General features: G+C 55.4%; 6 protein-coding genes across 11 annotated transcripts; 2 read left to right on the top strand and 4 right to left on the bottom strand.

The window, feature by feature from the left end:
• Window positions 1–3382: 3382 nt before the first annotated feature.
• Window positions 3383–13037, bottom strand: DMTN (dematin actin binding protein). Of its 2 annotated transcripts, XM_050910301.1 has the most exons (17): window positions 12897–13037; window positions 8633–8696; window positions 8247–8303; window positions 7576–7650; window positions 7237–7392; window positions 7058–7102; window positions 6835–6943; window positions 6625–6681; window positions 6402–6554; window positions 6178–6287; window positions 5985–6090; window positions 5795–5859; window positions 5642–5690; window positions 5341–5396; window positions 5083–5142; window positions 4914–4994; window positions 3383–4835 (listed from the first exon to the last, which is right to left on the bottom strand). In XM_050910301.1, the coding sequence occupies exons 3-17, from the start codon at window positions 8262–8264 to the stop codon at window positions 4722–4724; spliced, it is 1254 nt and encodes a 417-aa protein (XP_050766258.1). In that variant the 5' UTR covers window positions 8265–8303; window positions 8633–8696; window positions 12897–13037; the 3' UTR covers window positions 3383–4721. The 2 variants fall into 2 exon arrangements, with proteins under 2 accessions (XP_050766258.1, XP_050766259.1); XM_050910302.1 differs by lacking the exon at window positions 7058–7102.
• A 4785-nt stretch (window positions 13038–17822) lies between these two features.
• On the bottom strand, window positions 17823–23593 carry FGF17 (fibroblast growth factor 17; the record flags this gene model as incomplete). Its single annotated transcript, XM_050910327.1, has 5 exons — window positions 17823–18119; window positions 18531–18637; window positions 19742–19919; window positions 22055–22091; window positions 23562–23593. Coding segments are annotated over 5 exons (651 nt in total), but the record flags the coding sequence as incomplete, so codon positions are not given.
• Window positions 23594–24774: 1181 nt separating this feature from the next.
• On the bottom strand, window positions 24775–26929 carry NPM2 (nucleophosmin/nucleoplasmin 2). Of its 4 annotated transcripts, none has more exons than XM_050910249.1 (10): window positions 26909–26929; window positions 26612–26694; window positions 26404–26489; window positions 26157–26276; window positions 25987–26080; window positions 25786–25916; window positions 25472–25500; window positions 25322–25361; window positions 25003–25073; window positions 24775–24838 (listed from the first exon to the last, which is right to left on the bottom strand). In XM_050910249.1, exons 2-9 carry the CDS (start codon window positions 26673–26675, stop codon window positions 25029–25031), a joined length of 609 nt encoding a protein of 202 aa, XP_050766206.1. In that variant the 5' UTR covers window positions 26676–26694; window positions 26909–26929; the 3' UTR covers window positions 24775–24838; window positions 25003–25028. The 4 variants fall into 4 exon arrangements, with proteins under 4 accessions (XP_050766206.1, XP_050766207.1, XP_050766209.1 ...); XM_050910250.1 differs by having other exon boundaries at window positions 25322–25358; XM_050910252.1 differs by having other exon boundaries at window positions 25472–25497.
• Window positions 26930–28433: 1504 nt separating this feature from the next.
• Window positions 28434–30112, top strand: PBDC1 (polysaccharide biosynthesis domain containing 1). The gene is made up of 6 exons (XM_050910254.1): window positions 28434–28451; window positions 28553–28618; window positions 29191–29250; window positions 29348–29488; window positions 29582–29693; window positions 29849–30112. The coding sequence occupies exons 1-6, from the start codon at window positions 28434–28436 to the stop codon at window positions 29968–29970; spliced, it is 519 nt and encodes a 172-aa protein (XP_050766211.1). The 3' UTR covers window positions 29971–30112.
• Window positions 30113–31578: 1466 nt separating this feature from the next.
• On the bottom strand, window positions 31579–80523 carry XPO7 (exportin 7). 2 transcript variants are annotated; one of them, XM_050910069.1, is made up of 28 exons: window positions 80483–80523; window positions 62936–63082; window positions 61137–61230; window positions 60134–60300; window positions 57912–58004; window positions 54528–54632; window positions 51914–52079; window positions 51272–51345; window positions 49728–49847; window positions 49345–49491; window positions 48356–48528; window positions 47066–47259; window positions 45845–45950; window positions 44373–44508; window positions 43318–43391; window positions 42143–42223; window positions 41562–41625; window positions 40240–40348; window positions 39666–39772; window positions 39081–39169; window positions 38241–38348; window positions 37035–37117; window positions 36248–36462; window positions 34925–35063; window positions 34421–34581; window positions 32680–32778; window positions 32212–32339; window positions 31579–32052 (listed from the first exon to the last, which is right to left on the bottom strand). In XM_050910069.1, the coding sequence occupies exons 1-28, from the start codon at window positions 80498–80500 to the stop codon at window positions 31959–31961; spliced, it is 3291 nt and encodes a 1096-aa protein (XP_050766026.1). In that variant the 5' UTR covers window positions 80501–80523; the 3' UTR covers window positions 31579–31958. The 2 variants fall into 2 exon arrangements, with proteins under 2 accessions (XP_050766026.1, XP_050766027.1); XM_050910070.1 differs by having other exon boundaries at window positions 57939–58004.
• A 1653-nt stretch (window positions 80524–82176) lies between these two features.
• On the top strand, window positions 82177–85667 carry DOK2 (docking protein 2). Its single transcript, XM_050910336.1, has 5 exons — window positions 82177–82239; window positions 83502–83798; window positions 83938–84046; window positions 84460–84641; window positions 84713–85667. Exons 1-5 carry the CDS (start codon window positions 82177–82179, stop codon window positions 85613–85615), a joined length of 1554 nt encoding a protein of 517 aa, XP_050766293.1. The 3' UTR covers window positions 85616–85667.
• The last annotated feature ends 27929 nt before the right edge of the window (window positions 85668–113596 follow it).

Here is a 113596-nt window from a genome sequence, read left to right as displayed (position 1 = left end):
CCCAGTCACAGCCCCGCTCCGGGCCCCTTCCCTGCTGCCCGCCGGGTGCCAACCGGGGGCCGCCCCGTCCCCCCACCCACAGACCCGCGCTCACACGGGGGCTTTGCAGCCGGGAGAGGAGATCGGCCACCGACTTCTTCTTGGCCCGAGCCGCGGCACTGAGGCTTTCCCGGTCTAGGATGAGCAGGAAGGACCGCAGGTCCAACAGCAGCTTGTCCAGGTCTGCAGGGGACAGGGATGTGCCACCACACCCCGCCAGAGGAGGGTGCGGGCAGGGATGCCCGTCCCCTGCCTGCCACACTGGGCAGGGCTGGCAGGGGCTCTCCGATGCCGAGCAAACAGAAGTGGGGTTACGTGCCCCGTGCCGCCGGCTGTGCCCCCGCTCCCGGCACCTGCCCCGGCTCCGCACAATCCCGCTATTGATGGGCCCGGGGTGCCGGGGGAGGATGAGGAGGGGGGACGGGGACCCGCGCCGCTGAAGGCTCCTCTGTGTGTGCTCACAGAACGGGTTTGTTCCCAGTTGGGCGAGGGGAGCAGTGGCTGGGGGCCACGCCGGGCAGCCCAACGTGCTGCTCCTCCGTGCTGCAGAGGAGGAGGCATGGCACGTGGGAGCAGCTGATGAAGGCTGCTCCGGGCATGCCGAGAATGCTGAGCATTCACCCACTGCCTGCTCCGAGGGCAGGGAGCGGGGTCGGGGCTCAGCGCCAGCCAGGGACCCCGACCCTGCCGTGCCAGGAAGGAGGGATGGAGCGGGACAAGGAGCTGCTTTGTGCCTCCTCACCCCGGCCGGGGAAGACGGGAGTCCTGCACCCTGTGCAGTGGGACAGGACAGCACTGCCTCCACCCCGTGGCCCCCCCAAGGTGGGGGAGACCCGGAGGTCTACGGGCACGGGGAGAGGGTCCCTCCAGCCCTGAACGGTGGCGGCTCCATCAGCTCTGGCTCCGTGCATGCGTTTCCTGCGCTGGAGGAGCATGTGGCGGAGCAGGACCATGCACACCCCCGGCCTGGCACCTCGCCCCCGCTCCCGCAGAGCCCCCTCACCCTGGGCACCTCCAGCTGCCACCGCAGGAGCGGGCAGATGCCCCCCGGCCCCCCCCCAGGGTCACTGCCCGCCTCCCCCCGGCTCCTTCCTGCCGTGCATCTGGAAGCGGTTTGCATCGCTCTGCTCTGGCCGCTCCGGGCTCTGCTCCCTGCTCCCAGCTGGGATAAAATGTTGCAGACCCGCTGTCGAAACCCACTGCCTCCTGGGGTGCCGGCTCCCCCCACGCCACCCCGCTTCGCTTCCAGCCTCCCTCCTCGCCATCCCCCTGCCATTTCCCAACTGGAAGAGGGACAACCCCAGCAAAGCCACGGCCGGCTGGGATGCTGCCCTGGTGACTCCCCTGCAATGCCCCAGGGGACCCCGGCATCCCCATGCCCTGCCACATCCCTGCATCCCGCATCGCTCCGGGCTGGGGGGGGATGCAATGCACCCCCAAAGACAGCAGCAGCCTCTGGGGCAGGCGAGGGCAGGCAGAGGGAAAGAGCCCACCGGTCCCACGTGTGTTACAGGGGACAGGGGAGAAGCCCCTGCAGAGGTGCTGGCATGGGGGGAGCACCATCTGCCTCCCCGGTGTCCCTGGCCGGGGAGCACACACCCCTGCCTGGGGGGAGAGGAAACATCTGGCAGGGTAGCGAGGCTGAGCAATGCCGGAGCTGGGCCCAAACATCTGGATTTCCCTGGAAGCTGGGGAAGGGAAAGGGGGGGACCAGCTCCCTGGGGGACTGGCGGGGGGACTGGGGCAGGGGCTGGCCGAAGGGACCTGCGGGCAGAGCGGGAGCGTGGTGGGGATGAGGAGTGTCCCCCGTGCCCGGTGTGCCTGGCTCTTCCTCTCCCTCCCTTTCTCCTCTCCTCCGCCCAGGCTGAATTCCTCGGCAATGACATCTCTGTCCACTCACCCCCTCAGCCCTCCCTGCATCCTCCCCCTGCGCTCCCCCCAGCTGGCCCCGATGCCCTCGGTCGGGCAGGGGATCCGTGCCCGGCAGTGCCCGGCAGTGCCCGGCCGTGCCCGCAGCCCGGTGCAGAGCAGGCAGGGGCTGCCCTCACGCATGAGGCCGTGCCAGCTGCCTGCTGCCGGGGCCAAGGGAAGGCAGACGAGATGAAAAACAGCTGCCTCGGTCTCCAGGGCGGGAGGAAAACGCCCCCCAAACACACAGCCATCTCCTAGCAAAGTGCCCTGCTCCCGTGGGACATGGCCCAGCCCGAAGGCATCCTCATCCTCGGAGGAAGAAGGAGAGGGCTGCCCAAGAGATGCCATGGGAGCGCACGATGCCTGGGTGATGCCAGCACCCCGGGGGGATTCGGAGCTGGCACCTCTGCCCGGTGGCCATGTGTATTTTTCTCTGTGCAATGAGGGGCAAGAGGTGCCTGGGCTCAGCCCTGCTCCCCCACGGGGTGCAGGGGGAGCAGCGGCTCGGGGGCACCCCAGGGGCCCCACTCCCGTGCTCCGGGTGGCTCTCGCCCAGCGCGGGATGACTCAGAGGAGGAGGCTGGAGGCCGCTCCGAGCCCGGAGCTGCTGCTGGCCGCAGCGTGACCCGTCACTGCGGGGAGGCTCTGGGCCACGGCTCGAGGGCGGAGGCGCTCCCCCCACGGCCGCTGCACCCCCAAATTGCCCCAGGGAGGGTGCTGGCAGAAGCCCTGGCATCCCACACCATGCCGCAGCACCATGCACCGGCACCCCACCGCAGCCCACGGTGTTCGGGGGCACCCAGGCACCCCATCCCTGCTCTGACACCCCGAGCCCTGACACCCACGCCTTGTCCCTTGCACCCCTTCCCTCCCAGCACCCACCCCACAGCCCCACGCACCTTCCCACCGCTCCAGACCCCCCCCCTCCACTCTCCCCTTTTCGCACGCTCTCCTCCTTCCCGTGCACCCCTTTTTGCACGCTCGCAACCCCGTGGGCACCCCCAGGCACAGCCGCACCCACGTAGGCACCCCCACGCCCTGCTGCACCGCACGCAGCCTCACGCACACCCTCTGCCCTCTCTTTCACCCCTTTGCGGGCTTGAACCCCCCCCTCCCGCAGCCTTGCACCCCTTTGCACCCCCCCCCCCGTCCTCCGTACCTCTCTGTCGGGCCATGGTGCGGGCGCGCTCATATCGCGACAGGACCGGGACCGGGACCGGGACCGGGACCGGGGCAGCTCTGGCCCGGCTCGGCTCGGCCCGGCCCGGCTCGCACACGCCCTGCGGGCCCCCAGCACAGCCCGACCGGGGCGGGGGGGGGGGGGGGGAGGCGGGGAAGGGCTCCGCATCCTTCTCGGAGCACCATCGCCATCTGCAGGGACCTGGGGCCGGGGGGGCGGCTGGCGGGGAAAAGCAAAGCAGCGGAGCCGGGCTGGATAAAGCCATTTCACCTTTAATTGTAAGCAAAAAATCACTCTCACGCGGGTTCTCCGACACCAGCAAATAAAATAAACTCAGAACAAAACAGAGAAAGTGAATCACTGTAGTCCAGTCAGAAAACAACCCATATTTATATATATATTTATAGATATGTCGTTTGTAGAGTAGCAGTGAAAGGCAAGTATGGGCCAGTGGTTTCCCGATAAATTACATTCTTTACATCCCAACAAGGTCTAGCGGCTGGAAAGTGGCTGGAAACAGAAACCGGGGAGCGTGGGGGGCCGGGGGTGCGGGGGCAGAGGGGTCCTGCCCAAAATGTGTGCCCGAAGAGGGGATGGGAGAGGTGCGAGAAGGGAAGGTGCTGCCCGGTGCCGAGCCCTGCCTGCACGGCCGCGGGGGGCCAGGCAGCGCTGCCCAGACCCCGGCGGCCGCGGTGCCCGTCGAGCCGTGCCCTGCTCCTTTCTGCCTGGCTGCGTTGCCCCGGTTCATCGCCCCACTGCCCTGCTGCATCGCCCCGCTGCATCGCCCCAGTTCATCACCCCGCTGCGGGCGCATCTGCAGCTAGCAATGCAGCAGGAGCTGCCCCAGGGTCCCACCGGGACCCCCGCTCTGCCACCCCCTGCCCCATCCCGCGGTGCTCCACCTCACCGGCATCCCAGCCGTGCCCTCTGCCAGCCCGGTGCCGGGCAGGTTTTGGCAGTGTACGTGTCCTTGCGGTCCTCGCTGCAGCAGCTGACACAGGAGGGACCAGGGGGGATGTTAAAAGGGGGGCTGGAGGGGGGCAAGGCGGGATGCCGGCCTGGCTTTGCCGGGAGCACATCGGTCTGGCAGTGAGTCGGCCCCCAGGCTCTTCCCAAGTCTTGGGGTGAAGGCGCGGGGGGTAGAGGCGCACCCCGGGGGGCAGAGGGGCACCCCAGGTGTGGGGGCCGGAAGCAGCCGACCCCCGGGGAGGAGGGAAGCCGCCCCACTGCCCACGTGCCGGAGCCGGCACGCTCCTGGCCGGCTGAAAGCAGAGCCAGGCACTGCCCCTGCCAGCATGCCTGGGGGGAGAGGGGGGGCACAAAGCACAGAGACCCCCCCACACCTCCCCTCCTGGCTGAACCGTGCCTGCTCCGGGGCAGGGTCTGCCCCCAGCCCCATCACCCCGCTGCGAGCCGGGCGGCGGAGGCAGGTTTGAGCCCCCCGAGCCCTTTTCCCGCAGGAGGAGGGAGGTGGGGGGCAGAGCCGGGGGGCTGGGGGAGAGGGGAAGGGGGGGATCCTAGTAAAAACCGGCTGAGAGCCCTAAAGCGGTTACACGGCGTGACACGGACTGAGCTCGGGGCCGAGGCGGGCTCAGAAGAGGAAGGCTTTCTTCTTCAGCTCATTGCGCTTCCAGAGGGCCAGCTTGCTGAACTCCTCGGGGGGCATCTCGAAGACCCGCAGGAAATCCTCGGGGGAGAGGTGCCGCTGCGGGGGGAGAGGAAGGTGATGGGGTGCTGGGTACCCCCCCCTCCGCGGCCCCTCCAACCCCAGTTCAGCCCCTACCTCCAGTCTGGTCCTGTCCACGCCAGGCGGCAGCTTCACACGGCCTCGGTTCGTCACCATCAGCATTTCGTAGGGGTAGATCTGCAAGGTGCAGGGGGGGAGGCTGTAAGACCCCCTCCACAGCCCCCCCATCCCCGCCCAAGCCCCCGCAGCCCCCAGCCCCGCTCACCTTTTGCTCCAGCATGCTGGGCAGGGAATTGCCTCTGTCCATGCGCCCACGCTGGCCGTTCTGAGGGGCAAAACCTGACATCAGCTGTGACCCCCGCCTCCCCAAAGGGCTGCCCTCTCCCACCCAAACTGAAGCCAAGGTGACGGGCTCCAGCCCGGGGACCAGCACACCCACCCTCCCCACCTCCAGCTCTCCCCTCTCCCCTCCAGGACCCATCACAGAGGTGGCCCCGGTGTCCGTCCCCCACCCCCAGCATACATCACCCTCTCGCTGGGTCTCCGTGCCGGCAGCCAGAGGAGTGCTTACCTGCAGGCCTGGAAAACAGAGAGGAGCAGGGCTCAGCCCCGGGGACTCCCCGCTGTGTCCCCCCACCGTCCTCCCCCAGGGCGATGACAAGCCCCGAGAGGTGGTTTTCCACCCTCTGCTGAGCCCAAGCTTGGCCCAGCATCCCCCATCCCTGGGGACATCCCCCCATCCCTGGGGACATCCCCCCATCCCCTGGGTCACCCCCACATCCCCCATCCCCAGGGTCATCCCCACGCCATGGGCTGATGCTCACCCGGACTGCCCTTCTCGCTGCCTGCCGAGCTGAACTCTGCTGACTGCAGCTGCAAGGGGACAGGGGACAGCATCAGAGCGGTGCCACCCCCAGACCCCGTCCAAGGCCGTGTGGCCCTGGCAGAGTGGGGGGGTCAGCTGCCTGCCCACTCACCCGGGTGAGGGTGCTCCTTCCCGAGGCGGGCAGCGAGGAGCTCTTGTAGCTCCCCATGTGCAGAGCTACAAGAGAGCAAGAGACGGTCAGAGGTGCAGGCAGGGCTGCGGGAGCTGGCAGGGGTGCAGGCAGCCGGAGCCACCGGGTAGGGAAGGGAAGGGATGGGATGCGGGAAGAGTATCCCACGTACATGTGTGGAAGGGTGTCCGGTCAGGCAGCGAGCGGGTTTTTCTCCGGATGGGGAGAGATTTCTCCATCTCCTCCTTCAGGATCAGCTTCCCGAGGTTGGAGGTGACCTGGGGGCGAAGGGACACGGGTGGGGGTCAGTGTCAGCACGTCCCCAGCCCCTCGCAGGGTGCCCGCCTGCCTGCTCTGCCCCTCACCTTGCTCAGCTCCTGCCTCTGGAGCTCCCGCAGGTTCTTCATCTCCTCTGTCAGGTCCTCCTCCTCCTCCTCCCCTCTCTTGGAGGCCATCCGCCTCCTCCACTCCGTCTCTGGGGGAAAAGAGGGGATGTTATATCCATCCCCAGCACCCTCACAAGGTCTCTGGGGGGGGATAAATCCCCTGGTGCAGCCCACCCCCTTGCCTGTCCCTGCTCCCCACCTACCCACGACGGCCAGGGATGGGGGGCACGGCCAGTAGTCGGTCTCGATCTTGGCGGGCTGGTTGGGGTCTGGGGGCTGTGCCGCCGGGAACTTGGAGGATTCGATGATCAAGTCCTCTATGAGATGCTTCCCGTGGTGGGCGCCAGGATGGTGGTCTGCGGGGCACAGGGGGGTGAGGCAGCGCCCCGGGGTGCCCCGTCCCGTGGGACAGACACCCCTGCTCACCTTTCTGCCTGTAGATCGGAGGCTTCTTGTATATGTTGAGCTCCGTCGTGTCGGTCTCTGCAAGGAAAAAGGGGGTTGGGGGCCGGGAATAGGGAGCTCACGGCTCGGGTGCGTGCCCAGACCCCCTGCCCGGACCCCCTCGGTCTGCGCTGGGGCTCAGGGTCAGGCAGCACCCGGGTGGGGGGGCGTCAAGGTGCCAGGGGAGCGTACCGGGTCGGTGGAAGTGCTGCACGCTGCTGCGGGCCGAGCTGCCGCCCTGGCGAGAGGTGGGCTGCGGGGCGCTGCCGGGGGTCCGGCTCTCCAGCCACTCCCGGATGACCTGCAGGCAAGCGGGACCAGTGAGCGATGAGACCCCGGCAACTGGGCATCACCCCCTCCTCCTCGGAGCCCCCGCGTGCATCCCAGAGCCGGAGCAAGCGGTGTTGGTACTCACCTCCGGAGACGGAGGAGGAGAGATGGATTTGGGAGACAGAGAGCGCTGCAGAAGGCAAGAAGCAATTAATTCCAGCAGCCCCACATCTACCCGCTGGGACCCCTCTGTCTGGGGGGGGCTTCCCCCCACTGGCCCCCCAAAACATCCAGGGGACGCAGGTAGCCCTGGGGCACCCTCACCTCTCGGCTCCGGGGCAGCTCCACGTGCTCCATGAGTGAGTAGGTGAAATGGGGTTCGTAGATCATCAAGTCGGGGCGCTCGATATCCAGGATCGCTTTGTCCTTGGGGATGGCGGCCAGGTCCTTGTAGCCCAGAACCTCGTTGTCCATTTTGGCCTGGAAGGAAAGAAAAGCAGCTTCGTTTTTGGGTGCAGAAAGGGAACATTGGGGAACGGGAAGGGCTTCCCTGGGGGCTGGCATCCTCCATGGCCCCGCCGGGGTGATGGAGAGGGTTTGGGGAGGCACACCCCGACCCCACGGATGGAGGGATGTGGTGGGGAGATGTGAGTGACCTCTTACCACGATGCTGGAGGGCGATCCCGGGACGCTGGACCCACGGGAGGAACAGACGCTCCCAGGGGAGGTCAGCGGTTGCTGGAAGGAAAAGGGGAGATTTTAGCAAACCTCAACCTCGCCACAGCCAGCCCAGGAAGGGGCTCAGGGTCATGGTCAGGACCCCGGGGCATGGCAGGGGGGCCCGGGGACACCCCTGTGCCCCATGGACCTCAGTGCACCGGGGCGAAACGTCCTTGGGGATGGGGTTTTTCTGGATGGGCGCTGGGGTCTCCTTTGCTCCAGCGTTGTGGTTCAGGGCAGAGGACACCCGGGAGGTGACAGTGGCTTGGCCAGGACACGTTGCCACTAGATGGTGCTGCCAGGCTGGGCTGGGAGGAGGAGGAGGAGGAGGAAGGCAGGGCCCTGCTAGCAGCATCCCAGGGTGACTCTGCCGATGTCCTTGGCCACCAGCCCCTGCCCTTGGCCACCAGCCCCTGTGTGCCTTCCCTAGGTGCAGGGCTCCCTACTGCCTGCATGCCCCCAGCACCATGCCCTATGCTCCCAGCACCCTGCCCACAGCCCCGAGCACCCTGCCCACGGCCCCCAGCACCCTGCTCACGGCCCCCAGCACCCTGCCCACGGCCCCCAGCACCCTGCTCACGGCCCCCAGCACCCTGCCCACGGCCCCCCCTTACCTTCTGCAGTCTTTCCATTCAGCTGTGGGCTGGAGGGGCTGTGTCAGTCACAGGGTCCTGCATGGGGAGAGCAGGGGTTTCGGGGCACTGCCAGGGTGGGCACGGAGCACCCCGAGGTTGGTCCTGGGGCGAGGTGCCCGAGGGCAGCGTGGCTGGGCAGACCCCGGCTCCCCACCACCCTCCTGCCGTGGCGCTGAGGCCGGCAGCCCCCCACGCACCGGACCCGAACGCGGCACGAGGCCGGCACGGCCCCACCGTCAAATATTGACGTGCTGGCAGCAGGACAGGCTTGCCAGGAGATGCCACCATCCCTGGGCTGGCCGAACGGCTCTGGGTCTGCCCCGGGGCAGGGGAGAGGCGCTGGGGCATGCCGGACCCCCACTCACCGCTGCCTCTGTGGCTCCACATCCCTCTGGGTGCTAACGCCGGGCTGGGGCTTGGGTGCTGCCTCTGCAACGGAGACGAGAGAGGTGACAGTGGCTTGCAGGATGGCAACGGTGTGAAGCTCAACCTCGTCCTCCCGCTGTCCCTGCAAACCCCGCAGTGCCCGCAGCGTCCTGCCCTGCTGCGTGCCGCCCCTGCCCGTGCCGGCTGCCGGCCCCGCTGCCCGGCGGCGTGGCGGCTGCTGACGAGCGCTGGCAAGCGGAGCAGAGGTAATGAAGCCCTTTGTCCACCGGCAGCGAGCGGCCTCGAGAAGGCTCCAGCGGCAGCGGGACGGGCGTGCTGTGCTCAGCCCCTGCCCCGCAGCCCCCGGGGCCTGAGCCCTCCCTGCGCTTTAAACCCACAATGCCGCACACACAAAGGGGAAAATTCCCCATTCTCCTCAAAACTTCTCCTTTCAGAGGGGAGGGCGTTGGGAAAACCTCGTGCAATCCAGGCAACAACAGCAACAGCAGCGCAGAGCCTTGAAGCCCCCCCCCAGCAGCCTATGCACAGGGCTGGGGAGATGCCACTGCCCCTGGGGACCCCCAGCCCCGCTGCCCCCCCGCCCCACGGCTCCCAGCATGGGCGCACAGCCCATCCCTGCGGGATGCAGAGATGGAGAAGGACTAGATCTGACAAAGCCCGGAGCATCCTCCAGCTGCCAGCAGCCAGCCCGGCACGAGGTACTGCCCTCGGCTCGCTCCTCCGAGGGTCGAGCCGGGACGAGGACGCTCTGCCGGCAGCTCCGGGCTTGAGCAACTCCATGCAGGCATCGTCCCTCCTTTGAGATCACTCTGCCACAAATAACCCCTGGCTTTGGCACTGGGAGGGGGGGCCTGACCTGCTCACACCCATGCCCAGCACGTCCCAGCCCTCCCAAGGGTCTGCAGGACCCGGTGCCGGTGGGACGGGCACCCCCGGATCGGCAGCGAGCGTGGTACAAGGCGGCATTGTCCGGGCAAGCAGCAGCCACCCCGCGCACCCATGAGCTCACACTTTCCAGCGGCAAAGCCAGGGCAGCCCCCCCCCCCCGCCTCCGGCTCGCACCCCACCGCGCTGCGGGGCACGGGTGGGCCGGGGGCAGGCAGTGGGGACGCGGTGGCACGCGGTGGCGGTGGCGGCGAGCAGATGGATGAGATAGCAGATAGCAGGAGGCAGAGGAAGCGGCAGAGGCCGGCGGGAGGGTGGGTGCGGGGACGGGTGGATGCGGATGCTGGCGGGGAAGGAAAACATGCCCGAGCCAGGGGTGCGGAGAGATGCCGCGACGGAGCCGAAGGGCTGGCAAGGGGTGCTGGGGCTGCACAAGCAGCTCGAGCACCATGTCCCCCCCCGGCTGGGGGACGCGGGGACACCTTATCTGGCGCAGGCAGGGAGCCACCGCCCTGATGGCAGCCTCTCTCCCCATAGCAACCTCCAATCTCCCCGGCAGCCCTCGCTGGCAGGTCCCCCGCACGCTCCCTTGCTCGCCGAGATAAGGCCGATCCGGCGCGTGTTTGGGATTTTCCTGGCCAGGAGGGCGAGGGGGAGTGGGGCGAGGGGGGGTAACACCGTGCCCCCCTCCCGGGGTGATGCTGTGAGTACCCACGGCGCTTCGCCGGAGTGGGGAGAGAAAGGTGCTGGGCAGGGATGCACGGGAAGAGGAAGAGCGATGGAGGAAGGGATGGACAGACGGACAGATCACGTGCCGGTGGGGGCTCGCCAGGCTGCAGGGGTGCTGGCCCCCCCTGCACGGCACATCCCGGGGGGGCCGTGGGGAGGGCTGCCGCTGCAGCGGGAAGAGGCCAGTTCCCTCCTCCCCAGCCCGAGGAAATCCGGATTTGAGTTTTCACAGCCGCCAAAGCCATCAGCGCCCGGCACCCGGGCCAGGGGCCAGGCTGCACAAACCCCCTCCTCTGGGGGGGGGGAGCGGGCCAGGACCCCCAACCTTCCTCCCCTCTCTCTCCTCCTCCTCCTCCTCGCTGCCTGCCTTGCCCTTGCTGTCATGCTGGGCACAGGCACCCTGCTGCTCCCGCAGCTGCCCCAGCTCCCCGCCAGCAGTGGAGGGGGGGGGACAAGGTGGGGTCACAAGTTCCCCGAACAGACGGTTCCCGCCAGCCCTGGGAACGGCGTCCGGTGCTTCCCAGCCCAGCCCTGGCCTCCTCCTTCTCCTCCTCCTCCTCCCGCCACAAACTCCAAACAAACACGGCACGGGAGAGGTGCCGAGCATCCTCCCCGCCTCGCCAGGGGAAACCGAGGCACCGCCGCACATGGGGGCCCCACCAGCAACTCGATCGCAGCGAGGCCGAGCCGGCGGGGAGCACGTGGGTCCCCGACCCGCGTCTCACTGGTGTCCGGTTCCTCCTTTGTCCTGTTTCTCGCCCTTTCCCTCCCCGCCGGAGCATCGCCCGGCAGAGGGGAGCGATCCTTCGGCTATTGACAGCCCATTGCTTCCATGCCATTGCACCCTGCCCGGCACCGCCCTGCCGAGGGACGCCTCGGTGGCCTTAAAAGCCACCAGCAGCCAGCGCCTGGCCCCTGGGATTTTTCCATCCCCTGGGGTGGAAGGTGCACCCTGCCCGCCTCCCCTCCTGTGGACACAGGGCTGCTCCGTGCCTCAGTTTCCCTGGCTGGGGGAGGCATAGCAGCAATCCTCTCGCCCCATCCAGGAGCGGCTGGAGATGAAGGGGGTATTTCCACCTCCTCCGGCTGCTTGGTTCCTCCCATCCAAGGGATCCGGGCCAACTCAGCTGCTCTCCTGGCCCCCACCTCTGCCAGGAGGCTCCGAGCCCCCCAACAAGTTTAGAGTGGGGATGTGTGGCACTCGCCCTAAAGCTCCTGGATGGGAGGGTCCATCCCCGGCCCCCCTGCCCCGATGGCCACGCCGCAGCCCGCTTTGGGCACCGGCTCACGTGGCACGTAATCTGGGATTAAAATGGGATTAGCCTGCTCATCCCGCACGCGGAGGCGCCGGGAGGGACCCGCCGGGGGTGTGTGCAGAGGCCCCATCCCTCCAGGGCTCCCAGCATGGGACTGGTGATGCCCCCTCTGGTCCCTGAGGAGCCCCCAGCTCTGCCAGCCCCGGGCACTGCGCCGTGGGATGCCCTGCATCGAGCACCTCGGGGTGGCGGGTCCCTGGGTACCCCGATGGTGTGCATGGGGCCACCATGGCGAGGCACCCGCCTGGCAGGGGGATGCAGCCGGGGGCTCCCCGGGGCCGAGGTGGCAGCTGGTGGCCCGGGTCTTCCCGGGAGAGGCTGGGCTTAGCCCTGCCTGACCACCGGCCCCACACACCCACGGCCAGGAGCCGATCCCCCCCGGGAGATGGCTCCATCCGAGGCCAAAAGCTGGGGGGCCGGGCTTTGCACCCCAGTTTTCCCCCCCTGAGGTAGCCCCCCAATGCTCCGCAGCAGTGGGGTGATGGGAGTTTGGGCCCTCAGCGCCTTGCCAGCGGGGCTGGATGGGGCCAGGAGGAGCCAAAATCCCGTGCCCATGGTGAGACCCCGACCGCCACGGCCCCACCACGCTGCACACAGGGAGCATCAAACCCCGTCACAACCTGCGCCTGGGGGGAGTGGCATGGGGGTGTCCCCCCCCCCCAGCAACCGTGCTGAGACCCCACAAACTCACTCCACAAGTGGGGCTGGGAATGGCTAGGCTGCTCCGGCCTCCTCCCTTGGGATACACGGTGCCGATGGCAACGTCCCCAGGGAAGGAGATCAGGGGATGTCCCTGTTCTGCCGGCAGCGGCCGAGCCCCACTGGGGAGGTGTCCGGGGGGGGTGTGTGTGTGGGGTGAAGCAGGGTGCTGGGAGCACTGTGCTGCTGTGGAGGGGACGTGGGTGGGAGCCCCGGGAGGGGTACCCCCGTGGGCGATGGAGCCTGCGTCCCCGCGTCCCCGCCTCAGGTCACCGCCCTTCCCATCCCCGCGGCTCCCAGGCAAGCGCAGCTGGCTTTGCAGCGCCGGGCGTGGGGAGGGGGCACGGCCGCAGCCCCCGGAGAAGATGGGGGACAAGATGTGGGGCTGTCCCCAGCCCCCCCCCCCCCAGCCCCCCAGGAGTGGGGGCTACGCAGAGCCAGGGGAGGGGGAGCGGTGGCACCGAAAGGCGACGGGGAAGAAAAGGGCGGCCGACGCCGACCCCAATGAACTGGCCCCCCCCCCCCCAGACCCCCCCCCCCGGCTGCGTGTCCCTCACCCGTGGCCACCTCCCTCCCCTCTCCCCACCAAGCCACGCGTGGCACGGCCACTCACCTAGGGACGGGGACACCGCATACCTCCAGCCGTGGGGAGCTGGGGTGGGGACTGGGGGGGGGGCAGATGCCTCCGGCCTCCTCTGCTCGCCTGGCCACCAAATTACCCGGCGGGCTGCCGGGCCGGCTGCCCTGGCTGCGGCCAAGCCACCGCCGGCGCGCTGCGGCGCGCATCCGAGAGCGTGACAGCCGGGCGCGGGCGTGCGGGCGTGCGAGCCTATCTCCCAGCCCCAGCACCGCGGCTGTGCCGCCCGCCGCACCGATAACCGATGCTGGGTGCCGGGTAGGGCGTGCGTGGGTGGGTGCGTGGGTGGGTGGGTGCGTGGGTGGGTGGGTGGGTGCGTGCCGCTCGCCTCTCCCCACCTCTGCTGCTGGCTCAGTCCCTTTCCGAACAAGAGGAGAATTAGCCGGCATCATGACGAAGCAGTATTCGCTCCCGCCGCTGCTCGCTCCCGCTCCTACCGCTTCCCCGGCACAAAGAGGGAGGAAAACATAAATAAACCCGGCCTGCCCGGCACTGCCCGGCTGCCAGAAATAGCCCGGCCGGTGCTGGGGGTCCCCAGCACCCCGTCCTCCAGCCCCCGCTGCAAACGGGGGATGCAGCTGGGGATGGCGTGCCCTGCCTCCCCCCCCGCCCCCGGCTGGGGTTTTGGCACCCCCGAGCCCCGCAGCGCTGAGCGGGGGGGCTGAGCACCCCACGGCGTGTGGGTTGGGCTGCGGCACGGTGGGTGCTGGGTGAGGATGGCACCCCCCCGTCCGTCCCAACCCCCAGCCTGGGTTTGGGGGTGCTCCGAGGGTGGCACCCACCCCCTCGCTGCTCTGGGAAGGGAAACAGAGCAGGAATTTCCATCTCCGGGGCCAACAGAGCCCAGTGAGGGCCCTGGGGGGTGTTGAGCATCTGCTAAAAATCAAGCCCTGACCTCTGCAGATGCTGCCCTGCCCCTGGGCGCTGCCAGGGAGAGCCCGGAGCCGGGCAGCGGTGAGAGCCTCTGCCCCTTGCATCCCGAGCCCCCCAGGTCCTGGGGGCCATAGTCCAGCCCCTGCCCTTGGGCAGAGCCCCCGGGGCTCAGCGGTGGGGCTGGCTGGGTGCCCGGGGCTGGGCTGGGGCAGGGCAGGGAGGCTGCGGCTGCCCCCGTCCCCCTGGAACCCCTCGGCACACGGGCCTGGCCGAGAACCCAGGCGGCTGGCACGGGATGGGTGCCACGGCCGGACCTCCCCCCGCCCCGGGGGCGGCAGGGCTGCGTTGGTGCCGCAGCACCGGGAGCCGGTGTCTATTCCCGGCTCTGTGTGGGAGAGAGCTGCCTGGTGACAGCAGCTCCGTTTCTGGGTCCTCTCGCCGGTGCCGCGCTCGATGCTGTTGGCTGCCTCAGTTTCCCTCCTGACTCAAGCGAGGGCCAGGGGACCCCCTGGATGCACGTCCGGGGGGATGCATGCCCAGGGGTGCACATCTGGGGGGATGCACGCCCGGGGGATGCGCGCCCACGCCCTTTGGTGCCAGGGCCAGCCTGGCTCCTCGGACCAAGAGCATCACGGCCTCGGCCCCGAGATGCCGCTGTGCCCCCGCACTGAAGGGGCTTTGCCGGCCCCAGCCCCGCCGGCCACCCCGGGGGCCGTACCCATGAATAATCGAGGCTGCGGCTGCCTCCCCCAACACTAACCCAGTTTCTCAAGCGTGAAGACAACCGCAGCGGCTGCTCGGCGGCTGCCACCTGCACCCGAGGCCGTTTGGGTGCCTGAACCCACCGTGGCACCCGCTGTGGGCTCAGCCCCCCCACCAGCCCAGCACCCAGGGGTGCCCGGAGGGAGGGAGGAGTTTGGAAACGCACGTATCCTGCACCAGCCCGGCACCACGCACCGGCTCTCGCACCCTCGCGTGCACCCACCGAAAACCAAGCCCGGACACGCTTGCTAGAGCCCCCCCCACCGTGTGCCCACCGGCCCCGCAGGGTCACCCCTCATCCTGGCGATGCCCTTCAAAGCCAGGCCCAAGAGAGGCAGCTGCCGGTCCCCTGCCGGGGAGGGGGGGGCTGCTGGGGGGCCGGGGGGCGGGGGGCAGAGGGTAGCGGGGCCCTACCTTCAAGGGAGCCCATGGCCCGCCGCAGGCAGCTCTGCCTGTCCGCCGGGAGCCATGCCTGCGCCGAGCATCCCCTCCCCTGCGCCGCACGGCACGTTGCTACAGCGACCGCCTCCCGCCGCAACCGGCTGGAGCCGAGCGATGGAGGATGTGCGGGAGCATCCTTCGGCCTCACCAAGCGATGGAGGATGTGGAGGAGCATCCTTCGGCCTCACCGCCCTGCGGGATGGGGGCGAGGAGCTTTGCCGCAGCCCTGGGGGGGGGGGGGGGAAGCAGCCCCTGTGCCCTCTGCGAGGCAGCTCCCGCTGTCCCACCGCAGGGCTGCTGGGTTTGCAAGGGGGCATCGCCACAGAGCAGCCCGGTGACACCGGCCCTGCAAGAGCTGGCCTGGATACGACCCATGTCCCAGGGGACACCAGCTCCTGTCACCCCAGTGATGCCCCCAGTCCAGATCTGGGACCCTGTGGGGTACGAGGACCACGGGGCTGGGGAGGGTGGCAGGGCGGGGAGCTGGCACCCATCACCTCTGCAGCGAGGTGGTTGCTCGGGGGGTCATGGCTCTGGGGAGCTGCCCTCGCTGGCTGCACAGCCCCCCCAGCACCCTAAGCCCCCTGAGCATCCCAAGGCCCCTGTGCATCCCCAGCCCCCCGAGAATTCCCAGCCCACGGGAGAGCAAAGCCTTGGGAAAAGCTGGGCACGCTGCGGCGGGGTGAGACACCCTCCAGTGCACTTTCTGCACAGAGGACATTCCTGTCCCCACCTCCGCCCCCCGCCCCAGGTCTCACCTCAAAAAACAAGAAAGAAGCAGTGTGAGGTTTTTTTTTTTCTTCCCCGGCCATAATTAAAAAGGACTCACCCTTCCGAGCCCTTTCTATCCCGGGAGGTCGAGAAGAAAGAGAGGGGAGGAAGGGGAAAACCCTGAAAGAAAAGAGAGGAAGGGCTTGGGAAGGAGAAGAGAAGGGGAGGGGGGGAAAGGGACGGGGAAAAATTAAAGCGGAGATTACACAAAGGGAACTCCTCTACCTTTGAAGCTTTGGCTAAATTGGGGAGGGGGCGGCGGGGGCAGGGAGGGTCTGGACCCAGTCGGCCCCTTTCTCAAAGCCCTCTCCTTTCAAGAATGTCTCGAATGCCTGCGGAAACAAGGAGCCGGGGTTGTGGGGCCGAAGGAAACGGGAGGGGGGAAAAAGAAAAAATTACCCCGGCCGCTCGGCTAATTCCCACCCGCCACACCTGGGCAGGCAGCGCCGGCACATTGTTCGGCCGTAATTGCTGGGTGTTGCATTTCTCTTCTGCTTTAAAGCTTCATTTAACTCAAACTGTTATAATTTTCTCCCCGTTGCCTCCCCCAGCCGTGCTCCCCCCCCCCGGCATTATGCTGGCGGGGCTTTGTAGGGGCTGGGTGAGCCCCGGTTAAGGGATTACATCCTCCCCGCGGCCCGGCTGCCACCTCCCAGGGCATTGTCAGAGGGGAAAGCAATTATGGGGAGGGTGGGACGGCACGGGCTGGGGGCACCGAGCTTGGGGCCGGGGGGGAGACAGCCCGACTGGCAGCCGCCATGGGGTGGGCGAGCTGGTGGCCCCCGGCATGGGGAGCAGTGGGTACCACGCCGAGGGTGATGCCCTGTGAGGGAGCAGCAGGTACCACGCTGGGTACCACGCCGAGGGTGATGCCCTGTTCACCAGGATGCAGCAGACACCCCCAGGACACAGACCCGGGGGGGGCACAGACAGGGATGGGGACATGGGGAGTCCCCTACAGCAACCACCTTCATCCTCCTGCCATGCAGCATCGCTCCCCGAGCATCAGGTGCTTGCACCCTAGATGGGTGAGGACACCCTGTGCCAAGGGGGAGATGGGTGCCCCCCATTCCAGCAGGCACAAAGCCTGCGGCAAAGCCTCGGCACGGGAAGGAAAACTCCCCCAGGCCCCGTCAGTCTAGACACTCACTTTTATTTGCCTCGGGGTTTCCTCCTTTACACAAATAAACTCCAAAGTCTAACTGTTTAGGCCTAAAACTGACTCGTAAAGGAAACAGCAGAACTCGTAAAAACACATGAACAACCAATCAAAAAAATAAAAATAACCTAAAGGCAGTTTCTCTTTGGCCAGCAGAGCCTCGTGGGCACCCACACCACCGGCACCCCAATGCCACCGGGAGAGGGCACAGACCTTCCCCTCCAATAAATAACTCAGAGACCCCACGGCCATGGGGATACAAGTGCTGGCCCTGGGGTCTGCGTGCCCGGGCACCCCTCGCCTCCCCTCCAGAGCTGCACAGACAGACAGACGGACAGACCGGCACCCCACGCTCCCCATCACCTGGCTGCCCGCTGTGCCCTGCCATCCCTCGCAGGGACGGGCACGGCATCCCACTGACCCCAGGGCCGGGGATGGGCTCTCCATCCCGCTCCGGTGGGGATATCCCACAGTCTTGTGGCCGGTCCCATCCATCCCCAGCACCGAGAGCCGGGTCTGTGGGGGACAGGAATGTGTCTGGGGGTCCTAGCCCTTGGTGGCATGGGGACAAGTCTCCGAGGGGCTGCCAAGGGGAGTGGGCAAAGGCACCGGGTGGTGAACGTGGGTACCACGGGATGCTCCAGGGATGAAGGGACCCCAGCGTGGGGCTATAGACACCAGCGACCGTGCCCGACGCCCGCGCTCCCCAACCTAATCGTGGTGCCCAAGAGGAATATAAAAATAGAGCATCTTTAGAAAAGAAGTGGGGAAGAAACAGTGCTGGAGGGTGCCGGGAGAAGGGGCAGAGTCTGGCGAGGCCGAAGGCCATGAGGACGAGGACGGCAGGGCCCGGTGGGGGGGGCGAGTCCAGGAGGGTCGGGGGGGGCTGCCAGGCGTTACGTGCGTGGGCGAGGGGCGCGGGTCCGGCGGGTCCGGCGGGTGGGGGAGGACGAGCCGACGAACTCGAACTGCTTCTGCCGCTCGGCGTTGTTGGGGAAGGGCAGCTGGCCGCGGTACAGGCGCTTGATGAAGTGGGCTTCCCGCTGGTTCTGGCGGCTGCGGGAGGCTTTGCGGGGCCGGCCCTTGCGGGTGAAGGCCATGTACCAGCCCTCGTAGCGGGCGTTTTGGAAAGCCGTGTAGTTGTTCTCCAGCACGATCTCCGTGAAGATGCAGTCCTTGCTCTTGCCGTTGGGCTGCGGGAGGAAGAGAGGGGCACTTAGCACCCGCAGGGATGGGGCTGGGGGCTTGGCGATGGGACCCAAGAGGTGTTGCCACCCCCCAGCCCACCCCTGCCACCCCCCAGCCCACCCCTGCCATGTTCGCCATGGCACCAGCCCCGATGCACCAGGACCAGCTCCCCAAGGGCTTCTCCTTGCAGGAGCCGGGCTGAGCAGCATGGTGCTGATGGAAGAGAAGGGGGACTGGCAGCTTCTGGGGGGGCAGGGAGAGCCCCCCCACTGCACCAACACAGCCCCTATGATCGGGGACACGGGGACCAGCCTGGCCGAGCATCCCGGCTCCAGCTGCTCAGCGGGGTGCCCGGGCTGAGCTCCGGGGACCGGGGACACGCAGAGGGCGAGCACGGGGAGGGGGTCAGGACTCACTTTCCCGATGAGCTTGCCCCGCTTGCTCATGCAGATGTACTTCTCGCTCTCGGCCCCCTTGATGCGGACGCGGCTCCCGAAGGTGTCCGTCTCCACGATGAGCTTGGCTGCGAGGAAGGGAGCGAGGGGGAAGTGTCGCATGGGGGCTGCAGCACCCCCCAACGAGCTACCAGCACCCAAACCACCCCCGTCCCCTTCTCCCTGCCTCCATCTCGCCCCCCAGCATCCCTCCCTGCCCATCGCCGGTGGGGCCGGGAGGATGGCGAGCCCCCGCAGCCGGGGCAGGGCAGCCCTTGCCGGGGGATGCTCCCCAGCCATGATGCTAAAGGGCCTTTGTTAAAACCCAGCAGAGTCAAACCGGGCGTTTGATGAAGGCGCCGGGGAGAGCAACGGCCCCTTCCTCCCCCCTCCCGGGCACATCAGCATTGTCGGCGATTCAATGGGTTCTCCAGGGCTAGACCGAGTCCAGCACCCGGCGGGTTAATTATCCTCGTCCTCATTGTTTCTCTACAACACAGCGGCGGCTGCAAAGGTTGGGAGCCGACACTGAAACCAATGACCCTGGTGGGTCCTGAGCTCCTGGCAGCCCACGCCTGAGCGGGCAGGGAGACCTGGAAAGGTGGGGAATCAGCCTTGCCGGTCACCGGGCTTTGAAAAGCCTTTCCCGAAGTTTTTAGATGCTGGGGATGGCAGCCTGGCCTTTGCAGGGCTGTGATGCCCATCAGCGTGGCGTCAGGGCTGGAGCTCCTTGGCAAACCCCACGGGGAAAGGTGAGGCGGCCGGGGTGGGCTCTGCCCCGAGTGGGCTGCCCATGCTGCCCACCACGTATGGATATTTAAGAGGCTGATGTTGGTATCAGGTGATTCTCCTCCAGGAAAAGTTGTCTGTCTCACGCCGGGAAGAGATTAGAAAGCAAAAGCCCTAAATATAGGGCTTATAAACGCTGCGTGGTACCAGAGAAATGCATGGTTTTGGAAGTTTTGAGGTCAGGGCTGGCTGGTTGGTAGCCGTGCTCTCACAGGAGTTATCTGGGGTTTTTTTGGGGGTATTAAAACCAGCCAGCTGGGGCAATTAAAACCTCCTCGCACCCCCCATTTCCCCTGCAAAACTCCTCTGGGAAGAGACATTTCCCTGACCTTTTCCAGCCCTTGCATGAGCACGTCTGTCCCGGGCTGCGGATAAACCCCTCCGGGGAGCCGCCAGCCCCTTACCGAACTTGTTGCCATCCTCGGCAGTGGCGGTGATCCTTTTGCCGTTCACCTGGACGTGCTTGCCGCTGGTCCGGCTGTAGAGCTGGTACTCCCTGATCTGCCGTCGGCTCAGCTGGTCGGTCATGGCACCCTGGTCCCTCACGTACTGGTTAAAATTAGGAGACGGTTGATTCTCCCCCTTTGTTTACAAAGGGAAAAATAAAATCAATTTGTTTTGGACAGCCGACGGCAAGGGGACGGAGCAGGGAGCCCGGCGGGGCGGGAGGGCTGGGGCTGGCCCCGGGGGGGACAAGGAGATCCACCCGCCACCCCCGTCTGTGGGTGAGGGAGAGCTCCCGGCCATCGCCAGCCAAGCTGGTCCCCTTTGAGCAGCGACGCAGGCACCAAGCAGATGCTTTGGACATGAGAGCGACTGGCACGGCAGGCAGGGAGAGGCAGCGATGTTGCTTTGCCAGCCATGCATGAGGAGGATGCAGGGTCTTGCAGGGAAGGATGCTCTCCTCCGGGCACAGCCGACCGGTCCCTCGGGAGCGGGGTCGAGCTGCTGCTCCCGGCCAGACGGACACTCAGCAGCATCTCCTGCTCAGGCAGCACCCTCTGCTCCCAGGCAGGTACTGAGGACAGGCTGGGATGCAAGGGCTGAGCTTGCGAAACACCCACTGGGTCCCTCGTTGGGGGTGAGACCCACCTAAAGCCCGGCTGGGTGTCCCAGGAGCAGAGCTGTCCCCTCCCAGTCCACCCTGAGCATGCAGCAGCCCTGGGGCCGGAGGAATAAACCACCTCGCAGACCCCAAACAGCTCCGTGGCTTATACTAATGGGGCAGCACAAACACACGAGGGTTATCGTATGGTAAACGGCAGCTAATTACTGCAGAGGAGCTGGGGAGGGGGAGATTAGTGCTGGTGGTCAGCCCCCGTCCCCGCACCGGACTCCAACCAGCGCCTCTCAACACGCATCTTATGAGAAGACTTGGTTTAATCCCGGTGCAAGTGGGAAGCCGGGGCTCAGGGCAGCACCGCAGCCGGCTGAGCCACCCAAGGGACAGCGGCCCTGGATGAGCTGGCCCAAAAACCAGCTCCGAAAGGGCTGTGGACTGGGGATGCATTCCGGGGGGGGACATCTCCTGCTCCTCCCCGGGAGCTCATCCCCTGGGGACACCTGGGGAGCATTTGGGGTCTGGCTGCCCAATTCAGGGTGCGCAGCATCACCCGGGTGCACGGGACCCGCCATCCCGCATCCCCCGGGCTGCAGCATCGCCTCGCTGGGCGTGAAGCCCGGCACGAGGGGACCCAGCCCTGCCTGCTCTTGCAGAGGCGGGGGGGGAGCAGCGGGATGGTGGGGGGCACTGCCTGCCCCCCCCTGCACCCCCCTGGCTCCCCACCACCTTTGTGTGCACCCGGGGACTCATTTCCTGCCAGGATCCACTTTAAAGCCTTTGGGGCTGGCCGAGGAGGTGGGCTGGGGGGGGGGCGGCCCCTCTCCATCAAAGGCGGTTCCCTTTCCCTCTCATTTTCAAAGAAATGAAAGCATTTACCTTGGGAAAAAAAAAGAAAAAAAAAAAAAAGAAAAAAGGTCCCGAGCACGTATTAAGGCTGCTGGGGCCGGCAGCTACGGGGGTTTTGTTCGGGCTCTGGAGCAGAGGGTGCTGATATGGAACAGTGCATTTTAATAGCCGCTGCCTTTCTAAAGCGCACAAAAAGGGACGGTGCAGCCTGAGAGGGTGGAGGGGAGAGGGAAGGGGGTGTCAAACCTCACACCACCCCGCTGGCGGGGGGACCAGAACCTGCTCTGCCCCGTTAACCCCCTCGGCAGCCGGCCTTGGCGTGAGCGAGGGCAGAGTCCGGCCCCGAGAGCTCAAGGCTGACGGACTTGGCACGTCCCTCCCTGAGCAAGGCTGCCAGAAATGTATCGCCTGCCCCAGGAGGGCTTCCCCACTGACCTTGCCCGGGCCCTCCGGCCCCAGGCAGATGGGAAACCGGAGGGGTCCGGGGAGGATGCGCCTCCCCATCACAGACACCCCAGTACCAGCCCATTGCAGCTCCCGAGGCCGGCGCTGATGGGCAAAGCCGGCTCCGGTGGGGACACAACCCCGCGGGCAGCTTCGCAGCATCCTTCCCCTGTCCGGAGCTGGCTACCACTTGGGGTGGGCATGCACCAGCCCACTCGGCCACCGGGAAAGCCCTCTGCCAGAGCAAAGGACATCCCCGAAGCAAACGGTTAGCGTGGCGGATCGCAGAGCGGGTGCCTTCGCCCAGCCCGGCTCTGCGGCACAGCCAGATGTGCCGTGGGGTTAGTAAAACATATCCACGTACCTGGGTCTGACAGGAGAACATGAGGAGCTGGAAACATCTGCAGCGGGAGACAAAAGAGAAAGGGAGAGAAAGAGGGTGTTTTGTTCGGGGTCAGTTGTTTTCTCTCCCCCCCCAAGGAATAGCTGTGTCTGACGGCACTAAGAATAAACTACTGATAAACCCGGGTTGCAAAGAATTGCAACAAGCGGCGCGCGGGGCTTACATGGAGAGGTTCTGCAGGCTGATGGGCTGCATGGCGCTCGTCAAAGCCCCCCAGACACCGGCATGAAACGAAGGCACCGCCACGGGCTCTCTGCAAACCTGCCCTCCCTCACCACCGGCACATCCCCGCCGGGGCAGGGAAAGCCAAGGAGCAGCCTGTCCCCTCCTTCCTCGGGTGATCCCCGTGCTCGGGGCAGGCGAGGGAAAAACCGAGTGAAACCCAGGCTGCCGCCGCGCTGGTGAGCCCACGTGCGATGCCAACGTCTCCGGAGCAGCAGCGGCGACGACGAAGCATGGGGGAGGCAGCCGGGGTCAGGTCCTCTCCTCCTCCTCCTCCGGCCCTGGGGGCTGCGCGTCCTATGCCTTGGGGACATCCAGATCCATCCTGTCCCCTGCGTCCCCACCCCATCAGCCTCCCGTCCTTGGGCTAGTCCCCGCTTTGCATCTCCCTCCGGCAGCAGCTAGCGGGAAAGGCGGCTGCGGGCAGGGCAGGGCTGCCCACCGTCAAGGGCAGCACCCGTAGCCCCTCGCTCCATCGAGCTGGCAGCACCCTCCCGGTCCCGGCCTGGTGGGTGGGTGACGCACGAAGTGGCAGCCTTTAAAGGTGGGGAGAGCCCGTGGGAAGAGGGGCCGGACCTCTCCCGGGAGGCAGTCGGCACTGCGGAGGGAAGGAGGATCGGACCGAGCAGGGGCCGGGGCAGGAGGAGGGGACGGGGGAGGCGGGGAGGGAGGCTCAGCCGCTCGGGGTGTCCCCATCGCGGGGGGTGGCGAAGCCCCCCCGCCTCACCCTACGGAGGGAAAGACGCCGGGGCGTGGGAGGTGACGCTGTGGGGCGATGCTATGGGGCATGGCGATGGTAGCAGTGGGGTGGGAAAAGCCCCCGCTCATAGGGAGAGCCGTGCCAGGCCTCGGAGAGGGATGCGCTGGCACGAAGGATGCTTTTTGTCACCCTCCTTTCACCAAGGTGCCAGGCACAGCCCTGGTCCGTGCATCACGCAGAGAAAAGCACCGCAGCAGTTTTTAACCAGCTGGTTTAGTGCTGGGGGGCTCCGGGGACCCTGTCGCAGCCCCCCACCCACCCATCAACAGCTCCCCCGTTCCCAGCCCCATCAGGTATGGCCTCCCCATCAGGAGATGGAGGCTGTGCACCCCTCCACGCTCCGTTTGCTCGGCCAGGGAAGTGCTAAGTGCCTTATAAATATGCCAGCAGGGAGCTGGGGTAATGCCTCAGGGGGTAAAACACCCCTGTGGGGTGTCCCGAGGGGGCAGCACACGGGATGAGGGGTTTAGTACAGAAACCACTTGCCTCCATGCTTGTGCCTCAGTTTCCCCATCAGTGCAAGGGTGGGGGGAGTATCAGGCCCCACGGGAAAGGCATGATGGAGATCAGCAGGGTACCCGCACCCCCATCTGCAGGAGGGTGGGGGGCCTGATTCGGTGCTAACGACCCAAATTAGACCTCCCCTGATGCCTTCTCACCTCCTGGGCCAGGAATTCAGCCCAAAGCACAGTTTGCAGCCCCCAATAACCACAAGCGTGGCATCCCCCAGCTCAGGGGTCCCCTTCCACCCCAATCCCCACGGGGACAAGCAAACACCCCCCCATCCCATCCCATCCCTGGGGCTCAGCATCCCTCAGGGGCCACAGGGCAGGGCTCTGCCTCGGCCCCCCCAGCCGCAGGGGATGATTGATGGCCATGGAGCCATCATCACTCCTGGCGTGTGTGTGTGTCCCCCCGGTTTGGGGCAGAGGGTCCCGGGGAGCTGTCAACGCAGCAGCGGGGGGGCTGGCTTGTGCAAGCAGCCCCTGCGGGGCGAGGAAAGGCTGAAGGGACAAGGCTGCCTGTCAAAGCCTTCTGCGTGTGGCCCTCGCAGGCGAGAGCCTCTGGGGACTGTGCCCTGCAAGGGCAGCCCCTATCCCCTCCGCTCACCATCCCCAGCTCCTCCAGCCCCATCCTGGCATCCCGAATGGGGTACCCTGCTCCTCGCAGATGGGGACTGACCTGGCCCCAGGTCCGTCCACCCCCTCCCAGCCCTGGCATCCCCCCACAACGGTCCCCACGGGCTCAGCCCTCCTGCCCCACACCTGGAGCAGACTAAAGCCTGCCTTTGTGGCGGGCTCAGCTCCCCTCTCGGAGCCAATCTGAGACACAGCAGTCTCCCGCCCGCTCCCGAGGGGCACCAGACCCTCCACAAATACCTGCTGCCTCCAGACCAAGGCCAGGTCAATGGGTTATAATCATCTCCCTGCTGCTCAGTAATCCCCCTTTGTCTCCTATTCACAAGCAACACTTGTTACCCTGCGCAGGACGGGGGGGTAGGGGGGCTAGCCGCCGGCCCCCCCCCCCTCCCCAGCCCAAGGGAAAGGATGCTGCCAAGGCAGGCAGCATGCCAGAGCCAGGGCAGCGGGCACAGGGCTCCTCGCAGCCCTGGGGGGAGGCAGGAGCATCCCCTGGCCAGGATGGAGGATGCTTCCAAACCCCCCCCAATCCCTCCATCCCCAGCACAGAGAGCCAGGAGTGCAAAATATCCTTTATTGGGGAAGGACAACACCAAACCAGTGGCTTTCCAGGCTCTTCTGCACCTGGAAGGGAAGGAGAAAGGGTCTTACACACAGGCATCCTGGGCTGACCCTGCTTTGGGGCTGGGTCCCAGCCCCACTCAGCCACAAGATGGGGGCACGCACGGGCCCCCTCCCAGCCCCACAGGGACCCTCGCACCCGGCCACCCCATCCCACTGCCCCGTACTTGGCCAGGCTCCGCTGCAGCTCCTGTTACTTCTTCGCTGCTGCCTTCCTGCCCCGGCCGGCTCCTTGTCCCTGCGGGGATGGGACAGTGGCTGAGTACAGGGTGAGTCCTGGGCTTGGCGAGCCCTCAGCCCGGGCACAGCCGGCCAGGACAGCCTGGCCCTGCATTTCTCCCCCATTTTTGAGTTCAGCAGCCGATTAGCATCACACATCAGCCCCCTTCCCTCCCCAAGAGCTCCTGGTCAATGAGTGTTAACCCACATGGCTGGCTGGGACGGGGTAGCCAGGAGATGCAGAGGGACACCCTGGCCAGCTCCTACCTTGCTGGGAAGGGGATCCTCAGGCGAGACGTTGTTCCTGCTTGGGAGAGAAGGGGAGGGCTGGGATTAGGGGTGGGGGGTCCTGGCAGCATGGGGGATCCCCTGCCCCATGGCAGGGCTGGTGCATGCTTTTCCCTCCATCATACTCACAGCTCATCCTCCTTCTCCAGCCTCCTCTTCTAGGGGAGAGAGAGGAAGATGTAGACGGCAGGGCCAGGCACGCGCAGGCAGGATGGGGACTCACTACGGAGCCTGTGACTCTTCCTCCCCGCAGGATGAAGATCACGGCTGACCCCCATTATAGAAAGGGGTTTGGGGCTGGGGCTCGGTGGGAAAGCGGAGCAGCCCATCCCCGGGATCAGGGCATGGGGAAGCTCCCAGCGGAGGAGGCTGCATCCCTGCCCCTCCCTGTGGCACGGGGACCCCTCCCCGCACACCGCATCCCCAGCCAAGGGGGTGCTTACCTTGGCAGCGCTGCCCTTCTTGGCAGCTTGGCCCTTGGGGAGCTTCTCAGGGGACTCCTCTGCTGGCTCCTCTTCCTCAGCATCCTCCTCTTCCTCTTCCTCCTCCTCATCCCAGGACAGGTTGGGCATCACTGCAGGAGAGGCTGGCTGAGCCCTCACTCCCAGGAAGGGGTCACGGCGCAGTGGTACCCCAGTACTTACTGGAGACGTGCTGCCCGCTGATGTAGACGGGGCCGGAGCCGGCTCTCAGGTGGAAGGTGACCGGAGGCGTCAGCTCCACTCCCACCAGGGTGGCCTGGAAGAGAGGAGGGGTGGCAGCACCCACCGGCAGCAGCCCCCTCCCCGGAGCAGCCCCTGCCCTGGGCACTCACCATGGGCAGCACAGAAGGCTTCAGCGTGGCCAGGGGCACCGGGGCATGAGCATCCCCCTCCTCGGCCGGCACGATCTCCACCACGTGGAACTCATCCCGTGCCATCTCCCCCAGGCAGATCTTTGGGGAGTGAGAAGAACATTCCCCCCCCATGACCCCCATGGCATCCAGGCACCCCTCACCCAGGGCTCCCAGGGGTTTGGGGGGGGGGGGGACGGGACGACACATGGGGACAGGGACCCCCTACCGTCCGCAGGGCCAGCTGCTGCTCGCACTGCCACTCCTCCGGCACCTGGAAGGTGTAGGAGTCCCGCTCGCTGCTCAGCTCACACCCTGCGGACAGGCGGGTGTCAGAGCGGGGCTGCTCCAGGTTGGGGGGGGGACAGGGGAGGGGGGAGCAGCCCAGGGCAGCCCCCAGCCCCACAGGGATGCTGCTGGGGGGAGCCGGCGCTTACCCCAGATCAGGGACACGGGCTTCTCGGATTTGCTGTCGATGTCAATGCTGTCCATAAGGGACATGGCTCTGGGATCCCTCAGCCTGGGGGAGCACACAGCGCTGCTCTGCTGGAATCCCCCCGGGAGGGCTTTGCCCAGCCCCCCCCCCCCGGGGCTGCGGGACCCCCCAGCCCCACACCAGCTACAGCCAGAGGCTCAGGGCCGGTCTGGGGCAGGTCACCCCCCCTGTGCTCCCCCAACACCTTGTCCCCAGAAGCGATGCAGCCGGTTACTAACACTGCACTAGAAAAACTCACCCCCAGGCACCCAATTTAATTATCAGCCCAAGAGCAGCCTCCAAATGCACCAGCAGCACCCCCCCACCCGGGGCAGCTTATAGAGGCAGAGGGGCCCCCACCCACCCAAGCACCCACCCACCCACCCACCCACTCAATCAGCACCCTGGCCCTTTCCATCTTAAACAGCAACAGCCCTTCAGGGCCAATGACACCCCTCAGGTGTGTGTGAGCCCCAGCCCGGAGCCCTGCCCTGCAGAGGAGCCCCCCCGTCCCACCCCGGGGGTGGGCGTCCCTGCTGAGCCCCCGTGTCCCCTGGTCCCATAGCACCCTGGTGCCGCAGCACCAGGCAGGGGGACCCGCCACCCCAAAAGCTGCAGCAGGAGAAGCATCAGCCTCGTACCCAGAGTGACCCCAGAGAGTCCCAGCCCGTAGTGGGGTGGTGGTGGGGGGGGCTGGTGTCCCCCCGCTGCCCCAGCCCTCTGGGAACAGAACCTCGGGGGTCTGCAGTGCCAGCCCCTGGCACCGCTGCCTGCCCCGCCGGGCACCTGGCACCTCCGCGGTGCCAAGGGGCTCAGCAAGAGCGGGGACCGAGCCCGCTGCAGCGCTGGGGTCCTGCCGTGTGCCACCTTGGTGTGCCACGGGTTACTGTGTCCTGCCGTGTGCCACCTTGTAGTGTCACAGGTCACCGTGCCCTGCTGTGTGCCACCACTCCTGCCATGGACCACCATGCCCTGCTGTGGACCACCGTGTCTTGCCATCCCTGCCATGGGTCCCCATGCCCTGCCCTGTGCCACTTTGCCTTGCCATGGGTCCCCGTGCCCTGCCACCTCTGCCATGGGCCACCTTGGCGTGCCACAGGTCACCTTGTCCTTCTGTGTGCCACCTTGGCGTGCCACCGGTTACCGTGCCCTGCTGTGTGCCACCTCGGCATGCTATGGGTCACCATGCCCTGCCGTGTGCCACCTTGGCGTGCCATGGGACACCGTGCCCTGCTGTGTGCCACCTTGGCGTGCCACGGGCCACCTTGTCCTTCTGTGTGCCACCTTGGCATGCCATGGGACACCTTGCCTTTCTGTGTGCCACCTTGGCGTGCCACGGGTCACCTTGTCCTTCTGTGTGCCACCTTGGCGTGCCACCGGTCACCGTGCCCTGCCGTGTGCCACCTCGGCATGCTACGGGTCACCGTGCCCTGCCGTGTGCCACCCTGGCGTGCCATGGGACACCGTGCCCTGCCATGTGCCACCTTGGCGTGCCATGGGACACCTTGTCCTTCTGTGTGCCACCTTGGCGTGCCACGGGCCACCTTGCCCTGCCACCCCTGTCACGGGTCGCCGTGCCCTGCCCTGTGCCACTTCGCTCTGCCGTGGGTCCCCACGCCGTGCCATGGGCCACCTTCCCCTGCCATGGCTCGCCTTGCCCTGCCCTGCGCCCCCCCCCCCCCCCCCCCCCCGCCGCGTGTCCCCGTGCCCCGCGTGTCCCCCGTCCCCCGTGGGCGCAGGCGCGCGTGGGCGGGGCCGCGGCGCGGCTTCCGGCAGCGCTGGCGATGGCGGCGGCCGGGCTGGTGGGGCCGGCGGGGCCGGGGGGGGCGGCGGGGGCCGGCGGGGCGAGGGGCGAGGGGCCGGGGTCGCCCCGCCGGTCCCTCAGCAGCTTCTCCCCGCGCAGGGACCCGGCGAGGCCGCCGCGGCCGCTCACGCCCTGTCGCTGCCGGCCGAGGCCTTCGGTAACGATGTGAGTACGGGGGGGGGGGCAGCCCGGGGGGGTGTCTCCGTCCCGGGGGGGGTGTCCCCCAGCCTTGGGGGGGTCCCAGCCCCAGGGGAGGGGATGTCCCAGTCCTGGGAGGGGAGGGGGGGATCCCAGCCCCGGAGGGGGTGTCCCAGTCCTGGAGGATCCCAGTCCTGAGAGGGTGGTCCCAGCCCAGGGAGAGGGTCTTAGCCCAGGGGGGTTCCCTACACTGGGGGGGGGGTCTCAGCCCTCATAGAAGGGTCCCAGTCCTGGGGGGTCCCCAGCACTGAGGGGGTGTCAGCCTCCAGAGGGGGGTCCCGGCGCCAGGAGGGTCCCACACGGATGGGCTACTTTGGGGTTTGCAGGTCCACAGCATCACCCGCGCACCCCTGCCGCAGCTGTGCCCGGGGGTCTGTCTGGCCACAGACCCCCACCCTGTCACCCGCAAGCCCTCCCCATTTCCCCCCCCCCTCCCCTTGCCCCCACTCGCTTCCCCTGCACCCCCCCCCCAAGGGGAGGAGAGGACCCCCCCTGGGAGGCGCAGCCCTCCCTGCCTGACCCCGCTCCTGCCTCCGCAGCCCCGCGTGGAGCTGGCCTGGGCCATGAAGGCACACCAGCACGCCCAGGTCTACTTCAACGTAAGTCCTGGGGGGGGTGTGTGTGTGTGTGGGTGTCAGAGTGGTGGTGGGGCTTGTGGGGGGGGGTCACGGTTAATTCTTTAGTCTTCCCGGGTAGCTCATCTCCTCCGTCGACCCCAAGTTTCTGAACCTCACCAAAGTCGATGACCAGATCTACAGCGAGTTCAGGAAAACCTTCAGGGATCTTAAAATCGACGTGCTCGACCCAGAAGACCTCAAATCAGAGCCTGCCAAGGAGGTAGGTGGGGAGCAGGGCCGGGGAGGGGGGGACACACAGAACCGTCCCCCCCCTCTCCCCAGGCTCCAGGGATGCCGATGCTTCTCTCCCCAGAAATGGCGCCCGTTCTGCCTGCGGTTCGAGGGGGTGGTGGAGGACTTCAACTACGGCACCCTGCTCCGCCTGGACTGCCGCAAAGACTACACCGAGGAGAACACCATCTTCGGTGAGCGAGGGCCGGCACGGCACGGCTGGGCTTGGAGAGCCACGGTGCAGGCTGGAGCCAGCGCCATCCCCGCTAGAAAAAGGGGTGCATGAGGGGTACGGGAAAACTGAACCCACGGATCTGCTCTTTTAAGTTTTTCCTCTCCCCTCTTCTAGCCACCAGAATCCAGTTTTTCGCCATCGAAATCGCTCGGAACAGGGAGGGCTGTAACAGCGTCGTCTACAGCAGCGCCAGGCAGCCGGCGGCTGCCGCGGCAGAGGAAGCGGCGTCGGGGTGAGGACGGGACGTGTTCACCCGGGCAGAAAGCCCCCCTGCCCGCTGCTGGTCCCTGCCTGGGCAGGGGGAGAGCAGGGCTGTACCTGCCTTCCCTGCTCCTCCAAGTTCAGACTCCATTTGCAGACTGTAAATAAATGTTTTTAAAAAAGAAAAAAAATAAGTAGTAATTCCTTGTGCTGCAGGTGTCGAAAGGGTTGCTCCCTAAAAGAGACCAAAACCGCTCAGGAAGTATTGCTGAATCCACTTTGATTTCGGCAAGGCCTTTGCCTGCACCACTTGAGGCTCCCGTGCCAGAGCCCAATCTACCCACACAAAGCAAATAATATGCTTTTTTTAACCCACTTCGCTTGGAAAACTCACCCCGCAGCAGGCAGGGGCCAGCTCCTGCCTGCGGCGCGCGCAGGGGCGAGCTTGGGGCGCAGGCGATGCCCAGGCAGACACGGCTCAGTAGAAACCATTGAAGTTTTATTTGCAGTCACAATGCTTACACTGTATGCAGCAAACACCCTTACAAGTCAACCAGCAATCTGCTCACGCGAAAAAGGACCCAACACACAATCGCCAGAGGAAAGAAAACAAAATAAAACAAACAAAAAACAAACAAAAAAAAATGAAAAGAAAATTAAGAGTAGGTGGTGTCTGGGAAGAGAAACTGAAGCCCTAAGGACCGAGTGTCTGTGGGTAGAGCTGAGCAAGGGGATGCACACGACTAGCAGCAACAATAGTGGAAAAAGTACAAGGCAAACAGGTTCCCTCCCCCATCAGCTTTCCTCTGTAAGTCAATTTTATATCCAAAACATTTATTATGGTGACTTAGAAAAAAATGGAATCATTTTAAAGGGGGTGTTAAATACTTCATGCTAGGCAAACCTTGTTATTAAGAACCCTCCGAGGCGGCAGGTTGGCTGCAGCAGCCCCGCGCCGCCGGCTCGCTCCGAGCGCAGGCCTGTGCTGCCGCAGGGGCCGGCCGCGCTCGCCGCTGCGAGCTCCTGAGAGCGCGGCAAGCTCGCCCGCAGCCCGAGCATCCCACACGCGCTACCTGCTCGACTGAGATGGCGGGGAGGGGGGAAGAAAAAAAGAAAAGGAGAAGGCAGAGCGAGGAGAGTGCCGCGGGGCAGGCGCCCGGCACAGCATGGGTGCGGAGGGAGGGAGGGAGGGAGGCGAGGGCCCTGCCAGAAGCGGGTTGACGAGGGGACAGCGCCTACTGCTACACCGGGGGACAGGAGAGACACCCACGAGCAAGCACGAATGAGAGATCACGCGGCATGGCTTAGAGTTCCTAATAACAAGGGCAAGACGGTAACAGGAAGTTGTGATTTCAAGGGGCTTAATAAGAAAAAATATACATTTGGAATTTTACAATGCCTTTTTTTTGTTGTTGTTGGTTTTTTTTTTTTGTGGGTTTTTTTTTTTTTTTTTGCTTCTCTCTACACTTGTCACTAAATATATCTCTGCACTTTCACACACCCACCCCTCGCCCAGTAAAGCTTCAGGCCTGCAGGACACGCTTTCCTCACTCGCATACACAACCCTCACGCCAGCACCGGTGCACCAGGACTCTGTAAAAATTTCAATCACACTTTTTTTTTTTTGTTTGTTTGTTTTTTTTTTTTTTTTTTTTAAACTGAGTCAATATAAACCTTGTTCAAAATGTTATGAAAAAATGTACATGTTTATACAAGGCAGGCTGCAGCAGAGCGCTGGCGTTCCACGCAGACATTCGGGTAGGGAGACGCTGGATTCTTGCACCTGGCTTATGCCCTTCCACCCCCTCCCACGGAAACAGAAGCACCCTGCCCCGGTGAGCTCAACAACCCCTCCTGTTCCCTCCTCCCTCGGGACGTGGAGTACGGCCCAAAGCGAGCGCCGCAATCCAGCCCTGGGGAAGAGCAGGGATTAGAAACGCCCTCTTTTCTTTCCATCGGAAACGGTAACCCCTCTGGGCCAGGCCAAAGAGACGCTGCGCTGTACAGGTGGAGTTGGGAGACGTCAGCTCATCATGTCGTTGCTGTTCACGCCGTAGGTGGAGTTCTTCATGGAGTCGTTCACCTCCCGCCTGAACGCCGACAGGTTTTGCGTAAACCTAAGGAAAAGGCAGAGCAGCGTGTTAGAGCAGGAGGTTGCCCGTTCCTCCTCTGTTTTGCTCTCCATGAGGCTGCCACGAGGACCACGGACTCTCTGGGCTCTGTTTCTGCATTAAGCTATGGGCTCAGCACGCCTCGGGTCTTCGGCTTGTACTGACCTGTCCCTGTTCTTGGTTAGGAGGTTGCGTTCGATGCCTTCCATGAGGTTCTCAAAGCAGAGGTGCATTGCCTGCTGTTTCTCCGGAGGCTGGCTGTTCACTATACTGTTCCTCAAGTCAGAGAAATACTGGGGAAGACAAGAGAAGGATGGGTTAATTTTCAGATGAATGGCCACCTTGGCTTGGGGACAGAGCATGCACAACAGGCTCTCGGGAAGAGGGAGGAACCGCGTTACAGCTCTTCAGGTGACTTCCAGTGCCCTTCTGAATGAAAGTGAACAGGATTCCTTAGCGCCAAGGCTGCTGCAGGGGAGGGCTGGACACCCTTCCCTCGCCACGCGATCTCTCCAAGTCCCGACTTCCCAACCATCTGTTCTGACACCGTTCTGCTCCCTTCAGCCCAAAGGCTCCAGCATCATTCAAGTCCAGCCAGCTCCTCCAGCTGCGATGGGAGGGTGGGATGTTTACCTTTTCATTGAGCAGTATCAAGCCGAGCAGAGGCCGAGACATTGACCACTGGTTCCTGCAGTCCTCAAAGATGATGATATTCAGCACCGTCGACAGCATCTGGAAGAGGGAAAGCGAGGCTTAAAGCCAGCCCTTCCATCCCAGCTCTCTCCTCACCATGGCACCGTGCAGGCTCAGGAGCAACGATTCCCCTTCGATGCTTCCAGTGTTGGAGCCTTAATGCTAACACAGAGCTCTCAGCATCATGGGACAAGAGGAGGACCTAGAGCCCCCATGAACTGGTGGAGAACTTCACTGAAGGCACGTGGAAGAGGTGCTGAAAGCTGTTAGGATATTTATTCCTGACATACTCCATCCTGCCCCAAGGCAGCCAGGGGAAAGACTGGCTCATCTTCACTTACACAAGGTAGTAGCAAGTGCTTAAATGCAGAGAGCACATGCTGTGCTGACCTGGGGAGCTTCCTCTAGTCCACACTAGGAGCATCTGCATTCCCTTCTACAGCCTCCTTAGGCTAAAGCCAGTATCTAACCTAGCTGGTTTGGAAGATGCAGTTTCTCTTTTTATCCTCAGAAAACACAGCTTCTAGCCCAAAAAAAGCCTGCTTTTCTTTGCATTTGATCTATCAGCAAGGATGGAACAATATTCCCTGCTTCCACGTGGGAGTCATGCTGACACTTTGACAAGCACCAGCGAGCGAGGTTGGATAACGCCATCAGAAATGCACCGAGCACTGCTGTTCAAAGCAGCACGGCCAGGCGAGCGGCATGTAAGTGTTTTGCTATAAGGTATGGATATCCAAATCCCAACGCAAGGCCCTCTGGAGCACCAGAACCTCTGTGAGCAGAATCATCTGTCATTAAGTGACACAGAGGTACCTAAACTACACGGTACGTGTAGGTATATGCTGAGCTAAGCCTGATCTAAGCAAGGAAAATGTCTCAGCTCACTCTTGATTGTCTGCCCCTGCACACGCTCCTGACCCAGAGAGAAGACAAATCCCCGCAAGCTCCGTGTCTATCAGAGGTGTTGCAGATGGAGGCAGGAGACGGATGGCAGATGTGCTACCAGCATGTAAAACTCCATTATCAAATTCACCCTGCAGAGGCCGTTCTGAAGGCAGGCATGAACGGTGCCAAGGCAGCACGTGCTCCAACAGGCTGCAAACCCAACTTTCACGTGGTCCCGACACGAGTGCCACAGCAGAGAGATGGTTCCCGTCTGCTGAAGTCTACGCAGCTAAGCATGGGGACCCCGCGGTGCCTGCTCTGCTCCGAGTGCACACATACCACTGAGTTGTTCCAGGGATTTAAACAAACCCTGATTTTTTTTTTTTTTTTTTTTAAAGCAGCAGCAGAGTGCATGCTTTCTGGTTGAAGGTATGTTTCCTGGCTTCATTTCTATGAACTGCCAGCACCGCCCACAACTGTATTTCTCTTAAAAAAAAAAAAGACAAAAACTCATTTTTGGCTACTTCCTTTCATATCTGAAATGCAAAAAATGGGGTTTCTTGCACACTGAGAACCATGGGCCTGAAGCATGGCTTTGAATCAGACCTACCATATGATGAATGTGTAGGAGAGATGCAATACTAGCAAAAAATCCTTTTTGCTCCAGAAAAGCCCGGGGCTCTAGAGCAGGGAGCATGCAGCCCCCATATTACATCATGCTAAGAAAATTCAGGGCTTATCGGGGAGTTTACCGTGCCATGCCACAACAAGGCCCTACGCCTTCGGTCTCTACCTGCTGAATCATCTCTGGGTGCTGCTGCATAATGTGCAGGAACCGGTCGCTCTCCTGGGTCAGAGGTGTGGTCCTCTTCTTGGTGCTGCGAGACAGTTGCTTGAAGAGATACGTGACAATGTGGTCCAAACAGGAGCAGCAGCCTGTGCAAACCATGGTGTCTGCAAGAACAGGAAAGGGGGAGATATTGGGGCACTGCCAGCGTTTCCCTTGCTCGGAGGCGCCTGGGCAGGCTCCCAGGGAAACACCACCATTTATCTGGGTCCTTTTAGGGACTTTGCAAGCAAGAACCACCTAACCCTAAACAGGTCAGCAACCTCCTCACTGACATGTTCACTACCTCTAATGTTGCAGTTTTAACAGAGGTGAAACTCCTCCACCCACTCACAAGGTATGTCTTAACTTACCTGTTAGCCTGAAATACTACGCATTCAAAGCAACCAGAATCTTTCCCCACTTCCATATCAAAGCCCTAAGAGCACAACAGAGAGCAAAAGTAGTTACCTAGTGCAGTGAGGCCTTCTGAAATGGAAGAGAGAATATACATGATTACATGAGGCTCCAGACTGGCTATAAAGTTCATGTGGTCCTGGGTAAGAACTTCCAGCAAGGAATAGTATGACTGGCTGAGCTTGGGATAATCCTGCAGAGAAAGGAAGAGAGAAAGACTTTTAAGGCCTCATGGCTAGCCTGTAACCATCAGTTAAGGCTTTCTGCTAGACCCAACCCATTCATTAATCACCTGAAAACTGCTTACTGAATCTCCTGGCAAGAGAACAAACCAACCTCTCTCACAGCATAACTTATGGGCCAACATATTTTCCACCCTTCTCCCCCACCAAAAGCCTTCCAAACAGGCTCTAGCAACAATGGTCCAGCAGGTTCCCAACGCTGTTATATCAAAACATCTTTCCCCGCTGCTTTGCGCTTTTCTAAACGGGGAGTGTGAGCTGACTAATGCCAGCGCTGGAGATGCAGAGATAGGACTGGCTCTCCAGGTGTCCATGCAGAGTGCCAGATCACATAAAAATCACCACGTGCAGCGCTGGGCTCAGCAGCCTGCACTGCAGTCAGTGCCACAGACCCCTCAGCAGCCCCGAGCCTTGTGGGGGGACTCTGCTGGGAGGCCTGCAAAGTGGCCCCATCTCAAGAGTTCCATTTGAGCTGCACGTCTCAAGAGCAATGGTTTGGCCACCAGTATATCAAATCAAGAACGTGCTGAATGCAGTCACAGAGATGGCAACAACTTGTTTCAGATCCTGCTATGGCAGTAAGACAGGTAAGACTTGGGAGGAATATATGCTGCCCTCTCTCCTCGCTATTTTGCCAAGTAGGGCTGCGCTGATAGGGTCTCAAAGCTCTGCTGCAAAATGGATTTCTGTATATGAGGTCTGGATAGGAGCAAGACTCTGTAGCTGGATGTCTTCAGCAAGCAGGTTGCACTGTAATTGCTGATGCATCGAGATCTCTGCCCACAGGCAATACAGGGAAGAATAATCCTTCACTTGCAGGAAGTGTTTTTCAGATAGAGGAGGAATTATTTTGGTAATTGCTCTGCTGAGACTTGGCGCGTACCCCGCTGGAGAGCTGAGCAGCGGGGCTGCCCAGCGGGGCCCTGGGTGCTGGGGTTACAGCCTTCACCCAGGACCTGCCGCTGCACATTCCAGGAGCTGTAATTTCCTGCTGGCCTGTACCTATAGCTGGGGTTCCAGCAAGTGGCACAAGTTCACTCATCTCTGTCATTAAAGTATTCCTTTACTGTATAATCTTCCAACCCTGTCTTCCCTAGCCATGTGTTTACACCGCTAATCACAGGTGTCGGCTTACCAGAAGGTCGCTGTGAGGGATGGAAAGCAGAAGCTTGATAAAAGTTTGCAAGGCATTGTCCAGTGCATCATCCCCGTACAGACGGAAGACCCCAAAGTTGACGTAGCTCCCGCTCAGTGCAGCCTTCAGCATAGAGAAGCAGATGGAAATCCCCTTGAGCTTCAAGGCATAGACTTGATCCTTTGGGACCTCCCCAAGCGTTAGGATACGATTTCCTGCACGAGCACAGAAGCAGACTCAGTATTCCAGCAACCACATCCAAACCCTTTCTCCCCCAGGGTGCAGGAAAAACAAAAGTAGAGCCATAAAGAGTGACTGAGAAGTCAGCCACAAGCACCAAAGACTTATTCCCCAGTCGAAGGTTAAGGAACCCGTTACAAGCTAAAAGTGTGGCTCTACTAGGAACCACAGGAGAACACAACTGCCTGTAATTTTGCGGTGGAAACAGGACAGCATAAGGACAGGACTGCTCTCCGCTTGCTTCACAGACTTGCCCATGTCACCTTGCACACTCACAAGGGGCTCAGCTGGGCTCCTGCTCGTTGCTGTCATTTTCTTCCTCATTCGCACGGCAAAAACCCTGCTCCTTCTGCTTGCCTGCCTACCCAGCACTTCAAGCAGAAGCATCTCCCTGTATCTAAGCATGCATTCAGCAAGCGGTTTGGCACTGCTTCCCAGCCCGGGCTCGCTCTCTGAGCTGGCAAGTGCCCCAGCCCTCGTTCCTCAAGCAACCGGAGGAGTCAAGGGCAGACCGAGGCTGCCCAGATCCCACCTGCCGGATACTCACCATACGTCGTTATCATTTTACTCGTTTCTCGGAAGAGCAGGATGCCATTCGGTGAGGACACATCAAACTGCAGCCGTTGGGATCTAATGGAAAGAAAGGGAATAAATTGGAGCTCAAACGTACCTGGGAGTAAAAACAAAGCTAACACTCGAGCACCTCCATGCGCTGCTGTCTACTGGGGAACCCTGCTCCCTGGGTTGCTCCCCAGAGTTCAACAAAACGCCCTGGTCTGGTAGAAAATACCACTGTTCATTGCCAAAGCCAGACAGGACACAGCCACTCAGGGACAGACGAGCTCTGCTGTCGCAGAAGAAAGGGCCTGTATTTCACAGACGTTAGGAATATTACAAGATCAAGGCTGGAAATCCTGTCTTGGCAATAGTCACTAGGCTACTGTACACAAACACAGCGAACATCTTGGAAGCAGCATTGTAGGGCAGGCTGACTAGCTCCTATTCATAACACGACCAAGAATTCAGAGCTTGGCATTTTTTTTCCCTACAGTGAATAGATCTTACAATTGAAGTGCGGCGAGTTGTCCAGTTCACCCCTGAAATAAATGAGTGGACGTATTCCAGTAAGGATTGTCCCACTGCAAAGATGCCGCTCGCTTGTGGCAAACAGTCTGACAGTACGGAGAGTCAACTCTCAAATGACTGTGCCTGAACCTCGTGTCCCTTCCACTCGGCTGTAACAGCGGTCCCTTCCTACAGGGTTGTGTTCAGCTGGCTCTAAGCCAGAGCAACATCTTGGCAACCTTCCACTGCCAGATTAGACAGCTTCTGAATTATCTGAATAGCGTCAGAGGTACCTCTCTGCTGGCAAAAAGAGCTGATGCTCTAAAGCAAAAGTGGTCATCTGGCTGCCAGACAGAACAACGCTCACTTTAAACACAGGTTTTAAAAATTAACACAAGTTGCCTGCCTCCATCTTATAGTGCTGTCCTTGGGAGCAGACGCTGAAAAAATTCAGTGCTTATTGATCGTGTCTCTTGGTCTGACTGAGTCAGGACACGACTGATATCTGAACTGTTAGATTTTCTCCCCTACTGAAACAATGCCAGTTCCCCCCTGTCCCCTTGGAAGCCTTTATAGCATAAATAGACTGAAGCAGAGAGAACACAACCAGGCACCAACACCCACACAAAGGCTGAAGCAGCAGACGGACACAAATCCCTGCCAGCTTTCAGATGCTGGAGGTTCGTACCTATTATGTACCAACTCAGCCATCAGTTTGAGGACAGGTGTAGTGCAGGCTGGGTCATGGTACCAGAGTTCAATTGCCCGCTGTAGGATTGGCATGTAGGATGGGTAGCTGCAAGGCGAAAGCTAAGGAACTTTGTTGCTTTGCACAAAGAAAAAAGGTCACAACTTCTACCAAAAGGCGTATTTTGCGTACTGCCCCCAAGCCCTGCAAAGCAGCTTACTTAACAAGCTTAAACAGAGATGCTGCTTGCTGGGGTCTGCTTTATCACAGAAAAAAAAAAATAATAATAATAATAAAAAAAATCTTAAGTCCCTTGAAGGATTTGCATACACACTTCTTAAACTAGGACAAACCAGAACCAAAAAGGTTTTGAATGAAAGGGAAGACAGATACAAAGATCTGTCACTGCAACAGACAGCTGACCTTCACCGGCCAAAGAGAAATCTGGAGCCCAGATACCGTGCTCTTTGAGCAGCTATGCTCTCACCAAGAGGACAAAGATACCAACTGCTGTTGGCTTTAGCGAGCAAGAGGAAAGCTTTTGTTGCTGCTGAGACACAAGCATCCCATTAAAGGCCTTTGTGCTTTACGGGTCAAATCTCTTTAGGTCCAATCGGAAAAACCCCAACAGTTCAGCTTTGAGCAGATTTCTAGGTTGACTTGGTTGCAGACAGACCAAGTCAAATCTATTTTAGGGCTTAGAGGCAGGACACCGAGTACTACAAAAGTGAAGAGAAACCCCGGTCAGGATTTAGCGGGGAAAATAGGGCATTGCAGTCAGCCAGAGTTCTCCCCTCTGACAGACAGGATGACTCAAGTTTTAGGGCAATGGAAGGATACATCCACTCAAACAGCATCATGAAGCTGGTCTTGGCATTGAAGGCAAAGGCTATTCCCCTCAAGTCTCTCACCAAACCAACCAAAGTTCTCTGTATTGCAAAAGAAAAGATACGTTAAAACACAACACACGTATGGATCTCTCCCTCCCTGGCTCCACCAGCCCAGAGCCACTTCCCTTCCTCCCATCCCAACAGCAACAGAGCCTTTCTGTGCTGGATGCCAGTCCCAGGTCAGACAGTTCTTCCTCTTCAGTGCCAAAAGCCCTCTTTAATTTCAGCCAGTGCAGTGACAGTACTGGGGTATCTCATTCCCAGCAGAAGGAAAGCTAGCAGATGAGGCTCACTGCTTCAATTATGAACTACACCTAGACCCCAAGGGATACAAGGCACACCACCGCTTCCCCATATACTGAAAGAAAAGCACCTATCACTCCACCATCTACTTGTGTCGTTCAGAGGGCAGAGGCGGCTCTCACTCTGCAGGAGTTACTTGTTCTCTCCTGTCTGTCTGATCTGAAAATGTCAAAGCCCCTAAGGGAAAGAGCAGGGAGAGCACGGATAACAGGGAAGGTCCTGCCCAACTTACTTTTGCCTCTTGTTCATTGAAAGTATTTGTGCTGAACATCTGTGCCACAGTCTCAAAGGCAGCTGTGAGGGGAAGCATGAACTGCTCATACTGATCCTCATCTTCCCCTGAAAGAAAAAAAAAAAGAAATCAGGAGGAAATAGACTGCACATCCCTGCGCCCTGCAGTACTGCCTGTGCTAGACATTCAGACATTGTTCACCCACGGAGCTAGAGGCAGAGACACCACAGGTTTCCAGACAGGTGATCTATCACTGCCAATATCTAACTCAGAGAAAAGACTTAGAACCCTGCCACCTCAGGAAAACATTTGGAATATTATGAAGGAAAAATTTAGCCCCAGCCATGGTGGTGTGCACCTCTGGACTACCTGTACCCAGCAACATGGCATCAAACCCACTCTTGAGCTTCTTTCCTCTCCTTTTTCTTATCCCATTTGGCTTCTCCCATTCCAGCATCCTTTCCTGCAAGAGCTTACAGCTCCCTGAACAGCAGGACCTAGCCTACTGCAGAGCCCAGCATCCAAACCACAAAGTCACCATTTTGCTCTGGTTCCCAGGAAAAGACCCGAGTACCTAAATCCACCATGAGAAGACGCCCAAGTGCAGTGTAGAACGTAGTCCGACATCTCATGTCAGTCAGGTTGGACTGATTGTTAATGCCCAGGAAAGAAAAGTGCTCACTCTGCAAATGGAAGAGAGGAGATGGGTTAAAGGGGAACCACCACCTCGAATGGGCTCCTGCGTCAAGGGCTGAGGATCCCTCATTCCCCTGTCTAATTCTCAGCCTGGGCAAGGATGAGAAGCAGCGAGCTGCACGGTTATCTTGCTAACCACTTCCCATCTGCCAGCCATCTTGAAGAACAGGCCACCAGAGGGCAACAGGCACCGCGCCTGCACGCCCCGGAGCAGCGTCCTATCTGCTGGCAAGGATACCAGCACAATCATCTTTCATCTTGGAATTCCCCAGGACCAGCTGAACAAGGAAGTCTCGCTTTGCCTCCAGAGCAGAGAAGCCATCTGCCCCCCTTACTCATGGGGACCCTTCAGGCGTTAAGGTTGCCAAAAAGCAGCCCTCTGCAGACAGATCCCCAGTGACTCTGCCAGTATTCTCCACGGAAACAGTAGCCTCAGACAATGCAGCCTGAATGCAGCTTCTGGGCCAAACACAGGACGAGGGACTGCCTGCAAAATATCCCCTAGCCCAAGGAATACAGCGCCTCGTTCAACCAGTCAAATGCAAACCTTCTGGATGCGGCGCTGGGAGTCCTATCGCTACAGCATCGGAGCATCAAATGACCACAAGCTCCCAGAGGCAAGTCAGAAATCCGATACTTTCCTGCTGGCTTCTAGCTGCTCATTCTAGCATTTCTGATTTCAAGTCAGCATCCCCGATCCGCACAGGGAGTACCATACTGGCAGTGACCAAGGAACAAGGCTGCTATCCTGACCACTGCAAGTGACAGCACTTCTTTCAAATCAGCACTTTTAGAATGAAAGCTGGGGCACTGAAATGCTGTCATACTTTGCATTAAATTGCATAAAGAGTGCTCACTGCTGTCTGCCTGCATGTGCAGCAGTATCAGCTGTCTCCCGCACTTCACTCTGGAGACGGCTGTCTTTCAGTGGAGAGTAAAGAGACCCTCACATTAACCCTTCGGGGATAAAAGGTACCACATAATTACAGCCCCTCAAAATTCAAGGGCAGGCTTTGAACAGAGAGAGATGGAACACAGATCACATTTTCTAGAGGCTCATCTAGTACAGTGGAAGCATCTGGGAGACAGGTAAACTTCAAAAGTGTGTCCGGGTGTTAAAATTAGGGGATTATCTCAGCTGCACAAGGGCAGACGGAGGAGTTTGCTGTGAGACAAGAAGCAGAAGGTGAAAGGACTTACCGTGTGATTGTTCAGCATGAACTGTACGGCGCTCAGTTTCACCAGCTTTCTAACACTACTGTATGTAAAGGGGGTGTTAAGGAAGCAGCAGAGTCAGCAGAAAACTTCTTGCAATGCTTGCAAAGCACTTCCCAGGGCAAAACTGGAAGGGGACTTACGTCTATATTATTCAATATGTTCTAGCCTCTCTTCCATTTGTTTCAAGAGCAACCAAGTTGCATACATCTCTACTGTAGAGACTTGCAGTGACCATTTTTATTTACTCTGTCAGGAAGAACAAGCAGAAGACCATAAGACAGACTGTAGCTGTGAACAAATTAACTGTGGACGGTAAGCTACAAAGCAATTATGATCCAAAATAAAAAAAACCCACTACGTTATAGCCATCCACTGCAATGCAACAGCTAGATAAGACGTTGACCAAGCACTCGCACTCTGCTCTTCGCTACCCAAAAGATGAAGTGGTTCAGGAATCTGTTACACGCAGAGTGCTCCTGTTCCAGCCGAGCATCTGGGTCACTCTTCCCCCATCCTGAGGTTTAAGTGTTCTGCGTGCTCAACAGCTCTTCTGAAAAGGATATCCAATGGAGAGGTCATTGAGCAGCTGCAGCGTCTTGGAGGTGATAGGCTCGCATCGACCCCAGTACTTCAAGTTGGTGATGCTAGGGAAGAGGACAAGAAGGACGGATCAGAGAGGTTTGCTCGGCTTCCCCTTTGCTGTGCGGCGGATTCTTCCAGTTCAAAAGTCACCCAACATCATCAGCTCCACCCTCCACCGAAACCACAGACATCACAAGCCACAAAATATTGGTATAAAATTACTGTACTTACATTTGGTTGACTAGAAAATTATCCTTCAGATAATCTTCACTACTTGGGTCCCAAGCTACACTGGCCCATACCCAGGCCCTTGGAATTCTGTGGCACTCCAGGGCTGGTTTCTGCAGCAAGGGTAAGAGAATTCTGCGGCAGTGACTACATGCAGACGTATGCAATTCTGCACCTGCACCATCCACTGTCAGCTGCAGAATTCTAGTAGCCCTTGCTTCTTCCAGGAGAGCCATTTCACCCCTTGGGGATGATGCGCAGCCAGGGCGCGCGAGGGTAGGCAAGGCAAGGCCCCATGCACGTAAAGACGGGGGCGATGCTAAAGAAGTCGAGGGGGAGCTAGCGGCTGCACGTCACCAGGCGCACGGCACTGGGCGTCAGCATGGGAGCTACTGAATTGGTTCAAAATGCTAACGGAGACTGCCAAAGACATGACAAAAAGCCAGTCGACAGGTTTGGTCCAGAGGAGAGCTGCCAAGGAACAGGCCGAATAGGGTGCCTACCAGAGTGGAAGAGTTTTAAGAAAAGGACTTGCGCTATTCTGGTACTGAACAGCACAATTTGCTAAGAAAACCTTTGAAGGAGCAGTCCCCTCCCCATTGAGCTTTCGTGGCTGGTGATTGCCAATAGTCAAGTGATACGGCACGAGCGCTTGAGGCTGTCCCCTCTCTGACTTTGGTTTTACTAAGCAGGCACTGGAAAGAGAATCCATTATCCTGGTGTACGGCTTATTTTTGCATCTCCACGGTGGATAAGTCAATCCTGGATATTGTGCGTGACTTAAGCCCTGATAAAAGCCTGTAATTCTCTCGAGTAGCCAGATGTTACTAGTTTTAGACTGAACAACACTCCCTCATATTCCAGTTTTCCTGGTTATACCTTCAAATAAACCCTGGAATCTCTGATGCCTGCAAGCAGGAACACTTACATTTTTCCTATGAAGACGCTCAGGACCATGGTCTCATCATTCAACCCCAGGACCTCTGAGAGACGGCGGTACAGCTGGAGGGAAAAAATAACACCAATTTAAAAGCTGTCAAGAAAACAAGCAATGATCAAGGATTATTTGTTTTTCACTTGTTCTCCCTTTGTGGCACACATGCCTGGGAGGGTGTATGCCCTGGGCTTTCCCAGATCACAAGCATCTCTGTGCGTTGTTTGATTGATCTGATCCAGACAAATACTTGCCCTAACCACTGCGACCTCTTTTCTATCGTAAGTTATAGCAGGTTCAGAGGTTCAGATACTGTATGCAGAAGCCAAAACACTTGCTTTTCCTAGGGAAGGGGACATAACTGTGCTCCTCCACCTGCTACTACACACAGTATCTTAGCATATTTGCCTGGAACCCTAAGCCCCTTGTCACATCACTGCTCCAAAGTCTCTGGGGTGGGGAAGGAAGGTCATAGGTTACTGGAAAGGAAGAGAACCTAATTCTGGAGTAATGATGCTCCCATTCTTTACATTTTTTCTTTTAATTTAAAAAAGCTATTTTGCATCTCTAAAGAGGCACCAAGGCATTCAAAGTCCAGTACATCTACAACTGCCTTGTGATGAAGAGAATGGATATTTATCTTCACTTTAGAGCCGAGGAAGCAAGGCACAGATGCTAAGCTCAGGCTCCTCATGGGTGTACAAGGTGGTGTGACTCGCACACTTTCACTGGTATATAGGCTTAAGGCACTCATTTGAAGTCACAGCAGAAACCTGGCAGATAACAAAACTGAACCCAGGTCTCAAATTCTAGGCTGTTATAGTCACTGCCTCCTTCCCGACGCGTACAGAACACTGCATTTCAAAAACAGCTCAGGGTTTGCAACATTAACACTGGACATGTATCTAGAAAACACAGCAGACAGGTGTCTCAAACATTTTCAGCTATAAAGAAGAGAAAACAAGTAATGCCACTCGCTTTCATTTACAAAGGGAAGCTATTACTGGACTTTGTATCACCAAAGAGACACAGCCAAGGGGACTGATTACCTTGGAAGACTTCTGCACCTGATCGCCAATATAGATCTTCCGGAACTGCTCAAAGAAGCTCAGCATGGCAAGCTCCAGCTTCTCATTCCCAGCCTGCGCCAGACGAGAGTCCGTCAGGTTCATCAGCTGCAGCACTCTGGAGAGAGGTGGGAAAAACACACCTTGCTGATGGACACTGGGAGAAAGGAGGGATTTCTGGCACATGGTGGTGTTTCCAGGCTGTGTGCAACAGTATTTTTTACTTTCTGTGGGCGTTGTCGTTTTGGATCAAGAACTGACAAAACTGATAACAAAACCCTGACTAGGGCACATTCCTCTTCTGTGCAAGGCCATCATAAGGCTTCTATATCCCTTCTAACAGGGGTGCAAGGCCTTGGTTTTCATTTGCTGCAGAAGCGAGTTTCAGGTGCTTTAGCACACTTACCCAGTGACTGGTCCATCACGTTCTCAAACCCACCTGAGAAGCCACTACCTGCTCCCCTCACAAGAGCCAGACTCTAAACGACACTCCCACTTCAGTTTGGCTTTTGTTGTGAGCCCTGCAGAAACAAGGCTGTGACCTGTGCAGGGGCTCAACGAGCAGACCTTGCTGGCAAGGGAAGGGTCGAGGGATTTTGGGGTACGTAACACACATGCAGCAAAACAGGGGGGCAAAAGCAACGATATTCTTTTTGGCAAGTGCCACAAAGCACAGAGTGGGAAAGAAGATAAAACGTAAACAGGCTTCTATGAACATCTACCACATATGCTGGCACTAAAGGTAGCTGAAATATACGCGGGGTCTCACCATTTCCCCTTCAGTAACTCATCAGCTACATGGGAAGCCAGTGCTTGATGTTATCTATTGGCTCACCAACAGGCCAGCTTCCATACATTCACAGTTTAGCTCCTTTTCTTACCCTAGCTTCCAAGCAGAGCAATTAGGCTCTGGACCAGAAGGCATTCAGTGTGACTCAAGGTTGTTCATGAGTTGTAAGCTACATGTTCTCACATCCATCAAACAAAGCTTGCACTGGAGAGGATTTACAGTCCCGAAAATCCAGCACGTGTTAGACGACATTATAAAGTTTTAACAGCTATAGAAGAACTATAATATTCACAGCGTATTTATGGACAAAACTCGCTTTGGATTATTAACTAGGAAAAAGACTTTTCCCCCCACCCCAGCAAAGAACCATCACGCATTTAGTTCTACCCCAGTGCATGCATTTAAGCCCGGTATAATTCCCCTCTTACATGCTCTTCCCCTCTCATTCTCTTTCTTATAACCCAGATTTCCCGATTTAGCCAAGCCACAGCAGAAGTTTGCTGACTGGCTCTAGCCGGTGCCGCCAATCCCTTCTTTCAGGATGGCCAATTCCACACTGTTCTTTTCAGTGAAAAGAGGGGAAGAACATGGTGGCAGCTTCATCATAGCAATTCTTTTGTTGACTTCAATAGGGGTGCAGCTAGGAAACAGTCAGCATCCCTACCGACAAACCAACTCGCCATCCATCGCATCCTGCTCATCCGTGCTGGCGAACGAGACCCTACCACCAATCACTGCCCCGATAATATAGACGAGCCACGTCAGGCGCCCTGAAACCAACAGAGAACATCAGAACCAAGCACATCACACGTTACACAGAGGAAGCTGAGGAGATTTGCGTTTTATTTTGGCAAAGACAGCATTCACAAGGAGTATCTTTCTGCTTTAGTGCCCATCTATACCAAAATTACTGAATTTTCCACTTGGTGGAGAACAGGCACAACTTTACTAGAAAAGAAACAAGAATGCCAGGTCTGCCTGGAAGATTTTCAGTATTTAAAGCTATTCCACTGCAGAAAGCCACTTTCTTGTAAAACTGTATTCTATGTATTTAAATATGTGCAGATGCCAGCAGGCAGCGTTTATTCTTTCAAAGTACATGTGGCTGGTGGAGAAGTCAACATCGTATGGAGCTTTGCCCACGCACACAAAAAAAATAAAATGTACTGCATTAGATCAGACAATACTGTTTCAGAAGGAAGAGGAACAGTTTCCATACTTGTGCTGATGCGCCCAACTCCTCCACGAAAGGGAAAGCCAGCTACATTATTAGAGAGGGGGCATAACACAGCTATACCTGAACCTCCAAAGGAACTGTTTCTTTATGGCCAGTGTTAAGAAATTCCTAAACCAACCAGCTGTGCAAGTACAAAAGCTCCGTGCTGAACCCACCCAATGCTGTGGACAGACACCCTCCTTCAGACAGCGGCACCAGCTGAAAACCCCACTCCCAGTTACTCATTACCAACAACCAGCCGAGGTTTCTGCCACATAGCCAGCGGGGAAGTACAAATGAGCACTCCATATCCCGCCTCAGACAAGAGAGGGATGGGGCAGGCAGTGCTGACCACCTGTGGATGGGGGAACATCCTCAGAACTTGTCTCTGAAAGGCTGGGCAAGGAAATGCACTACATTTCCCCAAAAAAGGAATGGAGTCAGTTGTAGGACAGCAATATCTTCAGCCAGCAATGCTGTGTGCGTTGGGAGTGTCTGTCCACAGCCAAAAATATTCTACACCATACGGGCAACTCCCCAAGGGAACGTTTGTGAGATTTGCCTCCCCATTCATGGATTTCACCAGGAATGCAGGCTTCTGAAGCGGTACTTTTGAGAACGGGCAACCTCCTGCAAGCTCACAGGCCACGGTCCTCTGAACACGCTCACCTTCTTGTACAGCAACATCCATGGGGCTGGCGGTGGCACTCTGCAGCAGCTCCTGGTAGGACTGGGCTGACTGGTCGAAGAGCTGCACAAGCAGAGCACAGGTCTTCTCATACTCACACCGGCCAATTGTGGATAGCTGATCTAGCTGCTGTTGCACAAGGCCAGTATCATCCAGTGGATCCTCCAAACCATCCCTAAGCAGCAAGAAAGCAGATTAGAAAAGGACTTAGAATGCAGAGATAACTTAACCCATAACATAAGCTTATTTCTATCAGAAAGAGGATGCTTTCCCAGACATACAGCCATTCCAATGACTAAAGTCTCTGCCTCTACTGTTTCTCACGATGGAGAGCTACACAGACCGACGTAATCATCTGACCGTTACTGCGGCCATAAATCAGAAGAACAGTAGTGGTTTAGGTGGAAAGGCCATCAGGACCTGGGATGAGTAAGCTCTTCTTACGTCTTTAACATTTACCCACGTCTTTGAACAGCATGTGCAGTGCCAAGAACAAGGTCCCTGTCTGGTTGTCTTTGTATAACAAAGCTTTCCATCCTTCTCAATGTTTTAGTTGCCTTTTCCTCTAAATACACAAACCTGAACAATAAGTTTACTGCAAACTCCAGAACTAGCTAAACCTGCTGTTCCTCCCTTGCATTGCTAGATACCTAAAAAGGTATGAGCCAATCAGTCTTCCTTAAGAGAGTCATTATTTTTCTATACTTGACCATTTGTTTTCATCAAATACAAACACACACAAGGTAGAAACCATCCCACACAAATTCAGGCACTGTGACAGAGTCCTGTAGGCTGCCCCTACACTCAAAGGAAGAAAAGAAAAAAAAAAAAAAAAAAAAAGACACTTTTAGGTATAATTTGTGCCACCCTACAGCAGAGATCTAAATATTAAGTGAATCACACTTTGCATGCTTATTTCTCTCTGCTACGATGGCAATTCAGAGCATAAACGGTATGCTGCAGATGTATGATGCTAGGTAAGATGAATTCTACCCATAACATGTTGGAGACCACTCAGATCAATCTCAGCCACTTGAGATTGAGCAAGGTCTCAAAAAACCCAGCTTAAAAAAAAAAAAAAATCTTTTTTATATGAGACAGAATATGCGATTTAGGCAAGCCTCCCTTTGAAATCCTTTGGTGACTCACAGAACTTCCTGCAGTCCTGCCCGTTTTTAAAACAAAACTCACAAAAGAAACACCCTAGAGCCTTCTGCGTTAGACTCTGGTGCTGACAAACAGAAGTGCTGCCATCTCTCTGCTTTTCTTACCTCAATATGATGTGCACAGATTCCAGCCTGGACGTGATGTAAGCTTTTGTGACTTCTGGTGTGTATGTTTCGAGCATGTGAGGCTCTGTGGCTTTAACATAGGGCACTGATGCAGCCAGCCGCTGCCACAAGCTTAGGAGATAGTGAACGCTGTTCGGCGCAAACTCCCAGTGCTACCAGGAGCCAAGAGAAAGAAAAGGCAAGGAAACCAGTGAGTTATGGCCTTGATTATTTTACCCATATTATTTTGACTCAGGTAACACTAGATAATGCAACATATAAAAGTTTTAATGGTCTGGTTGCCAATTTTAACAATGAATTTCAGTTCACACCTGAATTCAGCAGGCATTACCAGCATTCAGTAAAGACTGAAAGATAATCCCGAGTTCCTAGGCTGTGTAGCAGAGCCAAAGCCTTTGGTCCCAAACTACTGCCGAGCTCATACTGTAGCGTGCTGCAGACAGCTCCCCAAACAGACTGTACAGTTTAAAGCTGTTTTCCAGATAAATATTAAAACTTAACAAATAAAGGCATTATGTAAGCTATACAATTTTTTTAAACCATATTCTGTGGAGGGGTGTACTTACAAGCTGTACACCAGTGGAAAACTCAGTGGGAATATGGCGTGATATTTATATTACTAGCAATCCTTGCAACTGCATTTTAACAGTGAAGTGATACATAATTCTAAAAATAAGCCTTATTTAACAAGGTTGGGTTTTTTTTTTCCCCTGCTAGGACATGGAAAGACTCTGGAGGCATAGCAACCCTGCCTTCCCCCACATACTGCTCCGGTTCCATTCAGTAGGAATTCACAGAATAATCAATGCTACACCGCAGGATTCTGTCACAGAGTCTGCAGGGTTTTTTGGTAAAAATATCACACAGTGAATTAAGGAGCAAAGAACAGACGAGAGGGTTATAATTTTGTTTCAAGAGAAGACAAGGGGCATAAACACCCATCGAGGGTAAATAAAACCATTTTGTACCTGCAGGCTGGTCACGGTGAAGTTAGCAATGAGTCGGATGACCTCGGGGTAGTTCTCCACCTTCACCAGCTCTCCCAGCTGGTAATTGCTTTTCAATCGGGCCAGCAATCGGCAGAACTCATGGTAGTTATTCGGGTCTGACAAACTCTGAGAGGAGAAAAAGAGGAGAAGAATTGAAAAACAGCACTACTTCGCAAGACATGGCAGTCAGCTACAAGAGGCGCAGATTTATGGTGGAGCGGTAGGAAAAGAGCAGCAAGACGCTGCACCCTTCTCCCCAGTGCCACAAGTTGGACACGTACATTAGAAAGTATTTTTGGTGAAGAAACTTGATGCAGAGGAAGCAGAGACACAATTCCACTGACTGCATCTGAAATACTCACCTGTGGGTTTTCCAGTATTCGTTTAACCCCATCAACGAGATGAGATAAAAACTTTGCTCTTTCCGCATTGTTGAAGAGGGATCTGCGTACAGAGGCTATCTGCACTAAGCAGGATAAAACCTAAAAGGGGCAAAGAGAATAAATAGAGAGGGAGGGATTAGAACAATAAAATGAACAGCACGTTTCCTTTTCATAACACAACAAATCATTGCAGTCTGATGCTCCTTTGCATGCTACACAACAGCTCCTTCATCTTTGCAATTCTGTGTAGTCTATGTAAAAGCGTAGAAACAAATTACAGCAGAGATAAAAACCACATCACCGAAAGGAACATCTCCATCCTGACAGTCAAAGGAGTGTTCCAAACTCTGCTCCCAAAAATGCTGGGATTTCTTCAGATGGAGAACACAGATCGCATAAGACTGAAAACACACTAGGACTGGCAGGGAAAGCTCGTAAACTTAACACAGACTTGGAAAAGTATCGCAGAAGATAGAAGACTGGCAAGAAAAAACATTAAATTGTTCTCAACCCAAACCTCTGAAATTTAAATTGAGAGTAAATTCCCAGGGTGCAGCTGCAGTAGTGAGTAACAGGCTGGTGAACAGGATTTTGAAGAGCAGCGGCAGTTAGTTATGACCAGCACATTGCAATCCTTATCTGGAGGCAAAGCCCCATTCCCTCCAACCAGCGTACAGACTACCTGCTCAGCTGCTAAGCCTCTCATTCTTGCTGGGTTTTACATTTACTGATCAAAGAGGCCAGACAATTAAAGGCGTAATTGCTTCAGATTTCTATTCAGTAACAAAAAAAAAAAAAAAAAAAAAAGTGTCTCACACTGTTAAAGTCTCTCATGAATATTTGAGGCTCTAAATTCAGAATTAGCAAGTAACCCTTCAACATAATGAACAGCGCTGAGAGTCTCAGCAGAAAAAATACTTCTGAAGGACCCTTCCCTCCCTAGCCAAAGGGCATGTTTTCATTGTAGCATTAATTATGAAAAATATTTATCCGATAGATAAATGCCTGGCAGGCAATTTTCTTCAAGAAGAAATAATCCAACTTCTAGTTCAGTTGTGCTATTGGCCATTTCATCCAACTGGGACATGGCCTAGTTTTAAAGCATGGAAGGAGAAATCACATTCCTCGGTTGCGCTCCCAGACTTGCTACCTACTCGCAGTATGGTTTTAGGATCAACTTAGCAGTACAGTGGAAATGACATAAGCTACATCCCTCTAAAAGAGCTTAGTGGCAGAGTGAGGAGGCAGACTCTAGGCTACGCCAGGACAAAGAAGTAGGTTGGACTTCCAGCAAACAAGCTGCTCTTAGGTCAAATCCAAAACCTGCAGATGCATCAAAACTATCAGCAGCAGCACCGGATCAGCCTCCCCTTTGTCGCTATAGCACAAGGCAGTGCCATCGAAGTAAAGGTAGCTGTCTGAAGCCAGCCTGTGGCATTTTAACCAACACTAAGTCTCCCAGATGAATCCTACAAACACTTTCTGGTAGCGGAGTCTGTAAGGAAAATAAACACTAAACTTACCAGAGGAGAAAACGAAGGAGGGATGGAATGATAAAGATCAAAAAACAACTGAAGGGTCGAAGAATCCAAGAATGCTGAAACAGAATGGAGCATTTTACTGAGAACACCTCCATTTACTGCTTTCCATAGGTCTAATGCTTATCTTACCAACAATGGCATGTGTACTTGTCACATGAAGTACCACACTTTAAGAAAATTTCCAAAGGATTTTACATTTTTATACAATTGCCTTTCCTAGAAATAAAGTAAACCCACTGGTACTTGGTACTAAGACAAAATTACAGGAAAATATTTTAAGAACACAATCTGTGAAACTGCCTGCAAAGTGACTGGTGAGAACAGCAAGGATGTTGAGAACAGGTGCCGAGTTATTTGTTATTTACATTTAAAAAAAAACCCCAAACAGTTTACTGTTTCTTGAATTGGCAGGTGTAAGACTGGAAGGGTAGAGGAGTGTTTTTATAGCTCAAGATAGCCAATCCAAACTGAACTGCATTTGTAATCACACTAAGGAAAGGCTGGATTTTACATCTAGCATTGTATGCAAAAGTTTATTTGTTAAGTACAGAGAGGGCTTTAGCAAGTCACCCATGCTTTCAGCTGGTATGCTGTAGATTAGCCCTCTTCTTCCAGCAAGATTACCTGATCTCCAACTGGTTGGGATCTGCACAGTGCAAAGATCATCTGAGGACTCGTCTGTTGATGTGCCAATGAAATCAAAGTTCAGGCAATTATGTGTGAGCTTAAGAAGCTGCATGAGCAGACCATGCTGGCTTTCATCATTTAGATTCAGGTTCTTCCCAGAAGCCTATAAAATACATCAGATTAAAAAAAGTAAAAAGAAAAAAAACAAACCAAGGTGACAGCTGAGTTTGAGGCAGCAATTCAACTTGAAACAGGATGTGGCAATCATAAGGATCATATGCCACAAGTACCAACTCCAGCTATCACGTACTTTTACAGACAGCGTGTGTATTTACATGCTTAGTCTTTACATGAGATGGATAAACAGACAGTGCTTTCTTTTTCACTTGGCATGTACTGCACAGGAGAAAAGCAGCCAGGCTTGCCAGCTTGCAATTATACTGTGAGATTCAGGAGATAAAGAAGTTCTTATTAAGGTTAAACACAAGAATACATTTTCTGCCTGACAAGCACTTAGCAGCAGGAATCCTGTTGCTCCACCTAACCCTCACATGGAAATGAGTGCATTCACTTTTGTCGCACAGATGATCTGTATAAGCCCTGCTCCGGTTACAATGCTCTGCTATGGGCAGGGAAAACATGGATACTCTCAAGTAACACAAAGAACTCGATGGACACGAAATGCTAGGTCATTTCACTGCAGTTTAAATGTAGCACTCAGGTCTGTACTCCAGGGACAGGCCAGCCCGCCTATCCTTTGTATTATTGCTCTGTACTTAAAACAAAACTAACTTCTTCCAGCTTAAGTCCATTGCAAATAACACACTGCACTGTGCCGACACTGCCGAGCCCAGTGCCAGTGGTCGCTGGAATGTCTTCCTCACTCTCTCCACTGTATCACAAAGACTTACTCTTCTGGGGCTGCCTAAATGCACCCTGTTTTACAGACATGGATACAGACGTGATCACTGGTTTCTCACAGCCCAATCCTCCCCACTCGAAAGGATCACCTTAGAAACTTCTGCTTTATATACAGAAGCTTGAGACAGCTACTATTAGACAAAAAAAAAAGACATAAATTGGGTAGCAGGCATTTAATCACAGGAAAACAAGGATGTTGCATGAGACAACAGAAAACATTCCAACCTGTCTTAAACCACGGCATCGCAAGAAACAAAACCAAGGTGATTAAGAGTTAGGGTGGAAAACTAGAGGCTTAATCCTGAGACAAGCCATGTCTTTCTAGTCATTAAATCCCCGTGGTCATGCAGCAACAGTAGCGTGGGCAATAGCTCAGCCAGAGCTACACGTACAGGACAACGGGAAGAGTGCAGCTCTGGGGACACCAGGTTAACAAGGTCTGGTTTGCGCCTCCTGGCTGAGTACAAGCACTTGCTGAAGTTTCTCCAACAAGTCTGGGCAGTTATAAGGACCCTGTCCTGCCTGCACCTCCCCAGATGCTTCTTTTCACAAAACTAGAGGAACCCTTTTATTTCTGAGACCTCTAATTGACCATCAAGTGCGCCTGAAATAAGCCAATGAATTCAAAAGTTACCAGAGCTGTTATGGTTCAGGAGGATGGGTGCATGGGAAAGGATGACTAGCATAATTGTACAAGCCGTGCTTCCTTTAGAAACCAGGAGGAGAAAAAAAGATCAAATTACACACCCACCTTTATTACTGACAGAACCAGAGCTGCTCATTTTGAAATATCTTTAAAATAAAATTTCCTTTTCACTCTTTGTGCTATTTGTCAACTTTGACACTTCACTCAGCTGGAAGGATAAAAGTTAAACTCATCAAATCTGTGCTACTGCCACTCAGTTTATTGGGGTAGACTTTCTCATAAAGGGCTATTCTTGAAGGCACCATTAGAACTCCAAGATTAGCTTTTCAGAAAAGAAACCTGATGCAGAATCAAGAATTTTCTTCAGATAATCTTCCTGCTTACAAACTATACACGTGCTACTTCAGCTGAAAGAAAAACTGCTTTTTTGGGGGTAAAACCCAACCCTACTAGCAGAGCATTGCTGCCTTGTCCCAAGATAGGTATTTTTAAAGCAAGCTAACTCATGTGTGATAATTAGCACAAAATAAAAACCTGGGGAACACAGACAGTCTCATATTTATCATGTGTTAAAACATCAAGGACAATCTTTAGTCTCAATTTACTAAACATATCTTCAGTAGCATTTTTTTCTCTCACCATGTGGGTTTTAAACTGAGGTTAAAAAAAAAAAGACAAGGACTTATTTTACAGGAAACCTCTCTGCCAGTACTGTAAATCAAACATATTTAAAATGTAAACCAAACATCTCATCTCTTTCCTGATGCTTTAAGACAGGAAAGTTTAACCCAAGCCTCATGGTGCAGGCATGTATGTTCAATCAAAATTGTTGAAAAGAGTTATATTTCTGTATGTGTGTCACGTTCATTTCTTTTTCCTTAATACAAACCTAAGTCAAAGCTTTCCTGAAAAACAAGTCCAGAACATAGCTTTTAGAACAAGAACGCTCGTTCCAGGAGAGTGACATCAGAGGGAACGTCAGCCCAAAGTCTGCTGCCCCAACATACAGCCCCCAGGAGAGATGATGAACGACTGTTTCCTTACCTGTTTCAGTAAGTTGCATGACAGTGTGAAAATATCAAATAAGGATGAATCTCGGAAGGAAGAGGCTATTTTCCTGTGCTTGGTCAGTGGATGAGTAGTATCCGCCTGAGCAGAGAGAAAACCAGCACTTAGAACTGAGGGGCAGAGGTGGAACAAGACCAGCAGAACCTGTAGGAACCCTGTTAAGCACTGGGACATCAAGGTTTCCCTCCCCAGAGCGATGCCACACCAGCTGGCTAAACCAGGGGGATGCACTGCCACTGCGGTATGTGCTGCTACTGCAGAACAGTGGTTCTTCCCTGGATAAAAATCATATTGCTGGCTGACTTTCCACCTACAATACTTACAACACAGTTTCACTGTACCCCTGTCAGAAAGCAGGGTTGGGTTTACTCTCAAGTTCATTCAAATCTCTTCCAAAGCAGGATCAACAGCAGTATTTTCAACAGCACTTAAGTCATTTTAGAAACTTGAACACTGCTTTCTAGAGTGCTCCGAACTCCTAAGAGTTAAATCCTACCTGAAGCCGCTGGGCAGACACATGGTCAACTACTAGCAATTACAATTCCCCTCCTGAACCTGCACAGATGAGAAGAAAACTAGAAGGAGAGTTAACCAGTGACAGCCAGTTTGGACTTTGCTGTATCTATTATAAACTCCAGTTCTGGACCTCTCACCGTACCAGAATAAAAAGCTGACATATGATCTAAGAGGCAAGTACACACATATTGCTTTATACTGGATAACAAAGTCTCCAACTGATTCAACCAATGCATTCTGGCACGGGCCAGCACAGGCGAACAGCAGCACAACTTATGTCACTTCATAAACTATTTTCTACGAAGAGGAGAAAAGTGAAGTGATACTTCACATCTTTGCCCTTTATTTGAACACAGGCTGGCAAAATTCCACTTGCCTAGAACGAGTTATCTGATGGGCAGTTGGTTATCGTAGCGCATCTGGGATGGAGCCTTCTTGCAGCCCAGTGCAGAGGCACACAACGTGAATCTCCATTTTCTTTATGCTTTTGTTACTATACCTCTGTTAACCTTAAACATGCACACATCTCATCCAGTATTGCAGGAACCAGTATGGCTCTAACCACTGCCGACCTCACTGTAACATACTAACCTTTACAATGACCCCATGGAGGATGCAAACACTCGTCTCTTGTATTGTAGGTGAGAAAGGGAAGCCCTGCATCACCCCGTAGTTGGTGGCAGATCAGAACTGGACCTAAATTTGTCAGGTGCTCTAACGACTGCATTATCATTCCTCAGCTCATGCTATTATATTTCAGGGTCTTTAAGAAAATGAGCATTATTTACTCTCTCCATGGTTACGACAAATCTCATGTATTTCTGGGCATGTGGCAAATGAGCATTTCCTTTTTCTTCACCACAAGGTCACATGGCTTAAATCAGTGAACTTCTACAATACAGTGGACACTCAGTACCTCCGGGCAAGTCTGTGCAGTACTTTCAGGATGAAAACTGATACTTCAAAACAGTTACTAGCACTCTATCGTATTTGGACTGTGAGCTTTTGGAACAGAAGCTTTAGTAAACAGAGCTCTAGAAAATTCGGCTCTCATGCAATGTAGTTGGAAATTTAAATAGTTATCAAAAAAAGCCTGAAGAAAAGCCCCAGAAGGGGTTTTTGGGTGTTTTATTGCTATGTACACATACATGACCCCACTCTGATCAGTGGGCATGTTGGCAGATTTATTATTTTGCAAGTAATGGCAGTTTTAGACTTTCCAAGATGAGTCACTGAATCCAGCCCTGTGCAATTGCTGGCACAAAGCACATTTAGGAATGAGTAGTAAACTGTGGCAGATTTAACATCCAAGATGTTAGGAAGAGATTTTTTTTATCAGTCTAACTTAATTGCTTATTTTAGTATCAACCTGTAGAGACTCTGGAACTGGGATAGGTGACAGTTTCTGTGCTGACCATTCTCCTGCAAGCAGAAGCTGTAGCCCTGTACAAAGATGCTGATAGACGCATACTAATTTATAGAGGTAAACAGACTTGCTTTCATCCTTGATGCAAGGAAGTGAAGGACCGGCCCTCTGTGGAGATGGAGTCAGGGTTGTACAAAAAGTCTGGGCAAGGAAATGGTAACAGTAATAAGACATGGCTTAAGACTTAGGAGGAGATCTGTGGATTAGGATTTACTGATCAGGCCAGGCTTGAAGAATGAAAGTGAATTTGGGGTCTGAAACGGATGCAGAAGCCATTCAGATTACAGCGCAGGAAATTCAGAGGTGCTGAACTTCATCAAGTCCAGCAGAAAAAATTGGTGCCTTGCCCTGGCCAGGACAAAACCTTCTCCTCCATTTCCAGTTCTGAAAACAATTTGTAATCATCCTTCAAATTCCACTCAAGGATCTCTCCGTTCCAATGCCTGGATTAGTCAATATGCCAGCAAAAATGAAAGGTTAGTTTCCTTAGTAAGACATTAAAATCAAAATACTTAGTTACACCTGGTCCTCTTAGGAAAATTACAGACCTTTATACACATGGCAACCCTCACGCTGTCTTAGAACTGCGGTAGCCATCAACAGTCCTACAGCAAAGTCTACCTGACTGATCAGGAAAATGATACAAGCTTAGATAGCACCAAGTAAAGCCACTTGTTCCAGCTTTCAACATAAAACCGAGAGGCAGCATTACATCAGAGGGCTCTACAAACCACCGAACTAACTAACCTGGAAAGACTTGCTGCATCTGGCGTGACTGGGTGCCATGCCAGAGCACCATGGACTCGGCGTGCCCAGTCTTTCTTCTGCCAGTCACCCAGGGCCGGGGTTGTGTAAGAGACTCAGCACTCAGCCCCGCTAAACCGGCAGAATTTGAGAACTACCTGCTGGGAACGCTATGAAATTTAGTACTGGATGAAAAGGACGCTTTAAAAATCTGCACAATTTGACAAATCCTCTTTGTTTCATCTCCCTGGTCAATACGGAGGAGGGCATGCTCCATTCACTTCTTGGCACAAGAATGCTGTAAGCTGAAACAATGCACAGGGACTGACAACAGAAGGTGCTCGGGGTGTCCTCATGCTCGGGGCTTTGTCCTCACTAGGTAGGCTTGGCTAGTTGCTTAGCATTGCTCCTTCCTTTTTCATCTCAGAAAATTACATCAAAATATGTGAGAAGATGGAAGATGCCAGTGAAACAAAACAGTTCCTCAAGACAGGAGGTTTCAGCATCTTACCACAACAGTAAGTGACTGCGTAAAAACAGCAAAAAAAGAAAAAGAAAAACACCCACCACACAACACCCCCCCACACACCAAAAAAAACCAAACAGAAACCCCCAAACAATGCACAGACACACAGCAGGACACAACAATATGAATGAGAAAATTGGACACTTACTTCACTGAGGAAGGCTGTAGCACTTACTTGATTAATTTCATTAGTTAGTTGGGACAGGATTGTCACTCCTATGATGCAGTGCTCTACACTATCCTGAGGAAGGAAAGGGGGACAGGGAAAGCAGTTAGCAGTGCCAGGATGTTTTCATTAAGCTTCACCATCATTCAAAGACCTTTCTGCTTGGAAGACTTCTAGACATGTTTGTCTAGAAATGCTTTATCTTTGTAGCATTGCGACTGGAAAAAAGCCCATGAGCAATACCAAGGAGAGAATTTAAAATGTGCTTTTAAAGTACTTGATGTTGTTCACAATGCGAAGGGTTCTAAAGAGTTCAGTAACACGAGCTAATAAAAATAGGCACCTTTTATTTAATAGTTTAATCAACTTTTGTGTTATGCCCTAACTCTGAAGAGATTTATTTAGTTTTGTTTTTTTTTTTTTAATCAGTTTGTTTAATTTTAACAGAGGCTGTGGTAAAACACGCGGAAGTTTCTGCAACATTAGGATGAGTATTAAAGTTGCCAGATGAAAACTCTGGGAAATAAACTCCCCCCCCCTTTTTTTAAACTACAGACCTCGAACAACGTGAGTAGCAGCTGACCAAGTTTCTCCACACACCCGCCCCACGACCGTCCTGCCAAGAAGGACAGCCTATCTCCCAGTGAAGGGAGTCCATTCTTCACAGCCTGTTCAGCCTCTGGCTGCACTTGAGAGTGCCAACAAGGGGCCAATTGTGAAATAAGCCTGTTAGAGATACCTCTTCACTAGAAACGGTAATCCATTTATCAAATGATTTAAAAGAAACAACCTGTATTGTTCCTTTGCCCCAGTTTCTGTTCTGTAACTAATAAATGATGTTTCCTTTCCTAGCTCCACCTTGCTTTGCACCTTCTGCACAAATTGACCTGATCTCCAGCTTCAAAAGACTGAACTCATCTGCAATACAGAAATTCAAGCATATTTAGGCTTGGGACCTTGGCCGCTTCTTTACTGGAGCCATCTCTTGATGACAGTCTCAGTATTTACATGATAATATCTAGACAGAAGCCACTGGAAAACCTTGCTGAACCATGTCTTTAAAAAAGTGCAGCCTCCTGTACACTTTAGCAGCCAGAACAGGTAACTTGAGCAAACGGGAACAGACCATCTCACACTGAACACAGCAAGTAGATATTCACACCATTTAATTAGGTTCCTGATTAAAAAGCACACATTTGCCATGTCATGAGCCCGGAGAGTGAGGAATCTAGCTCTGATAATTTCAGCTAAGAGCACCTGCGAACTATTCGGGACATAGTTACCAGCCCAGAAAGGAACATGATCTTTAAATTACTTAACACCTTCTAGATCCTACTTCACTGCAGACATCCGTAAATGCCTAAAATAATAGTAGTTAGCCTATTTTCTGAATGCCCACACTCTACCACTCCAGAATTAAAGCCTTGTACACATTACATCTCCTTATCCACACTGGGAAGAATTTCTGGTCATTTTGGTCTCTTCTACTGTCTTCTTCCAACTTTTGATTTTGGGGCAAATTTCAGAGCAAATACGTCAGTATTCATAGTGCTACAGGATTTACTGATCTCTCTGGGAGGAAGTTTCAGTTTGGAGACAGCTATTGATAAAAATGCAACCTTCAACCTATACAGTCGTTTGGGTTGGGAATGAAACCCTATACTGTGGTGACAGCATGTACATTTATGAAACAACAGTCAGGACTTCTCAAGAAAATTGTTAACAATAACGTTTGTGTAACATGCTAGTTCTAAGCTCCATTTTGTTATGATAACTCAGCTAAATATCAAACGTGACTTCCATGGCTATATCACCCTTGCAGTGAATGAAAGCAAGTCAAGCATGGCACCTATTTCCCTCATAGACAATAAGCCCACGTTTACCATTTTGCACTAATTAGCAGGGTGTATTTAAGCTTGAAAGAAGAATTGTGCAAGTGAAACGCTAGCAGACATGTCTTATCATTGAATACTAATGGTGGCAGTTTTCAGAAATAAATCCCTGCCCAACCAAACTTTAGATTATAAAAACTGACCTGTCCTGCCTGTTGGCAGCTGCTTAGCCTTGGTAGTCGCTATTCAATCAACAAATGCACAGACGAAAGACTGGACACAGGATACTGAGGTGCAAACCAATAACTGAAAACGCACAGACTTTCAAATCCCACAAGGTATGTATTCATCTTACAAAAAACCAAATCTGACCTGTAAAAACCTTGTGACATCTGTGATCACGTTCCTGAAGACATATTCATCCTTCTGACAGTCAAACCAGCCCAACTTTGTGATCCTGGCGTATAACTGGATTAGTGCTTGTGTGACAAACGTTGCCAACTTTGGTCTAGTGGCAAGGTAGTTGAGCACATAGTTCCCTGGAACATAGAGAAGAGGTGTATCTGTAGACAAAAACTCGGCAGATGGAACTGAGATGGTAACGCTGATAGGAAAAAGCATCTTTTTGAAAGCTCTTTAAAAAAAAATCAGCATGGTAGTGGGTTAGATACAAATGTTGACCTTTTACTTGTGCCTTTAACATACTAAAGCTGTGGAACAGACCTGGAAAGTGGTTAGAGACAGGTGAGAGTTCCTCCCCACAAGCCTAACTTGTTTTGTATTATCAGATTAAGTCCAATCCTCTGTAAGCACATGTAAATAGCAAGAAAAGCTGAAAATATTTCAAGACTTTTCCTCGGGGATGATCATCTACCATATCATTTGTAAAAAAGAAAGCAGACTGAATGGCATTCAGACTCCTTCCTTGGAGGAAAGGAAGTATCAGCCATTCTCCAGGAAAGAGCACTGTGACAGACGGACTGCTCCCTTAGGAAATACTCTAAATGATCTTTCAGAGACCCATAAAGGACCTTCAGTTTTGAAAGCATGTCCTCGGAAGGGGCAAGCACCATGCATATTTTATACTCCAAAAGAAATTTATCAAATGCAACTGGTTTATTCACAAGATCACAGAGTTGTCATTCCCCTCCATCTGGGAAAAATCGGTATATTTAACCTTGAACTCTGTTAGCTAATGATGTAGGTGAAGATGCCATCTAAGAGAAATGTTTCTTTGCCTTTTGGGCATCCTATACTTTAGGATGCCCAAACTGTAAAGCACAGTAGCTTGCAGAAAACCTCCCACTCATGGATGAAAGTCCATATGACAAACATTCGCATTAGTTTGGTTAGAAAAATTAAGTCTTGTACTTACGAATATCTATTCGTTGTTCCAATGGTAAAGGGTTGTTTGTGCGTGACACGAGTTTTGTAAGGCATGTAGCTGCCAATAACTGGGAGTAGGATGACTGTAAAGGAAAAAAAACAAACCAAAACACAAACAGAAGTTTACCACATACTTCAGAAGATCAAGCAGCAATGCTGGGTTTTAAGCTACTTGCTCTCTGGAAATTTGAGTTTAAAGCATTAATTTAATTGGTAAGTCTAAATACTCTACATAGCATTTATTCTATGTTTTTATAGATGCTAAAGTAAACCAAATACTTGAAGAAAATGTTTAAGAAAGAAAGGAAAAGCTTTTAAAGAGCGGAAGACAATGGAACCGCCACTGAAGGCAGCAGTAAAACTGCAAACATAGTCAAACTGCATGAAGTTACCTTAAACGCCATGCCTGAAAAAGACAATTAGCCCTCTGAGCCGTAGGAGTACATTACTATACATTAAGAAGCACTTACAACTTCCACCTGATTACTAAATACAGGTTAAAATTTATTTCTTACAGAACAGCACACAGACCACTGAACTGTAATCTAATTCAGGGACACAAATGATGGCATTCAACCACCTAAAACCCCTGGCTGCACTCGATTCCATAAATTACAGCCAGGGAAATGACAAGCATTTTGCATGCTAATTTCTGTAATATATAGTACCGTAGGAAGCTTAGTGTCCAAGATGCAGGAAATCCATTTATTCCAACATTCCCAAGGACGGTTGGGTATAAAGTGAGTCAGATGCCAGACTGAACAAAAAACCCCACAACTCTCTGGCAAGGGTCAGAGAGCCAATGGATCACATGCAGAGAATGAAACTAGGCTTTAGGAACTTTCCTTAAAAAAAATTAATTTATTTGTCCTTAGGTAAACCAGTTACTAGTTCCCATCAGAAGAGCTTCAAATCAGTTTGTTTGGAATTCACTGCACTTCAAATTTAACAAAAAGTTAAATAATTTGCTTTGTGTAAGTTTGCTAAGCCTGTTACGTGTCACTCTTCTCGCCCTCCCTTCACCACCTCCTCCTCCTCCTGGAGGACTTACTCTTTACAACAGGCTGTTTAATGTTTCCTATTTTTGTGAACAAGGCTCCAATCTGATAGATATGAAAGCTGGAAAGATTGGACTTTCTGCCAAAAGTCAAATCTTGCAAGATCATGTGGCAAATTCATTTTAAACATTATTTGTGCTGATACAAAGTAAAAACTGAACGGCCACTTAAAAAGAAGAAAGCTAAAAAAGTCAGGCAAGATTTACTGCTGGCATATTTTACATCCTTTCTGTAACACTAATTCTAAAGCACATGATCTAATTTTCCCTGTTTTAAACTGCTGGATTATTAAGACAACACTATAGCAGGGGCAATTTTCCAAGGAAACATTCCAGAAGAAACACTGCTGGTTTTATCCCCTAAGAACCTCTGTGCACACACCATTTTCTCCCCAAAGCCTACAGAGAAGCCAGTGGTTCCCACAGTCTGTGAAATACCACTGCCATAATAACGTTTTCAACTTAAAGCTTGATATGTCTGGGTGGTAGCCTGCGAAGAATGCAGCAAGGCCCACAACACATTAGAACTGACAACCGTACGTAGCACCCACCGCAGCAGCACAGCCATCAGAGCCAATGCTTGTTTTGGCACAGGCTGCCCACAAATTGAGATACACTAGAGTGTACCGGGTATGGAATATAAACACTGCATACCAGACCTTGGGGCTATTTCCCTTATCAATGCCCAAAATACCAAGGTACATTTTGGACAATTATATTGTTTTACATACACTCCCTCTTTCTAGAAGAAGCTGGCACTTGCTCAGGCAGTCTGGACTGTTGGTGAACTCAACCAAGGCTTTCTCTGCCTGGAGCCGTGTTGCAGTGTCTGTGGTCTCATACAGCTGCTTGCACAGGTTCTCTAGCTGGGCTAGGCTCTGGAACACAGGAAAACAAATCAATTAGAAACAAGAGGCTTTACAGTGTAGTTATGCAGCACTTTAACCCAGGTTATATGTACGCATACATACACATATAGATAACTTCACTGTTTGTGCAAAGGAAGGAAAACGCTCAACTGATAGTTTGTTCTTCCATCAACTAAATGCATTTAACCTACTAAATCATCCGTACAGAAATCTCACAGCTACCTCTTACACCTGACAAGGTACCATGTTGTCTCCCCACTTTCACCTTTTTTACCCAAACTTGGGCACCCACTCCCAGGGTCAGCACTCACCCACCCTGAACGCACCGCACCATGAGGCTGATGAGGTCTGGAAAACCTCTTACATCTTGTGCTGTAACGGAGATAATCCTAACCTGCCCATTTGAAATAGCAAAAAAAATCCTCATGGCTAGCTTTTATGTCATACAGTGTCAAATCCCCTACAAACTTAGTTTATATTCCCTTTGCAGGGCACCGTAACAGACTTCAGCATCTCAGGATGCTGGAAGGATCTCACGTTAAATCTTCTACACTACACATGCCAAAAACACCCAAAGCAGAACAGAGCAAATGAAGAATGGGATGGATGCCTTTGAGCGGCGTCTCTGTGAACGCATTCGAAGGGAAATAAAACTACCAGGCAGATTCTGTGTGCTCAAACAACTGGAAAATATTTGCCATAAACTGTGAACCAGGCAGATGGTTTCCCCCAGTGAAATCTTAGGTGTCCTAGTTAAAAAGTGGCTTCACAGACGGATATAAACATTCCCTCAGGTTCTCACTGCTAGATTAATAAGCAGGTATTTTCAACTGCTTTAGGGCTACATTCTAAGTTTCCAGGGTAAATCATTACAAGCATACCATAACTTTTGTGCGTTTTTAAAAAGAAGGATAGCATCAGTCGTCTAATTTATTTTTGGAGGAGAGATTGTTATGCAAAAGCCGAGTTACCGACAGGGTCAGCCGACGGACTCACGCACAACATCAGCACACAGCTGAACGCTTTCTTATGCACGAGCACAGCAATTCCACGCCAAAAGCACACAGAAGTTTTTGACGCTCTGTTGCCGAGATGATCAGCAGATAAGACAGTGTAAGAAGAAACACAGAGAGGGACCCTCTGCAAAAATTCTCTTACCTTGTACCATATTCCAGAGCTCTGATTTTTCTTATTTTTTTTTTAAACAACCACCTCATGGAAAATTTTGCCCTGACAGCTTCACTGCTTTTGAGAAATTAGAGAACTTTGCCAAGTGCCAGGCAGCAGTTCAACATACAGTTTTGTTGTTGAGAAGAGGAAAACCCAAAGACTTAAGCTCTGCACAGAAAATCCTCAAAAATCTAAGATTAATATAAACCATTATAAACCATATTAACACCAGTTAAGCATTTGTCAGCACCTGTCGTTTCTCATTACAAATCCACGTTTAGTTATTTAAAATCAGTTGGCAAAGTCTACATACAGGAAGGTGCCTGTTTGTGTGTATCATCTTCAGCCCAAGGACAAAACACCATTTCCTCCAAACCTCCAAAATCCTTGCAACTGCTTATCAATTTGAAGAGCTACCACAACCATTCGGTCCACATGCATACGATGGACCGAATCCTCGGGAAGCAGCTCAGCCCGGCTCCACCACCCCGGCGGGACAGCGATGAATTGCAGCCCATGGTCCCACACCGAACCGATGAACACTGATCCAGAGAGCGCAGTTTACAATTTTGGAAAAAAAGTACCTATTTTTTAAAAGTTTGACATCACCGTGCATTAACTCTTCGAGAAGCTCAGGAATGGGGTTTCCCTACAGCCAGCTTTCTTCACACCTCTGAGAAACACTAACTCCCTGCGACTGTTTGGGACTCGGTGGCAATAACCATGGCTCCTTTTGTGTGACACTTGCCATGACAAAACACCCTTGTTTGTGCACAGTGCGTGATCCGTGCCAGCCTTCTTGCAGATTACAGTTAGTTAACTCCCTCGGAGCCAGAGGAAACACACGACCTCTGGGACTCAAACAAAACAACTCCAAAAAGCCAAACACACCAACCAAATAGCCCGTCTGCTGCCCAAGAGATACGGCACACAAGGGCACCGTTAAATGCCCCATTAATGACACTGTGGTCATTAAAGCACAGTTTTCCTGTGGGGGGAAAAAAAAAAATCAAACACATGGAAAAGCTAGTCCAAATTATCCAGGACTGTGAATCCAGCAACTCAATGGGGAATAGAAGTGCACTCTATTCACGTTAGATTAAGCCAAGCATCCACATCAGGTTTTAAACATATTTTTAATATCTCATCTCTTATTGCGCAGTGTCAGTTGTCCCGAGTGTCCCTGTCCAGACAATCCTCAAGTTAAAGTTCACTCAATACTTCTTCCTCATGGTATCCCCAGATATGCAGCTGCAGAGGCAGCTGCGGGACGGAGAGTATTTTGAAGTACAGTACCAAAGCCTACAAGGGCAACTCAAAGGGAAAGCTGACGTCCCAACTTGGGAGTTTTCATCCATTATTTCAAGTTTGTGAATGGTCATTTTATTTTTTAATTCAATGTGCTCAAATATCCGAAAAAAAACATTTGTGGTAAGCTGTAATCCAACCAAATACATTTCTCTGATGAAAAACCTTCAGGAATAATTTTTAGGGTTGTCTCACCAATAAATTTCTTTTCTCCTCTTGTGCCCTAACTCGATTATCTCTCACACAGACAGGCAGAGCAGTTGAGCTGCCCTGGCACTGCATTCCAGGTTTGCAACGTTAAGTTTCCAGTACATTTTAACATTGCCACTATGACGATGGCGGAGTTCCCTTCCTCTCTGCCGACGGGGCAGAAATCAGGCTAGCCTTACTCCATCACCCAGCTTCGAAGGTCAGAGATGTTCGGGCATTAGGGGTAGCAAGTAGGTGGGGATTATTTCACTACAGACACCAGGCAATACCTACTCTTTCAACCAAAATAAAAAAAATTCCATATAGTGTAACGATCATGCAGGGCAAGAGCTCTGCATGTTCTAGATAAGGACTAAAGCATGAGACAGCAGAGTATTTGAAACAGGGAGACACTCTGGCATCCCGCTAGTGCTGCACGTGTGGGCTGTGTTACAGGATGGAAAGGTATGTGGCTGGTGAGCCCAGAAGAAAAACAGCACTAAAGGCACAATTACAACTAACCAAAACTTGTGTTCATCGCTCCTTTGAGAAGGAACAGCTCCAAAAACTCGTTGTAAAAAGAAACCAGTCCTCTGCACCGAGGGAAGGCAAGGAGGCGTCGATGGGGGCTCAGGGTGGCAGGGGAGCTGACGGGGACTCTGCAGCCGTGGGGCAGCGGTTGGGATGGCATTTTTAGGAGGAGAACTGCTGAGTCATGGGAGACAGCCCCAAGTGTCAAACACCCCCTCCCATGCCGGCTCCCAGCCTTCCGAATCGCTCTTATCTGCTCCTCACATGACGGCACTGAAATCCCAGGATTTTTCTACAGTTGCACGTACCATATTCTATTAACACATACTAGTACACCCGAAGTACTTTATGCAGTAACAAAAACACCCCCACGTGGTCCAATTTCTCTCATACGTTGCACTACAAAGGCTAAATGACAACTTGAAACACCGGTCATCTCCCAGCTAGGAGTATGTGTCTTAAATGCACACTGAAAAGCCTAAACTGCCACTGAATTTTTCACACAACCACCTCTCGACTCCAAGCTGAGCATAGATAATGATCATTTCACTTTTCCTCCTATGTGCACACACATTTTTTCCCCTCCGAAGCCAAGACCCAAACAATGCCTATGCTTTTCCCTCCAATAAAGTGTGGCAATTAATGCCTATTAATGGAAATCTGCATCCTATCTCAGTGTTGTTCTAAATCCAGCTTCCAGGCATGACATCTCATTATGTCACTGTCTATAAGCCTTAGACTTTTTTTTTTTTTGCAAAGAGAAGTTGAATAAGTTTGTATCCCTAGGAAAAAAACAAACAAACAAACCAACCAAAACCAGTATCATATTTTTGATCCATCTCCCCAAACTGAAGTTCAGCCCTACACCGCAAAGCACCGGAGGATAATGTAACACACACTGTGACTGACTCCAAGGCCATTGTTTTGTATGTGGTAGAAGTGTTTTTCAACAAGGGAAAGTATACTTGTCAGAAACTAGCAAACTTGACAAATGATTAGCAAAACTTCCACTCCCCTTCCCCCCCAACAGCGACAAGCTCTGAGGGAAGTTTTGCTGCAGACCAACAACCTACAGAGAGTCGGGGGGCTCCTTTCCACCGGAGCCCTGTACGGGGCAAAGCTCTCTCCATCGCAGGCTGCATAGTCCTCAACAGGAATTGCCAATCCATCAGCCTCATATGAACTTTCCATCATGTTATTGCTTATTTCTTAAATAGTATTAAACATTGAGAAGAAATTAGTTTTCCTCCACATACGGCACCACCTTTGTATGATCTTGGCCTCAGATGCTTGTCCACTGAGAGCAGCTGTGAAGCTCAAAATGTGGAAAAAACCCCCACCAACCTATCAATCTCATTTATACTACAAGCTACAAATAAAACTCGTCACTGTTCAGTGTTTTCCCCATGGTGAAGATAAACAATGTGTGATCATCTTTAAAATGATAAATACTAGAAGGAAAGTAACAGCTACCTAAAAGGAGTCCCCAGGGGATGGCTGTGGAATTGATCTTATATTACACGGTTGCTTAAGCAACGCTCTTTACATCCAAGGGCTGCAACAAGCTCTAGGCAGGTTTAGTTCAATAGAGGTTGACTTCGCCACGCTGACAGTTCCCATTTCAGAAAATTGAGGAAACGCACGCTGTGCTCGGTGTACTCAAGATGGCAGAGCCAGAAAGTAAGCAGGAGCGTACACAGCCAGCCCCGATCGCTCATGAGCAGCAGGCAAGCAATAACCCCATAGATTCAGACACCTAAAATGGAGTATTTGGCTTAACAAGATCAATCCAAACTTTTCTGCTGCCTGGTGGTTCTTATCCTGAAGGATGTGCATTGCTGTAAATCCTCCAGGCACATATTTTTTCCAAGACATTCCTTCCTCCTGCCTTATGGTTACTGACTCCCTGAGCCAGAGATCCTGCAACATGTTTAATACAGTTATTTTTGTCCCAAGCACATTCATCCATTTTAATATCCCCCAACTGATTCCCCCATATGTTATAATCAAAGTCAGACTTTGCAAGCGCCGGGCAGCTGCAGGGCAGGCAATGAGATGTTTATGTCCTTGCTCACTGTGAGCATGCAACAGGCCCCAGAAGTAGTTACCCACGTACCTCCAGGATGTGGCATCACGGCGGTGGGAAGAGACCATCATCCATTTTTCCTTTCCCTCAAACATTTCATGTCTAAGAAATATCGATTTCTATATTTGCCAGGAAACATGCACACCCCTAGCACACACGGTGTTAAAGCGAGTAACACGAGATGCAGCGCACGCTTCTCTAACGCAGCACCTGAAACCTTGCGTTCAGTCCTATGCTGGCACTGGGCACCAGAGCTGCACAGCGCCTGTCAGCTTCTGCTCTTCAAAGCTGTAGACATTAGCTAGCTTTCCTCACTTGCTTGCCGACTTTACAGCAAAACAGGGAGGAAGAAGATGCAGCATGCGGTCAGGGCTCCAAAACACTGTGTTTTAACAAATGCAACCGTGCAATGAAGATGCATCGCAGCAGTCAAAGGGCCCTGGTGTTTTAAGTGACTAAGGCTCAGAGAACGCCTCGGGTCACTTGGTGAATGTCAGGTATTTCATCCAAAAAGAAAAAAAGCTTTTAAGCTGAGCGATGCAACTATTAACTGCCAAGGACCAGGATGATGCATTTCTTAAGTACTCATAGCTGTAAAAATCAAGGTCTCATGGCTCATCGCCCTCATTTGCTAAGAGAATCTGAACAACAAATTGCCCATTTCCATTTACCCTACTAATAACAGAGAAAGCAAACCTACCTACACCCTTCCAGCACATCTCAAAATTATTTATTGCACTAGTATTTTCAGGCATCTCCCTGCATCTCTCGGGGAATCAATAAAGAGCTCTCATTTCTTTCTCAAAGATGAATGGTCTGTAAGCCCAGATGGAACAGGGCTTCCTTCAGGATTCAGCCCTGCCATTTTACTGCGCAACGTTTTAGAGCAACTCCACACACCACCCCACAGAAACACTTCAAATTAACACTTCCCATCACTTCGTACTGACAACATACAACCTTGTATGTTACACAGGGCAGCTTCTATCCCAAAAAGCTTAAAGAGCAAGAACGTGATACTGTTAGTGGGTGGTGAAACCGCTGAGAAACTCTTCAATATTCTAGTTGGGTGCAAATAAATACTAGTGCATAATTTTATCAAGGCTCAGCTCTATAAGGACAGCCATTTGTTTAGCTATCTGCTAAGAAATGAGAGAAAAGACAAGGTAATGTTTGGCTTTCTAACACAGGACATGTCTTAAGTGAGCGGTCCTGAAGCTAATTATACCTCGGAGGCCAGTGTAGAACAGATGGAGGGCTAAAATCTCCAAAAGAAACCTCTGCACTTCTGCATCATCAGGACTTCCAGATGCTAGCAGAAACCATGTGCATATACCAACAGCCACAAAATAAATTAAGAGGTTTGACAATGCATCAGATTTTTTTTTTTTTTTTTTTTTAAGGAAAGAAACAGATGCAGTGAAAATGAGAATCATCCCTGCTTTCAGTGCCGGCCAGCTGGAAGTATTTATTTCACCTTGACCGTGTTCTGGGTTTGCACTTTTTTCATGCAGTACCAAGTCTGATATCATGCACAACTCAAACTGCTAATTGGAAGGTCTGACTTCCATGGAAAAATGGCCACGTACCTATTATCTTCTCTGAACACTACATGTAATTGTGCAGCATTACTCACCTGAATGCATAATTCAGTTAGAAGAGGAGGTTTGTTATAGAACAAACGGGAAAAGTGAAACAACAACAGAGATACAATGGCCCAAGGCAGCCAGCTTCTGGACTCGACAGGGATTAGACCATCAGTGGAGGAAAAAGTGGGCAGGCTGGGAAGACGCGCACAGCTGTAAACTATGGCAACTCCTTCTTGTATGGGAAATCTGCCAGCCATACCTGAGGAAAGGTGAAGTTGAAAGCATCGACTTGTCTTATTTAAAAAAAAAATTTAAAAAACCCCCCAACCTTTAAAAGTTAGCTAATTTCTGCAACAATAAATCACATCCTGCTTTGAAGAAACTGCCTCTATACCATGACAGATTTCTACTAAACTTAAGACAACCACTCCTGAGTTCAATCCCCGCTGATGCTGTTGAAGCAGTAATGAGACACCTTTGGCGATGTAATACCTAGGAATGGATGAATTACTGAATTCTACCCCAAGAAAGGCCTGTCTACCAGTGGGAGGACTCAGCAGGGCCCTAGGCAAGGACAGCAGCACAACTGGCCTGGTAACTGCAGCAAGCAGGTGCTCCTCCACTTTTGAGAATAAAAAAGGAGAGGCTGGAGCAGCACCAACACCTTTGCTACAACAATGGGAGAATGAGTCAGTCCTGTTTTTCTTTACCTTTTAATTTATATGCCACAGCTACTATACTGCTTCAGCAATCGTACACTTCCAACCTCTCTTTTTCAGACCTGAACGTTCCTTGTGCATCTGAGGGCTTTTCATTTGGCAAAGGTTGGCCATTTCCTAACGAGCAGCAACCAGGAAATTAGGAAACTGCAAGCACAACACACACACAGGACCAACACAGTGCTGGATACACGGAGGTGGGAAAGCTGCAACCATTTGGATGAGCTAAACCTCTCAAAATTTCTTCTACCTGTTGATAACAGCTACAGAACATTTTATAAAGAGAAAGGAGTCCTGCCATGCAAATCAGCATTCCCCATTTCAGTAACGTGGGCACACAGTCCGAGCAGGTACCAAAGTCGCTGCATTTCCTGCAGCAGACAGAAATGTTTTTCATATTATTAGGAGTAACTCTACAGTCTGGATACCTCTAGGTGTGAATACAGTCCTAGAGAACAAACAGAATTGGACTTTGGGTATCTAGTCTGAAAGACACCTCTGACACCTTAGACGGTTATTTTGGAAGGAGACAGCCTATGTTTTGTGTCTCAAAACTAGAAAAATCAGGCAACAGGCACCACAGTTCTTTGCCCGTGCAGGTCTATAAGGTACGGACAGATTCAAAGCACTGCCACCACATGATGTGAGCTGGAGCAATGGAACAATGCTCTTCTCTAAATGGTACTGTAAGCATTGGGGGGGATTATTTTTGATTTGTTTAGATAGCAGGATAACCCCTACGGAACGCCACTTTGGAGCACCACACAAAACCCGGTAACACACCTTCTATTCTTCTGACAGTTTTAACTGAGTAATATTTTTTCCTTGAACTCTAGGAAGAACAGCTCATTTACAAAATGATCTGAATGAACTGAAAATTGCTTCTGAGGTCACAGATCCCCCTGCTTGCTTTGCATTTGGTTCAGAGGAGGAAAGAGTCCTCCTCTTAAAAAAAAAAAAAAAAGTCTTCAGCATTGCCTCATCCCACCACATTCAGGACACAGAACAGAAGGTAAGGAGTCTCATGGCAGATATCAGAGCCTAGGGAGAAAAACTAAGGCAACTGCACTACTGGGTAAGCTAGCTGCAGTGAAGCAAGCTGTCTTTTAAATTTCTGGGTCTCATCTTCTCTATCAGAGACAACAGACAACTTTCAGGGCACTAACTTTGCAGAACAAGCCCCCTTCGGGGGCAACAGTCAATACCACACATTGAGGCGCTGCGAGCAGTAAGCGTTTTACCCAAATGGGAATCAACTACCAAAAAACCCCAACAACTCAAAACCAAGCCCCACACACTGACAGGTCCGCACTAGGCATATAGCATGTGAATTTGTTTAAGCTGTGCTCTGAGATGATGGTTCAGGAGAAAACAGAAGTCTTCTAAATACTCTGGAGGCACTCTGATCATATGAAATACTAAAGCTACTACAGGACTGCTCAAATTCACCATTCAGAAACAGCAAAATAATCCAAGCACTGCAAATCACCTTCAACTTACTGGTTAAACTAGTGTCGGCTACAGACATTATCAAGTGCTAGAAGGGAAACAACAGAATTAGTATTTTCCAATACAATGTCCTTGGACTACAACTCCTGTAATCACTGTGTTCACAAACACTCTGAACTGGTGATACAAGGGCACAGAGTTTTCAAACAGGAATACCACCAAAACACTTAGATGATACAGTAATAACACCCCTGTCCAATGGGAATATAGGAAACAGAATAATTAAGTCAAAATGATGGGCTGTGGAGTAAGCCACGTAAAAGGTGTGTTCAAGAACCATACATTACAGAAAATGCCACTGCAGGACAGACATAAATCCTCTGCAGATCTAGAGTTGTGAGTCCACAGGGTATATGGATGCAGAGCTCATTTTACTGGCAATAGATAAAAAGGATCGAAAGGACTTAAAGATGATCCTGAAGTGGAGGTGTTTAGCAGAAAAATGGAGGCTACTTCTTTTATAAACTGATCTTACAAAACAAGAAAACACATAGTCTGCTGGTAATCCTGCTGCAAGATAAAGTGACTGAGTAATACATTTCTCAACTAAGAAAAATCTTTCTGATGATCTTACCTAATCAGTGATCAGATTTGTTCGACATTAGGTAGACAAACTGGAGCAAGAAGGCTTGCATGAGCTGCAGAAAACAGTATGTCAGCTGGGACAGGAATTCTGACCCTTTCCTTGCAATAGCAGGAGTCTTCACTGCTGAGACCACAAAGGCTAAAAGATGTTAAAACGTTCAGATTTCTAGATCACCTGCTTTTGTGGATTTGACTCCTCAGCCCCATCAGATTCAGTTCAAGTTAAACAGCTGAGGATCGCTCTCTCCCTCCCAATATATTCTCCCATCTCAAGAGACATGACTCCAGAGCTACAAAGAAACTTGGACGAGAGCAGGTTAAAGCCTGTTCTCCATTGCTGAGTTACAAGGCCAGAGCCCATTTCAGCTATAAACAGAGATATTATGTTAATGAGCAGCACAGAAACATCCATGAAATGCTTCACAACCTTTGTGCCTTATACACCATTTTAAAATCCCTAGAACAACATTATTTTAAATCCTACAATTAGAAGGAAGAAGGCAATCATTAGTGTTAGACAGTCCAGCCCCTTCAGATTTCTCCACGGCTGCCCAGTGGCTGTAAGGGTGGCAAAGTACCAAGTCACCTCGCACTGGTGAGCCACGACCGTAAGGAAGGCAGCAACAGCAATGGTGCTCATCAGTCAACACAATCTGAGACAAGTACGGGTGCTGTGCCAACCAGGCATGGAATAAAAACAATACAAGTTAAATAAAAAACAGAAAAGAAAGCAATTGCTACCGATCCTACCTTCACTTCCTGCTGCCTGGCTACACAGACACATACACGTGATAGATTTGCTTTCTGACCTGCCAAAGTGGGAAAGAAATCTTTCTTCACAAGAAAAAAGAAAAGAAATCTCCTTTTACAGAATTCATCCAGTAACCAGAAGTTCCCCATTACAAGAAATCAAATTAAGATACTATTCAAACTAGCAAAGTACTCAGCTGAAACAGGCAGGTAAGGACACAATTTGCCTGTCTGATTCTTGTCAATACCTTCTTGTTTGATTTTCTTGTTCTTGTGTTACTAATAAATTATACAAGAATACTGAACAACATGTTAATAACAGAACTGTAAATTTTAATTTAAAAAGTTCAGCTAGAAACCCACAATTACACTTTAAACTACCAAAATGCTGCGAGCAGAAAGAAGTGCTCTTACACTAAATACGCAGTTTGAATGATCTCAAACAAGGGAAAAGGGGAGAAGGCAGTCTGTTAAAAGATGAAACATGTTTTTCTCTTCTAGTGCTAAAACATAACTTTTTAGTCTTGAGCTGCGTGTTGATTTACATGCAAGACTCGTACCAGGTAAGTCCTGGTAAGCCAGACGGCCCCGCAAGCACACAGTGTAATGTTTAACCAGCCCTCCTGCTCCAGGTACTGCGGCATGATACACGACGCGGCACGCAGGGATGTCCTGGCACGGTGCTCTCCTCTGCCCACCTGCAGCGTGGGCAACTTTGCAGAAGACACAGCCCAGAGCAGCTATAAACAACAGGAGAACACATTACACAGTGCAATCACTGGCCAATTGCACCCAAAAATAGTTTAAATTGTCAAAGAGCCACTAAAAAATACTTCTTGTTCACGGCACTCAACTGCAGCACGTTATTTTTCTGAAGCACAGCACATTTTTTAGCCTGGAGAATTACTTCTGATTTCCAGAGCAGGACAAAAGGCAAGGGGAAAAGGAAGACAAGGATCAGACTATCAAAGCACATTTATAATGGAGATCTTACATCACCCAATATTCAAAGTATGCTACCAGTAAGATGTCAAGCACCAGAGCGTAAAGCTGATGTTTTATCCTGACCACACCAGGGCAACGAGCTTCCCACTGGCAAACCATTACCGGAGTTAGCAGGGAGCATGAATAAACTTCACATGTTGTCCTCAATGAGAAACAAAAGCAAAAATGTCAAGCTTCTGCTGAGATATTTTCTGGGTGGTTTAGCAACTGTCCTCCAACAGTACCTTATACTAGTTTGTCAGAACTAATACATACTAAAAATAACCAACAAGACCACCACCATCGTCAACAAGTGCATGCATGAGGCCACACCAACCATCAATTCAGTGAGTGACTGATCCTTATGGTCTGGTCTCACTTCGAAGCTGTAAGAAGCATTTAATTAAAACTCTTCCCTCTAAGAAGGTCTAACTCCTATATTCCTTGCACAATCAAGAACAGGGAGAACCCAAAGCAAGCCAGAAAGGACCTACCACCCGCTAATTGCCCAATCAGCGGGCTCTGACTTAAGGCTATCGGAGATAGGAAGGCTGTGAGCAACACGTTATCATGTTAACACCTCGGTGTGTTTGACTTCTACATTTTCAGAGGTTACACCAACCAGGCTTGACTGGAAAACTAAAAAAATTTTTCAGGTGGTCTTTTCCCAGACTGCAAACCCACCCTCGAGAAAAAGCCAGCTGTGCCAAAGCTAGATAAGCAAAGAAATAACAAAACCCTTCTTGCAAATCAAAGCTGAAGATGCGCAGAGAGCGTCGCAGGGGCCAGGCTGTACCAGCATGGCTGTTGCACAAAAGGCCAGAGATGCACCAGCATAATTATGTTGGGAAAAATGAGAGTGACCTCAGACACAGATAACACTGGTTACTCTTACAAAAAAACCTAGATTCTTGCAACTAAGCTAAACAACCGTACCACCGGAAAAGGATCACAAACTATTCATAAATGCCTTCTCGAAACCACAGCTTAGAAGCAGGAAGACAAAAATTACATTTTTGCTGGCAATTTTAAGTAGTAAAAATGTAACTTCTTGAACTTTGCTTTAGTAGGCCTGAGCCCTATAGACTCATAAAACACCACTGCACTGCCCAAACCCAAGGGCAACGAGACATTAACAGTAATAAAGTTCTTGAGCTACAGAGCATTCAGTGTTCTCCTAAAATGATTAAAATGAACAAATCCTCCTTAATTGTATTAGCGTTGTCTACCCGAGGGAACTTAGCTCGGTCGCTAAAGCAGGGAGAGGAGACCAGCCATCTGACAGCACGCTCACAGCCCCGACCTGGCCGCTCCACTCCTCTCTGCCCTTCTTTTACTGTCATAGCAGGCACCCAGCTCACACCGAACTGAGGTTTGCCTTCCCGCTTTGTGCTACAGAAGTTTTGAGATCTTCAGGTGAACTATTACGGATAGAATTATAACTTAAACACGGAGTAGCTCCAGCCCACTGAATTCAGTGACAAAATCTCCCGCAGGCTTCAATGAGGCCAGGATTTCACCCCGAGCCCGTCTCTCAGCAGGCTGCTAATGAGCATGAATACCCACAATGAAGCCACCACGTTCTCCTTTCCCATCTGGGCTGCTTCAAAACTCCATCGTCTGGAGGAGAGGCACAGCGGGCTGGGGCTGCTGCCGGGAGCTGTGTATTGGACACCTTACCTGCTACCTAAGGGACCTCCAAAGTACACTCCAGATGTCGGCTGGGGAACCAGGAATAAACTGCTGGCCGTGGAGTCCCCAGAGCTGAAAAGGAGCATCCACTTTTACGACATCAAAGTTTGGCTGCCGAGATCTTGAGATATGGAACTGCAACCGTATCCCTCCACCTTCCAGCTGAAATCCAACTCTCAACACCTACCACTGATATTCTGCAACTTTGGTGCTGAGCATCCAAACAGTGCAGTTTAAAAAAGCGCATAACTTTAAAAAAAAGCGCCTAATTTGCAAAAGAAATGCTGCCAGCTCTATTTTTAGTCAAACCAGTGTTTCCACCTCCCCAGGTCCAGAGCATTCCCTTGGGCTATTCTGAGATAAACACAATTCCTTAGTAAGAGCTTTCAGCCAGTCCAATGACACACAGAAGGTAAAAGCTTGAACTAAAACAAACGAAAAAGTATTCTAAGCAATTTGCAGTTGGGCAGCAGGCTACATCGTGACTCTTTTACCAAGCAAGTGCAAGGTTACTGAGATATCAAATGGGAAACACACATCTTAATCTCCAGGGTTTCCTCTGGAGCAAGCCGAATGTTATAGATTTCTAGAGCCAAATTAGATTTTGTGTTTGAGCCAAAACAACATCCTTTAGAATACAGAAACACACAAGAAAAAGAAATTCAGGTCCTATTAGGGATGGAGAAGGAATTGCCCTAGGAAACAGTCTCAAAAAACCAAGTCATGTCCCCCTCAGGACACGAGTACAGCACAAAGGAGCATCCAACACTGGTGAGAAAATCCCCGTGTCCTTCCTCACACTGACATGGTGCGACCCATTTCTGTGAATTACCAACACGTGGTGGATGCGACACGAGAATGCCTAGCTGAACACACTTTTGTATGACTTTTTTTTCCACCGAGTTTCCTCCACAACTGCATTGAGATGAAAGAAGTCACTTCTGTCTGCAGCCCACCCGGTGCATCTGGAGGCCCCAGAACTGAACCTGCACAAACACACAACTGCTCCAAACACGGAAGTTTTCCAGCTTGGAGCAAAGCGCCGTCAGCTCATTTAACAGTTAAAAAGATGGAAAACTCTGTGCCAATCTCTGGGATTTGAAACACCCAGTCCTGAACCTAAAATCAGATAGTGTGGAAGCAAAAAATGGGATGCAATTTCCTTTTTAGATGCCAGATTTCTTACTTTTCTCTTACAAGTAGCCACCTCAGCACCTGTCTTGTTACCTCACACTGGCCCAAATTTCTTTCATTTCAACTTGGAGTCAAGCTGCTGAGAACACAACGTAGAAGTGACAACAATTTTTAATCAGTGCAATGATTTTTTAAATTCAAGACAAATGAAACATTCAATACACAAAGTCACAGAATTCATCATCATCATCCTGCAACAAACATTCTCCCACAGGGCTATTCGCATTCGGTAAGTGCATCCCATGTTAAGGCAGCACCATGGGAAACATCTAAGGGGCCAGGAAAGTGGAAGAAAAACAAAGATGACATAAATCTGTTTCCAACAGGGGGAAAAAAAGGGGGAAGGGGATTCATATTTGCCCACAAAGCTAATTTCAATGACATCCTCACTGCTTTCCTCCTTCTCTACTGTGAGCAAGTTTAAGTGATGCTTACAAGACTTGGAACAGACAGAACTATTAATTCAAAGCAAGGTCATATGAGTTTTTTGAGAAGTGGCAAAGTTGGTGTACAGCAATTTGCTTTAAGACCGCAGGACTTCTTTTCAGCCACACAAAATCATCTGATTCTCTCTGCTCCTGTATCAGTATCACTGCATCCTTTGTTTCCAGACGCTGAACAGTCCCCCCTTGAAGAGCTGCTCAACAGGAAAGCACCACAGCCAGCTTTGACTACGCGATTCCCACCAACAAAACTGGCGGGCTCGCTCACAATTTGCATGTCTATTTTGTAAAGATGAGAACATGAGATTTTCTTTCATTATGGCCTTAAAAGCTTGTCTTTATCCTTACTGTTGCTCTACATTGTAAAGTAAATAACTTCAGCATAGATGTAGTCTATAAATAATGTTTTTGTGCTTCACCACGTATTAGCACATCAGGTACAACTCCAGGAAGTTCCACTGTGAACACGTAACACCCAAACCAAAGCTCTCATGAAGCAGCAGCAAGACATTACTAACCTGCTAAATTCTGCGCAGCTTTTGACAGCCAGTATTTATTTGCAAATCCCTGTTCCTATTAAAACAGGACCAACTCCCACAGCATATGCCATAAAAACAACACTCTCAATTATTCACACTGATAGTCAACATCTCCCCGTGACGCTGGATAACTCAATAACCATTCTGTTAAATGAACATGATGTTTGATAGGGGAGCCTCTGCAACTTCGCTCAAATCTTATGTCCAAAAGACTGGCGTTTCGGGCTATGGAAAGACCTCTCACCAAAAATTTAATCTATTAATAAACCCCCCTGCTTCCTCCAGCCACAAAAATCCAAAATCAGTTTTGAAGGGAACCTCGTGCTCTCCTTTCTGAAGGAAAGCTCCTCAGAGCTACCGCTTAATGCCTTTACCTGGAGCAGGGAGAAGAGATAGACAATAAAAAGCAAACAAACCCCATCCAGTTACAGCACGTAACAATTTTGTTAGCTATATTTGTCCTGTACAGGAACTGCACCAAGCTGCAGGTGCCTTAACCGTATTTGCAAATCAGTTTTCCTCCGAGTGGAACATCTTCCAAGCCTCTGATGTTAAACTTTAACTAACCAAGTTGAACACAGCAATTGCAACCCTGTTCTTACAGCTCAAACTTCCATTTGCTCAATTCAATATTTAACAAAGAAAAGCAGGGTATGGAGCACAGTTTTAAAGCAACAAGAGCAGCTGTTTCACCTGCCTTCAGCGTCAAACCACAGGCTTGCCAGCTAAGTTTTAAAGGTAGGGCTTGACTCACGGCAAACAAATTCAGAGTTTCTTCAATAAATTTAGAGCCTGTGAATTGTTTAATAATGCAGTAATTCCTCTCATCCCCTGAGATTACCCAAGAGACATTTGCCAGCAACCTTGCCAGACAACCCGAGAGCTGCACGGCTCTATTCTGAGTTAATAAACTGCTCACCCTTGTGGTTCACAAGGGTATCATGTGAAGAATATATTTATTTAAAAGTTGCATAGATAATATGTAACTACAAGTGTCATTACAGTTTAGCCAGTCTTTTGGAGACCATGCAAATCCTGTGCAAGTTCAACTACAATATTATGCAAAAAAACCTCACCGTTTCCCCCAGCTGTACCTATTTTTACTTTTTCTGTCAGTGACAGCACTGACGCTTCAGAGGGTTTTCCATCCCACCACGCAAGCCTGGCTCTGTGAAAGCCACTGTCACCTTTGATACGCCTCCCGGCTCCTGTCCGCGACAGCAACACACTTATCCACGCAGGGTTTTGTTTTTAACGGCAATCAAAACAGTTTACCTAAATGCCAAGTCTCCCTCGCAGCTGGAAAATAAAACAAACACGGCTGGGAAAAGCAAGGATGCAAAACCCAAAGCTGGGGCGAGGGACGGCGGCTGCAGGGGCCAGGCTCCCGCAAAGACACCGGGAGAGGGCCGGTAGAGACGGGGCTTTGGCAGCGGCGGGTGCCGGAGCAGAGCCGGTTGTTCGTTTCCAAGGCGGGGGGGGGGGTCCGAGTTTCCTTGCCCCAAATGTTTGCTACCGGCGTTGCTAGAAAACTCCACAGCGGCGGCGGGAGGAGGCAAAGGCCGCTCGGCCGGTAAACACCGGCGGCTGCAGCCGCCCTCCTCCGGTGAAGTCGTCCTCCCGGCGGCCCTTCGCCCCGGGGAGGCCGGGCCGGGCCCGGCGGTGACACACGTCAAAGCCTGGAGCCGTCCGGGGCTCGCCGGCAAACACCGCCCGGGGAGAAGGGAGAGGGGGGGGGGCGGGCGCCGCGCCGCCGGCCCAGCAAGGCCGCTCGCCCCCGCGCCCGCCATGCCAGTGCCCGCGCCCCCCCGCCGCCCGGCCCACACGCGGCGGAGGGCTGGAGCCGCGCTGCCGCGGGGGAATACGGAGAACCACGGCGGCGGCGCACCTCCACCGCGCCGCGGAGCCTGCGGGCCTGCTGCCACCCCCGCCGCACCGGGCCGGGCCGGGCCGGGCCGGGCCTCACCGGGCCTGGCCTCACCGCGCCAGGCCGGGCCGAGCCGAGCCGAGCCTACCCGCGCCGCCGCCGAGGCCCGGCCCCGCGGCAGGCCGGCCGGGCGTGGAGGGGAGGCGCATCCCGCCCGGCCCCACGGGCGGCCCCGCGGCGCGGCCCCCCCTCACCTGCACATGATCCGCCATTTTGCTCCATTCATGCTCCGCTCCCTCCGCCTCCGCCGGGCCCGGCACGCGCCCGCCTCCCCCCCCCCCCCCCACGCCCGCGCGCACGCGCGACGGCCCCCGCCGACCGCCGCGCCTGCGCCGACCGCCCGACCCCGCCCCCGCCGGCGGCGCGCGCAGCGCCACGCCCCCCCGCCCCGCCCCGCTGCGCGCCCGCTGCAGCGCCGGTGACGTCACGACGGCAGCGACGCAGAGGAGGGAGGGGCGGGCTTTGTTGACATGGCGCTTAAAGGGGCCGCGCGCCCGGCGGGCCCCAGCGGCCCCCCGCCCCACCCTGCTTCCAGGGCCCCCAGTGTCTCGAACCAGTGCTCCCAGTGCCTGACAACTGTGTTAGCCGCGCCCCCAGTTCCCTGCACCAGTGGCCCCCAGTAACCCCAGCCAGGGACAAGCCTCGTGCCCCAGCAGCCCCTGCACCAGTGCTTCCAGTGCCCCCAGCACCCAGCCCCAGTGCACCCAATGTCCTGCAACCACGTCCCTGCACCCAGTTCCTTGCACTAGTGGTCTCCAGTTACCCCAGTCCAGCACCAGTGCTCCAGCAGCCCCTGCACCAAGTGCCTCCAGTTACCCCAGCCCCTGCACCAATGCTCCCAGTTACCCCAGCCCCTGCACCAGTGCTCCCAGTTGCCCCAGCTAGGGGCACGCCTCGTGCCTCCACCAGCCCTGGCCCAGTGCCGAGGCGGCAGCCAGGGCTGCATGGTGGTGGCTCAGCCCCAGCGCTGCCGGCCCAGCTCCTGGCCGGGCACCCAGCCCCGGCACCCTTGGGTGCTCCTTTGCAGGGGGGGTGCAGACATGGGGGCCTCTCCTGGCCTGAGGGTGAAGCTTGAGGTGCCCGTGGGTGCCCAGCGCTGCCGGGTCCCCATGCACCGAGGGCTGGGGTGCTCCGGGTCCCCCCCACGGCTGCACCCCACAGTGCTCCACCAGCCCAGCTCCCCATCCAGCCCCTGCCATCTCCATCCCTGTCCCCGTCCCTGTCCCTGTCCCCGTCCCCGTCCCCGTCCCCGTCCCCGGGCACCAAACAACGCCCCGGTGCTGCCCGCAGCCTCAAACCTCTTCCTCCCTCCTCCGCATCGAGCCGTCGCCTTCCCCAGCTCGCCCCCTCCCTGCCTTCCCAGCTGCATCATGGCCAGTTTGGGGGCTGGGGGCTGCGCTGCCCTTACTGGGAGCACTGGGTCGGGCTGGGATGCCTGGAAATGGGCAGATCGACAGAGCTGGGGGGTCGTTATCCCAACGGGGCAGCCCTCAGAACTGCCTCTAGACCCATTTCACAGATGGGGAAACTGAGGCACGGCCGGGGGCTGCCCGTGGCGGGGCTGCCCGGTGCCCGGCGATGCTGTGGGCATGCGGCAGCCGGCATCACAGGTCGGGGTGGGCGTGCGGCCGGCTCTGCCGCGGCTGTGCCGCCGGTTGCCCTTTATGGTAAGCTCACAGGCACAGGAAGCCGGAGCTCATACCACGCGAGCGTAGGAAACAGAAGAACCCGACCGCACGTCACATGCTGAGACGGCACGACCCGGCACGACGGCAGCGCTGCGGCGGGACAGGGGTGTGCGGCCGGGCCGGGACTCCCCCGGAGCTGTGGGATAGGGGGGGACGGCGGCGGAGGAGCGGCACAGGAGGATGCTGGTGGCTGGAGGAGGATGGAGGAGGCGGTGGTGAAGCAGGGTGTGCTCTGCCTCCAGCTGCAGCAGACCTTCGGGAAGGTGAGAAGGTGGCGGGGGGGCTCGGTCCCCGGGGAAGAGCCACGGGGGGCTCGGCTAAGCTGGACATGGGGGTACAGGCGGGTTGCATCCGAAGGGAACGCGATGTTGGCTCCCCAACCGTCCTTCGGCTCTCCACCAGCACGTCGGGCCAGTTGGGACGGGCAGGGGAATGGAAGGCGCTGGGGACACATTGCAAAGAGAAACCCGCCTCAGCTGGACCCCCCGCCCCCGGCAGAGGCTCTGCAAAGCGGGCCAGAGCTGTGGCATAAACTGATGCAACCCCCAGAGCCGTGCTGCTCCAGTGGCTGATAATAGCCCGGGTTTGGCAACGGCTCCCGCCGGCACCGCTCTTGTGCAAGAAAGGGAAGGAGCAGCCTGGGTGTCTCCGGCTCCGTGCCCGGGGCAGAAGGCAAAGCCAAGACTTTCTCCCCATGAACAACCTCTGCAGGGGTTCAAAATGCCACGGGCAGGGCGGGTGCGAGGCAGGGCAGGGCAGGGCAGAGCAGGCAGGGCAGAGCAGGCAGGGCGGCAGGCAGAGCATCGCCTTCCTGCAGCGAAGCAGCTGCCGCCACGCACGATGCCTGCGACGGCGGAGGACGGGGCAGAAGCCACCCCTGCGGCGGGTTCCAGAAACGCGCCCCGGCAAAAGGGTGCCATGTTTTGGCAAAACCTGCCGGGCCCGGCGGTTCCCCGGTGCGGGGAGCTGCCGTGGAGGATGCTCTGACTTCGGTGCAAGACTTCCTCTCCCGCCACTTCCCCTCTGCCGCCGCCGGAGCCGGTGCCTCCCACGCATGGTGTGCCGTGAATTGCTGCCTCCTCAGACGGCGAGGCAGGAATCGTTTAAAAGTCGGTGTTTTCAGGGAAGATGGAGCAAACGAGGGGCTGAAAGTCCTTCAGCAGCGGGGGGCCGTCGGCACAGCTTTTGGGTGCCGCAGGGTTAGGGGCAGGCGTGGGACGGATCCCGGTGCCGGGTGAGGCTGGGATGCTGTCGGTGCCTTTCCCAGCTAGGAAAGTCTTGCTGCAGGCTGCCGGCTGGGTGTCGGGGATGTTTTTCCCCACGCCGCCCAGTTTATTCACCCCCAGCTTTGGCCAGCCCGCCTGGGTGAGGGTGTGAGACCCTGCCCGGACCCTGGAGAGGTTTGCACCGATGTCCTGCCCTGGGCTCATGCATGATCCCAAGGGGATGACAACTCCTGGAAGGGTGAAAGCAGAGCTGGCCGATGCTGGGCTTTCGATCCTCTCGCTGCTTCTCCCTATGGCAGAAATGGAGGAAGTTCTGGGGCGTCTTGTACCGGGAAAGCTCCTGCTCCACCGCCCGCCTGGAGCTCTTCGAGGGCTCGGCACCTCCAGCCGCCGAGAAGCTGCGGAAAGGCGAGGGCAGCAAGCGGCTGGTCAAGCTGAGCGACTGCGTGCACGTGGCGGAGGCGAGCGGCGATACCGGCTGCCCCAAGGAGACTGTCCCCTTCCTGCTGGAGACCACCGACAAGCGGTACCTCCTGGCCGCTGACGGCACCGAGGCGGCCGACTGGATCCAGAAGCTGTGCGAGCTGGCCTTCCCGGTACGCACCCGACAGGGATAACAAGGGCACGGGATACAACGGGATCCACGCAGGGGAATCTGAGGGGTTTGCTGCGATGGGGCGGGCTGGGGGCATACCGTGCACTGCTCTCGCTCACCCGCTGCTCTTTCCTGGGCAGAGGAGCAGGGAGGAGCAGGCAGCAGGCAAGGATGGCCAGCAGAGCTTGCTGGGCACCGACAGCGGGTTCTCCATGGAGGAAAACTCCCTCTACAGCTCCCGAGGCAAAGGTAGGCAGCGGGAGGCGGGGAAGGTGCAGTGGAGCTGGGTTTGCTTGCGCAGGAGGCAGCGCGTGTCCCGCAGCGTCTCATCACCCTCCCCTTCCCGAGGCGCCTCGGCCGGTTTTGCACCACGGAGCAGACCCCGCCGCAGCTACGTGCAGGCAGCATGGTGGAAAATCTCCCAAAATAGCTTCTTCCTGCTCCGCGGTTTGGCAGGGCTGGGTTTCGCTGCGTTATCAGGCGGCTCCCGTGTGGCCGGAGCCCTCGAGCCCTTATCGGCCGGACACTGCTTCCCCACCGCCCCGGCTGCGGGGAGTCATGAGCCCCACGGCACCTCTCTGGGGTGAGAGATGCAACTCTGCTCTTGCAGCAAGGAGCTCTGCTCCTTGCATGTGTTAAATGCCGCCCTTCTCCGTCCCCAGGTGGCTTGGAGCAGGCGTTCGAGGTGACGGTGAGGGCCACCGAGTCCTCTGAGCGCTGCCGGCTCTGGGGTAGGTGCATCCTGCAAGCCGGAGAGGAGGCGCTGGAGCTGCAGGATTTCCAGACCTTGGAGATCCTCTACAGCTGGCCCTACCGCTTCCTGCGGCGCTTCGGGCGGGATAAGGTAAGCGGGATCCGGGAAGGGTGGGCTGGCAGTGGGACGCAGCACGGGGACCTGATCCTCTCCCTCCCCAGGTGACCTTCTCCTTTGAGGCCGGCCGGCGCTGCGCATCTGGAGAAGGCAACTTTGAGTTTGAGACCAGGCAAGGCAACGAGATCTTCCAGGCGATCGAGTCAGCCATCAACGTGCATCGGGGTCGGGGGGCCGAGGAGCCGCGGCGGGGTGGCCCCGGGGACGATGCCTCCCGGCCGCTCGGCCACGCCAAGATGCCCAGCTGGGGACAGGGACACGAGGAGCCCGGCAGCACCAAGTGCCCCTCGCTGGAGCCCACCTGGGAGGGGAAGGTGCCAAAAGGCAAGCTGCCGATGCCCCCCAGCAGCTGCTCCGGGGCTGGGGAGCTGTCGGGCGCCTTCCTGCCCTCCCGTGGTGCCGATGGCCCCTACACCGAGCCCTGCAACTCCCTCCGCCGGGGGAACCCCCCGGTGCTGGAGAAGGGCCGGAGGCAGGATGCTCCGGCCAAGGCGGCCGCCGAATCCGAGTATGCCATCCCCTTTGACACCATCGCCAAGACCTTCGTGGCTCGCCAGTTCGGCAGCCTGGTCCATTACCCCGAGGAGGTCCCCGACCCCTTCTATGACAGCATCAGGGAGACGAGGGGGCAAGTGGGCAAGCAGCCCCCGCTGCGCCCCACCGCCGCCAAACCCGACCACATCTACGACGAGCCCGAGGGTCTGTCCACCCACACCGTCTACGATGAGCCCGAGGAGGTGAAGGGGGAGGCGTGGAGGCTGCAGGCAGCCCCGGAGAAGCCCGCCGGGCACGAGTACCCCTACAACCCGCAGCGGGATGACTACGCGGTGCCCAAGAGACCCGTCCCTCTCCGGCAGCCCTTCCTGCTGCAGGGCAAGGAGTGGCTGGGGGACACCGAGTACGACAATGTGGCCCTCAAGTTTGCAAAGAGGAGGAACCTGCAGTGAGCGGGACGGGGAAGGAGAGGAGGAGAGGACCCCCCTCCCCGTCCAGCGGATGGCGGCCCCCCCACAGCCCGTCCCCTTCCCCAGCAGAGCTGAGACCCCCCCCCCCCCCCTCCCCAGCTCAGCGCACCCCTCCGCCCGAGCATCCCTCCGGAGCGGCGGGGCACATCTGGCCAGCTGCGGGGCCGGCAGCCGGGATGCGCCCGCTGGAGGGCAGTGTGCGCCCGCCGTACGGGCAGGGCAGGCAGCGGCCGGGCAGGGGTGCCCCCCGCAAGCCCCTCCACTCGCATCCCGCAGCCTTGGGGCCAGCATCGTGCACCCTGCTCCTGCGGACCGGACCCCAAGCTCCCCGCTCCTCGTCCGGTCAAACCTCGGGAACCCCAGCTCTGCATGCCATGGAACCCCCCCCCTACATCCCCAGGGATGCATGTCCCACACCGTGAAGGCAGCAGGACGGTGCACAGCCCCGGGATGCTCAGCCCGTGCTGGCTGGTGATGCGCACCCCCGGGGATGCACGTCCCGTACCGTGAATGCAGCCGGACGATGCACAGCCCCAGGATGCTCAGCCCACGCCGGCTGGCGATGCGCACCCCCGGGGAAGCACACCCCACACCTCGAAGGCAACCGGACAATGCACAGCTCACCCAGCAAACACACCCTGCCTGCAGATTTCTGTTCACTCGCACCCATCTTCGCCCGCTCAGCCCTTGCCGAGACGGCACCGTGGCCACACGCAGCCCCCAGCCCCCCCGGGACGTGCCTGCTCTCGGCCCCCGCCAGCAGCCAGCGTCGCGGCCAGGGCTGGGCACCGTGCCTGTCCGAAGGTCACGCCACATCCTCGCTCAGCAAGAACAGCGGCATAAATTTCTACTGTCTCAGCCACGTTTTTATTTTTAATTTTTTTTAATAAAACCACGTTCTAGCGCCTCTGAATTATAGATGAAATACTCAGCTTTATTGTCCTGGGGATTTTAGTGGCTGGGTCCTCTCCTCCCAGTACAGTGAGACCAGTACGCGGCCTGACACAGCCTGACTTGTTCTGGGTCAGCCTGCTCCTCCTCCTCCTCCTCCTCCTCCTCCCAGCCACCTCCAGCCCTGCACAGCCCTTGCTAGGAGACATCCAGCCCCTCAGCCGGGCACAGTGAGAGGCACTGGCCCCGATTCCCCATCAGCTGATGGTCCCTCAGCACAGAAAGGTCTCCCAGGGCTGCCCCAGGCTCTGTTGGTGCCCATCACCCTGCACAGGCCATCTCCGGTGCACACCGGCTCCATCGCCGCGACGGAGGGACCTCGGGAGCCGCTGCCGGTCCCCCACCGCCCCGGCAGGTCTGCCTCTGAAGGCAAAGAAAAGGCATGAATTATTTATAATCTCTTTCAATCAAATAAATGCTTAGGTGCTTGAGTTAATTTCCTGGATCCTGAAAATCCAAAGTGCAGACTTTTAATAAGGCAAATTAAGTGCTTTATATATTACACTGATTAAAGCTCCGTATCAATCTATCTATCACACGCTGAATTGAAGGGGCCGGGAAACAAACAGGTCCCCGGCAGCCGTGCTCCCCCGGTGCAGGCAGCGGTGGGCTCTGCTGCCCACCCTGGCTGGGATCACGCAGGGCACAGGGATGCTCCCTGTGCAGAAACACCTAAAATTGGTCAAAAAAAAAGAAAAAACCAAGTCTTTAGCAGGTTTTTCCAGTGAGTGAACATTGGACCAAGGAAGAGCATGGAGCAAGGCAGATCTTGCCGTGCCCTGGGACCTGCTGGCTGGCACGGGCAGAGATTTAGGATGCAGCAGGGTGCACTGAGGGACGGGAGATGCTCCATAGCCCATGGCTCCCCGTCCTTTCCTGGGTCTGTTCCTACGGCAGCGAGGGATGATCCCCGTCCGTGACAGGGCTGGTTCCCATCTCCAGACCCCGGGCAACCCAGGCATGGCCGGGAGCATCCAGCAGCACCACTGGCTTGGTTAGCTGGAGCAATGAGGACTCTTGACGGCACAATGTCGTTCACTGGGAATCAATTGCTTAAGCATGTGCTATTATTAATTAGTGCTCATTATGGTGGTTATTTATTATTAATCAGTGTTAACACAGTCCTCTCTCCTCGCCGTCCTCCAGCCCGGCTCCCTGCTGCAATCCCCGCTCCTTCCAGCCGTCTCCACCACTATTTTTCTTCATTAACCGAAGAAATGGAAACACCTTCCGGACTTCGCTTAAAGATCCTACGGGTCTAACGAGATTTGTACCGTGCCAGTCAGGCTAACAAGGGAGTCGCTGCGAATGGCACTAATCAAATTTCACAGAGGCAGCAGCACGGGCCAGGCGAAGCGCCGGGGGTTTTGCTGCCTGAGTAAATTGCTCATGGCATCCCCTGCCTGCCCTGTCTGCATGGATGGGGCTTTAGGGTGGGAAAGGGGACCTGTCCTGGAATTTTGAGTCCAGGTAAGGAGGATTCAAAGGCTGGAAAAGCCCTCGGCGGGGCTCAGCGAGGGGCTGGGCTGAGAAAACAAAATCGATGGCAGAGAGGGGAGGAAGAGATTACAGCGCAAAGCCCCAGACAAATGGAAAGCGCTTTAATCTGATTAGGGAGTTATTGTCATTATTGTATTATGCTGATTATAAATCATTTAGGAGCACAGCTAATCAAAACAGAGATTTGTTCAGAGCTTTAAGGGTCGCTACCTCCAGCAAACACCCCTGCCCCTCTCCCCTGCCTCCCTCCAGGACCGGGGCGTCCTGGGGCGAGGGGCACGGACCAGGGATGCAGCCCCTGCAGAGAAAGCAGGGAGGATCCCGAGGGAAGGCTGGGCTGGCAAGGCTTGGAGGGGCAGAGCGAGGAAAGAGGGGTACGGGCATCTCCGGGATGGAGAGGATGGGGAAATCAAGAAGGAGCGAGCTCGCCAAGCAGCTGGGGTGGGGATGCTGCCCATGGCCAGGAGACGATGCTCCTAGGGCCGGGCATACCAGGATCATTTTTCCCCCCAGCTCTGTGCACCTTGTCAAGGCAGCTCCTTTTTTCATTAATGTCTCCTCGGATTAGAGATGTGCTCATTTTGCAGCGCGCTCGCCGCTCGGCGGCCGAATCCCAGGCGCCACGGTGCAGCTGCAAACTGCATTAGCGTCTCGCCAAGGAGGCCCTAATACTATTAGGAGGGAGGCATTATAGGTGCTAAATGACAAGCCCCTAATCAGCCCCAGGATTTATGTCAATCACGTTCCCTGCGCAGGGCGGAGCAGGGCCCTTCATTCAGAAAAATTGCCTAATTGGGAGGGTCTGGATTCTCTTCGCCTGTCTCGTTTCTGGAGCTCTGGGGCTCCCGGCTGCCTTCTCGGGATGGGGAATAAAGGAAGCTGATGACAAGGTGCAGGATGAGGAGCAGGGAGGTGGTGACTGTGGCCACGGTTTGGAGCTACGGCCAACTCCTAACTCCATCCAGCCTGCTTTTTCTTTCCTTTTCAGTCGCTCGAGAAGTGCAGGACCGGTCATTGCTGGGATTTTGCAGCGGTTGCATCAGTCCAGACTCTGCTGAGGACTGTACAGGAAAATAGGTGGGAAAAAGGAGGCTGTTTTTCCATTTGTCCACCCCTGCATGGGTGCCCTTAAAGAGCTGGGCTGCCTTCCTGCCCTTGGCTTCAGCAAAATTAATTGGCAATTACCAGAAGTCCATAAAAACCAGCCTTTCTTGGGGAAGGAAGCTGTAAAAGCTGTGTGTCCGCAGATGTATTTCCTTCACTCCACATTGATCCCGTGGCCTCTGCTGGCCACAGCTCAGCTGTGGGGCGATGTGCTCGGCCCCCGCAGACCCACCCGCATCGATCCCGGGGACCTCGGCCAGCCCGCACCCCCTTGCAGCCAGGAGCATCACTGGCCCCCCTGCTAGCGCTGGGTGCAAATTCCCGGGCTGGTGCCAGCCCGTAGCAGGGTCACTTGTCCTCCCTCTCCTTCCCACCCATCTGGCAATATTTATAATGATGGCTGCTGGGGGAAAAAAACCCCGAAAACTCATAGCTGCAGCTGCAAGGGGCACATCACAGCAGCAGGAATCCTCCCAGCACCGAAATGCCCCCGGGGTCGGGCACCGAGGGGTGCCTGGCTGGAGGCAGGGTTTGGGGAGCATCCTTCTGCGGGATGGAAGGATGCAGGAGGGCACAGCTGGACTCTCCCACCGGGATGCGCTGAGGCCAACGTGATGCCCCATGAGATTGGAGAGGCCGGCGCTCCAGGGAGAGCGTGCGTGCAAAGCCTGGATCAAAGGAGCAGCCGAATTTGCTGCTTGGGCCTGGAGAAGATGAGGAGGGCTGATGGCCAAGGGTGTGGAAAGGCAGTGGCCTTCTGGAAAGGCAGTTTGCTGCTGGTTTTGGTCCAAGGGATTGCTGTTCTTATGGGATGGTGATCTCTGCAGTGCTGGTGGTCTTGCTGGGCTGTGGAGGGTAACAGGAGCAGGAGGAAAGGTTCCCACACCCCGCCGTGAGCCCGAAAATCCCTCTGTGTCATTTTCCAGTGCTGAATATTTGATGAAGGCTAAAATACCAATAAGCTGTATTACGGCAGCGCTGCATGGAGCCCGGGAGAGCATTTTAGCTCTTTGGATATTGCATTCTACTCCTCCACTTTCATTACGGGAATCCCATTAAAGGTATCGGCTGGACCCTAATGAGAGCGAAGCGGGGGATGCGGCCAGAGCCCCAATTTCAGAGTCCTGCCGGCTGCTGCCGTGTCCCTGCCCGCTCACTCCCCTGCAGCCGCAGAGCCGTCACGGGGCAGGCTGCGTTTAAAAGCCTGGATTGAATCCGGAGATTTTTAAAAGCCCTCAGCTCCCATATGTCTCTGCTGCAGCGGATGTGTTTAGTACGTTCCCTTTGCCTTAATACGCACTGTTTGAACAAAAATAATGCTCTGTATATTTTACGGAGCTCCTCCGCACGCAGATTTTGTCAGGGCTGCAATATAAATATCCCCACCAGCCTCCCAACACCCACCTGCCCAGACTGACGCTTAAGCAAGAAAATGCAAAAATACACCCTCTGCGCTGATCTGCTGCTGCTGGCAACAATTAAGCGGCAAACGAGGCTGCTAAAACCTGCCCTTCCCCAGCCGGGTCGGTGCCCAGAAAGGGTCTGCTCCCTCTGTGGCTGCGGCACGGGTTTGCCGAGGGGACCCCGGGGTCCCCGAGCAGCCCCGGTGCTTGTGCGTTACCGTCACCGTGGCACGGGGCACGTGTAGCTGGTTATTAAAAGCCATTACCCGGCCGGTGTCACGCCGTCCCCTGCAGAACGGCCACCTTTCCCAGGGACTCATCTCATTAGAAAAGGAGCCAGGAAGCGGCTGAATTTCCACCCTGCTGCTCTCAGTTATCTCTGCGAAAGGGGAGCCAATTACCAGCAGCTGGTGAGAGCCTAAAATTATTATTAATTTCAAACAAAGCATATGCTTTGTGTTAACAATCCTCTGTGGTGTGGCAGAAGGGCCAATACCATCCAGATGGCTCAACGTGCAGTGGGAATGATTAATGCACGGCTCTGCCGCCTCACCGGGAGGTGTGCGGGGACGGAGGGCACGGGCCGTGCCGCGGTGGCCGCCGTGCCCGGTACGGGGTGAGCCAGCAGCAGGAGCCCAGCACAGGGTCACAAGCAGCATCTATCATTGCTTATGGTCAGAGAAAACCCCTGTGCGCTCGAGCTAACATCCTCCCAGTGTCCCCGCACACAGAGCGAGGGAGCGAGGGATGCTGGCAGCCCCAGAGAGCTGCGGGTCCGGCAGCAAGCTCCCTGAGAGATGATATACGTATATTAAGGAAGTGTAAGTGTACTAATATAAATACATTAAGGAATGTTTGGTTCCCAGGCTGGTGAGAGACCTGCAGTCCCGACAGACGGAGGCGAAGCAGCTCCTGCTGCTCAGCCCTGTGGGATGCTAAAGGTTGGTGCTCTCCCTGCCCGGTCTCAGCTCCCCGCAAGCAGACTTCCTTCCTGGATTTATGTTGGAGTAGAAGATGAATCATTTTCCTTTCTATCCCAGGCCTGGCCTGCATGCGGAGATGGACGGGAAGGCATTTTCCAGCTCAGCTCGAGGGATTACAAAGGCCTGGGCCATTTGCGAGCACTTTGGCACCCAGGACTGCAGGGCCGGGGAGCATGTTAAGTGCTGCTTTGCTTCCTTAACTTGCCGTGGGAAATTACACTGATAGGTGTTAATGCAGAGTTCCGAGCAGCGTTGCCTCTTTGAAACGCAGCAATCGCATCCAAAATAGTTGGTTGCCTTTGCACGGAGCTGCGGCTCGACTCCGCTGGGGAGCGTGGACAGGAGCAGATATTCAGGGAAAAAAGGTCTTTTCACGGCAACAAGGACTCATTTGGACACAGATCCTCCCCAAAGGGGTTTCTCCTTTGGGTCTGTCCGGCCTCAGCTTCCAGCAAGACCCTGGTCCTTGGGAAAAGCCGGTTTGCAAAGCTGTTCCCATGGGCCCCCCTGCATCACGTTTTTCTCCGCTCTTTGGCGAGATCAATAGATCAAGGTCCTTGGAGGGCTCCAGAGATCCCGCTGGATTACCACAATCCCACATCCACCACCGTGGAGCATCTCCTGCCTGAAGAGGGATAGCAAGAGATCACACTCAGAGACTCTCAGTCCCCTACCCCGGGGGGACCCGCCGAGCCTCTGCCCTGGCAGGAGGGTGCCGGCGTCGCTGCCTCAGCCCCAGGGACCCCGGGAAGCGGGTGGCTGGAGCGGCGGAGTTTCTTTAAATCCCACAACTGGAATCGGGAGCGAAGCATCTCCAGGGGAGAGGGGTAAAAATAGCTGCTGCTCTGTGTCAGCAACAGGGGCACAGGAGGTGGAGCAGCCGGGGGTTTTATTGAGGGCAGGCTGCGAATGCTCGGTTATAAATAGGAGTAATTACTCGAGTGGGGGCATGGCACTTAATGAGGGGTTGGGCTGACACCAGCACTGTGATTGCACGATCCTTCCCAGCACGGGGTGGAGGAGCGATTCGTACCAGCGCCCAAAGCCTGACGGGAGCGAAGGAGCCCCGGGAAGGAGGGGGTGCCATCGCTGCACGTCCCTGGGGACACGGTGGTACCCGGGAGGGCAGGAGCATCGCGGGGAGGAGGGCTGCTTTGTGCCAGGGCGGAGGTGGTGGCCGGGGAAGGAGAAACGCTCACATCTTAATTACACTCCGTGTCAGTGGAGCTGATACCTGGTGACTGAGTAATTGTGTCCAGGAGCTGTGGGCAACGGTTAATTTTAATTAAAACCTGCGGCCATGGCTGCCTGAGCTTTCTGTATGGGCAATGGCGGGCAAGGGCTCTGCTAGGGAGGATCTTCACCTGACAAAAGCCAGCTCTCGTACCCCCTATGCCCTTCCCAGCCCTCCTGCGCCTTCCCTGGCTTAGCCCCGGAGATGTGCAGGCAGGCTGCCTGCTACAGCCTGGAGAGTGCCAAGACCTGGGGTTTTCCCCCCTCAGGGCTGCTCCAACGAGGAGGGTGAGGGAAGGGGAGAGGAGGAAGGAGCAAGGACAGGAATAAAGTACCAGGAGGAAGAAGTGGGCTTGGGAGGAGGCAGCGTGTGGGGCTGGTGCCTATAGAGAGGACAGGCAAGAGGGGCAGATCTGTGGGGCAGGATGGGGCAGCCCCGGCTGCCTCCTGCCCCTCACCCCGGCATCACGCCGGCAAAGCCGCTCCACCTCGGCGCGTAACGGGAATGACCTGCCTTTGTTGCAGTCACATAAAATATACATTTGAGTGATAATGGGGCGAGAAGCAACTGAGCACAATCTCGAAGAAATATTGGTGCATTAAAAGATAGCAGAAGCTGCTGCAGCTGGTTAAGAGATGGCAGCGGCGGAGCCTTTTCCCCGGCAGCGGGCTCCCCTGCCCCGCACCCCTTCCCTGCCCTCTGGAGCGGGATCCCGGGAGACAGCGGGGATGCTCAGAGTGGGCAGAGGCTGAGGGGTCTGGGGCTCTGCTCCTTGCCCTGTTGCGGAGCTGGGCTAAGCACGGGAGGAAATTCATTGCACCAAATTTCCAAGGCGTGGGGCCCCAAGACCCTTGAGCTCGGGGCCCCGAGATCCCTGAGCTCAGGCCCCCTTGGCCCTGGGGGGCACGGGAAAGAGAGGGCACGGGGCAGGATCAGCCATGGTGCAGGCAGAGCTAATGGCAGCTCCCGTTCCTGCTGACCCAGCTGGGGAGTTTGATTCATGGCCCCATCGATACCGTGTATTTATGCATAAGTAATAATGGAGACGAAGCAAAGCTGTCCTCTCTGCCAGCGCACGGCGGGATTTATGAAGTGCAGCCGGCTCACCTGACCTTTCGGGCTCTCCCTCACGTCCCGCAGGGCTCAGCACTAACCTCTCCCCAGCCCCGGCACACGGCTGTGCCCGGGAAGGTGCCACCCGGGGCATGTCCCCATACCCAGCGTCGTGGGGAGATGGAGGAGCCCGGCCGTGCAGGCAGGGCAGCGCCAGCTTTATCTTTGCTGAACAGCAGCAGACCTGCTCAGTAGAGAGCCGGGGTGGTGTTGAGTCTGTGCAACAGCCTCGAGAGTAATTGAATTAAAAAGTCAATCACTGAGTCACAGATCCACTTTTTCATGAGTTCTGCGCTCGCAAGCACCCCAGACTCCCTTCTGCTTCGAATTAGCCCGGCTCTCCTGGCGCTGCTGCTGATATAATCTGTTTTCTCAGCTGCTTGCTGAGACCACGGCTTCATCCCATCCCCTAAACACACACGTGGCTGCAGACCCCAGCCGATCTGCAGGACCTGATCCTGCCCCGGACCTGCCCTGCTCTGGGTGTGCTGGCACACAGAGCCGCTGCCCCTGCGCTTCTCTCCCTCAGCAGCATCGCACGAAGGGAAAATGTGAAATACCGTGACTGAGGCTTGCAATAACCCATGGGCAGAGCCCCTCTTGCTCCATGGGGAGGAGGAGTGCCCAGGAAAGGGAGCTGAGTTACCGGATCGTGAAACGCTGATCCCATTTACACCAGGACTCTTCTGCACCATGCAGTCCTGCCCGAGCACGGAGGCAGCCGAGCTGCTGCCTCCTGCCCCGGTACCCTCATCCTCAGGCTCCATGGTGTCAGGGAGCAGACATTTAGCAACCCAGCACTGAAACAGTGCACAGCATCTGAAGGCCAGCACCCCTCTTTTCCCTTTTCAGACCCATTACCGAGGACCTCATTGCCTTTCCCCCCCGATAAGTGCAGTGCTCCCCCCAGCTTGCCCTGCAGCCCCTCCGGCATATGCTTTAACCTATGGCGCATTATTGCAGCCATCATCTCTTTACCGTCCCCCAAAGCCCCGTTAGCCATCAGCTCCGGGCCCCTCCGCCTGCACTTTATGACTTTTGCTCCTTTGGGCTAACTGCTCCCCCAGTTTGCTCTCATCAGCGAGTTTCAGGGTTGCTGCACTCTCTGCCTCCTGGGTTATTGATCCCTAATTCCCTGCCATGGGGGACGTGCTCTCTTATTGCTTCAGTTTTTTCCCCAGCTGCTCTGTTACTGCTTCTCTGCAGCCCCCCCGTGCCCCAGCAATCCCACACTGCTCCCCATCTCTGCTGCATCGAACACAAGGAGAATGCATTGCACAAGGGGCCAGGCCTGGGAACACCCGGCTTTCGAGAGCAAACTGAACAGCAAAGAGCAAAGCACAAAGCTGCCAACGAGGGACGGCTTAAAAACAAGCACTTCTGGGCAGGTAGCAAGCAGCACTTTACCTGTACAGCGCAGTGCTGTGAGCTTCTGCTTCAGCTCTGTCCTGAGGGAAGAGCGAGAAGTGCTTTTTCCCTTGCAGAAAAGGGAGAAAAAAAAAATGCAACCCACCGTGCTGTGCCCCAGCAAAGCCCAAAGCCAGCCCTTCCCCCAGCTTTTCTTGCCTCCCCAGCTCCTCGGTCCCAGCTGGGGGGCAGCTCTTTTCCCAGAGCTGGGATTTAGCCGCTGTTACTGAGCACACCCAGCCCAAAAGCGGCTCTGAGCTGATGTACCTACAGCAGAGAGATATATTAATGACTCCAGGTTTTTGTAATCATCCTTTCATAAGTGCAAGGAGTTCTACGACAGGAGAAAGACTCCGCTGACCAAAAAGGCATCGCCAGCCTTTTTGAGGCTTGTGAGCTGTGAAGGCTGCTCACGGTGAATAACTGGGAAAAATGTGATGCTTAAGGGCTTTTTCCCACCCGAGCCTTTGCGGCCGGTGCCTCTGCCAGTCTCCACCCAGCCGTGGTACCCGGGTGCCTCGCATCCATCAGGATCCGCAGCATCTCCGGCCCTCTGCTTTTGTAGTTTGTTTGTTTGTTTGCGCTTGCCTGTCAGCTCCCCTTCCACCGGCGTCCCAGATGAGAGCAGATTGCATGCTAATAACTTCTGGATCGGCAGCCACACCCGGAGACAGGGAAAAGCTGCTTGAATTACAAAGGGAGCTTCGCTTCTGCACCTGGATTTGCTTCTCAGCCCAAGTTTCCTCTCTTGGGGCAGTGATGGTGTGCCCTGGGGCCGCTGCGGCCAGTGGCAGAGGCAGGGGATGGGCAGGGAAGGCAGGAGGTGGGATGCGGGGAGCGGGATGAAAGAGAAGCAGGCGATGGGACTCGGACCATTATAACGGCGTTCACACTGCGAACAGCCTGGCTATACCCTGTGCCCGTATGTACACGTATGTTGCCGCCTGCCTCCGCGGCACGCACAGAGCCAACCCAGCCCAGGTCACTCCGAGATGCTTCCCTGGGCCCCCGCCAGCACCCGGGATCCAACAGCAAAGATTAGAGCTGTTTCCTTTTCTTCCACGAGGAGTGTAATCCCCCCTTTGAAAGGCGCATCCTCCGCTTGATGCTTCCTGACATTAATATTATCATCTCCAACCAGCCGCAGAGCCCAGCTGTCGCCTGCGATTAGGGCACTGACACAGATCGGTGCAAGATTTCACAAGCGTCTCATTACCGCTGACTCCGGTTCTGCACGGCTTATATAACTCATCTTGCATAAACCTGTCACCGCCGGGAGCTGCTCTGCCGCTCGGCCCCGGTGCATGCCGATGAGGGGCAGCCGAGGGGGGATGAAAGCCGCTGGCCCCCCCCCCCCAACCCCGCACCGCTGAGCATCCCCTCCGGCTCAGGTCCTTGCAAGGAGATTTTTCTTCCTCTGGAGCAGCCTGTTCCTGCACCGGGCACTGGGTGCTCTGGGATGGCAGACTGGTTACATTGGCAGGGGAACATCTTCCAGGGGCATGTTGCAGGTCTGGGAGGGGTGAAAGGCCCCCCCGGAACCCCACCAGCATCCCCAGCATCCCAAATTTGCTAGAGAGCCGTGGATGAAGGGGCTCCTGCAGCGAAACACAACCTGCTCCAAAAACGGCCCCCAGCGGGGCCGGGGACAGGGCACGCTGAGCCGCACGCTAACGCTCTCGCCCGTCCTAATTGCACAGGCAGGGGAAATCTTAGGAGGCAGAATGTAATTACCGCGGCTGGAGCCGGGCCAGGGCTTTGCGGTGAGCGCCGGGACTCTTTCAGAAAGCGCTGTGGGTTCATTAATGGCCTCAAAGAGGCAGGAGCTCGCTGGTTGCTGGTGGTGGGGTGGGTTTTTTGTGCGTGGCTCATCGGAGAGCTGCTGCCTCCAGCAGCACGGTGGCTCCCGAGCTCTGCCGCACGGCTTCGGCTCAGCTCACCCGGCACGGGGACCTGTGGCACCGCTGGCCTTGCACTCCGTGCTGGGGACCGGGATGCTCCCGACGCAAGGCTCCCTCCCCACCCCTCTGCTGTAAAGGGAGGGCGTAAGGGAGGGGTTTTCCCAGCTCTCTTCATTCCTCCTCATCCTCACTTTGCAGATGCAGCGTCCTGGGGGCTGTGGCGCAGGCACAGAGCCTTTGAGAGCAGGATCAAGTGCTGTCGCTGGGTGCTCACACGGAGCAGGACCCGTCCCCCAGCTCTGGTGGCTTGCACATGGGATTTAAGCTGAATGCAGTAACGTATGCCCAATTGCAGGGCCTTCGCGCTGTGCAAAAGCACCAGGGTGACAATCCATCCCTGCGAGGCTGCTGGCATCCCCTCCCATGTCTCCCGCTGCAAAGTCAAAAGCCACTTTCAGGTCCCCGTGCACCCCGTCACATTGGCCTGGGGGTCCTGGGCCCCAGCAGGGACCGGGAGGGTGACGGCTGTGCTGGGTGACCCAGCTTCAGGCACGGGGCTCGAGGGGTCCCATTCCTACATCACGGCTGAAGAAACCCCCCTGCGCGGCTCCAGCCCTTGCCTGGGCAGGAGGAGAGCTCGCAATGTGACCCTGGTCCCCGCAGGGCTCATCAGCGATGCCAGCAGAAACAGTGTCGCCTCCCTGCAATTAATCAGAGGAGCTATTTGTAAATGAAGGCAACCGCTGCTCATCAGCTGGAAAACGCCTCTGCCGCTCCTCTTGCCAGGCGTTAGCTGGTGAGCCGAGAGCGGCAGACAATTAAAATGAGGTGTCTTGGGTTTCTCTCGTGGCTGGGCCTTTTTTCCCCCATTTTCAAACATTTCGAGTTTAAACCTTCCCCCTGAGTCCCCAGCCCATGTGCTGGGGCGTGTTTTGGTGGTGGCTCCATCTCAGGTGATGCTGAACCCGTACGGTTCCCGCAGAGGAGCCGTTCAGGCCGTGCAAAAGTCTTTGCTGGGGCTCGTGCCTCGCTACTCCCCCCTTAATCCCTCTCCGCGTAGCTGTGCGTGTGTAGCCGTGTGTTTGCCGTATCCGTTACCGGCAACATTTGGGATCAGGCGCCCGGTGAACAAAAGAGCTTCATGGAATCTGAGCTCACCTAGTTGCTATGTAATTATTTCCACGCTACCTAAGCGATAGGCGAGGAACTCGTTCTCTTACCAATGCATTTATTGTTCCCAGACACCTTGGTGCTGAAGATGCCAGAGCATGGTCGCAATGGGCAGAACAACCTAATTAAGAACAAATCATTAATGATGAGCCCTGCCTTGCTGGCAAGGGGAGGGGTAAGCTCCAGGTTGGCTCCTTCAAACACTCCCCTTGCCTTGCTCCATGTCGGTAGCACTGGGGAGGAACGTGGCACTGGTTGAGGTGCATGCAAAGGTCCTGTGCATGCTCCGTGGGCATGCACGCTGATCTTGCCGCCCCGGATTCCTGCTCGCCCTTCCTCTGTGCCCCTCTTTCCCCTCCTGCTCCGCTTGCCCTGACACAGGGAGCAGCGTCACTATTAAAGCACCGTTTGTGTGAGACATCTATTCAAAACACCCCGGCCCTGGCCTTATCATTAAATGCAAATGCCGGGGAGTAATTGCTGGCGGTAGCGGGAAGGAGAGAAAAATGACAGTGAGCCCAGGAGCAGCTATTAGATGCGAAAGTGGAAAGTATAAACAAAATATGGACCATTAGCCTGTAGTAACACTGGCCGGTTTTCCCCTCCTAATGCCTGGCATAGCTACGTGGTGGCTCATTGGGGTTTCTCTTGCGTAGCTCGGGAAGGAGATGGCAGAGAAGAGGGGCTGCCTTGAATCGCTGTGCCCCAGCACCCACTGTGTCCCCAGGGGGGCTGGAGGTGGCCATGGGCACCCTGTGCCGCTCAGAGTGGCAGCGACCCTTCTTCCCGCTCCATTTCAGAAGCAAACCCCCCTTTTCCTTGCTTCTCGGACCTGCCGGTGGGCAGAGACGGAGGTGAGGTGGGAGCCTCCAGCCCCATCCCCAGCTTAGCCCCGCTAATCTCTGCTTGTCAGCGCCACCGAGGCTCTGTCAGCTGCCGGCAAGCGGGGCTGAAATCTGCCTGCTAAATCCGACAGGATAATTAAAATCAGGTAGGGAGATGGCTATCAGCTAATTTTTGTGATGCCCTTCCCTCTCGTCCTCTCCCAGTTCACTTGCCATCCCTCCCTGGCAGTCCCTGCCTCCTCCTCCTCCTCCTCTGAGGAAGCAGATGGGCTCACCGAGGATGCTACAGACCTTGGGGGTCTCCCTGTGCTCCGCGTCCTCTCCCCGCACAGTGCAGGGACCCTTCAGCCATCTCCGAGGCTCCTCTCCAGCCCTGCCAGGATGCAGGAGCAAATTCTCCAGGGGAAGGGCAACACTGCAATCAATTAGAGGCATAAAAAAAGATAATTTTATCAATGGAGAAATCCGAGGCAGGGAGGTGGGATTTTCTGTTCTGGGTAATGGGAGCATCATGTCTCCAATTAAAGTTTGGAGGATTCATCTTGGAGCCGGGGCCTGTCAGAAGCCGACATTTATTAGGCTGTCAAAGTCAATCTCTTTCAAGAGCTGCTTCCCCAAGCACATTGGATTATGTATCACTTATGCCTTTTCTATCGGGGCACCTCGCTTTGGGTGGGTTTTTTGGTTTACATCTTGTTTTGTTTCCCCTAACAGGAAAGAAACCCAATGGCACAAACTGATCCCATTTCATGCAAACTATTTCTGGTTAATTATCGTTATTGCTATGCACGGAAAGCTGGAGCAAAGATCAGGGCTTCCTCGCACTTGGTGCGGTGCAGACACAAGCAGCAAAGAGATCGGGGTCTTTCCTGGGTAACTGGAGAGCCAGCCAGCTGGCAAGCGAGGGGACACAGGCTGGGAAGCTCTGGGCTGTGCTGGGAATGTGGGACATCCCAAAAACCGGGGTATGGAGGGATGCTGCTGCCCTGGCTGTGTTTGCACCGCACCTTGCTCGAGAGGGATTGCCGGCTTGGGATGCAGGTAAAGCTACAGGCTCCCGCCTGGGAGACCTGCCGGCCTCTCGCTCGCCTTCTGGATGCTCCAGCGATACAAAGACGTATGGACCGGCGGATGCTCTCAGTTTAATTGATCATGGCAAGGGCTGGCACCGGTGGCAGCGTCTCGTTACCTGCCATGAGCAGAGCGGATGGGTGACAGGAGACTTTGTTGTACGCACGTCTCCAGCCAGGACTATTTTTGCTCCCCTCTCAATTCCAGTGATGGAGGGGAGTTTTCTCTCGGTCTCCTTCAATGCATCCAGCAAAAGAGGGGAAAAAAAAGTCTCCTTTGTGCCTGCCTGCCAGTCCCACATCCCAGGGAGGTCGGCTCTGCTCCCCAGCCAGTGCCGGCAGTGTCAGCCTCCCTGGGGAGAGGCAGCCGGATTGACAGCTCCGTCTTCTTTCATTGCTCAGCGCTGGGAGAAGAACTATTTTTATCATCTCCTTTCACTGCTCCTGGCTTCCCTACCTGTGCGAAGGGACGGGAGGGGTTTTAAATAGAGCTTTTATCCTGATCCCGGGATGTGCTTGAATCCTTTTGCCCCATTTTTCCCCTGTCCCGGCTGCGTGCCCGGCACGTGTGCCCAGGGGGCTGTGGCCGTTCTGACTGGGAATGTGTCGGGGCTCTGCAGCTCTCAGCATGCGCCATCCCGTATCGATCCCTCCTGCCCCTGTCTGAGTCTCTCTGTCCCGGTGATTTATCAGGCTGGTTTGGAGATGGGAATGTGGTGTCTCTCGCTGAGCCTGACCCTCTTTAGCATCCCTGGGGAGGCTCCATAGAGTGAGAGTGGCGTGTGGGTCCATGATGACTGCATGCATGGGGGGGCATATCCTCCCCCAGCAGCAAAACCACCCGCACCCCAGGGCATCTCCCAGAGCTGGGTGCATGCTCCCCCTTGCCCAGGTGCTGGGGAAGAGGGGGGGTCCAGGGCTGAGTCCCCCCAGGGGACCAGGGCTCGCGAGCCTCTGCCGCCCGCAGCACCCAGCCCTTGCCTGCTGCTGCCGATGAGCCTAGTCAGACGCCCTGTTACTGGAATTCAGCCTCCTCGGAGCTGCCTGGACAGGGTTATTACAGGATATTATACAGACCATTTGCATGGCCACCTTCAGGTCATTTCGATCACTTTAAGCTACTTATCTGCCCATTTTCTCCCCCATAATATTTGCCTAATTCGATTACTCTGCAGCCTCAGCATGCTGCAGTGAAATAATCAGGAGATATTACCCAGAGCAAGTCAACTGGATCCATGTTTCCAGCTGCTTCTCTCCCCAGCCAGCTTGCCCGCAGGGCTCTGCGCCCGCTCTTGCTGGAGGACACCGGGGACAGCCCCGGGACTCATCCTCATCGCCCCTGTGCTCAGTACAAAGGGCAAGGACTACTCTGTGGCCAAACATTACAGCCTGCCTGTCCCCCGTCTGTCTGTCCCATCACAGCCCTCTGTCCTTCATCCCCGTCTCACTGCAAACCGAGCCGTTCCTGGCATGCTGCAACGCGTGCCCCAGGACTTGTCCTCTCCTGGTGCTCGGGACTTTGGGCTGGATGAAGCGTCGGTTGGGTTGGCATTTGGTGTGCCCTGGTCGCTGGCAGGGGCTGGCAGGGCAGGACCAGCCTGGCCCTGGGTCTGCAGAGAGGAAAAAGAGCTTTTTGGCCGCCAGCCTTGGCTCCTCGTGGCTGCGTGGGTGCTCGCCTCTGCCCTTGCATCTAGCCAGAAACAGAGCCCGGAAACGCAGCAGCCTGGGAGGAGAGCCTCGCTGCTCCCAGCCCATCAGCGCAGCCTTTCCCGGAGCACATTACCTACTCGCTAAGCACAGAGCTCGTTTGTGTAATGACCTGTTTGCAGAGAATCAGCAGGCTTTACCCAGGCACCCACCGGCTCCGAGCCATGGGCTCCTGCCAGAGCCGCCCTCCAGCGAGGTGCCAGCCAGTGCCCAAGCTGCAGGCACCCACAGCTCTCTCTCCGGAGGATGCTGATGCTTTAATTTCAGGCCAAACAGGAGGGTTCGGGCACCAAAGTCCTGGAGCTGAGCGGGAGCTGGGCTGCAGGGAGGGGAGGTGATGCTGCTGCAAAAAGAGTTGCTCCCAACTGGCCCATTGCAATGGGTTTTGGGGCAGGCAGGAGGGTCAGATGCCCGTGTGAGGAGGACCAAGGGCAAGCCAAGGGGAGAGGAGAAGAGGCTGAAGCATGGGGAGGATGAGAGAGGGGAGCTGCTGGCCCTCCCCAGCTGAAGCCCCTTGACACGGCTTGGAGCCAGAGGAGCCAAATCCACTTCCAGGCTTGTTTCAGCCGCGGCAGCTCCGGGGGCAGCCCTGGCAGGCCAGCAGTGCCAGGCCGCTAACACGAGGCCCTGAATTAATTCGCAGGAGCGGCTGCCTAAATGAAGATTCAGTATGCGCAGGAGGAGCTGGGGAACAGCCTGTTTTCGGAGCTGGGCGCATCCAATTTGTGCCTGCAGCAGCCTTGGGAAGCTCAATTAAGCTGTCTCTGGCTTTTCTTATCAAACCCACCCCTATCTCGCCACGGGGCTGGGAGGGGGACGTGGGCAGCACGGGCAGCGGGGCCATGCCTGGGCACCGGCTCCGGGAGCAGGATGGAGATGCCATCCCGGGAGCGTGCCCTGTGCCTCCCCAAGGGCAGATCAGCGCTTTGCTGAGGTGGTTTGATCCCGGCAAACTCCATGTAAGAACTTGCCTGGCTCCCGAAATACCCAGCTCCGTGGCTCCAGGGACCCTCAGCCTCTCCCCCTGCTTTCAGCCCTCCCGCATGCTGCCCCTGCCCCTTCCCAAGGCAGAAAAGGATGCAGGAGCCCCTCCGAGGTGCCTGAGCTCAAAGCTTTCCTCCAGCACATGCATGGGGACACGGTTCTGAAGCCCTCCACGGAGAGGTTGGGATGCGGAGCCGAGCCTGGGGATGCTCAGCCAGCTCCCGTGCCCACACCACGAGGTCTGCAAGCCCCAAGGAAACAGCAGCGGCACGTTAGACATCTTGAAATCCAGCACCTCCAAGGGTCTGCCATTGGGACCAAAGGGGAAAGCTCTCCGCTCCCAGAGAGAAAGGCATTTCGGGGGGCCCTGTGCGTGCAGCTCTGCCGTGCAGCACCATGCTCCCTCCCCGCCATGGGCTTAATGGGGAGCGGCAGATTTACAGTGCTGGTTAATAGACCCTGACCCGGCTGGCTGCGGGGCGGCATCGCCAGCTTCGTGGCTGTTCGAGTGCCTCCATCCACCCCGGGGACTGACCCTCCTGCCGTAGAGGTGCCAGCTCTACCTGCCACACGGGGCCGATGGGTGATGGAGGCGGTTTTGCTGCTTGGTGCCAGGTTCAGGCACGGGCAGAGGGATTTGATCCGCTCGGAAACGCAGGTAGGTGCCTGGGATCCAGCCCAGCAAGGTGCTGGGCATTGCTAAGAGCCAGGCGTGCTGCCGTGCCCCGGTTATCCAGGAGACTGGAGCGCTGCCACTGAAGCAACCCAAAAAAACCCCCAGCTAATCCTGCCCACTCTGCAGAGGCGGCTGAGCCCTCCGCACACCGGTGCCAGCGCTGCTGGAGGTGCTTTTAATAAGCTCTGGTTTCAACACGAAGTTTGCATCTGCCTCCTCTCCCCAGCGCTCCCCGCGCCGAGCACCAAGGCTCTCCTCTGCGCATCTGCCGGGGCAGGCAGCGACACTCAGCCGGAGGCGGCTGCGTTTCCCTGCCTTCACAGCTTATTACTATTTTGTTATTATTATTTGGCTTATAAATAAAAAATGCATGCTCTCCTTTGCAGAGAGGTAGGGGGGTTCATGGAAAAGAGGCTTTTTTTTTTTTTTGATGATGCTTGAAACAGCTTTCCCAAGGGAAGCTCGCTTTGAGCTGGCAGGATCTGCTTCTCAGAGAGGGTTTTGATTATTTGGAGTATTATCATTGTTCTTTGCACCCTCTTATCCTCCTTGATGTTCCTCAGAGGAACTGAGGAGTAAATGACAGTGAAACGTGTACTCGGTCTGGTTTGCAAACACCGTGTGCATCCGTGCCCGCGCACACGAGCTCCGGGGTGCAGAGGCATTGCTCCGCTAAAAGGGAAGCATTTCTCCAGGGCTTTCTCTAAAAGGGAACCCCTGCTCAGTGTCTCTGATGACGCTGGGCCAGGGTGCCCCGCTCGCATGGAGATGGGGATGGGCACCTCGGGCTCTTCCCCAGGGTGGGAGCCTGCAGCTACGGCTCCTCTGTGCTCGGCCGAGCTCTCCCTTCCTGTGCTGGGTCTCCCCAGGGATTGCACGGGGATTATTTTCCCCTGCAACCACCCTTGAGAGCAACCCTGAGGAGCAGGAGAAGCAGCTCCCACCAGCCGAGTGGCAACAGCAGGGATTTGTCCCACCAAGGAAGGGAACGACTGGGACCAGCAGTAGCCCCCAGTGCTCCCTGGGGCCAGCACACATCTCTCCTGCCTGCATTTAGGAAGGGATCGCCTTCATTAAATGCTGCTCACCCCTCCAGGATCTGGAGAGCCGTAACCCAACCTGTGCTGGCCCGGGGAAGCGCCCAGCACTAACAGAATTTCAATGAAAGAAAGCTCTGCGTGGGCCTGGGAGAGCCACCTTGCCCCCGCAGCCCCCCAGCTCTTCCCCGGAGCCCAGGTCCTCATTTCCCTCGCCTCGCTGTCCTGGCATGCAGCGCTGCAAATGTTATTAATGCACATAAAAATATCTGTAATTAAGTTCGGCTCCCAATGCCAAGGAAACTGAAAGCAGTAAATCCCAGGCAGGAGGAGGGAGAGGCAGCTGGCTGGAGCCATGCTCAGGATCGCTGCCTCGGGGGCACAGACACTCACCCCTACCCCTGCCGCAGCCCCCCCATGGCATGGACAGCCCCTTGGCAACGTCTGCTGGGGCTCCCCATCACCGGAGAGCTTCCTGCAGATATCTGGAAGGTGTTTGTATGTGAAACGTTGTGCCCATGAGGAGCAAAAGCTAGCTGCAGAGAAAAAGTGGCTGCAAGTGCCTTGGCCGGCGTGAAAAAGCCTGGAGTGACAGGTAGTGATCAGCCTGGGAAAGGATGCTCCTGACATCAGTCTGGAAGGAGAGCGATGCTATAAATACGCCTGCTGACACAGCAGGCAGGGCTCGGAGTGGAAGAAAGAGACAATAAAAATAATCAAGGGACTTGGGGATATTGCCAGGGACCCGAGGGGCAAGTCATGACAGCGGAGCAGGGAATGGCTTTGGACATCTCCTGCAATGTTTTCCCGGGGGGTCTGTCCCCTGTGCATGCTCCGACGTCTAACACCGGGGTTGCACCTTCTGCTGCAGCCTTTCCCGCGGCAGGGAGGCTGATCTGAGTGCTCTCGTCTATCCCCCAGCCTGTTCTACAAAACGTGTGGGGTTTCTTCACTATCTTCCCAGCCCGACAGCCGAGGCAGCGTTTGCCACTCGGTGCCAAGCTGCCGGGGAGATGAGAGGGCTGCCAGACACTGGCGGGGAGCAAGCATCCATGTCTGCATGGGATAGGGATCCTCGCCTGGCACCCAGGGACCACTCTCCAGAGGATGCAGAAACATCTGGCGCACACCTGCAGCAAAGCCTGTCCTCTCCCATCCCTCCCAGTCCCCCCGCACTGGCAGCAAAGGACCCTGCATCCCACCCTAATTGCACTGCTGTGACAAGGGCAGCATCCCACACCCTCTGCACCACTCGGGGCAGACAGAATGCAAAGCCGCTCCTAACGAAGGCAGCGTCTCCCCGACACCCCCCGCCTCCCACCACCACGAGCTTTCCTAAAGGAGCAATTTCTCTTTTCCTGCCGCGGGAATCGCAGCAGAGTTGCGCTGTGCCGGCAGTTAGAAATATCCGGTGACGGCAGTGGGCTTGCTGAGATTTCATTGCCCTTTCCACTTGCTGCTTTGATTTTCCCCCCCGTTACCTCTTCCCCCCCACCTCGATCAAACCATTTCGGCTCCCCTGCCCTCCCTCCTGCCACAGAGAAAGGGAGACACGCTGTGTGCCACGTCTCTGGTTTCCTCCTTGCCATCCCTTTGGTTGCTTTTATCCCCATCTCTGCTTCTTCCCCAAGATTTAAATTATCCTAACAGTTCATAAAGCCACCCAACTGTTATTTCAAGCTTCCAGTGCCCAGCTGAACCTTGCAGAGGTTCATCTTGGGTGGAGGGAGGAGCAGGCAATGCTGCTTTAGAAAAGGGTGTGTTTGGGGGCAAAGATTGAAGAATACCCTTTTAAATGACACCGGATCCTGGGACGATGCCTGCAGAGATGCACTGAGCATTGTTTGCACTTCAGCAACGCCATTCTGTCCCCAGAAATCAGGAGAGGGGACAGGGAAGAGCTGGCGTTCCCAAAATTTCAGGATGGCTCACAGCACAGAGCACCCTGACCCAGCCACTCTGCTCCCCTGCCCTCGGCGCTGCCGGGTTGTGGTTGTCGGCAGCTTCACCGGGGTTTTCGGTGGCCAACCCTGGGCTCCAGCCTCCATCTCCAGCCCAGCTGCCGCGTGCTGGACCCTTTGCTGGCAGAAACCAGCAGCGCTCCCCGTGCCTCCTTCCCTTCCCCTTACTCCCCGTCTTGCCTTGAAGCCTTGGCATCTTTGGAGGAGGATGCACGGAGAGGGTCCCCCCGAGGGGAATGGGAACGCTGCGGGGATGTGACACCTCCTGGGACCCTGCTTGCAGCGTGGGAGGACGGGGTCAGCCGTGCATCGCTGTCGCTGCCCGTGCCGACAGCCTGGCCGGGAGCCCGTGGGCTTAACTCGCCCTTCGTGCCTGGGCCGATGCGGGGCCATCTGCCCGCCTGCCAGACGGCCAAGAGGGTCGGCTGCTGGTGTGCCCGCTGCCAGCGCGGTGCCGGGCAGAGGAGGCAGAGGAGGGAAGAGGACCTGTGCCGTGCACCGGGGCTGAGCCCAGCCCGGCAGCAGCTCCCCACATCCCCCAAGGATGCGTGGGCACGTGCCGCGGCCAGGACCCCCTCCAGAGCACGTCTCTGCTGCCTGCACTGCCTGCACCGCGAGCACGCTGATGTATAGGAATTTAACGCTGTTTCCTGACGTGGGCCCCAGCCCTGCTAACCCACTTGAGCAGCGAAGGCATGGGAAGCGTCAGCCAAAGATGCCATATCCACGCCAGTGCTCCCTGCCCCAGCGCAGGCCACGGCAATTACTCATTTAACGTCCATGGAGTGGATGGAAATCTCATTCCCCAGGACTGGGGAGCTCGGGGGCAGGAGGGGGCCACCCAGCTCGGGCTCCTCAGCTCTTAGTGAAACTCGATTTGCTTCATTGCCTGATTAGGGCTGAGTGCGTGTGACGCTGGAACCAGCCCTCATTACCCTGCTTTTCCCCACGTCATTCCCAGAGCATCTGAAAAGCCCCTTTTCTCCTCTCTGCCTTTGCCTCCATCCCTGTGCCCTTCATCTGATGGGAATGAGGAGCTGCTTGCACACGGAGGGGTCTGTCACTCTGTCCCAGGAGGGTCCTGGGCTAAAATCTGGGGTGTCCCCAGGCTGATGTGCCCAGCAAATCCACTCTGTGGGGCTCCGGGGCTGGGAGCCTCCGCTCAGACGCTAAGGAGAGAGCGGAGTAAAACAAATATGTTCCTTAACAAGAAAATCCCCAACCGCTTCCCTTTCAGCTCGGCGTCTCGCTCAGGTGCCGTGGGGTTTTATTTAAATGTCAGCTGTAATTTGGGGCTGCGGAGGCTGATGAGTGTGTGAGCATGAGACCTGACAGCTCAGCTCCGTGCATCCCAAACGGAGCTGGCTGGGCTGATCGTCCCCTCCGAGTGCCACCAGCTGAATTGCCCGTCCCCATTTGGGTTGCTGCAAACCCCGAAAAACTCATCGAGAGGAGGGGAACGGTTGCAGCATCCCCTGAGCCGACCTCGGGGCGTGATGACCCAGCATCGCGGACCCAGCTCCCCAACCCTGGGACACCCGCAAGCACCCGTGGGACTTGTCCCCCTGTCCCCAGACACGCTGCCACCCCAGCCTCCTCGATGCAGGGGTTGCATTTTAGGGATAACCATGCTACGGCTTGGAAATCCCCAGCAGAGCAGGACCTGCTCCTTCCCGCTGCCCGTGCGCTCGGCGCGGGGCGCGTAGGCAGATCTGCTGCCTGCACGGCAGCTCGCGGCATCGATCGGCGCCGTCAGTGTGCCGGATGGGGCCCTGTGCCGGAGCATTCAATTAGCAGGGAGAATCATGTCCTCCCTGAACTATCGCTTTCTCTCCGGCAGGACAGAGCTGGGAACGGGATCGATAGGGCTGACGGCTGTCACCAAGGCGCTCTCATTAGCGAGAGCTGCGAAATGAGCCGAGGACGGGATAGAGGAGGAGCTGCTGGCTGAGCCGGCTGGTGATGCTCTGCGGTCCGGCAGGTTTGGGACCTGGCGGCCAGCTCCCTGTTTATTCAGAGGTGTCGAAGTGTGATTTGGTGTTGGCTGGGCTCCTTTTCCTTCAGTGCCTCTGCAGGTACCACTTCTTTCCCCCACGGCCCCCGAGACATCAGGCGATGGGGAAGCAGGCAGGGAAAGGGGCTGGTTTCCCCAGCAGAGGTTAAAGAGGGAGAATCAGTTCAGAAAACAGCAACAAGGGAAAAAATAGCCTCTGCTTTGCGTGTAGCTGTCGGGGTCCATCAGTGTCGGGGTGTTGTAAGGACTCCCGTAGCCGGTGGCTACGAGCTGGCTGCTGTCAGCAGTCCTGCAAACATGATCCCCAAGGAGACACCCGGAGGGAGCGAAAGTGTGACTGTCTGTGGCAGGGCGAGCCCCAACAGCATCGGCAGATTCAGCCCCTGGGGATCAGCTCTTTGAGGGCACCCTTGAGTGGAAAACCCTGGTCAGACACAGCGTTGGAAGGAGGATGGAGATGCAGGGCTTCCCCAGCAGCAGCAAGCAAGCATGCAGCTGACTGCAGATGAGCGTTTTGCACAGCGAGGAGCAATGCAGCCTTTCCCCATGGGTGCCCTGTGCTACGTGCATGGTTTTGCACGAGCAAATTATCTGTGCACGCAGCAAATGTGCCCACAGTGAACCAGCCGTGCTCCCTCCACGGCCAGGGCTCGGGCAGCCCCTTGCATGAGTTTCTTCTCCTCTTGTTAAAAAATAATATAAAATAGAGTCCCATCTGCACGGCGGGGAAAACAAATGGGCAAAATCCTGGAGCCTTGGAGCTAAAAGGCGCTGAACAAATGGAGCACGCCTGCGGCGCCCGGGAAGTTATGTGCCAGCAGTACCTGTGCAGCCACCCTGCCGTAACTTAGTGCCTCTCGCAGCACGGCTGAGTTATGGGGCACTTCGGTGCGGGGCCTGGCTCCCGTCACTCACAGCCCCTGTGGAAAACCCTCCGGCGAGTGCTACGGGAGCTGCTGAGCGTGGGCTGGGGGTGACGGGCAGCCCCGGGGCGGGCGGCTGGGGAAGTCGGTTTGCTGCACGGCCCGGAAAGGCAAAGCCCTGACCTGGGAACTTGCAGCCCCAAACTGGGCTCTGCAAACTGAGTTGCAGCTCGGGGAGATGATGTGCTGGTCCCGCTCTGCCCCTGGGCTGCGAGACCCCCCAGGACTGGGAGCAGAGGTGAGGTCCGGCCTTCCAGCCATCCCTGGGACCCTGCAAGCCCCCAGAGGTGCAAAAAAGCCCATGTGGGACCCAGATTGCTGCAGATGCCTGAAATACAGCATCTTTTGGAGAGCAGAGCCAGGGTACCAGCGGAGGGGGAAGAAACAGCATCCCCATGAGCCCCAGACATCCAGGCAGGGATGTGTCCTCATCCCCTCGGCTAGGCATCCCCCTGCCTGACTCCTGCCCTGCCTGTGCACCAGCCGAGGGCAGAAACGCAGCACAAAGCCGCAGACCCTGGGTCACCCTCTCACTGCCCAAGGAGGTGCTCATGGCCTTCTCATAGCTGTCAGGACAAGGAGAAGATGACGAGTGTTGGGGAGAGCTCTGAGGCTGGTCCTGCCCCCCATGGATTACACTGTTAATGCATAATCCATCACTTTAACAAGCTTGACTCCCATTAATGTGATAACGCTTTGCAGAATTAAAGCCTAAAGTCAGGAGGGTAAGCAAATCCAACTCATATTAATGGGACTTAAACAGAAGGAGGGGAGAAATCCTCTGGTCACATTTATCAATTTCTGTGTAGAAACAAAGCCCAGCTGGAGGAGAGCTGTCCCAGCCCTGCAGAGAGGTCTCCTCCCCGCTGCTGCCGAGGGGATGCTCGAGCTGCCGGGAGCGGGATTCTCTGGAAGTGGAAGATAATTTGGGGAGAGGAGCAGCCACCCGGCCTGCCACCCACCGCCCCTCACCCCAAACGTGCTCGGCCCCGCTGGAGGCAGCAGAAAGCACCAGAGCAACTGGCAGCAGCGCAGGCAGCTGGCGCCAGCCCAGCCGCTGTGTTTCTGTAATCGGCTTTGGCGATTAGCGTTGTCATTTCACAAAGGGTCTGAATTTGCCCAGCACTGTGGCATAATAAAGTTGTTGGTTTTGTTGTGGGTTTTGGTTTTTTTTCCCCACGCATAAGTATTTGCAGGGTTGTATTGGTGCTCACGCCTCTTCCCTGGCACGATGGTCCCTTGCAGGTCTCCCTTGGTCCCAAAGACCTCTGCTCCCGTCCTCCTCCCTCCGTGCCTCCCTCCTCTCTCTGACCAAGACCAGCAGCTCATCAATGGCCGCACAGCTTTGCTCCAGACAGAGCCCTCTTTGTGCTGCCAGGGCTGCGGAAGGGAAAGCCCCCTGCGTGCCCCCACAAAGCTGCCGGTGGAAGAGCCGCCTCGCCATCCCACCCATCTCCCCTTCTCCTAAAGGGGAGTGCAACCTCCCCTGCCCCCAAAACACGGGCTGAGGGGGGAGGCTGGTCGACGCGATGCTTCCCGTGCCGAGCCCCTGATTTAAGGAGCTCCTGGTGACACGGGCTATAAATTCCCCTGGAATAAATTCTAAATGAGACGCCAGGTAGCTGGCTGCTCCTGATAACGCTGGAGCGGAGATGCACCACAATCAGTGTCTGCAGTGGGAGCACTGCTGGGATTAACCCCGTGGGATGCGATGTTCGTGGCTCCTGCCTGGTCCCTCTGTCAGGTGGCTGCTGTGGCCGTGCTAATAAATGTGCTGCTTTAGCTCAGGTAATTAGAGGTGGGTGCTTTCCCGTTAGATTCCACAGTCCCCGGCACTGGCAGGTGCTCACCCGGAGGATGAGCCGTGGCTGGGTGTGTTAATGTGTTCCCAGAGCCCCTCTGCCCTGCCTGGGGACAGGGGACAGGGACAGGGACAGGGCATGCAGAATCCTGGAGGGTTTGGGATGGGGTTGGCTGGACATTGCCCACGGGAGCAGGCGGGGAGACCCGTCCCGTAGGGCTCCAGCATCCCCCGGGGCCAAAGCGGGTTGGGAAGCCCAAAGCTGCCTCTGCTAAAAGCAGCAGCAGGCTCTGGGGTGGGGAGGGGGGCCCTGAGGGTCTCTGATCGCCTCTTTGCACATTAAGGAAACAAAATGCAGGGAAAATCGAGGTTTGAAGCTGTGCCTCTCCCTCCTGGGAGCAGCTGTGGGGACAAACGTCCTCACATGTCACCTCGGTGGGGGCTGAGCAACCTTCCCCTCTGACACAGCCCAGCCTTGAGCCCGGGAAGGCAGGAGAGGGAGAGAGCGGTGAGGCCGAAGAGCAGAGAGAAGAGAGGACAGCAGATCCCTCTTCTGGCCGAGGAAATCCTTTCCCTCTGCCGGGCTCTGAGATGGCATTAAAGCAGGTATTAAAGCAGGTATTCGCCTTCCTGAGGAAGAGGCAGAGGTGCCCAGCGATGGGCTGGAGCTGCTGCTGTTGTTCCTGCTGCTGGGATCCCATCTCCAGCGTAGGCAGGGGATAAGCACAGGCACAAAGGGGAGAGAGGAACGGCAGCTTCTTTGTGTCAGGACTGGCACTTTTGGGTAATCTTACTGCAGGAAGACAAGTGTAACACCCAGTGCAACGAGCCACTCCGAGACCCGACAAAATCAAAGCGATGCTGGGCAGCTAAGGACACTACTTTTCACTGCTGTCTCCACTTAGGCTCTGTGAAAGCACAGTAACAGTCCTGCTAAGTCAGAGTCTATGTGTTGCTTTTTTTAAAAGAGAAGGCAAGCCAGGGAGAGCAAAGAGCAGGAAAAGAATAGGACGGGGAAGGATGTTGTTAAACGGGAAGCCTCACTAATGCGTATTGCTCTGATCTGTTGTTTGTCGTCCCCCTCTTTCTTTCTGTCTGAATCTTTACTCAGAGAGCAGTGTGATCCTGCGTGCCAAGGCAATGTGCCAGCCAGTTTCTCGAAGCCCCTTGCTCTGGAGACAAAGCTACGTGAACAGGGGGAGGCTTAATGCCATGCCCCCCCCACGCCACGGTGCAGAGCACACGCTGCCTATGGGGCTTAGCAAAGCGGGGCTTAGCAAAGCGGGGCTGCTCCCCCCGGCTCCCCTCCTGCTCCCGAGGCCCTTTATTGCATCGAGGCGAACAAAGCAGAGCATCCTCCCCCGTGCTGCTCATGACCTTCACGGGTCCAGGGCCAGGACCCCCATGTTGGCACTTGTGGGGTCCTGACTCCAAGCCAGGGACAGAGAGAGGGGCGAGAGGCTCCATCACCTCATACAGGGCTGGGAGGAGGAGGAGGAGGAGGCCGGGAGAGCTGCACCATGCCTCTGCAGTGAGGACCCTGCCCGCTCGCAAGGGCCGGGGAGCGCAGAGGGGTCGGGGCGGCGGTGACCCCGTTCCCGGCCTCGGTGGGGGGCAGAGGCGCTGGGTGCCGGGAAGGGCTGAGCAAGGTGCTGCTGCCTGGGAAGCCGGGCTGTCTGCGGAGCCTCAGACGTGAATGAATAATTCCCCCGGCTGGACGTGCGTGTGCGTGTGTGCACATGTGCGGGTGCGTGTGCAATTCCTCCCACACACCCCGGCAGCGGGGAGCGCAGATCAGCTGGTAGGTCCCCGTTTGGGTGGGCTCCCCTGCCTCCCTCCCCCCGGCACCCGGTGGCATTTCACCCATCCGGGGACGAGGCACCCACGTCCCTCTTGCCCCTGCGGCCCGATGGGTCCCCCTCTCCCATCCCTACAGTCGGAGCAGAGCGGGGGCTCCGGGGCTGGTCCCAGGCGGCGGGGGGGCGGGGGGGGGAGCGGGGGGGTCTCGCCTTTGGCTCTGCAGCAGCGGGGCGCCCCGGGGGGTTCCCCCGTTGCGCGCAGGCAGGTGCATCCGCGGAGGGAGGGAGGGAGGGATGGGGAGCCGGGGGTGGGGGGGTGTCTGTGTGCAGACCCCCGGCCCCCCTACCCCGGCGGAAGGGCGGTGGAAGGGCGTCCGCGG

This window comes from Gymnogyps californianus, chromosome 23, assembly GCF_018139145.2.
Source record: "Gymnogyps californianus isolate 813 chromosome 23, ASM1813914v2, whole genome shotgun sequence".
Lineage (NCBI taxonomy): Eukaryota > Metazoa > Chordata > Aves > Accipitriformes > Cathartidae > Gymnogyps > Gymnogyps californianus.
This window is presented reverse-complemented; position numbering and strand designations above follow the sequence as displayed.

Bases quoted from the DNA above. Each gene is read 5' to 3' on its own strand.
- DMTN (XM_050910301.1), bottom strand. The intron at 6,944-7,057 runs GTGAGTACCAAC...GCTTGCCTGCAG, and splicing joins CTCCTCCTCCGTCTCCGGAG to GTCATCCGGGAGTGGCTGGA. The intron at 6,682-6,834 runs GTACGCTCCCCT...TTTTCCTTGCAG, and splicing joins GCAGCACTTCCACCGACCCG to AGACCGACACGACGGAGCTC.
- NPM2 (XM_050910249.1), bottom strand. From the start codon at position 26,675: ATGTCCCTTATGGACAGCATTGACATCGACAGCAAATCCGAGAAGCCC. The intron at 26,490-26,611 runs GTAAGCGCCGGC...GCCTGTCCGCAG, and splicing joins GCCCGTGTCCCTGATCTGGG to GGTGTGAGCTGAGCAGCGAG. The intron at 25,917-25,986 runs GTAAGTACTGGG...CCTCTCCTGCAG, and splicing joins CAGCGGGCAGCACGTCTCCA to TGATGCCCAACCTGTCCTGG.
- PBDC1 (XM_050910254.1), top strand. The intron at 28,619-29,190 runs GTGAGTACGGGG...CTGCCTCCGCAG, and splicing joins CCGAGGCCTTCGGTAACGAT to CCCCGCGTGGAGCTGGCCTG. The intron at 29,489-29,581 runs GTAGGTGGGGAG...TTCTCTCCCCAG, and splicing joins AATCAGAGCCTGCCAAGGAG to AAATGGCGCCCGTTCTGCCT.
- XPO7 (XM_050910069.1), bottom strand. The intron at 60,301-61,136 runs GTAAGTACAAGA...TCTATGTTCCAG, and splicing joins GGAACAACGAATAGATATTC to GGAACTATGTGCTCAACTAC. The intron at 35,064-36,247 runs GTAAGCCGACAC...CTTTCTCTGCAG, and splicing joins TCCCTCACAGCGACCTTCTG to GATTATCCCAAGCTCAGCCA.
- DOK2 (XM_050910336.1), top strand. From the start codon at position 82,177: ATGGAGGAGGCGGTGGTGAAGCAGGGTGTGCTCTGCCTCCAGCTGCAG. The intron at 84,047-84,459 runs GTAGGCAGCGGG...CTCCGTCCCCAG, and splicing joins CTACAGCTCCCGAGGCAAAG to GTGGCTTGGAGCAGGCGTTC. The intron at 84,642-84,712 runs GTAAGCGGGATC...CTCCCTCCCCAG, and splicing joins GGCGCTTCGGGCGGGATAAG to GTGACCTTCTCCTTTGAGGC.